The 144,179-nt window shown below is 46.0% G+C and overlaps 1 protein-coding gene across 3 annotated transcripts; it reads right to left on the minus strand.

Annotated features, from left to right (window-relative positions):
- Window positions 1-9,933: 9,933 nt before the first annotated feature.
- TP63 (tumor protein p63) lies at window positions 9,934-107,852 on the minus strand. 3 transcript variants are annotated; one of them, XM_058844374.1, is made up of 14 exons: window positions 107,410-107,852; window positions 90,681-90,809; window positions 89,799-89,931; window positions 57,738-57,992; window positions 30,274-30,460; window positions 28,742-28,857; window positions 28,274-28,383; window positions 27,901-28,025; window positions 26,789-26,871; window positions 25,706-25,842; window positions 14,821-14,978; window positions 13,782-13,926; window positions 12,870-12,963; window positions 9,934-11,671 (listed from the first exon to the last, which is right to left on the minus strand). In XM_058844374.1, the coding sequence occupies exons 1-14, from the start codon at window positions 107,469-107,471 to the stop codon at window positions 11,375-11,377; spliced, it is 2,031 nt and encodes a 676-aa protein (XP_058700357.1). In that variant the 5' UTR covers window positions 107,472-107,852; the 3' UTR covers window positions 9,934-11,374. The 3 variants fall into 3 exon arrangements, with proteins under 3 accessions (XP_058700357.1, XP_058700356.1, XP_058700358.1); XM_058844373.1 differs by having other exon boundaries at window positions 27,889-28,025; XM_058844375.1 differs by lacking the exons at window positions 9,934-11,671; window positions 12,870-12,963; window positions 13,782-13,926; window positions 14,821-14,978 and adding an exon at window positions 16,889-21,524 and having other exon boundaries at window positions 27,889-28,025.
- Window positions 107,853-144,179: the final 36,327 nt, after the last annotated feature.

Here is a 144,179-nt window from a genome sequence, read left to right on the forward strand (position 1 = left end):
AATATCAATCCAGGGCAGAAGCTCCACTGCTGTGGGGCACTTTGGCACACAGCTTATCCTTGCAGGGCTCCCTGCCACCACTGGGCATATCTGAGCTGATGGCTCAGCCTGACATCCCATGTTGTCACTGGCTGCATTGCCCCGAGCCAGGATGCCCATGAAAACCACCTGTGGTGAGATGTATTTCTCACTCAGCCCTTTTCCCTGAGCCAAATCAACGTGTACCCATAGCCCAGGGGTGACCAAGTTGCTATAGGGGCAGTTTCCCAATCATGTGGAGATTGTGGGGGGCTGCTCCCACCACCACACAGGAAAAAACAACCCACCAGGATCTTAAAACCAGTTTGCAGCCCCCAGGCACCTGGGGATTGTTTGTTCATCTCCTTTCATTTCGACACCTCATGTGAGAGACTGGGAGCTGGCATTCACTGCTCCTGTGGTGCCAGCTCCGAGATTGTTTTATTTGATTTGCCAACCAAAATGGGTGGAAGGGTGGAGACTGTATTTTCCCCTTTATTTTTGTTTTCAAAAAACCCTTCTGGCCCTGGGTGAGGCAGAAGAAGCTGAATAGTTTCATGCCTATCTCCTCTGTGACAGTTTTCTGCCCACAGCACCAGGGCACAGCCTGGCTCCTCCAGGCAGAGCTGGGTGTGGGTGGATGGCCTCCCTGTCTAGGTGGGAAAAGCCCTCAGCCACCTCCCTCAGCATTTCCCCCCCCACCAAGGGAAAATTTCCACCACACTGGAAAAAGCCGTAGTGTGAGCCCCTCCTTCCTTCCTCTGGCCAGGAGATCAAAGGAAAAATGAAGTCATTCCATGGCACTGTGAGAGGATGGGGCAGGCTGTGAGCTCCCCAGCAGCAGTGCGGGGATGGCTGCACTCATTTTGCAGAGCTGCAGGGAAGGGGTTTGTCACTGAAGTGCCCAGGGAAAGCCCTGAGCCGTGTGTAGTTGACACCCTGAGGTGCTCTGAGCAAACACTCTCAGAATACCCATCCCCACATCAAAACATGTCCCAGACAGTGGTCTTGGGGATGGGATGAAGGGTATCCGGACTTCCTCTGGAGCCTGGCTGCGCCCTGTGCTTCCCCAGGTGACTCACAGAGCCTCCACAGCACCTCTGCAAGCACAGCAGCCCAGGAGGGTTTTCCCATCTCACTCACGGCTATGAAGAGATGGATGTCCATGTGCATCTTCTAAAAGCTCAGCCGCAAGCAAATGATGTGCTGTGCTCTTCTGCACCCAGAAACCTGCCAGGTCCACCCTGCCAGCCACAAACCCACGGTGCTGCCACCAGGCTTTCCTGGCACCTTGGGCTTGCCCACCCTTCTGGAGCCTCCTGAGAGGCTGCGGGCAAAGTAAACGTGCCTGCACCAAAGCCAGGCGCTGCAGGGAGTGAGAAATCCTGGCTGATGAGCACACACCCTGCCCTGCTCGGCTGGCACCGGCCCTCCCTGTTTGCCGTGGTGCTGCCCCTACAGCCACGACCCGCGCCCTGCTAAAGAGACTCCAGTTCCCCTTGAGGAGGAAAATGCCACATCCCTTCTCCCTTTTCAGACTAATTACACCGAAACAAAAGGGGAGAATGCTACCCAGCCCATGAGTCTCCCACCCAGCGGGATGAGGTGGGAGCTCCTGATGGCACGGATACAGGAACCAGCAGCCAGCCTCCCACTCCTCTTGCTCAACTGCTGGCGCCACCAGACAAAAGATAACAAACATCTCTCCTGCTCTTGTGGTGGGCCTAGCAGCAAAAGGAAATTTCCAGGTCAGAAGCTCCTGCTGGGTAGCCCATGCTCCAGGCTATGGAGAAGAGCTGCAATCCCAATTTGCTCCCAGTGTAAGCACTGCACAGTACTGGGGAGACCCATGTGCTGCACACCCCAGGCACTGCCTTGAGTTCTCCCCAGCTGCCTTCAAAATTCATCTCACTTCCAGCACTTCCACCCTTGCCAAGCAATGACATGGCTGCTGCCAATTCCTTCTAAATACCTGCAGCTTTGGGGGAAAACCCAACAGGACTTTTTGTTTCCCCCTCCTTCAGCAGCTCTGCAAGCCAACAGTCACCTTGTGCCATGGTAGTCTGAAGGCAGCTCTGCCTTGCAGGCACACTTGGTATAAACAGGGACAAATACACCAAAGGGATCATCCTGTTCTAACCCAGGAGGGGGAAAAGGGCAGAGTGCTGCCTGGGAACACAGGCCAGTCCTGGGAGCATCACCTTGAGCTTTTCTCTCCCTGCCATGCCTGGCCACCCCAGCCAGCATTGCTCTTCTCTCACTTGCAGTGGGGGTGCTCACAGCCAGCTACAGCAGCATGAACAGGAAGAAAATCAGGCTTAGGAAATTTGCCTATATTGGTATAGATGTCTGTTTTGGCATCCTTTTCTGCAGCCTCATTGTGTTTGATTTGGCTGTCTCAACTACCTGAGACCCTTGTCAAAGCTATTCCAGATGTCCTGGCCTAACCAGGCATGCAAGGGTTAATTGTGCTCCTTGGGCCCAGCATCACCTCACTTCAAATGGAGATGTGAGACTCAAGAACTTCAGTTTCTTTCCAGCTTGATTCTCTGGATGGGCTTCATCTCCTGTGAAACACTTTGGCATCTCTGTTCTGCTTCCTGGTCATGGAGGCACTACCACAAAAAAAAACAGCAAACAAACAAACAAACAAACAAACAAACAAACAAACAAACTCCAATTTTATTCAGCTCTCTGGTTCCTGGGGCCTCCTCAGACAGCAGCTGGTCACTGCCTGTGTAGGATCCTGGGTGCCTTCACCTCCTTACCTGCCCATCTTTGTGTGGCTGCTGGCAACCCTGGCAGGGCTTTCAGTCATGTCCAATTTCCTCACCTCTGAGGCAAGGCTGAAATAACCTGAGACAGCTGCTGCCCATGGCCTGACTGTAGCATACTTGGCTTAATGGTTACTCGCAATATTTTACCCTTGGGTGAAATGGTAATGTTCTGGGCCAGGTGGATCACATTCAGCCGTCTCTTCTTCTGGGCAAGCTGTTAGAGTTGTGCAAAATCAAGTTTGTGTGTGGTTTTGGTGCATGCCCTTTTACTGTGAGCCCTAAACCTCCAAAGCACAGCACAATCCTGCCCTCTGATAGCTCCAAAACAACTGACTCCCTCCTGTTCAATCACTAATTAAGCAGCAGGGAAAGCAGAATATAAACCATAATAGAAGCAACTGTATTGCAGTCACTTAAAGCTGGAATAAAACCTTCCTCTAAGGAGAGAAAATCACCCTCAGTGGCAGGAAGAAACCGCCAAAGGCTGCTCCTCCAGCTAAGGGAAGCCCTGCTCAGGAATTTCAAAGGGTGTTGTGGGTTTGAGGCTCAGACTGAGGACTGGCCCCCACAGGCCAGTGCTCAGGGCTGGGTATTTGCTCAGCATCAGCCTTGAGAGGCCAAGTTCTGCCCTGAGGGGAGGGCACTGGGCACTGCTCCGGGCCAGGCTTCTCACACACGGGCATTGCAGCACCTTCTAGGCACAGCATGGTGCAGAAGATCCATTACCTCCTGTTTCTGTGCAAGACATCCCCATGGAAATACTCCTGTTCACCTTCAGGCCAGCCACTCTCTGCAGGCTCAGCAAGGGCTGCTTGACCGTGTCTTTGGAATAAGAAATCAGTGCCTTTATCTCGCATTTTGCCACGGCGCGTGGATAATTTGATGCAATTGTGTAGCCACCCACACCTTTAATTAATCAAAGAATTTTTCACGCAGCACTGTGCAATATTTTATTTCCTAACATCCCTGCTACAGTGTACAAGGGTCTGTTGTAACATTTCTTACCCAATTCCAGCACTAAAGGCTATGCAGCCAAGAAGAAGATGGATCACATGTGTGGAAATCTTCAGCGTTGTCTCCAGAGGCGACTGCCAAGGAATCAGAAGCTGAATTAATCAGAGGCTCACAAAGAGATTTGTGAAAACAAAACAAAAATTAGAAAGAACCAGCCAACAAATGAAAACAACTTCAGGAAGAAAACAGGAAGAAGTCAGCAGATTTCCTGGGCTTTCACTTAGGAAGCTCAGGAAAAATTGGAAGACATCAGGGTTTCTAAAAAACAGAAACACCTTGCTAGAGTTCACTGTTCTAGGACAGTGCTAAAAACCCCTTTCAAGGGACCACCACAACATCTTTCCCCTTCAAACTTTCTTCTGCCCAGCTTCATGTTAGTGCTGCTGATGGGGAAAGGGGAAGTTCAGGTAAAGCCTGGAGATGGTTGGGCTGAATGCTAAACAAATGACCAAAAATGCCTGATAAACACCTGTCCACACCTTTGAGTGCAAATGGATGCTTCTTTCCAGGCTCCCTGAAGCCAGGAAAACCGGTCTGGGACCTGGAGACGGAGGCAGGGGTGAGCAGTGGGGGTGAGCAGAGGTGGCCCCGCACGATCACTGCCCATGACTGCCAGCACAGGGTCGTTCTGCACCTGCCAGCCGAGGTTGGTGCCATCCCCTCCAGCTCCCCAGCTTCTCCTCGGGAGCCGCACACCGTGTCCGTGGCACAGCCCAGAGCTGCAGCAGGTGCCCGCCCAGCTCCGGGGGCTCTTCTCCCCTTTGGCCTCCCCAGAGCAGGACGCACATGTGCCAGGGTGAGCTCTGAAGGACGCAGCGCCCAGCTGAGGTGCAGCCAGCCCCGGGGAGCCCTGGCAGCAGCAGCCTGGGGCTGCACAGGGGTGTCTGCCGGGCTCCCCGGCCAGCCTGGCTGAGCTGTGCCCTGCTGCAGCCAGCTGCGGCTCTGGGAGCTCCTGCCTGCCCCGTGCTTTCTGCAAAACACCCGCTGCTATTTTCTCAGCTGGAAGAAGCGATGTGCATCGCTCCGGCACGGAAGACTTGTGCAGCCAAGGCTCTGTGTGTGCGTGAAGGGAAGGTGGAGCAGCCCTCGGGCAGGGCACACACGGGAGCCCGGAGCACGCTGCCCTTGGCTGTGGGGTGCTGCAGCACGGGGCACCCATGCAGGGCTGCTGCCCCAGATGCAGCTCCGGGGCTGGGCAGGCCCTGCTCTGAAGGCATCTCTGGGCAGAGGTTCACCAAGGGACGGCACAGCTTCAGGCACCTGCCGGGGCGAGTCATCTCTCCTGGTTTGGCAGGTGATGGGTTTTGGTCTCCATCTTCTGAACTTCTCATTTGTGCTGGTGTGGGTCGGGATGGGCACAACACCGGGGGATCGCTGTGTGCACGGCAAGGGGCAGGAGAGCAGCAGCTTTCCCAGGAGGCGGCAGCGGGAAGGCTTCTGCTGGAGCACCCCGAGCCACTTGCTTATTCCACCCGTGTAAAATGACCGAGCAGGAGCTGCTGCGGCTGCCCTGGCGGGCTGCAGAGGCTGGGGAGAGGCTTTAGGAGGCTTTTCCCGAAGCCGTGGCCGCGCTGTGAGCCCGCGGGGTCGCCAGGGGGCAGTGGCTGCCCGGCAGCGCCCGGGGCTCTTCCCTCTTCCTTCCCCGGCACTTCTGTGGGGCTTTGCTCCGCGAATCCCTCCACAGGGAACCCACGAGCCGGGGGACGATGGACACGGGAGAGTCCTGGCTTATGTGCAGCCAGATCTCACCTTGTCTCGATTGTCTTTGTTTGTTTGTTTTTGTTTTTTAATATAAGTTTGGGTTTGTTCTCTCCTCTCTCCTCCTCACTTCTCACTTCTCTCTCGGTTTCTCTCTCTCCTTTTTTTTTTTTTTTTTTTTTTTTTATTTTTTTTTTCGGACTGCTGCAAGACACTCATTTTGAGGCTGCTGGCAGCTGAACAGAAGAGGGAAAGCACCATCGCCTCTCCAGGCCCACTGATTTGTTTCTTTGTCCCCCTTTTCCCCTTCAGCCCCTGCAGCAGTTTCTTTGCTGCACACGGCTGTGCCGTGATGGTGTCTCTCACAGTGCAGCCACAAGCTTTCAGAACTCAGCAAGGCTGATTCTACAGACAGAGCCACCCTGCTAAATATTAACAAACAAGCTTAGTCTTCCCTTGGCCTTGATGCAGGCAATAATGAGACTGCATCTTCCAGGGCATGATTCAGAGTGGGAATCTAATATGGTCTGAATGGCTCCCCAGGGACTTTCTTGCCACTGATGATGTAGAGAACCTAATCTTCTACCCTAGGCTGTTGGGAGAGACAATGTAAGCATCTCCCTTGCATGCTGTAATGGTTGGTTTCAGCCCAGCTGCTGGTGAGTAATTGCCGAGCGTGCCAGCAGGCACACACCTCCTGTTGGAGCACGTATCCCCACCATCCAGGGCAGTGGCACAGCCAAAGAGCCACTGTGCCCACATTACCACAGAGGCAAAGGGCAGCACACTGCAACAAGAGTGAGAAAATCAGCTGAACAGTGCACAGAGACCCTCACCAAACAATCCTTGAGCACTTAAATTGAAATCCAGCTGTCCATGGGCCTCTTACAGATATTGCTGTGGGAGCAGGGTGGGGCATGGCACTGCTGTGACTGCAGTCACAAAGGCAGAAGCACACTGGGCACAATCTGTCCTCTGGTGTCGTAGGGACCCTTCAGGCTTTGGCTTCAATGCTACAGCTACACAGCCACTGGATAGCAACCACCCTCAGTGATGTCTCAGTGCTCACCCTGGACCTGTAGCTGCAGGTCCCTTGTCCTGCCCCAATTCCTGTATCTCCTGCCCCCTAATCCCACAAAGTCTTTCCTTTACTCACCTGTGGCCCCAGGCACCTGGCTTACTCCATGAAGGCAGAGCTGATGTTCTTAAGAGTAAAACATACGGCACTAGGAGTGTTCACAAGGAAGTCAAAACTTTTTAACAAAACCAGTCCATAGCAAAAGCTATGTGCTCAGGACAATTCTGCCATGGGTCACAGAGAGGCAAAACAGCTCAGGACCCAGAAACCTCCAGCTGGAGCCTGGCAGGCAGAGAGAGCTGTTTGCCAGACCTCCCTGGCACAGGCACTGCCCACAGGGGCCAGGCAGGGCAGCCCTGCAGGGCCTGCCACGCTCCCCACTAGCCCCACACAGCAAATGACAACAGGTACACATTCCACAGCTCAGCAAATCAGAAGGGCAAACAGCCCCAAGCTCTGACTCGGTGCAGGGCTGGGCTGCCCACATGGTTTTCCCATGGAGAAACAACTTGGGAAGAGGCAGAGTGGGAGGCCAGGTCCTGCAATCCTTCCCCCATGGCACAGGCAGCTGCCTTGCCATCAGGAAGGGGGCTTGCTAAGGCACACAGGACAGGAAGAACATGATGAGCAGAACACCCTTCACAGGCTCCATTTGGACATTTGCCAAGTTTTATTGCGTCCAGGTAAGTTTCATGCCAGGGACTGCTAGTTTCAGCACACTTAGGACTAGCAGCAGAGAAGGGCATGCACGTCTTCAGAGGTCCAGCCAGGCTTGCAAAACACAGCTGGAAGCTCGTAATGGATCCCTGCCCTGAAAACTTTGTGCTTGCATATGAAGCATTCCAATATCCAAAGATGAAATTCCAGAGGGTATGGGTGGAGGGCAAAAGGGAGAGCAGCAGCTTGGGATTCCTCACTCACTGAAACCCTTGCTGTAACCTAAGCAATGCAGAGGTTCCCCACTCCAGCAGTGGATCACAGCAGTCAGAAATTACAACCATATTTGAAGTCTACCTGTTCAATGGAAACTGAAATCTTATTTTACGTGATCCAATTTGCTCATCTAGAGACAGAATCCATCAGCTGAAACAGCAAGTTCTCACAGCTGTTCTAGCAGCACTTCTCTCTTTTGAGAACAACATACTAATTTTTAATACCACATTCAGGCAATCCCCAGCTGCCAGAGTGCAACCAGGGTGCTGTTACCTCTGGATATTGGTATCTGAAGTCAACTAATTGTTTGGGAAAAGCAACAGTGACCAAAGCCAAAGAAATCAGGCAGACACTCCCTACCCCAATAAACCAGCTCCCAAGGGAAGTTGGGGCAGCCTCTCCTTTTAAGGCATTTGTGGGGTTTTCTTTCCACTTTCCACACTCCTAAGCATCCTCCCCCAACCATAACCCATAACAACTGTAAGACAGAGCCATGGGCAGAAACCACTGATGAAGCTGGGCTGTTAATGTGGTGGTCCATGAACAGACTGAAGTCCCCAGCTGATGGACACCACTCCCATTCCCTTCAGAACAGTCACCCCACTAGCACTGAGCTGTTTCTTACTTCAAATCCTTGGAAGAAAAACTGAGATGCAGAGGAGGAGGAAATGGCTTTGCTAGGGGAGAGGATGCCCAGGCTGATGCACAAAGCCTTTTGTGCAAGGCTATTTCCCAAGTGTGGATGCCAAAGGGCAGCACTGACCCTTCCAAGCACACATTCCTTCCCTCCAGCAGGACGCGGAACCTGGGGCACTATTGGGTGCCCCACTTAGAAACAAAATAAGGAAATCTGATGAAAAGGCAGAAAAGAGCCATGCCAAAGGCTGAAGACTTTGCAATTCAGCAAGAGGCTTATGGAGCTGACCTGCTGTATCTGACAGAAAGGCAGCAGACGGATGTGTGATGGAACCTTGGACCACACCCCCTCAAGCCACAGATTCTGTAGGGACAGAAAACTGCACCTATGGGCAAAGGTGACACTAAGCTCTGGCTGCTCAGAGGAGAACACTTCCAAGAAGGCACACAGGGAGGAAAATAAGTTGTTTGAGAATTCAGTGTAATTTTCAGTTTTGGCTTTTATTTTCATTCACTTCAACAACAAGGCGATCCAGAACACACCGAGGTCTTGGTGCAGGCAACACTGTCATTGCTACAAGCATTGGCAGATTCTCAGCTCAATTAAGCCATAACACTTCGATGCATCAAAACAAAACAAAATCACAGCTCTACAGGGGAGGGCAAAAGCTACAGCAGTTCAAACTCACTTGACGATTCCAGTTACATCGAAGTGGGATCCATAGTGGCATACAGTAGAAAGAAGGTTTTCACAGCATATATTTTGATCATTAGTGATGCAGCAGAAAAGCTCCATCTCACTGCTGAGTTGAAAAGCAGATACTGAAGTTCTTGTACTCTGGGCACAGCATTAACTGCATTAACCTTTATAGTCAGAAGCTCCCTAGATCCTAAAAATGACTGTGTCTTTTGCATCAATGTATGTACAATACTGAAGCAGCTCAGGACTACACAACGGAGATGCAAAACCTGGGAGGTGAGAAGGGCACAGCCTAATTCACCTCCAGGGATTTGTAAAGTATCTGCACTAACACTTCCCCCACATTGACATTGCCCTGCTGAATAAATCATTGCATCAAGTCAAGAGCAGAATGACTTGCTTCTTTTGTACCATATAGAAAAAAAATAAAGACATAGTAAGTTCTCACACTGAGCATGTTAAATACTTTGAAATCTAGGACACTGATCTTTGAAGTGTTACAAAATAAAATGATACAACAGGCTTTCAGTATGCACTCCCTCCCCCCTCAACTGCAAAGTAACACAGTAATCTCAGTATGAAAAATACAAATATATTCATCCAGTGTCTGGTTGTTTGTTACACGATTTGTAACAGTAAGCCCTCTGCATAAAAATAATAATTAAAAAACAGAAAAACAAACAACATTTTATTGTGGTTCTGTCAGACCCAGTAGCCCAAGAAGAAATAAAAATTGTCGCGTTATGCGGTAGGAAAACAAAAAATTACACATACAAAAAAAATATTTATATACAGACTTTACAGTGTAACCATCTGGCATTACCATTTATAGCTAACCAAAACAGGCTTGCACAGCTACCAAAAGGCAGTCTTTGAATGCAACACAGACCTGGCACAACAGACAGATGGAGGACGCTAACCACATTGGACTTGAATGAAATGCGTGGCACAGAGCAGGGCCCACAAACAGCCACTGCATTGAAACAGGAATATTCAGCTGTAGCAAGGTAGGATAACAAGCTGTTTAAACTGCTTTTTTCATCTTTCCCCAGGAAAAAAAAAAAAAAAAAAAAAAAAAAAAAAAAAAGTCAGGCTTACTGTTAAAAAGAACAAGCTGACTTGAAAGCAGCTGTGCTGAGCCTTGCTCCTCAGCTTAGATTTGATTTGTACATCTTAGAGTCTCACTACCTTGGCCAGTAAAAATGTGAAAATACACACTGTTCAGTTACTTGTCCACAGGACCTCTGGCAGTCAGAGGAAATGCCGCAGAGCACAACTGTGGTAGAACCAGTAAAGAAAAAAAACAGAGAAAAATCAATTTCTCATGTAAACATGGCTTATTGCAGTAACAACACTCATAGTACCAGGAACTGGTCCTTGTTTTAAGGCAGCTGGTGGTTATTTTTTCAGTCTCCACTTCCAGTTGCTTGTCACTTAACCTATGGCAACAAACACAACAGGTTCCAACCCATTACAGATATATCTAAAGACAGGTCTACTTAACTTGGGAAGAAACCAATCAAGCCTGGTCTAAACAAAAGGTTGTCTGAGTTTAGGATAGCTGAAGCCCTACAAACCAGCTCTCACTCCTCCATTTAACTGGAGGCTGGGTGGGCAAATCCTTATGCTAAACTAGCCAGGCTGCATGCATGGCAAAGCCTAATTCTATAGCTTAAATGTCAGTAGTATTACAGCATGGTTAAAAGTGAGGTGGGGTCAGAGTTCAAGAGTGACCAGTAGCTTTATTTACATTTCCAAGCCTGAATGGACCAAACCAGGACATACATGTGAATGTATATCCAAAACAAGAAGAGACAGCAGGCTTGGTTTTCCCGAGAAGGTGAGGGAAAAGTAGGATACAGGTGCTGTAAGCGCTGGCCTGCCCAGCAAAGTGCATGTGCTGTCTCCGCTGGAGAATATTACACATGAACAGAGCACTCAGCTCCAGGGCAAGAGGCTGTTTAAGTGCAACATTCAGCAGACCGATTCCCATTTATTTTTCATATAAACTATCAGTTCAGGGTTGAATTGCTTTGGGGTTTTTGCGTTTGGTTTTGCTGATGGGGTGTGTTCTGTTACTTGGGGGTTTTTATTTATTTTTTTTGGCTTTTTAGAACTTTATTTTAACCTTCCTGCTTTTCAAAGTGGGATCGCTGGGCGAGAGAAACATGTTTGCAGGTCAGGGCACCCACAAGGTGTGTGAAGATTCAAAAGGCAAGAAAAGAATCCCTCTCCCCAAAGGAAAACACATAACAAGCTGGCCTTCTCAAGAAGGCCAGTGGTTGTCAAGGAAATACTACCCGCCTTCCCCCTTCGCTCAGCTCTTCCCCTTGCGAGAGCTGCGGTGGAGGCTGCAGTCCAGGAGCACGACCTAGACAGCACCCAGGGCATGACCTAGCAGGAGTGAGCAAGAAGGTTCCCTCTGCCCTCCATCCGGGGGTGCAGTACCAAGCAGAAGGAAGACAAATGAAGGGCTGAGCAGTTCATGGCCGGGGCGGGGCAGAGGGGGGCCCGCGGGTCTCACTCCCCCTCCTCTTTGATGCGTTGCTGTTTGTTGCGGCGGGCATCCATGTCGAAGTTGAAGTCGTTCCACTCGTCGCGGGGCGGGAAGGAGATGGTTTGCCGCAGCGTGAAGCGCACGGCGTCGATGACCCGCTCCCCGCGCGTCTCGCTCGAGCCCACGCTCACCGTGGAGGCGCCGCTGGGGGTGCGCAGCAGGTGGGGAGGGGAGGAGAAGTCGTGGAGCTGCCGGTGGTCCAGGATGCCCTTCCAGATGGCATGGCGGAACTGCTCCGGGATCTTAAGGCTCACCAGATCCTGCAAGGCAAGGTGCGGGGCTTAGCAGGGGAATCACGGGGAAAGCTGGGCTCCAGGAGTGAACACAGGCTCTGAGCCACCAAAAACCACCACAGCTGCTAAAACCCAGGTGGCCACGATGCACTGCTCCTAGAAGTGGTGGATCACTCTAGACCAGGCATGTGTGGCCGTGAGGCAGAACTGGACTGTTTTGAAGGCACAAAGTCTTATTTTTAAGTTGGACAAAACACTTGTTCATGCATAAGACATGGTGACCTAAAGCTAAAAGCTTAACTGGACCACAAGGCCTCCAAAGGCAACCTCAGGGAGATCTGCTGGCTGTCAGTGGTGGGTGATGCTGGGCTGCTGAAGGTCAATGGCTTTGAAAATTCCCATGTTTATTTCAAAGCCTGCAAAAGGATTTTAGAATCCAAGCCTGAGCTCCAGTATTTAGAGATCCAGGTGTATCTCTATAGGAACTGTCTTAATTACTTGAACATAACCAAATTTAATAACAGACACATAGCCTTAGAAAACCTGTATTTTGAGGCCCCATCATTTCTGTGCAAAATCTGGGATACACAGTATCAGCTTCCGAAAAAATTAGCAACCAACTTCAGTTAATTTGGGTCAGCTTTTCTAATTAGAACAGCAGCAGAAGGAAGGCTAAGGAGCAAAAGCACCACAGTCTCCCAAAGTCTTGTGGAAAAAAAATGGGACAGCCAGCTCGGAAGAGAGCAATGGCCCTGGAGAGGAAGCAGCAGCCCTGCAGCAAAAGCCATGCAAGAGTAAAAAAGGGAAAACAACAAACAGGGATGAGACACCAGTGGCAAGGGAAGATGATTAAGGTACGGCCAGAAAACAGAAGCAGGGAGGGAAAAATGCAGACCACTTCTGGAGAGCCTACTTGTCTGCAGGCGAGTGAGGTGTAAACTGAAACCGAGCCTTGCAGAATTAACCGGTGCGTGGGCTGGGGCCACTTCAGGGGCTCAGACAGGTTGGGGAAGGGGAGACATTCTTTCTCTGTGCCAGGCAAGGCAGTTACAGTGCTGGCCCCAAGTCCAGCTTCTCTTCACCTCACAACATCTCTTCTCTACGTGCAACAACCTTAAATCAAACTAATTGTGTAAAAATAAAAGTATACTGAGTCTGGATTTCTGACCTGTTCCTAAAACAGGGCCAAGAGAGCAAACAAAGGAAATGGTGAGGAGTTACTTACATCCATGGAGTAATGCTCAATCTGATAGATGGTGGTCAGCCCCTGGGTCGTGAAATAATCCACACAGGATGAGCAGCCCAACCTCGCTAAGAAGCTGCAGAGGAGGAAGGAAGGAAGGAGAGAGAAAATAGGATCACCCTGGCTGCAACAGCCCAAACCACAGAAAAACCAAACACTCAGCCAACCTGCAGCAACAGGAAACAAAGCTTTCACCCTTGGCTTGACCTCCTCCAAGACATCCCAGGCCAGCAAGCCACATCGCTGCCACATCAAACAAACGAGGGAGTCCTTCAGCTCAGCACCCAGCAGACAGCCCTCACGGCAGCATCTTGCCTTAGTCAAGAGCCAGTGCTGCACAGCCTGGGTCTTGAGGCAGGAGGGCTCACACAGACCCTCCTGCCAGGGCATCTCACCCAGAAGGTGGCTGAGCCCATGGCAGCCTGGTGCATGCACAGAGGGCTTCAGCAAGGCATGGGGTCTAGGGCTGACATGTCATGCACTGCCAATCAGCACATTCTTCCCTAAGTGTAAAGGATTCCTCATTTATGGGCAGCATCTTTCAACTGGTTTGACCTCAAAGGGCAGAGGGGCTTCTGACCCCAGCCATGGCTTGTCAAGTGGCCAGAAGGGAAAAAAGAAAAACAAGAAATGTTTGCAAGACAGCCTGGCACCCTCAAACTTGATCAGTCCAACAGATGCTGCATCCCTCAGCTTTCCTGCAGTCCTAACGTCCCTGTTTCTCTCAGCTGCTCAGACACAGTGGGGATTTGAGGCTCAGTGCCCAGAGGGTGCCAGCCTCGGGACTGCCAAGGGCCCAGTGGGATCTGGTGCTCCAGGATCACTGAGGCTCCTGACCCAAGGGCTGTGCTCCCTCTGTGTGGGCAGTGTGCCAGGCAGCCTGCTCCCGCTCACCTGACGATGCTGCAGTCTGAGGGGTATGGAGGAGGGGGGGTGCAGTGGGACGTTGAAGGCATGGAGAGGGGAGGAGGCAGCGCCTGCGTGGGACTGAGGCCATTCATGTCCCCGGTCATGGCCATGTGGGTGCCCATCATGGGAACTGGAGGAGAGAAGGAGGAGCACATTGTTACCCAGGCATGCCCAGACCCCAGCTTCACCCCCAGCACAGCACCCAGGGACAGCACCCACACCTGAAGCAGCCTGAAATCCCCTGTAAAACCCTGCACAGGGTGAGCTCATGAGCAGTTTCAGGCAGGGCCAAGGACCAGATGACAGACAGTCCTTCTGGAGCTCTCCCCTCACAGGAGAAAGTGCCACCCTCACGTCACCTTCCCTCCCAGACAGCCTGGATAAAAACCCTGGCTTGCCCTGCCACAGGAGAGCAGCAGGACAGAGCCAGTAGAGTAACCTAATACAGCAGCCAAACAGCTTTGTTTTCTGAGACAGCAAGAGCAGCAGAAAGGGCTCAGCAACAGGTGTGGGCATGAGTCCAGCTGTTTTGAAATAAATTAAAAAACAAAACACCAACCAAAAAAAGCCCAAACAAAACTCAGCCCCCAGAACCATGTCTGTCATCCTGGATTTACAGGGCTGCTGAGCACATAGCAGCAGCCAGGAGGAAAAGAACTGTGAGATGTTTCATTTGAAATTAAGAACTGTCTTAATTGAACTGAGGGAGAAAAATGTTGCCAACATTTGCATCTCCTCTGCTGGGAAAGGAAGAAGAACCAGGTCTCAAAAGCCAGAGGACAGTGCAGCCAGGTAGATCTGCAGCATGAAGCAGCTCTGTTCACCCTGTGAGGCTCTCAGCAGGATGCTGAAGCCTTGCCCTGTGGCACACCAGCGAGCAATATTTATTTGGCTCTGTAGGTTTACAGCAAATGACTCCAGGCTCTCCAGCTTAACACTAGCCACATGGAGATGCCAAGTCTCCTTGTCCAGACTAGCAGGGAGCACGCAGGGAGCAGGAGAAGGAGGAGTAAGAGTTTCTTACTGTTGGTTCCCATGCTGTCGGGGATGGTGGTTGGGGTCAGGGCATTGCGCTGCTGGGGGTTGATGAGCTGGCTGACCGAGGGCAGCTTGTTCATGCTGTTCATTTTGCTGAGTGGTGGAGAGTTGGAGCCATAGGAGGACTGTGACTGCATGGAGGTCCTGCAAACCAAGGAGATGTTAGGACAGGGATCACAGCAGCTGGTTGCTGAGAGTGTGCACCCAAGGGGCTACATCGCCAGTGAAATCACTGACACCATAGGAATATCATAGATAAAGATCACTAGAGAATGAGACAACAGGAAATGAAAGGTTTCCCAGATATTCTCTGGACTTAAAAAAAAAAGCCAGCAAACACTTGCCAAGATTTAAAGAGTACTTTTAAGTTAAACTCTCCTTGTGGTCAAAGACTTTTTCACAGGAACAAGAACTGAGGAAACCATCTCAAACCATCCTAAATGCCCCTGAAACCTGACTGCAGAAACAGTTTTCAGATTGGGTCATGCTTATCACCTTGTTTTTCCAAAATTCCTAGTTATTCATATAATCAGGCCATTCTCAGGTGCCTATGTAACAGCCAGAGGCTCCTTGCTCAAGACAGATTCCATGCACCATTCCAGGGACCACTACTGAGATGGTCAGAGCTGCCTGGGATGCCGACAGGCAGCTTTTGCTGGTGTTAAGGCGAACCTGGTATCCAAACCCTGCAGGCTGCTTGCAAAGAGGATCAGGTTCCTGCTACCACCTGACAACAGCACTAGCCTCCCCTCAAGTCCATCCAGCCCCAAACTCCATCCAGCATATTCATGGAGTGGGCCCAGAGAGGCTTGCCAAAGCTCCCTGCTGCCCAGCCCCGAGGGTCCCAGCTGCAATCCTGCCATGTACATGATCTTCACTGCCAAGACTGGGCTGCATCTGAACGGCAGCCCAGCTCCCAGATCGAGTTACGGCTGTGGCATCCCATCTGGAGTGGGGTCTTATGTGGGATATGCAGAAAATTATCATTAAAGCCAGTCCAACAGCACAACTGGCACAGCACCCCCATGCCACAGGGGAGCAGGTTCTTCTCTCTCTGACACCAGGGCCATCTGTAGGACTGGGCAAAGGTTTGGGAAATGTGCCTGCTTCCCCACGCTTCCCAGGCACAAGTACCCTCAAGCCATGGTCACCCTGCAGAGCAGAGGTCACCCAGCTCGCTACAGAGCCCAGCACCCATATCACACTGACCCCATGGTGAATGTCCAAGGGCACATTCTCATCTTATTTCCCATTGGGAAACTTGTTCCCATCTGGGTATAACTGGTTACACCAATTCCTGGGAACTGGCTTTTCTTCTATGCAAACAGAGTAATTATTACTCCAAATAAGCAAAGTGTAAAAGGAAAGAAAAGGCTTATTCCTAGACAATTTATTAAAACCTTCAGCACTCAAGGTCAAGTTCCATACAATTACATTGTCTCCAGCTTCCTGCACTTTCAAGACTTGCAGTGGTGGGTGGAGAAAACATCTATGCTAACAGGCTAGAGTATCTAAGGCCCTGAAGAAATGTTACCTAATTACACAATTACAGGAGGTACAGAAGGGTGTGAACGGTCCTTTGGCAGTGAAGATGCAGGACAAGATCCAGCAAACTTCACAGACTCAAGGAAGTGGAAAGCACAAGAAGCTTCACAAATTAATATTAACAATGGCAGCAACTCCCAAGGGGAAGTGAAACCCAGCCATGAAGTTCAGACCCAACTCTTCAGAGTGAAGGGAATGATTCAGATCTGAGATTTCAATTCCCCCAATTATGAAAGCTGAGGCCAGCCATGAAATTCAAGTCAAGTTGACACTGTCCTTAGCCTAAAAGGCTTCTGGATTTAGGACCAATGCGTATTTCTACTTCATGGGTTCAGGCACTTAACTGAGCTTCAGCTGAAATTAATACACACATGAAGAGTCTCTTACAGTGACATCTGCATTATCTGCAAGTGAGGAGGTCAATGAACACAGCAAAATTCCAAATCAAATCAACAAAGGCTTCCCAAAAGACACTGAGCTGCATTTTTGAGGTCAGCAGTGGGCCTGTCTTTGCCCTCTCCACCACCAATAGAGATCTCAGCAAAGCTAATTAGGAGACTACAGAATAATTCTGGGGGTAAAAGAAAAACAAAGTAATCAAACACAAGCCAACCCAAAGCTTTAGAAAACACATGCATACTTTAACATATAACTTATGGACTCCATTCTTATCTCATTCATACTCATAAGAGTCAAGATTAACACAATCAAGTTCAAGGGAATAAAACAGAAAACAAAAGTATTTTTCTTTGTACTGACACAAAGCTGTTCCATCACACGAGCAGATGTTTAAAAGGCCTACAGAAAGCCATCTAGCCAAAGAGAAGTCGCACAATAAACCAAGATGCAAAATTTTATTGAAAATTAATGTCACACATCAATATAGCAAGAGCCTTAGAAACACAAGAGAATGCTTTTGGTATTAAGCACAAGAACTACATGGTGTTTGAGGACCCACTTAAAAGATATTGCTTTTTTTCCCCTCGATTTTTTAAAACAGATATAAGAATGTCATGCACAGCGATTTTCATTTAAATTGTACTTAGTAAGTCTCAAGAAAGATTAGAAGTCAGAGCATTAACATTTCTTTGATATCAATGCCAGTGAAATGCATTTTAATATCAAGGTATAAGGACTTCAATTAAGAGACTATTATACTTCTTGGAACAGTCTGATACAAAAGGCACTGAGTCACATTCTGCAACTGAGTTTTCTCTCTTCAAGAGGCTATGTAATTATTTAGCAAGTAACATTTGCAGTTATGCAAGCTCATATGAGGGCAATCAGTCTCTCAAGCTTCAAGGCATATACTGATCATCTCAAGAGGTCAGGAAGGAACTTCCTTGTCCCAGGAGTTCAGTTCACAGGCTACCTCATATAACTACATTTTCCCAGCTCTGGATACCAGCCCTTCACCAGCTGCAGCCAACTGCTGGGACAGACCAACTACCTGACTGAGCAGACCAGAGTCCTCGTTCACTAGAGGAGCACACATCCGTGTAAGCATCCTTAAATGACATCAAAGGTCCATTAAATGCAATTGGGCAGCTCAGGCTCAGAGTTTAAGATTTCACCCAAGCCCTTGTGCCTACGGTTTGCTGTCCCTGCAGACCCAGAGCCAGTCAGTGCAGAGACACACAAGTAGAATCAGAGCTGTCCAGTTCTGTGTCTGCCCTCCTTTTCAGAAGCCACACCAAGGGATCACATCCCAGGTTCACACATGTGCTCATGGACAATGGTTTTTAAAGCAAAGTTTCCCACAGGGCTGCATAACACTGGGGTGTCACTGATGTAGTCTAATAACAGCACCCAAGTGACACAGATGATGCTTAGTTTCATTCATCTGCTTTGCAGGCCCATGAAGCAGCAGGACACTAAAGAGCAGAGAGATGCCCTTGCTCCCCACATCCCAAATTGCTGCTATTCTAAAGCAAACAGTGCATCTTTCCAATCACTCCAGTGGTTTGAAGGCTTGGTACCTCACTGGTAGCATGGAAAGGAGGAGCTCCAGTAGTTACTGGGCAGACAGGAACTATAGCACAGGGACAGGGTGGCAATAATGACTCCCTTTAGATTTCAGGTATGGGAATTTCTCAAGGCAGGCCATGGATGCAATCTGCTCTCCAGGGAATGAAGCTGTAATACAGGGAGTGGATATGCATCAAGCAGTTGACACAGACTGATATAACCTGACTAACCGATAAGGCCAAATTAGTCCACTTGGTTATTCCTTGAAAGGAAAAGGCTTACTTTTTCCTGAAGACACAGAGATGGCAAAGAAGCAATGAAAAGAGAGCTGGGAAAAAGTTTTCATTTTATCTGCAGAGGACAGACTACAAAGCAACTCAAATTGCTTTCAACTCCAGGTATTTGATAAAAGAAAAAAAGAATAGCACCTTCTAATATAACCACCTGGTACTTGGAAAGCAAATCAAGTCATCACTATGATCAGCATCACAATCATCATCCTCCTATAGCCAAGTGGGACAAACCAGAAAGGCTTTCCAGAAAATAATAGGATCCAAATAATTTACATTCTTGTTTAGTGGAAGTCTGAGATGTTGTACTGCCCATTACAGTGCAAGGCATTTCCTAAAGACCACACCAAATGATGAACTGGAATCTTCCACTGCAGGCTGTGGATGCCTTCTACCTTCTGGTGGGCTGCCTCCTTAAACTTGCTGGTGGACAGGCCCAGGAGCAGTGCTCTAGGTACAGATCAGAATTTCCCTGTTACAGTACTTCCATATTGCCATCCAGAAGCTGACAGTGCAAAAATCCAGGAATAAACCTTCACTGGAAGAACAGAAGACAGTGCCAAACATAATCCTGTGTCTGGGCTGCATTTACAGTTCAGGTTCCCACCTCTCACAGGGAAAGGAATCACACTGCCTTTTTTTTTCCAAAATAAAAAGATACAGAACAACAGTGATCTGCTTTGTGATCTCAAAGAACTTCCTGGAATTTCCAGGCAAGGTAACAAGGCACTTGATTTTGATTAGCTTTACACAAGGAACAATGGCAGAGCTGCAACTCTGTATGAAATACACACTGCTGGTGCTTAATTACTTGTTATTTATATACTTAACCCCAGTTCTGTGGGCTCTTTGCCATCACACTCCACACTGCTATGGTAGAGCAAGTCTTGCTAAGACACTGGAGATACCCAGAGATGGGATATGGCTCCCAAAGGAGATGTCAGTACGAGTCATCACCTGCTTGGATCCCCGCTCTGCTGCCTGGAAGCAGATGATGTGATGTTCAGAGATAGGCATCTTCTCCAACTGCACCAGGCTTTTTTCCCTCGGTGGGTGGCCAGGAGGCCTGCTCTGTGCTTGGGAGGCACCTTCTCTTCACATTGCTTAGCCTCAAGTTTGTCAGAGCTGTGTATGCATCTGCCCCAGATAAAGCCAGCAGACTGCACTGCAGGGCACACAGGTCCCCAGCAGGATTTATAACAGCCTCCTGAGTTTGTCAGGAACTGCTGATCACTGGCACTTGCAACCAGTCTCTGCTCCCCAGCCACTGTTCCTGGTGTACCTGCAGTAACTTCCTCACATTTCTATGTCTTGGTGCTGTGAACATTGGAGAGGTTCCTCAGAAGCAATGCCTGAGAGTGTGGATTGAAGAACCCTTCTCTCCCAGCATCAGGGCCTGTTCTTCATGTAAAGATGTTTGAGCACCTCTCAGTGGGCAGAACGTCCACCCTCAAATCCGTCCTTTCTCACTGGAAGTATCCACATCCAGTGCCATGCTCAACGTGGCCAGCTTAACTCCATGGCACGTCATCTGCCTGTTGATTTTTCCTTTTTTGTGACACTCTGGGCTTGACGCAGACCCTTCCTAGCCAAGCCCCACATGAATGGCTTTTAGAGACAGAGTTTCATAAAAGCAGTGTGAGAATTTACAAATCCTTCCTGGGAAAATGTCTTCTGTGCAGGAATTCCTAAACCCAGCTGCACTTCATGGACACAATTAGCAAGACCCTCTGGTTGCAGGATTAATGGGCAAGGTGGACATGGCCTGAGGCCACTTGGTTGAGTGAACTGCAACATGTGATGGCACTGCTTTCCTTTGAACTACGAGTCTTGGAGAGAAGGGGCTAACCATAGCAGGGTTGATGAAAATGCTAAGGCAGCATCTAATAGCTTCTGAACATCTGTAAGGAAAGGGGCAAATTCCAGCCCCTTTTCACAGGCAGGGCACCAGGGAGTTTTGGACACTTTGCCCTTTACATCCTGACCTGCAAAGGGACAGGGACACTGGGCACACATGGATATCGTTACAACTCTACCACACATTCAACTTGTGCAGTTCAGCCCACCACTTGGATCGAGCCCACAGAGTTGGGAGGAACTCCCTAAGTTCAGTAAAGCTGGATCAATGTCAGCAGTGCTGGGCCAAAGTCAAAGTCACATGGCTGTCCTTACAGTTTTGATGTACTTTACAGCAGACCCTCTATGGTTGGAAATAAGTGGAAACAACATGCCAAAGTCGAGGGCATTTTTACAGAAAAAAAAATTGATTTCTTAGCAGTGCCAGTTCATATAATTATTATCTCTCCCTGTCCAGCAGTACAAATACATCAGCTACTTACACTATTAGTGCAGGACCAGCACTGAAACAGGCCAACTTGACTATCACAGACCATTTAAACACACATCCTCTGCTTCCACCCCCCCAAGTCCATGGACATATTTTTTAACTTAAACAAGACAAAAGGCATTTTAAAATTGAGACCTGCTCAGAGAAACCCTACTGAGTTTCACAAATACAGAGGAAGAAAGAGTATCAACACATAACAAAAACAGGGAAAAAAAAGTTACACCAAGAGAGACGACATCGTGGTTCCCGACCTCGCAATGCTATGTGCTACAGCTAAGAGGTCTGTAGAAGTGTCTGTTGTTTTTGTAAAGTTTGAGTCCCTTCAAAAGTTTACTCTCACTATTCACTCTGCTGCTATCAGGCTGTGTATTTGCCCCACTGTTCCTAGTCCTGCCAGCTGGGCAAAGTGACCCTGCCAGCTCGGTTTAGGGATATACTGATGGGTTTGGGGGGCTGGAATGTTTTAGGATGGCATCGGTCTGTTTGGGAGGGTCTCTCCTTGAGTCCATGAGTTCACTCCTGAAGCAGGCCGAAAGGAGACTGTAAAGAAGGAACCAGAGAAAAGAGAAAGATGAATGTACAGGACCCTTTGCCAGCCACCAAGAGAGAAACAGTCACTTTTCACCTTCATGATCACAGGATGGGCTTTCAGAGGGAAAAAGCAGATGTCTTAGCACCTACAGTGAGGGTATGTAACAGGGAGATTTAGGAAGCTGGAAAGCCCCAAGCACAAACAAATGTTTGGCAAGGAAGGGAAAACAATCAGTTGACAGGGAAATCCAATTCTGTCCTAGTCTCATGGGTACAAATAATGTACCCTGATAATGTTTCCAGTGACAAATACAGGAGGAACAAAAAACATTCAACCAAAGGAGAAAAGGAGTAGCAGCTTCCATTGAGTCCACTTCTAACTACAATCACTTCAAAACCAGAAGCTGCTGCTAGAGAAGGGGAACAGTGCTTATTGGCCATACTGATGACAGCTCAACTTCCTCCCTTTGAAAAGCTGAGAGGTCTCTGGGGCCACCAGCTGATGCAGAGGGCACCGTATCCTCAAAGCCCACAAAGCACTTCTACTTGGTTCCTTTAATCTTGGCCATTCTGTAGTGAGAACACTATCCAGGTGCCTGGAGTTCACATGCAAGCACAGCACTACAAAACCAAACCAAATCATGCAAAAATCCACTATTAGCTTTCACACCAAAAGTGAGATTAATGAGGTGAAGGTACAAAGAATACCTGCCCCATCAGCCCCCTTCCCACAACAGCAAGCACCGGGGATCCTTGCAGCTCACAGCTCAGCTGGAGCACTCCAGGCATTGGATAGCTCAGTTCTGACACAGCTCACAAATGAGGTGAATTCCTTCTCATCTGGATGAGTTGTGCTGCTCACTAGACTGAAAGGCAGCCAGTGGGCTCATAGCTTCAGCCCTGCTGATAGGGAAGAAATGTTTGCTGGGGTACAAGATCCCACTTGGATCCCAAGAGCCCTCTCCTTGGTAGCTATTGGAAGGCTTTGTGAAAACTCTTCAGTCACAGGAGTTGGGCTTGGTGCTCCTTATAAACTTTATGGGTCCCTTCCAACTTAAAATATTCTCTGATTCTCTGCTGCAGGAAACTGAAATACAGACAGCTCTGAAAAAAGTGCTCAGCAGACTGAAACCCACCACATGAAGAAGTGTTCTTTAGTGAAATCCTTAAAGACTGTGCAGGTAGCTTCCTGGGAATATTGAATATGGTAAACATATTTCACAGCAGGGTAATCAGGAAACATTCCCTCCCCAAAGCATGAGCCACCTCTGATACCTCTTGCAGCAGTAATCATCTGGCAAATCTATGTTTCACACAAATGGCAGCACACTACAGACTCCTCTAAACAAATGTGTGTGCTGCAGTTCAAGTATGGGCCCCAGGATCTGACAGTGAGAAAGGAAGAATAGAAAGTGAAACAAAACCCAGCAACTTCCCACCTATGATCATGAAGGTATTTGGCATAAGAGTAAATTGGAGAAAACCATGCACAAAGGAGCAAGCAGAGAGAGGAGATGAGACAGAGAAATATTGTGGTCTGGCAAAATGTGGAGCATTGCACTATTTTGGTCATCTAGTGGGACACCAGAATTTTAATTGTCACCAGATTTGTCTTTTCTATTCCAGAACAGTCAGACAGCTGCATCTGCTGGCCTGTCAAATGCAATGCTGATCTACATGTACACGAGAGCCATAATACAGTTCTTTTCCAAAATGACAGATTTTTAGAACTACCTTTCACCATGATCATCTCAACCTTGCTTTTCCTACTCTTCAAAAAAGCTTTCCATGTTGTAGGAGTGACAGGAAAAACTCTTTCCACACACCTAGACATCTTTTCTATGTTAATCACTGCCCTGGAAAACAAACTGAAGAAGCCAGCAGTTCGTCCACCAAGGTGCAACACTGGGGCACGTATGGATGCTCTTCCATTTTGAGAAGGAAGAGCCAAAGACAACTTTCAAACATTCCATTCTCACAGAGCCCTGCTGGGACCTTCCAACACATTCCACCTTGGTCACACCATACACTTTCCCAGCTCCCACTTTTCATATGTGCGTTGAACTAAAGGTGAACCAGGACCAAAATTTTAAAGTACATCCCTGCATACAAAGTGAAAGGCCAGAACAGACTCAGAAAGGAATCCCTGTGCTCCTGAGTTTGGCCAGCCTGACAAGGAAGCAGTTGCAAGACATTTCCCAGCAACCTGCTCTTAATCCAAGCCATTCCCTACAAAGCACTGCTCTCTCCATTCTCACATTGAGACCTGAAGCTCCTTTTTTGGGATGCAACTACATCTTAGAGTCTTTTCAGCCTAAACATCCCTTTGCACGGAACACATTCCTTCTGACAGTAAGTCATACCATGGATTATTGAGGAAAAAGCACCAAAACCCACAGTACACTCAAGAAATTGTTGCCTGCATATGCATTTCAGCACAGAGCATCCTGCTTGATAGCAGGCTGTTGGCAGAGACACCTGCAGCAGCTCTGGACAAACACTGAAGGTTATTTTTCTCCACACTCCTGACACCCTTAAAAGCTCTTAATCTTTCTCCCCTGCATCTGAGCACACTCAGCAATTGAGAAAATGAGAATATAACTGGACAAGTGCCAGGAGACATGCCAAAAGAAGTCTCACTAAATTAAATGGCTGCACTCCTACATGCTGGTCTTAAAGGTAACACAAATACCAACCTCATTTGCCAGGAACCCATCATACTGATACAGAAAGAATGAAAAAAGTCATTATGGCAAAGCCAGCTGTCAGCACCAATGGAAAGCTGTCATCTGCTGCTGTCCATTTCTGCTTACAAAACCATTTCTCAGCTGAAATGGCTGTGGTTCAGGTGAAGCTTTGAAGACAAGCAGCAGAGCACACAAAGGCCACAATGCCTAGGAGCTAGTAAATACAAGCTATAGTATACACAAACAGCGCAGATGACTGATAAAAGTAAATAATAATAACGAGATTTTTAAGTGCCCCAAAAAAGAGTCCAGAGCCCCTGGATGCTCCAGACGTTTTGGCAGAAGGCTTTTTTCACACCTCCACAAGACTCCAGCTGACACTAAAAACACACAGGTCGAAATGTGAACACATACAGAGATCTGGCAGAAAGCTGTGGTATTGCAGAAGTCCTGAGACAAGGCCAAGGCACTGAAATGAATCCCTACAGGCTCAAGTGGGACTTATGTGGTGCCTTGGCCCCAAGCTAACCTCTGCAGTGGACTGAGCTATACCCACAGCCTCCTGACGGGAGAGCTTCCCAGCAGGAATGCGCGAGATCCGAAGCACTACCGCTGGCAGCCACCTACAGCCCAGGGGCTATTTTCTGTCACCCGAGACAGAAGGTGAAGCAATGCCCATGAATGACACTGCTTATGGCCCGTCTGGGAAGTCATCCTCTGCACAAGCCTCTGAGTGCACAGCTTTGGGAACCCAGACACCTATTTGGCCTTTCTTTTCCCCATCCTAATCACGCTTACAGCACCCAGAACAATCCCAGTGCAGGCCTGTCAGCTGAGTTCAGAAAGGATGGAAAATTTCTCATGAGCAATGAGAAGAATCATCAGGCAAACTGCAGTTTTTGACAGTACTTTAAAAGTGTGTACAGAATCTTTCTTTGACATGCCCTCTAGCCGCAAAGGAGATTTTTTGTGTTTCAACTTTGCTCTCGGTTCTCTGTCTGTTTTATAACCTGAAGTGCTGTTGTACCACTGAGACACCAAGCCTCCAATGCACAAGAGATGCACTGAAGGGTGTCCAAGCACTCAGCTGAGCTCATGCTCACAGTCCCAGCTCTACATACTCATAGCAAGATGATCAGACGGAAAAGGAGTGCACCCAGTCTATGCGTCCCAGCTGGGACAGGCACAAGCAGCAGGTTTCTGACCACAGGCTGTCAATGGCTCTGCCTCGCTGTGCTGTGCCTCTGGCTAGAAGTCAGAAATGAGGCACTGAGCCCATCCTCATTCACCATCTAAAGCCAAACGTTGAAATATGTGGGATGAAAGACTAGAGAGGGACCCTACAAGCAGTCAGGACATGTGCTTGGGGAAGGAGGACTTCTTTGTCCCACTGCTCAGCCCTCAACTGAGCACCGTGTCCCTGTGAACAACTGTGCAGAAGCCTTCTGTGTCTCTCTCCTCTCTCCCCCACAGCACTGACACTGCAAGCACACTGGTACTCACTGCTTCTGGAGCAAGTGCTGGTGCTGCTGCTGCTGCTGCTGTCGGTAGGTCTCAATCGTGTGCTGGGGAAGGTACTGCATCAGCTCCAGGGACTCTTTGATCTTCAGCAGCATTTCATATGTCTCCCGCCCCCTCACCTGGATCACAGGAAAAGGAAAGGGGGTTGGAGGGGAAAGAAAAGCTTTAAAGGACTGCATTTATAGACCTTATTGATAGTCACCTTAGAAAAGTTTTAGATAATGTCAAGTAAACAACCAGAGCAGGATGCAAATACGCTGTTTATACAGTATGCTCACACAATAAAACTGCTAAGCCTTGTTCTAGAGGTGCAGCAAATAATGTTAAAGAATGATAATCTCACACTGCAGGCTGATGAACATCTTGGGGCTGTCACATGACTCAGTGTGAATCTACACCAGCCAAAAGCAACATTCTGATCCAACCTATTTAGACAGAAAATGTCTTTACTTGCCTCAGATGTAAGCAGATCTGGTGCTGAATCTTACATGCCCTCAGAAAAGACAGCACCTGAATTTGGGAGCTGGGTTTGGCTCTCCCTTCTCCTCCAAGCACACCATGATTTGTGATTTATCCAACTAAACATGGCTCATGGCAAGGGGCTAAATGGCCAGTTAGAGACAGTTCTTGCCCTTTCTGAGTCTGCACTCAATACAGCATATTTCACTTCTGCCACTGCATTACAACTGCAATACACATAAAAGCCACAGAAGCATCCACCTATCAGTATGACATCACCCAGTTTTCTAGAGAAATGTCATGTGCCACAGACCCAGAAATGACAGAGGAGGAAACCTAGTTAGATCTCAAAGACAGTGTTTGCACCAGGAGAGATTCCTTGGGATATTCCATGTCTTGCATATGCCATTCTTAGCACCTAGTGGAATTTTTAATTTTTTTTTTTAATTTAGAATATGTATTTAATATTAGTAGCACATGGGATTAAAGAAATTAAAAATTATTCCTTCACAACCCAACCCCATCCTCAGTTCTCTCTGAAGTCTAGGTGAGCCTTGAGTCACCATTGAAGATACTAGACATAGGGTAAATAAAGGGAGAACTCACTGGCAAGTACAAGAGCTCATCATCTGGGGAGCGTCTTTTTTTGATAGATGTCATCTGTATGCCATGAGTTCCTTGTCGAAAAGCTGGAAGAGAAACCCCAAAGGCATCCCATTAAAAAAAGAAAGAGGGGGCAGAGGGAGGGAAGGAGCATACAAAGAAGAGAAAGGCAAAAAGAGAGATACAAAAGAGATATGAAGTGTATGACCAGCTCAGATCTATAGTGCTCTGAAGGCATCTCTGCCTGAGCCACTCCAGAACTGTCCTTGCAGCTCCTGGCTCCTTAGGTCAGACACGACTGCAGATGCTGGCTGGCCATGTCACTTGGGCAAACACATCAGCCAAGGAGTGCTGGATATATGACAAAACCCTGGCAAGCCACAAATAGAATAAGCACTGGTTCTTTACAGGGAAGTTCCAGAAAGTTTTGGTATTACAGGGCTCACAAGCTGTTGGTGAATCAGTGATCCATGAAGGCAAGACCATGGCAGGGAGCAGAACTCAGTGAGAAAACACAGCCCCACTCCAGTCTGCCTCCTGTCATAACCTGTGCCCTGCTGTTCAGCCTGCTGCCTTCATTGAGTACAGGGGAAACCAAAAGTGGATTTCCACATCCTCCATGTCCAATGAGGACTTGGCTGTCTTCAGAGCACTGAGAGGCTGCTTGGCAGGGTGTCTTCAATGCACAGCAGGGTTTGTGTGCAGCCTCAGTCTACATCCCTGTGGCTGGAAGACACCTGCCACAGCACAGAACGCTGGCTAGATGAAGCAAAGAATAACAGCATGACCCCAAACAAGCAGCAAAGGTTCAAAAGGTTAGAGTTCCAGACATACAACTGGAAGGTGGCAAACAAACACCCCGTCCACCCACCACTGGCAGGACTAATCTAACACCAGCAATGCTGCAAGGGAGCCCCCAAAGCCGCATTGGCAAACACTGCTTTGTGAACAGCAGCTCCATTTTTAAGCTGATTCACCCTGGGAGAACAGAAATCTAATGCCCTCCTGCTTCCAAGCCCATGCACAGCACCACTCTGTCCCTGTGGCACAAGCACCCAGACACAGCCCCATCTGCGATCTGCCCAGCTCTGCCAGCTACTTACGGCGCTTCGTACCATCACCATTCTTTGTGCTGTCAGACACTTGCTGCTTGCGGATGCTGTCCTCGTCTGCCTTGCGGTCTCTGCCTGGGCAAGCACAAATACGGGCTTCGAAACATCGGCGGCCCAAAACTTGCCCACTGGGAAGAGAGGTGAGGAGAAACATCAGCTGGCAGCTTGGATATGGCCAGCAGTTCCCCTCAACTTCACACCTCACTGGGCACCTTCCATTTCCCAGTCTGGATTTCCCGGGTGCTGGGCAACTCCCACCTACACAGACCTAAAAAATAGCCTACAGCCCCTTGAATTAAGCTGCTCCTAAGGATATGGAATGCTGCCCTAAGTGGAAGAGGAGCCAGAAGGGTTATACTCATGATGCACAACTCACTCTCTGGTTTCCAGGGTCACAATGATAAGGATCGGGCGGCGGTTCATCCCTCCAACGCAGCTGCTGTTGCACATGAAGTTGTACAAGACGGTAGTGAACTCGGTTCCGACCTGGGTGAGACAAAGGCGATGAGCACAAGAGATGGTGGATGGAAAGCTCCACTTTTTCCAAGCTCTTTTATTGTATTTCCCAAGCTGGGCTGTAATTCGACCAGCATGAAATAGGCCCCCACTACAAAGCTTCCTTAAAAGAAATTAAGAACCCCTGCTCTATGGAGGATCATCTAGAGGGATAAGCATCTATCTAGAGGGATAAGGAGGGTGTTTCACAGCTCATTTCTGACAGAAAGGAAGAAGGGATTCATTGTGATGAGATAGGGAAAGCCCAAGACCCCAAGTCCTTTGCCCAGGGTTACAATCCTCACCCCTTTTGTGCCAGGATGCCACCAGCTCAGGCTCACAAACATACCTGGGGTGGCTCATAGGGGACCAGCACACTCTGCCTCCCGGTTATGGGGTCTTCTACATACTGGGCATGGCTGTTCCCTTCCACTCTGATCAGGTGGCTGGGAGGTGCAATCTGCCCTGCAAGGGCAAAGAGAGAAAAAACAACAAGTAAGGTCATGCACAAGGTGGCAAGATCTGCCATCAAGGGAGATGCACGTGGCCCCAGAGGTGCATCAGAGCACACATGGGCAGCCCTTGAAGCACCCCTTCCCATGACCCCTGCTGCCAGGCACCAAAGGCAACACAGGCTTTCTCAAGCTCACTCTGGACACCTGTGGCTAAACTTGAACAAGGGCTTCCCAAGATCCCAGACTAAGTGAGCCCAAATGTGAACTGAATGGCAGCTCACAGCAGTTCTTCCAGCAGACAACTTCTGCTGGATTTTCACACCAGCTGAAAGCCTTTATTTTCCTCCCTCTAATGCATATACAAAGCAAATTCTTTCAAGTCCCAATTCCCACTCTTTTTCCTATCAATTGATAGCCCTCTTCTGATCCCTTCCATCAGTCTTGATTCTTAAAAAAAAGTTTAAAGGAGCAAGAGAAATACGCATTTAATTAATGGTCAGCTTGAAAAACCAGATTGTTTACAGCAGCAGCAGAAGGGAACGTGATCTTCTTGGTTCCTAGGCCACTTTCCAATAATTAAAAGCCTCCTTCCTACAGATTTTCTTCAGTGTTTCTACAACATACAACTAAATTCTGATGAGAGAAGTCTGCTATGGCTCATCTCAAGAATTTGTTTCGTGTTAACCAGCAATGGGATTCAGGCTCCTAAGACATCCTGCTAACTGACACCAACAGGGTTTTTTTACAGTAGGAGATAAATAATGTACACAGAATAAAACAGATGCTCTGAACTTAGGTGAACTTAAGTGGCTAAGGCAAAATGGAACTCAGCCCCTGAGCTTGCAGGAAACCAAATGACATTTTAAAAACAGCTGCTACTTCACTAACATAAGGAGAAGCAAGTAAAATATTAAAACATTAATATGTCACATGTAGAAGAGCATTGCCTACAGTTGATGCTGGCACTTAGCATTACCCTGCCAGAGATAAACAGCCCCTCTGTCTTTGAGGCGTGGATCAAGGACTGGAGATGATATTGCATCCTGTTACTAGATCCCTGTCCCAGCGACATGGAAGCTCATTCCTGAGCACAAGAACAGCTGCTTCTCATTGCAGGAGCAAAAGCAGAGCAGAGAAAGTCTGCCAGAGGGGCAGTGCCTGCCACGGGCACAGACATCCATCCAACCTGGGCAGACGTGAGGTTTATTTCAGTGCTTTCCTCACAAGGATGAGCTTGCACAGGGACAGCTAAAGCATTGCATGATCCTTCCTGCCAAGCACAGGAAATAAAAAGCTGCACAAGGTGTCAACAGGGAGGTCTGTTTCCAGAAGGTTTGCTCTGAAGCTGCTGTCACATCCCTCAGTGGCCAGTCATCAGCCAAACAGCTCTGGAGAGGGACTGCCAGCACAGCACTGCCCTCCTTACCCTCGTTGAACTCCCGGCTCAGCTCGTGGTTCGGGCAGCGTTTGACCACTTCGGTGACATGTTCGGCTTTCTTGTAGACTGGCATAGCCCTGATGACAGCTCCCTGAGGTGGTGGGGTCATCACTTTGATCTGGATGGGACATGTCTTGGCAATCTGGCAGTACAGCTTTTTCAGTTCGGTGGAATACTGAATGGGGAACAGACCAAAAGAGAGTCAGAAGTTCAGCTAGGGATAAAGGCACACCAGGAACATGGAGACTGCTTTGCACATGTAACTAAAAGCACCAACCACTGCCTGGGCACTGCATTTGTTTGCATAACAGCCACGCTTCCAGAAAAGTGACAAAACCCCATGACCTTTACTTGCTGTAAAACAGCAGAGCATAAACCTACATCCTAGCTTTCCCAAAGGCAAAAATCTTCAGATAAAGAGCACTTCATTTACTTGAACAAATAAAGCCTTTATTTCTCTTGGGGACACACTCCCTCTTGCAAAGGACATCCATTACCCACCTAACAAAACAGATGCTATTCTTCTCACAGCATCCTGTAATCCTGGAAGCACTCAAAACCACAGACAGAAGTGTTTCATCCGGTTTTCTAAGAAGGCCTCCTACTCTTACAGAGGGATTAAATGAAAACATGAACCTTGGAACTGAACAGTACTTGAAAACAAGGCCCTAATTAATTTGGGAGTTATACCAAATCTGACACTTCAGTCATCTTTTAAAACCATCTTCTACATCTACTGAACATCTCTATAGTAATCCCCTCACTTCTGAACTCAAAGTATTACATCCAAAAATGAGGTAAAAAACCCCAACAAAACAACAGTTTTGTTTACCGAAGGCCAGAGGAGTTGAACAGACCAAGTACCAGCCCATGGTGACCATAACCTAGAGCATAACCCAGAAGCTGGCTCCAAAAGGGAGGCTATGACCATGCAATGAGCACTTGGAACAGAACAAGATGCTCTTATTCACTGTGCTAATTTGGACCATATTAGATTTCTCTTAAGATGTTCCCCACTAAAATAGTAAACTAATGCAGCATTTTCATGGGGCATGTTCACATCTGGAAACCTTTACTCAGCAAAGTATCAAGGCTCAAGTTGGTGATTTCTTTTCAAAACCCCTCACTAAAATAAAGGCATCTGCTAGCAGGGAGGATGGCAAGGAAAGTCCCAAGTGGTTCAACACTGTACAACCTAAACCCATTTTCCTGGATATCTCACATAAAGGAGACTCTCTAGTCTCCCTGCTGTACAGGGCTGCTCCAAAATACATCAGGTTTTTCAGAACCCTACTCCAGGGTTATTCAGTTTTCTCCTGGTATTCAGACATTCATGAGTGCAGAGCTCTCCCTGTAACTCTATGAACATAACCCACAGGAATTACTGGCATTTCCCCATCTCCATGTCCTCTGTTCTTGCAGACAAAGAAAAGTGAAAGCCCCAAGGTGGTTGTTTCCTCACAAGAAAAGGTCTCTAGCAGCTGTGGGCCAGTAGAGCCCTGTTCCCAGCTGTTCAAACACAGCAGTGACAGGTTCATACTGGTCAAGAGCACGCTGTGGCTATGGACCCCACTGGCACGTGCACGGGTGGGCGGCAGATGACGCAGCAGCAAAAGGATTAGCTAGTGATAGTCAGGGATTATTTGCATTTCAGAGTGTACACACTGCTAACAGAGGAAAAACCAAATTTGCAGGAGACACTGGGTAGGAGAAAGGGATTAAACGTAAGCCAAGCCAGTCCCTTCCCTCCTCACTCAACACCATCCTGCCATGTGGCAGAGAAGATGCTACAGGTATTTAAGATACGAAAAAAGATTTCTTTAAAATGCAAAGGCCGAATTGTGCAATGTATTTTATGTGCCTGCAGGCTGGAGATTAAACCCACAAAGGATTTACCCAGCCTGCGGAAACAGGGAACATGCCAAACAATTACAAAAAAAAGTTGCGAAACAGATCTAGATGGTGATTTATATCGTACATCTTTTAAACATGAAATTCCTCATTGTTTTTTAATTAAAAAGCAATTCCTTACTGAAGGTAAGAGTGAGCTTACTATGTTGTCTTTTCATCTCAAGAGGTAGAAAAAGAATCACATATATTTAAAAAGGAAGAGAATATGTAAAGCATTGTTTCCTTTAACGCATCAGTTTGCTCATAGCACTATGAAGGTTTCAAGGACAGAAAGCCTCAAAAATCTCAAAAAGCCAACTAATCACTTGGATGCCTTAACATCACTGAAGCATAAAGAAATTGGGCACCCAAAGGTGATGGGCTGAAATGCAAGCATAAATATTGAAGAGCAGTGGTGCACAGAGGGCACGGCACACGCCAGGAGGCAACGTGTCCAGTGCCTGCAGGCATCCAGAGAATTGAACAAATGGAAGGAGATGCACGCCCTCAGTCACTGATCAGGACTTGTGGTGCTGACTGTAATCTTATATAAATCATCTTAAAAGAGAGAAAGCTGGGCTTACAAGAAAGGGGGAAAACAAAAATCACTGCTTTTGGAAAGACTGAGATGTACCCAAAACCAGCACAAATACTGAGGCCTGTGCCTCTAGAGCTCCTCTACGAGCGGGAAAAGCAAGGGATCTGCCCTTCATCCATCCTTTGGCACCCCAACTGTTGGGCCCCTTTGGCTATGACCAGCAAAGAAGGCACTGAACCCACACCCTAAATTCACAGAAAGCAAAGAGCTAATGGGTTATGATGAACAAACCATCCAACAAAGAAACACAGGGCAGACTCAAGAATTGCAGGTTATGGCCAACAACTTGAACTTGGCATGTCAGGAAAGGAGGGTAACCAGGAGCCCACCTCTGCCTCAGAGCACAGACAGGACATGGGAAGATTAGGCAGCATTGTCCAGCAGAGTCAGGAGAGGCAACGGGGGCTGAGCTGCCTTTTTTGTCACCTGACTGCAAGAGGAGTTCAAGCCTCACAGGCACTGCACGGGGCTTAGGGACATGGCGCAGAGCCATGATTTCACATCCACCCCAGGCACAGCCGCCTGCGAGCGTGTAATCACTGAAGGGACAGTCATTTAACACCGGTGTAAATCTGTCCACGGGGTACCTGCTGTCAGACAGAGAGGGGCTCGAGTTTCTCACCCCACCAACTTTGCTGCAACCAGGAGTAACCTGATGCACAGCCATTTACTGGCATAAATAGATGCCAACAACTAGGTCATGGTGACTTCGTCCTGGATCAGTGATAATCGCTATATCCACAGAGCAAGACAGGATATTGTATATAGATTTCAAAGCAAAGGCGCTTCAGAAAGAAAACTCGAGGCAGGAGCTGTTTGTGCCCTCAGATAGTGCCTGTAAGAAAGGATCACCTTCTTGGCACAGCTGCTGCTCCTCAGTGGTCTCAAACCACCCCACCCTGCAGGAGGTGACAGTCCGCCGCTCACCATTTTGCTGTGAACTGACACTCGTTCTATGAGGGGTGAGACTGTGAGCAATTCCCAGAAATCCAGAGCATGACTTAATCAACACACTTGAGCAGGAAAATGAAATTAATTAGGAATACAAATATAAAAAATTAGTTTGACCAAACAAACAAGTCTGTCACTTAACAAGATGACAACAACCATTATCTGGCAGTAGGAACAAAGGTTGTGCCAACAGCCTACGGAGTGCAACACCACTTCCACCTGAGTACAGACCTGAAAGCCATTTAAAACAAAAGAGCTGAGCCTGGAAATGTGTTATCTGCTCAAGAGGAAGAGGAAGAAGCTTTGACTCAGACTTTTCTTTGGAGTTTGACTGCTGCCTGCCATGAATTTAGCTTTTTGCTTAATAATACGTTTTAAAAGGAAAGACAGAAACATTCCAATGCCTGCAACTCTGCTCTCCTACAGTATGCAGACATACTGTATTATCCACTCTTGGCACTCTGGCTGGTAATTCACTATCACAATACACACACCAGCTACCATCAGCCAACACCTGTCTGATTTCTCAGTAAGCCCCTTCTACTGAAGGTGTGTCAACAAAGGGTTGAAAGGCAAAATCTAAACACTGCTTAACTCTCAAATGGAAATTTTTTGCTAGAAAGGAGTGTAGTCTCCTAAAAGTAAGCGCTCAATGCAATACAAGCCACAATGGCTTTTTACCAAGTATTCAATTCCTCTGCAAAAGCCTGATGCAGTGAAATCCCCCAAGCACTACTTTTGAAATCTACCTCTAATATCTGTTTTACCATCTGATCCAGCAGAGGGATTATGGCTCCTAAATCTTTAAAAGGAGTGGGGTTCAGTCAGCTCTACAAATGCTGATGGGATGTCAGCCTGAAGGTGATCCCAGAGGTTGGCTTAAGGCATTACAGTTCCCTGAGCCTCTCCTGCTCAGATCAACAGGTCTTTCAAATATTTTGCAAGCTTCTTTCAAGTAGTCATGTTTTAGTTCAACTCAGTTAACTAGATTCATTTGAAAACTTGATGTTTTCAAAGCTGTCAATCAGCTATGTTTTCTCCCCTACCAAACTAACTCCCTATGAAGGGGAGAAAAAAAGAACAGGTTAGAAGAGTTGGAATGCAATAGCTACCTGCACCAAAGTACTCACAGGTGAAAATAAGGAGAGTCACAAAGAAATAGAAAATAATTTGAATAGGTTTTAATTATTTAGGAGAACAAAAGACAGTGAGATGAAAGGAAGCTACCAACTAAGAATAAAAAGTGAAATTTACACAAGCACCTTAAATATTTTTGCTATGCTACACCATGATTTAACTTCATTTACGAAAAACTGCTGGGAGCATGTGGGGGCACAGCAGAAACACAAGTGTAAATGTGCACACACACTCTTAGGAACCAGCTTGTACCCAGAGGACACTCGGTGAAAAGGAGCTGTACGAGGAGCACCACGCACATGAACATGTTCCAGATTTAACCTTCAGCTCAGCATAACCTTAACCCTCTGGCTTGTGAGCTGATTTGCTGCAGCTTCAGTTTGAAGTCCTCTGTCTCACCAGGCTCCAGGGAAAAGTGGACAACTTGCTGCTTAGTGGGCATAGCCGGCATTCAAACCATGGGCACATAAGGTCCAGCGACACAGATCCACCAGGTGTGGTAACAACCCCCGGCCTCACAGCCCGGGGCAGCAGGGACACAGACACACCTGTGAGCATCCCCATCTGCAAGGGAAGCCATCGTGCTATGCCCAGGAGCACGGGAGTGGGAGGGGATGCTGATGCAGCCCCACGAGTGCTTTGCAGGCATTTACCAAATTTCTCCACCCCGGGGCAAAGGAAAAACCATGTCACACTTTCTTCCCTCTTGAGGAAGGGCAGTGAATCACCCAAGGGCGTCCGCCTTTGCAAAGACTTAAACTTCATTTTCCCCTGGGGCTCTTCTACCCCCTCCCCGTCCCCACCGCCTCGCCAGGCGCTCACGAACGGTGCTGACGAGTTATTAAAATCCTTCCTCCGAGCGCTTTTCCCCGGGAGCCGCAGCCAAAGGCCGCCTGTTGCCACCTGTCAGTCGCGGGGATTAATTACCTGCGCCGGGCGGGGAGCGGCACATTCCTGCCGGCCTCGCCCGCCGGGATGTTGACATCAGGCAGGTGGGCCCCGCGTCCCCCCGGCCGAGGGGGAACGCGACCCACGGGCCGCGGGAGCGGCGGGGCCGGCGCAGGGCACGGGGGAGCGGCGGGGCTGCCCCGGGGCGGGCGGCGCTCCCAGCGCCCGCAGCTGCTGCGCCTTGCAAACCCCAGCGGAAAAAATAAATATATGGCTGCGTGTGTATGTATGTGTGTGTGTGTGTGTGTGTGTTGACCTGCTTAGGTAAACGGGGAAGGGGAGGGGTGGCAGGGAGGAGAGCGGAGAAACGTAGCCTGCGGACAGGGATTCAGGGCCGCTGCCCGGCACGGCGGGGCTGAGCCCCCGAGCTCCGGCGCTGTGCCACGGCGGGACAGCCAGGCCCGCAGCGGCAGCCCTGCCCCTCGGGCACAGGCACCTGGGAGCTCCGCGATCCGCCTCCCGCAGGACCCCCGGCGGGACCCTCCGAGCAGCACCCCCCGCCCGTCCCCACCACCTGCAACACACCCCGACTCGGAACGAGCGATGGACAGGGGACATGCACAGTGGCCATGGTATAGAAAACCTCCTGAAATTCCCAAAAATACCGAATTGAGAGCATCTGCTAGATTCTCACATCTTTAGGATAAAGAGATAATTCCTTCATATGACAATATTCAGAATCTCACTTGAGGCTCCCCAGGGGTTTTAATTCAAAACTACCTCCCATCTGGATGTATCATCTCTACCTAACACTGTAGGAAAGCCACGATAATAACAGAAATAACACCGATAATTTCCCATACTGCTTTTGCACTAGGAAACTATTGTAGCTGAAAACTTTACCCTATGTGGGCTTTTACATTTTGGTTTCATATCTATAGATTCACTTCATCAACAAATAATGATCTCTTGAGGTTCAGCTTGAAAACCATTTTAAAAACAAACAACAACGACAAAAAATGATCAACTGAAAAGTATCCTGTATCAAGAGGAAAAAACCTCAAATGGAAAACTTTGGAGGCAAGCTTTACACATTTTTTGATACAAAGTGATAGGTGTAAAGAAAGTCTTTACTCTTTGGTTTTGTGAGTTAAGTTCTCTTCCTTTTCTAGACTATTATTTAAGTATTTTTGAAATTACATTGTTTTAAAACCAAAATCATAAGACTGCTGTAGTCAAATGGCCTTAGCTTGTGCAGTCCGTTCACACACTGCTTGTGTATTGTGTTCAGTTTCTCTGCCAGTTTCTAAACCATAACTTCAGCAATAGCAAACAAGTTTCAGATGCTAACAATGTCTAGTAATTTACATTTCTGATAGACTGCTTTGCAGCAGAATTTTTGTGAGGTAGAAGTATGAAATGAGAGAAAATCTGCTGAAAGGAAAGCTAATCTGCTGATCTGCTGCTGAACAACATCTTCCTCAATATCTACATCTGCCAGTGACTTCTCCACTATGAATGCACAACAAATAAGCAATCTATTTGCCTACCACAGAAAATATACCATTAAGAAATATACACTATAGGAGGTTCACTCTCATTCTACCCAAACTCATCTACAGGCTATGATGTGTTAAATTCCAGCAGAATAGTGAGGGGTGATCAATGTTAGTCTAAATAATTACTTAAAATTGGATTTGGAAAACATCCACTTTGATTACTAAGCATTCATTAGTAAGCGAAAAAAAAATCAACAGCAAAATTTTTAACAATTACACTGACTGCCAAAGCAGCTTTGTGAATAACCCCATTGCATTTCCTCCCTCCGTCCACAGCCCTGCAACTCTCAAAGTCACACGGCTACTTCACATCATCCTAGCAAGGGGGTAACCCACTGCTAACAAAGCACTACACTGGAGCTACAAATATTTGCATCTCTATAAAATACACACACCTGCTTGCAGGTAATGCAAGTGAGTGGACAGTAACATATGACCACACGTTTTCCTACATGAAACTAAGTTGATTGTATGACCTCAAGCATCAGAATAGCTGAACACTGCAACAGTGACATAACCACCAACAGTCCTTCCAGACAATTCTACTCATGACACCAGAATGTATACTCCAGGGCTGCAGGCAAAAACCTCCAGGATTCGATTTAGCAAAAACATCTCCAGCATATGCTTAAATTTTGGCAGCAATGTTAAGCACCACCCACTCGGGTCAGTGTGCCTCTGTGTAAGAGAATTTGTGAACTCAAACCTGAATTTAAGATCTGACTATCTGTACTTTAATGGAATTCCAATTTCTGTTATAAAGGACTCCAGAAATTAGCTGAAAAGAACATATTCAGGCTCCCAACAGCAAACCCATCCCACCACATACTGCTTCTGACTCACATGCTTCGGCCTCTGATACTGAGCACCAGAACCTGTTCTGCTCATGGACTACTTTAAGTGAAGTCCAGGTTGGCCATTTCAAACCTTCTCCTAGTTCAGTGTGGGGGATTTAGCTTTCTATGTCATCTGGCCCAGGTTCAGACAAAGAGGAAAGCTGCTGTGTGTTTCCTATTAGCCTCACTTGTTCAAGTTTGCATGTTGCAGCATGCTCCATCCTACCAGCCAAACTCCAAAAACTCTTCTCAGCTAGAGGAAACATCGTCTAGATTAACTGGACACCAATCTTTAGTGCATGTCCCCATCACTTCTGTCCCCTGCTGAAAGTCAAAGGGTGATAAACTCAACCATGAGGGAAGAAGCACAGCAATACATAAAGGCTGCTCAATTAAGATGAAGTAAACAGCAAAGCAAAAATCCCAAAGCTCTCCAAAATTAGTCTGATCCCACCAATTCTAACCTGGTTTCAAAAATATGAGTCAGCAGTAGAAGTCCCAGACAAGCAGGTCAGATCTTGCAGCCCCACAGAGAATTGACAGAGGCTTTGGGTCCTCTGCAATTTGTGATACAGCCAAGGGTTCAGGTTGCTCCACACCAGCTAAAGATCAGGGGAAGAAGCAGGGTACAAGGAAATGCCCAATGCAAGACATTAGGACTAAACTCCTTTTAGTCCCTTCACCTACAAATAAGGGGATTTCATTAATAACTCAGAGGAAAGTGAATGAGTCACTCATACAGTATCTGTTACACCAGAGGGAAGCCAAGCTGGACGAGAGAACACATTAAAAAAAAAAACCCAACAACGTAACAAAGTTGGTCTGGCAATATAGTCTTTTCAATCAGCAACATCCTAAGCCTGCACATTAGTGGCAGTCAGTCCCAGAACTACCAGGCACTCTGCCACAGACTGCACCAGCCATTCAACACTCTGGAAAGCAGGACACTTTACTAGATGGTGACAGATTTCCACCCAAATTCTGCCTCATGCCAAAGGACTGGCCTACTTGTAAAATACCACAGGGTCAGCACGTTGCAAGGATAAGAGTATTTACGTCAAATTCTGGCCCATCTTCCTAGCTAGGGCATGAACAGGCTCACAGAAGACGCAAACCAGTCTTTGCACATTCATTCTGATACAGGACAGAAAGTTCAAGCAATTCAAAGCTAAAACCAGGTTTAATGTCTTGTGACCTCTCAAACACTCAGATACATTTTCTATTCTGTTTGTTCTTTCTTGACTTAGGTTTCAGATTCAATGGACTCTATAAAAAGGGCAAATAATCCTTCAAGAAATTCACACACAAATAATTTTTATTTTTTTCCATGCCTTCCTACAATGCTCCTGCTGTTGTGCTGTGACCAAGTACAGGACTGCTCCCTGTTTCTGGAGTGGGGAACTGGCCAATGCACCCCATGGAGCAGGGCTGGTAGCTAACTGGGGGACCAAGGGGCTCAGCTGAGAACTGGAATAAATCAAGGAGCCACCAGCCAAGTCTGTAAATGAGTGCTCTTCTGGATGTGCACTCTCAACAAAGACCACATGGCTCAGATGGACAAAGGTGATCCCCTTTCTCCTACTCACTTTGCTTCCCCTCCTGTTTATTCCACCTGAGGGAAGGTATGGATACCTCTCCGTCCTTCTAACAGATTATTAATCACATCTATGGGAGGCGATGGAAGGGAAGACAGAAAGTATTAAATCTGACAGGCTCTCAAAGTGGCAGTGCCAATGAAATGCATCATTAAGGTGAGTAATTTTCCTGTTTACTTCATAGGGTCTGAGCCCCCCCGCTCCTTCCTCCCTGCCTAGATGTGGGCAGGACCCATCAAGGCAAAGCTTTGGAAGCAAGCAGCAGCGTCCCCAATTTCTACATAAATGCTGCAGGCCAAAGAGCAAAGGCAAGTTCCAACTGAGTCCTTGACAGTAATCAAGCGCTGCGGCGCCTCTGGTCTTGTCTTGTGCATACCTTGCAAGTAGCATCATGTCTTCCCAGGGAGATTTCACTGGCACAGCACGCAAGCGCCTTGCTCCTTGGCTTCTATCTCAGAAAAAGAAAGTCCTGAAAACGCACATAGACACACGCCCCTGCTTTTCTGCTCCAAAGGAGACCATTTCCCTCTAAATCTTCAGCGTACTGTTAGAAACCCTTTCAGAACAAATTTATGAATTTGCCAGAAATCTCTTTTGTTCCTGTGCAGAAAGGGTAGTACCAGACCCTTGCCAAAACGGCATTGAGTCTTCTCTGTTAACGTCCAGGAAACTATCCTGAGTCAGATCTTATTACATTTTAAACTAAGTGCAAGTACCAGCAAGTCTCTTCCATGATAACAGCCAGGGCCTGTCCCATTTCCTGATCACATTACGCTCAACTTCCAGAATTACATCTATGCAAATATTGTTCTCCTGCTTGTCGAGCATTTCATTGATAATTAAAGTGAAAAGCCAGCAAAGCTCTTCTGGCCAGGATGGTGAGCGAAGTGACAAACTCACACAGAGACACCAAGCAGGGACAAGTGTTCTTCTTCTGTATGAAGACCACCAGAAAAGGGTCCTCTCCTTCTCCTAGACAATAGAGAATCCAGACTTATTGCAAACATCCTTCAGTTTTCTGGAATTACTGACCCAACAAAGCCACATTCTAGTTCTGAGTCACAGTGAAAACAAGGATTAGGAAAGACAAAAATTACACTTAACTGAGCAAGTCATAGTTTTACTGAGAACATAAAGATGCAGTAACTTAAATCTAAGTTAGATCAACGAAGCATGACAGCAGCTCCAGAAAACTTAGGATGAATGGTGACTAAGTCAAGCCTTTAAACCTCTTATTCATACAATTAAGCTTTGGGGATCAATGGCGAGAAAGTCAAGCAAAAACAGTCACCAGCTATTACCAGCATTTGCAGGGTTCTAGGATCTGTATTTTGCCCAGACCCTTCCTCCTTCTCACCCTTCTCCTTCCATCCTCAATGACCTAGCTAAGCACAGTCCTTGAGTCAACTCATGTGGTTTCTCCTGAGCCTACTTTCAAAGTCAAGACATGATTCAGCAAGGTGTTTAAGCAGATGCCTACCTTTAAGGTTGGGAGCAGCCTTGCTGACTCCAACAGAACCCAAGAGATTTCACTGGGAATATTCACGTGCTAGAGGTTATGCACTCACTCAAGAGCCTTACTGAACTGAGACCTTGATTTTCCTACGTACCGTGGGAAACAATTCATCAAGTTTCATGCTTGGAGGAACACAGCAGAGCTGCTGCTGCAGCCATCAGGACATTCCCTGCTCAAAAACACAGCACCTCACCCTCAGCCAGCCAGTGAGGTCGATGCTGTGGCATCTTCTCTGCAAGGAAGATCAACAAGCCCAAAGCAGGTTTAGGGTACTCCTTCATTTTGTCTCATACTCTCATACTTTGCTGTATGGCTGCAGCAAAGAGAAGAAAGCTGTTCCACAGAGCAGCATTTAGAAAGGGAGGAGGGCTTGCAATGAGCTCAGAAAATGCTAGCAACAGTCCTTCCTACCCCTCAGAGAATTAAATCTTTGGTTTTGCATCTCCTACCCCCTCAGAGTAGAATGTAAAACCACATCCCAGTGGACATGCAAGCCAAAGGGAATTGTGCAGTAACATGTCACAGAAGAAATGGAAGGCTTGAACAAAGAATAGTCCAGATCTCTGATTTTTAGGCAGCTTTGAAATTTCAGCAAGAAAGCTCAAGTGTATAAAGCAAGCTTGCATGGACCTGGATGCACATCACAGGGAGATCTACAAAAGCCTGCTATGTAAATGCAAAAGGAAGGACTGTCCAAATACTCCATGACATAGTAACAAATCTATAAATTACTTGAAATAGATTACATCAAGTCTCTCAATACCTAGCAATTGATTTATTTCACTTGGTAGCAAAGATAATAATGTCATCTGTATGATCTAACTGCAAACATAACAGGAATTAATGTGGATTTAGATGCAAATCCTTGCAACCACAACCTGAAGATGGCTCTCCAAGGAAAACACCAAACAGCCCTTTGTCCCTGAAAACCTCACTATTCTGCACTGCTTCATTTGCAAACTGCAAGCTCTGAAGACCCCAAGCAACAGATGCTTTGTGAGAAGACCTTGCCCATTCAAAGCAAGACTGCTTTCCCAACCAAAAAGTAGTCTTTGTTACTGGATAACAGTGAGAACAGGAATAGTTCCCTGGGAAACATAATTTTAAAGTCAGATTTCCCAACTAACCACACCCAATTAGTAAGTAATGCCATGTTTTTGAGTTATTATGGAATCCCGGCAGGTTTTTTACTAGTCTTGATTTTGTGATTTTCTCTATCGTCACAACAAAAAATGGAAACAACACCCCCTCACGACCTTCTATAGGTGGCAGGTAACAAAAGGCAAGACCTTTCCCCACTAAAAAGGAGTAAAACAAATGGAACAAAACAAGACAGAGTTGCAACATCAGAAGTTACTCACTCACACTGTCTGGCACTCCCATTTTCCTTACAGCTTGTATGTGGTGCATCAGAGAAAAGTGCAAAGTCTCCATGGGCAGAACAGGCTGCTGCCCTGCACGATGCTGTGCAGATGAATTCCTGCCCTAGCAGAAAGCAAGCTTTGTTCTGAGATAGCTACTACAAATCTCATAAGCCTGCACCACTGCAAGTGCTGTCAAGGGTAACACTTAAAAGCATCCCCTTAGCAGCTCTGAATATAATGATATCCAAATGAAAAGGCAGGAGAAGGGCTGGGACAAGCACTAGCAAGCCATTTGCAAGTGTAGCCCATCAAAGATGATCAACTGGAGTTAAAGTCGCCAAGGACTTGGAATCTACACAAGTTCAATGTCTCTCTAGAAGTTTACCAGCCACTATGTAGAGGAAGACACCATTAAACAATCAACTCTTTCCATCCACCATCTTATCAACTGAACAACAGAAAAAAGTTCACAGGGGAGTAAGTATTTAGCTCTCCAGCTGCAGACAGCAAAGCACCAGGATGCAGAAAAGCCCTAAATAGGATCAGAGATACTAAAAACACATGACAAGGATGTAACCATACTACTGCTATGACAGACGGCAGTTCAGTACTGAGTGCAAGGTTCCTTTGCACAAAGCACTGAGGTTAGAAGAAAAAAAAACCCAATTATTACAAAGTGTGGAGGCAACAGATTGAAGCACTCCAGAGGGAGGCACCTGGGAAGAAGGAAGCTCATGAGGGAGAAGCCCTAGCCACAGCACACCATCTACCTGATCCTGAAGGACATCAAGGAATAGAGGCCCAGCTAGACTGTAACTGTTGCCATGTATTTCTTATTTAAATGCAATTTGTTTAATCTCAAGTTGGATTCAACCATCAAAGGCTCTCTTCTGTAGCACACTGACAGTTTGCTCTAAATCTCTGCACCTTTAATCCTTTAATTAGCCAAGAAAAATGCGATCTCAACTCTTCCACTAACCTAAGCTAATTTTCTGCATGAAGCTTCCAACTCCTGTAGGTTACAGGTTTTAGCTGCTCGTGTAGCCAAGGGGGAAAATACAAAACAAAACACACACCCCCAGCACCCCATTCCCACAGAGGCTGACGTGTGCTTCTCCAAGGAGCAAGCTCCTTGAAAATTCATTGCAGAAACAAGAGGGATCCATTTTCCCATTGCAGTAGTGGGCTGGGAGGCATAATTACACCAGCCAATTCAGATGAAGAGCCAACAGAGGTTTCTGGGAACAAGGCAATGTTTGCACAGGACATGGATAAAACTGGAGTGTTAAGCCAATGCATGGCTAAAAGAGTGTCATTAGTGGCTTCAGTCATCTTTCTCAGTGATTTTGGGATGGGAGCTCCTAAGCAAGGAAACAGGAACCCTGACAGTCAACCACTTTGGAAACTCTTCAAAAGCGGATTTCTCCAGAGACGAGCCCTGCTATTTCTCTCAAGTGTCACAGCAACCCAGCTCTGAAGGAAGAAATGGAAGACTGCATAAACCACCAGAGCATCAGGACAGACACCCATCTGGGTAGCTTGAAATATACATCAGGCGCTTCATGCAGCCCCAGCAAGAGCAAACTCAAGGAAGGACAAAAGGGCTACCTAAATTCTTCTCATCTGAAGCCCTAAGCATGTTGGAGCGAGGTATAATCTGCACCTGAACACAATCCTGACCATCTCTCTGGGTCAGGATGAGTCTTGCAGGGTAAGGCAAAAGCAAACAGTACTCCTGCTCAAGGCATGGTCGTGGTGCAGCTACAGTGACTGGCTGGCCACATGCTGACCCCATGTGTGACATACGGGGAAAGAACTTCAGGCACAGCAAACCATCTCTGCACAGCCCCTGAACTATGACATTCCAGCTGCAGTGCGCCAGAGCCAATGACCCTGCCCATTGCTGCAGCACTAAATAGACACAGCACATCTCTTTCTAGGCACAGCCTGCATGTCCATGCAATGCTGCATGGAGCCCAGGGCCATGCCACCCATGTGTGTTTATCTGTCAAGTGTGGACAAGCTGTAGGAGACCTTCCTGGTAGCTGGCCAGGGAACACATGTGAACAGCAGCAGCAAGTCATCAGGGATTTGACAAAGGCATGAAGACTTAAGAGTAAGAATAACCTCCCTCTGAAGAGCCAGTGCACAGTGGAAGAGCCTTGTCAACATCAAAGGCCAAGGACAGGCATGTGTGCATCTTGCAGTTCTTTAATGTGTTTCTGTGTTGAGGTCTTGACAAAGATCAGCACATGACCAGGGCTGCCCTGCTTACACAAGTGCTTTTGGTGAAGTCACAGAAGGATTTCGTTTGAGAAAAGGGGAAAAAAACCCTCAACAGTCTGCTGATTTTAAGCACTAGCAAAATTCTACCCAGGTAGAATTACAATCTCCACCTAGAACAAAGCACTTGGAATGCATGCCCCTTTCCTCTGAAAGGATTTTAGAGGCACTGTGTTCACAATGTCCATCTTACTCAGCCCAAATCAGTTCTGTCTCTCTCAGCCAGGAATTCAGCCCATTAGACTAGCAAAAAAATCTCAGTAACAGTTGCTACATTCCACTGACAACAAATCCCAGTCACACAGTCTGCGCCCTCAACACCCACATTAGCTACACGTGCAAACCAGAAATACAGCTGCATGTACATCACTGGGGCTGTCTTACAAAAAAAACCCCAAAACAATGCAGATCTCAACATGATGATGAGAGCCATCAGTTCAGTGATAGCAGAACCTCAGCATCAGAGCCTCTATTGCCAACCTCACCACTCCAGCCACTCCTGAGTCATATAACTGTTCTCTGCTGCCACAGGCCTTCAGGATGAGACATTTCAAGTGCACAATTAAAGGCAGGCAAATGAGCTCTGCAAGCTGCTGTTGCAAGATGTTCATGCTGCATTCAGTTCCTACAGGACAAAGAGGATGGGAATAGCTGGCAAGAAGCTTTGGACTGGGAAGCTGCATTCCAGGGTCCAGGCAGCCAGCCTGGTAACTGAATCTGCAGTGTCTTTGATCAAATGTATTACAGAACATCCTTTTACTGACAGTCTTCAGGCTGAGTACAGAAAAGTAGCAGTTAGCAGATTTGCTCCAGGTCACAAAGCAAGCTCATCTCACAGCACCAAGATGAGTAGGGTTTTTTCTCTTTTAAGGAAGAAAAAAAAAAAAAAATAAAAAAAAAAAAATAAAAAAAAAAGGTACCGTGCTCTGAAAGCGGCTAATCAGATTATTAAAGTGCTTAAAAGTTTAATGAAGAAATCAAGGCTATTAAGCAAACATTCAACTTGATGTCTCTTTTCCTTCTTACCCACCCTTCCTCAATGCATTCAAAACCTCTTTTTGCTATGGTATAACGTGTTTGAACAGGTACTGAGATACAAACAAGTCTTGGCCCCATCTCATACAGAATGGATTGGTTGCAGATGTTCTCCTGCAAGCTACATCTTGCCTCCTGCAAGAGCATTCATCTCCAAAACACATCATTTCACCTAGTTTGCCTGAAGCCAAAACTCAAAGGTTATTTAATTTTTAATATTTCTTTTTTTTTAACTCTAACCTACCTACAGCTGTGCAAGCAAAACCTCATCTGGTTTTTCAAGGCACTAAGAGGAAAGCAACTAAGTTTAGATAAAAGTAACCAAGTCAGGGCAGTCATCTTTCTGCTCACCTCTGCAGGAGCCAACAGCTATGTCAGGGGTGCAATAAAACAAAAAATCTGCTATATTTCAGAGAAGCCTGACATATTTCACTATCTTCCTAGGACAAGTCAGACATGAGCTCATATAGTGGCAGGTGAGTCAGTGACGAGTCAGACGAGCTCCTTAATTAAGCTTTAGGGGCAGATGATCCCTCGAAGGTGTAATCAGATTGGTATGGCCAGTGGAAAAAGGGAAAAAAAAAAAAAAAGAAAAAGAAGAAAAACATTTAAAAAAGCTGAGTGAACTGCTACACCCTTACTGAGCCGTGCTGGGCAGGCTGAAGGCAGCAAGCTGTCCTGAGACCCCAGCATTCAGGAATACCTGCACATCCTGCACCACTCCCCAGCAGCCAGCACCTTCCTGTGTGCTCAGTTCTGCTCCTCCAGGGAGCAGAGAAATGCTGACTTCTCCAGCAAGCAGGTCACACTGGGGTCACACTGTCATCCCAGGTATCCAGTGCAAGGGACACCCCAGGAGCTCCCTGTTCAGAGCCAAGGGTTGCCAACAACTCTGACCTGTGTGGTGGAGATGGAAGAGGTCACAAATCAGTCATTCCTAATTACTAACAGAATTAATCTTGGCCAGGTGCTTTATCAATGTTTAAGATGCGACCGAGCCATCTCACTTAAGAAAAAGGCCACATGAATTCTGTTTTGGAAGCTTCTCTAAAATAAGCTGCAAAACATACATCAGAATATCACTACACTGAAACAAAATAGCACCATTAAACAGATTGAGATCAGCAGGGTGACTAACAGCATCACAGAATTTTTGTTCTCTTGACACCAGACATGCAGCATGGAAATGGTTTTCTTCCAGCACGTGTCCCTGCAAATTCATCCCGGAACTTGTCTCGCCCATGTAGCTGCTCTTCCAGTGCTGCAGCGCTCCCTCTGAATGCCAGCAGCATCAGCACAACGCAGCTCTCCCCATTCTTATCTTGCACTGATCAGTCTGCTGGAAAACAAGCCCAGAAAGACAGACTCCAACCTCAACAGGCATGGCAAAGGAAATGGGCAAAAATGACTCATCAGAGAAGTCAGCATACAAAGGGAATGCCAAATAAAGGTCAAATTTATGAATTCCTTATAGAAACTGATTGCAAAGCAGTCAGTCCACATGCTTTGTCTTTGTCAAACCTTATAGAACTAATGATTCTGAAGAACATTTCTGAAGATTTTCCTAGGGCCTCATCACCTTCTTTGTGAGTGCCAATACCATAAGAGGTTTTAGTAGGATATCTAGAAGTGCACAGATTCCTGTTAAAGTCCTGTTTACTCATATGCCTACAAGAACTCCCCAAGGATAGGTCTAAAAAAATGACTAAGAGTGAGTTGCTTGAGAGGTTTGCAGAAGAAAAGATGGGAGACAGGGAACTCATTGCAAAACCAGCCACCACCCTGCTGATTAACAAAGAGGGATCACTCAGTGCTCAGACACTGGACAAACATCTCATGGGAAGACGATTTCTCTCCCACTGGTGGTGATGCTGATGCTCAAATGCAGATAGAGCAGATGCACTGCCCGCCCCACGGCCAGCCCTGCAAACACCCTTCAGGCTGGGCACCAAGCCCAGTGGCACTGCTCCCACCCCTTCCCCATGGGAATCCCTTCCAGCCCTGCCTTTCAAGTGGGGGTCCAAGGAGCTCTGGGTGAAGGCCTGATAGCAAACCTGGACTCACTTTTCTCCCACTGTGAGGTTGGGAGGGAGGCAGCTCTCCCAACCACAGCTCACACAGTTGAGCTAAGGAGCCCCGACAAGTGGCAGGGTGAGTTTGCTAAGGCTCAGCACCACAGCTAACACAGCACTGGTACAGCACTGCACTCTGCCTACAGATCAGGAACAGGCTTTCACTCTAGCCATAGCCCCCAAATGGCCTGTGTGTCAGGAATTTTCACACCCAGTAGGCCCAGTGCTGGTAAAGCTCAGTATCTCAGGCAGGGGAAGCAATAACCCAAGCCGCATCCAGGCTGTAAGTTTTAGCCTCAAGACATGTTTCAGTTGCCCCAAAAGTTAGTTTGTAGAAAGACTCTGATGCCCTGTAAACAAAGCAAAATAAGAGGCCTGAAAGCTGAGGCTAGTGATAGGGCACACATAACAAGCAGCAGTGTCCAGTTGCCCCCCTGGGGCATCTCACATCATGGGTCTAAGTGTTTTACAGCATGAGATCACAGTTCTGTATTTGAGGGTGGGTGGGTGGAAAGGGGGAAGAGGGGGAGTGGAGGTAGAGGGAATGACTTGCACAATGCTACCCAGATCACATCTAGATCACAGGGCAGCAGCAGCTCCAAGGCTGGGCTGGGATCCAAATGCAGGCAGTGCTGCTCCTGAGCAGGGCATCTCCTCTCCCCAGGAGGAGAGTGTGGTGCACCCCAGGACACAAAACATGTGGGGAAGAGAGCCCCAAGGCAGCATGGCCACCATGGCTAATGGGGAAAACAGCAGGGCCACAAAATGTAGACCCAAGTCCTGTCTCATTTGTTTAAGAAAGCCATGTCAGCCTTCAGGTGCTGTTTTCCTGTTTCCACTAGCACATTTTTCAGCTTTCCACAAAAGCTGAATTTAGATGGGCTTCAGCAGCTAACATGTATCAGCAGACCATAAAACACTGCTTCTTATTAGACATGTAATATTTTGCTCCGTTAAATAATCACTCACAGAATACATTTAAAAAGAAATAAAATAAAACAAATGAGGGAGAAGTAGCACTCTCCTCCTGTGGCTCCACCAAGTTTTGTTCCAATGTTTAAGTGTTATCTTGAACAACTGGAAACGGTAGCGTTTCTATCAATACTCAGGTCTATTTGCAAGAGGATCTAAGATCTCAGCTCTTGGGTAGCTATCCTGCTGTGTTTACAATTACAAATCTGACACACCTGCACATAGCAAAACCTCATGAAAAGACTTCCATTGCATAATAAAGTTCATGCTCTTTCTATATAGAAGCCATCCCTACTCAGGACACTTCTTTTTAAAACAAAGTAGGAATTTCTTTGCCTGCCAAGCACTACAGCTAAACCCTCAGCACACAGAGCACCACCAATGCAGCACACAGAGAATTATTCTTGCCTAAGCACACCTCCAAACTGCTGTGTGCTCTGTATAGAGTTGGCAGGGACATAATATCTATGACAAATGCGGTGTTTCAGCTGACCTAAAGAAAGGAATGATCATCTCCATGGGCAGTCTTTGTCTACACAGTGTGCAGTACCTCTTGTACTAGCCTCCCTGAAAAAGTTTACCCAAAAGCAACTTATTCAACAACGACTCAAATAGTTTTTGCACAATTTTTTTTTTTTTTTAAAGGCTGAAATATCTTCTAACAGTGCTCAGTTTTAAGTTACAGAGATCAATGGCATGGGGGAAACTGGCAACCTGTTAGGAAACTCTCCTTGCCCTGGAGCTGCTGCCTCCCTTCTGGGCCAGCAGCCGTGACCTTTGGAAAGGTAAGGAGGCAACTGTGCTGATGCCTCTCTCAGCTCTGCCAGGCTGCTTTGCATGCCTAGCACTTGTGAAATCCAGGAGAGCTCAGCAGCTTTTACATGCCAGCCCAGAGGCAGTCCCACTGTTGAATGCTGCAAAAAAACGCCCACCAAACCTCCCCCCCACCAAAAAAAAAAACAACCCACAAAACCAAAACCAACCAATAAAAAAAAAACCCCACCATAAAAACCCAACGAACTCAAGCATAAAAAAGAAAAAAAAAAATTCACTCCAAACAACTGCTGGTTCAGAAACTTTAGCACTTCTGGCACCTTGGTTTCCCCTCTCTAAAATGGCGACTCCACTCCTGATTTGCCTTCCAAGGAAAGGTGTTTGCTGATTAGGGAAGTCATGTTTGTGCAGCACTTTGAAGATTTAAAGCACTACATTAATCCTACATGTTGTTCTTAGTGGAAGCCAATTTTTAACTAAGAGGAGGAAAAAAAAGAAGAAAAGCTGATTTAAATAGTGACCCTCCCCTACTTCAAGACGTTCACTCATCTCCCAGCATCATCTATTCTTATCTGTAAATGTTTTTTTAACCCTTCCTTCTCACAGTTCTCAGAAACCACAAGTCTCATTCAGCTTTTATTTGAAAAAATGGCTTCTTTCCAGGCTGTGGCTGTTTCTTGTAAAGTTAATTCCTTTGGTAATACTGCTGGAGGCACATTGTTATGTTTGGTGTGTGTATGTACACATATGTATTTTCCCCCTTTTCACACGGTGTTGTTTTTATATATGTGTAGTGAAAGATACCTAATCCAGGATTACAATTCTCTTTATTCCTTTCTCATGAAAGTAGGTGGGGCTTTTTTTGTGCAAGTTGCATTGATGAAAATTATGTTTAATTATGCTTTTTTCCATCCACATAGACAAGAAAAAAGTCTCCTTAAAAACAAAAAAAAAAGTTCCTTGCACCTAATTTTTCCCTTCTGAGTTTCCCTTTAAAAATAGCTGAAACCTTAAAACAAATTTGCTGAAGAAGAAAAAAATTTATGATGCCATAAACTGGAAATTGCTTGTACAAAACAGCAGAAGGATCTTCTGCCTCAGTGGGAGACACAACCCTTCCCCATCCTATATTCTAAAGCCTCATGGTTTTTCACTTGCAGATCCCAGGAGTAGTGCAGGATCCCTGTAGTGAGCTCTAACTCATCTCCAGTTACAGCGGGAGGAAATCAGCCACAAACATTGCAACCAAGAAGCTGAACCCTGGCGGGGAGAGATCATTCATACCATCTGATTCCTGCCTTCCCCCAGCAGGGCAGGCACGCTGGGCACCCCACACTGCCTGTGCTGTTTGAAGATCAGGGCACACACTCAAAGCAGAACAAAAATCTCAGTTCCCAGGGCAAATACCAGTTCATACAGTGAGCACATAACTTCCCTTCTCATCCCTCCTGGGCACCACTAAGTTGCACAGGGTACAGACTGTCCCTTCCAGTGTGGTGCTGCACCACAGCTCAGCTCTGTCACCACGGAGGGCACTGCTCCTGTAGAGCACAGAGCAAAACTCCTGCTCACACTGAGAGGCTACACTGCCTCAGTAGCATTTACAAAACAATCTGGGACATAAAAAAGGGAAAAAACGCAAGGCAGCTTACATCACAAGGCATTTTCTAGAAACTGCTCCACAGGTCTGTACAGCTGCTTGTAAGGAGTAACAGAAGATGATAACTGGTAATAAAAACAAAATATACATGACAAAGATATTACGGGGAAAAAACACAATTACATTCTAATGGGAACCTAGTGCACTGAAATCTCATTTTACTCAAGCATAAAAACCCAAACAGAAGCCAGCAGTCCCCTCCTGACTGGTTCTCACAGGTGAACTGGTTCTTCCCAGCTTTGTGAGCTTGAAAACACCTCCCTGCCGTGAGAAAGGCACCTCCTTCAAAGACAATAAGCCTGGCTCCTCTCTTTCCAGGCAGATGACCTCGGACAAGTTACTTATGCCTGAACAGCCTTGGTGTTAGGCCCTGTAATGTCACACAGAGGGAAACACACCTCAGAAGCTCCTCAAGCAAGAAAACAGAGTTGCCGCCTCTCCCTGCACGGGAGTGATGGTGGCAATTGACACCTGCCCAGCATGCCAGGAGCCCACGCATGCTGGAGGCAGCCTCTTGAGGCAGGCACAGCTGCTGAGGGCTTAAGGAAGCCGAATCTGAGCCACTTTTCACCCGAGGCAAATGGCCAAGTACAGCAGCACTGCTGATTTGCCATGAAGGATTCAGCTCACAGCAGTGCATCAGCCTGCAGCGCCTGCATCCCAAACTGCAACCCCATCCCCTCCTCTGCTGCCTTCTCCTTCCAGGCTGCTTCTCACCCCTGGATTACAGCATCTTTTCCCTTCCTCTCTGCCCTAACAAGGGGGGCGCTATCACCAGTGAAATAAACTTTGCTGGGTTTATGAAGCTTTGCTGGGTAAATGAAGACATTTACTATCAGAGTGACCCACAGGTAACCAATTTGTCTGCTTGTGGAGGGCTGCAAACCAAACCCCCTGTAGAAATGAGTCTCTTACAAGGACCCTTCTCAACTGCCCTCTGCAAACAGGCAAAGCCTACACCACTGCTGACTAGGAGCCTCTGAGAGTAAGAAAACCCAAAATCCTGTAACAAGGCCACGTTCAATCCCACTCCCCTAACAGCCTTATATACAATGTTAAAGAGTGAAATCAGAAAGCTCAGATTACACTGACCTACACACCACCACGGAATCACAATGCTAAGATTCCACTCAGCACAGCCTTACACGTATAGCCACTGAGAGAGTCACCAGCCTTTAAAAAAAAATTATTTCACTTATGATACCGAAAGATAATCAGCAGTCAGGACATACTAGACATGACCAGAGCTACTGAAATGATGCCCTATTTGAACAGATTATTTAAGAGAACACTGAACACATAATTAGGAACTGTTGAGTCAGGACAGTGTACACATCTAATTGCCCTCTCACTGCTTCACTATGCTTATGCACAGTCCTCTGATTCATTTTATAGAGACTGGCAAAAAATGTCCCAGATTTACTACGTGGATCAGAACACAGAATGTGTTTAAAATAAAAATGTAATGAATCAATCTGAAATAGAAATACTGAGATAGCCCAGCCAAGGAATCTGTTCTCTCAGCCACAAAAACCTGTTATTGCTTGTGTGGACTAATTTAAGTGCATTCTTTTCAGCTTCCTTAAAATGCAGCTTTTCCAAATTCACTAACCCCAGCCAGCACAATCCACTTAGTTGCTTTCATGCATGTCACACACACTATTATCCAGCTTTGCTAGCAAAGAGAGTCTGAAATCTGAGCATTTTCTGATGGTTGTAGGTACAGCTGAGTTTACTGAGAACAGACAAACCAGTGAGCCTGCTTGGAACATGGACTGCAGCTTTGGAGAGTGCCTTGTTTCATAACAAACCCTGCAAGGACCAACCCAGCTCAGCTCCAACCTACTGCAGGGCATGAGAATAAACTGCTAAACTCAGGTATAGCCAACACCTAAATTATGCAAGTCTCGCAGGGCTTGGTGTCTTCCTTCAGCAGAATCAAAAATTTGCAAATAAATTTCAGTTTTCATTTAAAAAACTTAAAGCAATTTCTGCCTTCTTGTGACTATCAAGAAAAGTTATAAAATATTTAGTAGATGCACCCTAAAGGCTCAAAAACCTGGGAGAGAGTAAGAAGAACCTGTTTTGTCTTTTAAAAAAGTCTCATGACTTATAAGGTGGTATCTTGCTTTTGGGGATGGGCGGATCCGATTAATTTTTTGATAGCTTGCATTTGGCAGTAATGTTAACTTTTACTTACCCTGACATACAATTTTAATTTTTACTTTCCTACTGCAATCATACTTTCCCCCATTTTACAGGTTCTGCTAGTGGCAGGTGATTGCCAAATATTTTTTAGAGGGAAAAGGGAGTGCAGTTGTTTATTTATTTATCTGAACTCTGAGTGGGTGGGGAAGGTCGGCATGCAATTTCCACAAAGAAGAAGAACCTGAGGTGGCACACTTTTGAAATTACTTGTTTTCTTCTGCTGCAGAAACAGGAGGAGAGACTGCAATGCATGGGCATATGGGAATTCTCCCACAACAAATGAGACCCTACTCTGCTTAAGTTCTTACTTCACCCAATTCAGAGGGCTTCTCCCTCAACCTCAACAGCCTACTCTGTCTCATCATTACAAACAATAACTGCTTGTTTCTTTGCAGTATGGTTTTTGAGAAGGTTTTATTGTATGAGGATGCATGTGAGAAATTTAGTTCAATATAGACCATAAAGGCTTTTGTTTTCAAACACTTCAATAGAGTTTCAATTGTTAAAGACTTTCCTTCTGAAAAGGCTGATTAACCTGCTTATAATCCTACTTGCGTTCTGAGGTCATTAATTAAAAAAATAAGCAAGGATGCTTATAAAGTCCTCTGCAATCCAATCTCAATTTGTCATCATTAATTAGATCAACATTGCATACAAATGAGACCTAACCTGATTAGACAGCATGTTTTACTGGAATTCCTACTTAAGGTCATGAAAGACTTCAGAGAGAAAATTTGCAATATTTTCAAAGTGAACTGCTCATACATATGGAATCACCCTGTCACCTAGCATCAGCTAGTGTTTCTCTTTGTAATTTTGGCCTTTTTTTCTTCCCCCCCCCCCCCTCTTAATTAGGAGTCCATCACAACCCTGAGCAGAGAAGCTGTCACATTCCCTCCCAGCCTATATTACACAAATGCTGCTGATTTTACAAAGGGTATCCACCATCCTAGGACAATAAGCCTCCCCTTCTGCAGAATTTGGATGAGAAAAAACAATACCAAAAAGTTTCAAGAAAAAACAAATTATATCAGGTCTGTTGACAGAAACATAGTATTTAAGTAACCAGCAAGTAAACTCTCCACTTTCCCCATCTCCAACAGAAGTAACCTTGGGATCTAAATGCACAAAGTAGCTTAGAAACCTGAAGCACCTTCACAGGTCTGCAATCACTCCATGAAAGCAGCTCTTGGTTTTTGGAGAAATAATCCATTCCTCTTACCCAGCTCACTGCCTTCACTCCCATGACCTAATCTGACATGACTCAGCCCAGAAGCTCTGGTGAAGCACACTGTCAGCCAGGACAGCAGATCCACTGCCAGGCACCACCAACCCCTTCCCAGAAGGACAGAAGGTGGGTCAGACCGGCTCATCCCCTCCATAAAGGGGGAAAGTCCAACTAAATGGATTTCCTTATTTAATATTGTTATCCGGGGAACTGCAAGAGGGAAACAGGGAAAAAAAATAGAAAACTAAACCAAACAAACTAAGAACAAGGCTTTCAAGTTTTGGACTCTTAATAAGGGTGGGGCCATCAAGTAATTAAACTTTTAATAGGTCACTGCAGTGGAAGAAACTCTTCCAGTTGGGTAAGTTCCTAATCCATCATTAAAAAAGACGACAGGCATTAATCAAAGTGTATGAAGTCACACAGGGGGGAGCAACTACAAGAACTTGCTCTTGGCTGAGAGGATGGGGCAATCGTTCCTCCTTTCATCAACATTTCATGCGTGTTTCCACACTTCTCAGGACGACAGTGGGAAGGAGAGCCTTCACGTCCCTCCCCACCCACCCCACTGATAAAGCTGTCGAACACAGATTACCAACTGCTCAAGAGCTCATGTGAAATGAGTTGGTGGATTAATTAGCAGAAGGGCAGAGCTCCGAAGATGGATAGATGCTCTACTTTGCAAGGCGTATTGATTGAAGGTCCCCAGCCAGCCCCACAGGACTGGTGTGAGCATACAGCACACTGCCAGCTCCTGCACGAGCAGCTGCATCTGGGTCACTTGGATTGGTCACAGCTAATGCAGGGGCACCTGGACCACACGCTCTCCTCCCTAATCAGACAGCTGTTTAAGAGCCCATTCCTTTAGTAAAACACATGGATTCAGACCTGAACAGACTGCAACATGCATGGGGAGTACGCCTTCATCTGCTGGTCCACATAAGGGCAATGAAATAGAGGGAAGGCTAAATGAGCCCTTCCCCAGGCTGCACACATCTGATGACTGTAGTCATTATAAAGACATTTTATTTCTTTTTCAAAATCAGCATGTAATCTGAGCTTTGACCACTACCTAGATCCACATTAAAATTCAGCCCTCACTTCTACCCCAAAAAGCCACTATCACTGAGGTGAAACATCTCACTTAAGCGCTTGCTAGTAGCTCTCCTGCCTTCATCACTGCTGAACAACCTACTACATACGTTCAAACCTTATTTCAAAAGACTGCTTTTCACAGTTGAAAGGAGAGCATCAAACACTCTGGCTCTTAGTAGCTGCTTTAGATAATTCTTTGTACCATAGGTATCAAAAGAGAACGCCTTTTCATATCTCCTTCAAAGGACCCTCTCCAGAACAGCTAGCAAAAATCCAAGCCAGCATTTGCCTGCCCTGAGAAATGCAAAGCAGAACTGACCAACAGTTACCCTCCTTACCTAAAGGGAATTGAAAATAAATACTGTGTGTAGAGGAATAGGAGAAACAAGGACATGAAAACAAGTGCGAACTACGGCAGAGCATCACTCCCCAGGCTGATGAGTAAAATATGCAATTTCAACCTCACTTAAAAATACCTCACCCTTTTATGCATAAACAAATGAAAATGTGGTTGTCACTGGGCCTATCACATTTTAACCTCACTTAACATGATTCTCTGAACAAAATTATTAATGTCAGTTCTAGACAAATTTTACCAGAAAAGGCTTTTAAAATATAAGGGATGTAACCCTAGAGTGATCTGTGGTTATATGGCATCTTTTTCCAGATGAGAGCACAAGGGCTCTGATGCTTTGCTGGCAGCAGTAGCTGGGAGTTTGTTTTTTAGTTGCATTTGCAGCTAGATTGTATCTGAGATCAAAGCAGTTCCTCAGATTAAAAAGAAAAATAAAAAACCCACACCATTTTAATGGTCTTAGCTTTTGGTAAAAAGTCTTTTTTTTGCTTAAAAAAAAAATAAAAAAATTAAGTCCTTACTTTTATTCGGATAGCTTGGGGCAGGACATCATTCACTGCACCTACTCCAAGTGCCCACAGGAAAGGAAGGCAAATGTTGAACATCTTGAAGATAGCAATATCCTCCATTGTAAACATCTCTGCATTAGAGCCCTACACCACAACAGCTGGACTTCCAGCTCCAGCAGTGCTGAGTCCTGAGCTATGAAGTCTCTACAGCTTGAACAATCAAGCCAGCACCACCAAAGATCAAGAGCTGGGCTTCAGGTTTCAAGCTTCTACATTTTTTTGGTAAGAAAAGTAGTGTTCTGACAGCAAAGTGTTAAATAAAAACCCCAAAACACCAAACCAACAATGAAACTCCGCAATAAAACAATCCCACACCCTTCAACAAAATCCCACACACACAGGGCTGACCCGAGCTGGTGACATACTGGGATTCCCATACCAGCTGCAGGAGGACAGGGACACAGAAAATGACAGTCACACACTGCATGGATCTGAGCAAGGAGCACCACCTCCACCCTGCTGGCATGGTCCTGCATGCCAAACCTCATACAAACCCACGGATATTGAAGAAAGCCAAGGGAAGCACTGAGGCAATGCTAACGCCCACCTCAGGTTTTACTCCAGTGCTCCTGCTGGGCCCAAAAAGAGAGCCACTTGTTCATCATGCATGGTCTCTACGTGACTGGTTTTTTGCAAGGCACTTTAGTCTCCTGGGATTTAGTGATATTACTGAGGGTTAAATTCCCACCACACCCTCTCAGAGCAACATCAAGATAAATGTCTCCCTTCTGTGTGACACATCATGCCCTGCAGAGGACTCGGGTCACTTTGCTCTTGCACAAGCCTGGGTATGTATGACATGAATAAAGTCACTATGGGCAGGGGGACCAAAGCCAGCAAAGGAGTGAAGGGATGCTGTGTCCTTACCGTCCATGTTGCTGACTTTGCTGTGCTGGACTGTTGAAATGATACATCGAAGCTGTGAGGTCCTGGGTAGTCTGTGTTGGAAGGGATAGCTGGGGAGGGAGAGAGGGCGTCAAAAGTTGAGCTGGGCTGGGCGTAGGGCGAGGGGGCCGTGACGCTGTTCTGCGCGTGCTCCGTGTTGTAAGGGCTGGTGGAGGAAGAGCCATTCTGGATCTGCTGGTCCATGCTGTTCAGGAGCCCCAGGTTCGTGTACTGCGGCTGCAGGCAAAGAGATGCACAGGAGCGTTACAGGAGCTGTATCAGCACAAGTGGTCAGACATGGCACAGCCTCCACCATGGAGGATGCACAGCATCATCTCAGCACCACTGGTGTCACACCAGGAGGGAGATTTGCAAAGGATATCCCCCTCTTTACACTGGTGACTGAAACAGAAAGGAGTACAGCTTCTCACAGTCACACACTGGCTCAGCAGCAGAGCTGGGAAAAGAGCCTGTGCATAACCAGTAGGTGATTTGCAGAGCAGAACGCCATCACAGCGAGACAGGCTCGCTATGTCACACACAGTCAGGCCTTTTCAGAGGTACTGCTGCAACCTGATAAAAATCAGCAGGTTACTACAGTGCAACTGGCTCTAATGTCTACAAGGCTACACCACCTTCAACAGTCTAACGCTCTCCACAAAGGCTGTGGATCTGATCCCGCCACACAGGATGATGTTAGGACCTTGGGAAGTAACTGCTGAAATGTGACTCACTGGAAAAGCGGTTAGGTGCCACCCGCCTATCTGTACCACATATTCAACTGCCAGTGACCAGTCACAGAAGGTGGTAGAGAATTAATGTTCTCATCAAGTAAAATGGAAACAGACAGCATGGAAGGCTTCTTCCCATGCTTAAGAACTATCAGTTGCACAGCTAAGTGTAGTTAACTAGTAGTAGTTAACTTAAAGTACTTAACTGGAAGGCACTAAAGTAGCCTTCAAGTACAAACTATTTGTGAAACAATTGGAAGACACCAAAACCAAAAACCTTTGAGAATAGAGTACAGAAAAGGCAAAGGTTAGATTAAGGAGAGGCTAACAGAAAAAACGAATCTAATACCCTAAATTCAATGTTTAGCTGTGGTCCCCCACCTCAAAGAGATGAGAGGGGAATACAGTTTAGAGAAAGGTAACAAGAATAAGCAAATCCTTTTAATGTCATCCCGTAATGTAGCATTAGATGACAACTCTTCAGCCTGGAAAAAAGTCAATGAGGAGAAGGGTGGAACTCAGTATGATAGAAGGGGATAAATTCCTAGACAACATAGAAAAAGGGAAAAAAATTATAAAAATTACAAAATTAACTGTCATGTTCTCTTAAAAGAGGAGTTTGGGAATAAGCAAACATCTTGAGCAGAATTTTGGCTTAAACACACTGTTTATTCTTCACAACAGAGTTATTCTTCACAAAACCTACAAATAAACATGGATTTTTTTATTTTTTGTTTTTGACACAAAATGACACAATACTAAACGCCTAAGTTCAAAATGGCAGAAGACAAGTTCTGCTTGAGAAAAATCCACCAAGACAAGTGTATCTGATTTTAAAATTCTGAACTACCAACACTCGGAAGCTAGGAAAGTATTCTGGAGAAAGTTACACAACTGCCAAATGTTTTTAATCCTCCAGAGGACATGGCACTGGCCAGAGTGACAGAGCAGCAGACAAGTGGGATTCAGTCAGGTATACTGGGTTCACAGCTTCATCCTTGTGTGTGTCCAAAGGGCACTAACTGTGCCCATCCCAGGGCATGCAGCATCCCAAAGGTTTGTGGTCCCCATTCCCAGCAGCTCTGGGCTCAGCCAAGAACATGCAGCAATAAAGGCACCTGGTTCTGCTGTTAGCTGCTGACACAGCAGAAGAGACTCAGGCTCTCTCTCTCATCCAAGGCTCTGAGCAGCTCATGTCCCTCAACATCCTATAGCTCCAGCCCCACCCAGAGTGATCAAGCTCACCTATCTGTCAGTATTTCAGATAGTCTGCTCACAAGTTCCCTCATCCTTCCAACAGTTATTCCTCTACTTATCAGCCAAGTCTCCCTGAGTCAGAGCACTAACCACAAGATCTATAACAAAAATCTTTCTCAATACTGGGAATCCCAGTAGCCTTACTGAAGCTTCCAGTAGCACATCACCCCTCCAAAAGCCTGAAAGGGAAGGGCACAATCTATCTGCTGAGCTCTCCTGGGAACTTTGGATAAGCCATTTAACACCCAGCTTTACAGCCATTTCAGCCACAGAAGAAAACAGGATAGTCCCTTTGAGAGGATGAAGTGTCTTCCATGTGCCCAAATATTTCACACTTTCAGCTATACTTCCAGAACGAAAGTAGAGAAATTTAAACCACCCACTGCAGCTTTTCCTTAGGTTTCTGTTTCACTAGAAGAAGATAGTATTTTCTGGAGGTTTTATTAAACACTCAAGGAGAGGCTGATGCTCTAGGATCTTCAGTAAGGCACATGGGACCTTCCAGAGGTGGATCAGCTTGCTACCAGGAGCTGTGCTATGAAGGTCTGGGCAGGGGGGAACAGCACAGAAAACTTAATTTTGGAAGCTGGGATAGGCAGCAGAGGGAAGGGAGAGTTGGTTCCCTCCCTCCCTCTGTCAGTGACTTGCTGTGTCCTTGGGCAAGGCACTTCTCCTCCCCCTCCACCCTCACCCTACTGCAGACAGCAAGGTCTGCAGGGCAGGGATTGCTCCTCACCATGTAAAAAGCCCTGCACTTAATGGGCCTTCTTTGTCTCAGGCCTGCAGGCAGCAGAGTAATAAAAGCAATTACATATTGAGTCCTAATCCTGGGTGAACCAGTGACTCAGGTTAGTCATTTTCCCTCCTTGCCTCAGTTTCCCCCTCTGGAGCAGTGTGGATGTTATTAGTGCCCAGCACCCCTGTTAGATGGGAGAGTTTGTATTTAATTGGACTCAAAGCTAAATAGTTGATGGGGGAAGAGAGCAATCCAGACTGGTTCTTCTTCTCCAAAAGGAGATTGCAGCTTTGGCAACACAGATGACAGTTATGTCTCATCTCCTGCAGGCTACTCACTCAACCAAGACCTATTTAACGGACTTTTGGTACATGTCTTCCCTTGAGGCTAATTCCATACGGAAAGAGCCAGAATTCTGACATACTGTACCAGGAAGAGTCTTTTACCTGCTCAATAATTTTGCATTTCATCAAAAAACAGCCCTCCTGCCCCAGAATATCCTAGTGAGACCTGAAGACTTCTCAAAAATGTAGAAGTATCAAAACTTCTGTATGAAACTCAATTGTTTTATCCCTCATGGAGATTATAATCAGACACACTCCCTAACCAGCAAATTATGAGAAGACAGCTGTGATGAAAACAGTCTCCTACACCAGCTCAGACATACAGACAGTAGAACAATAGTGTTTCAGCTTTCACTTAAAAACTATTTCTCTAATCCCAGGCCACTTAAAGCTAATGGGGAAAGATGGCCAAACAAGCGCTCAGTGTTAACAAGACAGCACAGCCTGGAAATGCTGAAGGTACTGCCTGGGATCCAAATAAACAAAAATAATAAAATAAGTGCCCCATTAAAATATAAGATATCCTTAAGATATTCCAAGATCCTTTTCATTCCTTTCAGTCCAGGGACCATCTGTCTAAATGTTATCAGCGGAGCAGCCATTCCACTGCATTTATACGCTCACATGCCACAGCCGAATGCCGTGTCCCCATTTGCTCTTTAAATAACTATTAATCTCCTTGCACTTATCCTCATGCTGACACAAGCAGCTGCTGGACTCCCTTTCTGCAGCTTCGAGTCCCGCCAGCCTTTCAGCTTCCCCGGCCCCTGCGTCCCCTCCCCAGGCAGGTGCTCCAGCCCGGTGACAAAGCCACCAAGTCTGCACACACGAGCACTAAGCCCGGTCTCGCAGCTATGCCCCAAGGCAGGCGCGGAGTTGTTTGCGCTCAAGGGGTCAACACCTGAACTGCTTGCAAGGTTTTGGAGGAATCTGATAAGGCTTCAGGAGGCACACGCCTTCTGACAACAGGACAATTAGAGGGGCAGCAGGCCCGGGGAAGGCACACGCAGGAATTCAGCAGCGCTGGGGATGGGGAGAACAAAGAGAGGCTGCAGACTGTCTGCAAGTTATTGCCCCTCAGGAGAGAGCTGCAGGGCGTGTGTTTGCACACACACCGCTTCCTTTCACCGTCCAGAGAGAGGAACTCAACAGCATTTAATCCAGAAATTAAAAATTGGCAGGTTGGGAGCCCAGAATTTAACACATGCTGGTATTTTGCTGTGGGGTCGTTTTAAATGACTGAAATGTAGCCCGACCACCGACTCCTGATGCAAAGAGAAGGCTATTTGGTGGAAAGAATTGAATTGCATATAAAGCCGAAAGAACAGACTAATTTTCAGTGCCTTTGTTTGCTATTTTGTTCTCTCCACCAAGTTTCTGAAACTATTAATATCACTGAACCATTACAAGAACCTTCAGGCAAGTCTAACTGAAAATAACTAGAGAGCTACAATTAGATCTTAGACTATGTATTTCTGAACATCATCTCAATAATGCATCTTGAACCATCAGTTTCGCTTCCTATATCCCAATCAGCTTCACTTTCAGGTTCTCATGCTTGTGGATTAGAAGAAACATGGTTCTGCTGGCGGGGTTGCTGAATTAAAGCCCGAGTGCAAAGTGAAGGTGGTTTTAGCACGGTTCTGCTGCCGGAGGGTGGATGTGCCCCGGGAACAGGGGACAAGGCAGCGCAGAGCCTGCAGCCGGTGGCTCCGGGGCGCTTGCCACCAGAGGGCAACGCAAAGGCTGCGGCACGGCAGAGCCGCAGGGGAAGATGCCCAGCCCACCCAAACTGGGGCCCTTCTCACCCTGCCTTGCAGCAAGAACCCACCCCTGGCTCTCCGGCTGAAAGCCCATTGTATTAATTAATAAGGTTATGAGAAAAATCTGCAAGAAGACCATCCGTTGGAAAGGAAGTAAATAATGCAAGTCATGAAAAGTTCTGAAGGGGACTTCCACACCAAAAACCCCCTAAAATACACAGCTCCAGCTATTAGCTACCCAGCTAGTAGCATTTCTGAGTTTTGAGAGTTTCTCCACATACAAAAATAGACAAAAAGTTACAATCTTCAGGTGTAGAACACTTATATGCCTCCACCCCTACCAAAACCCTTCTCCCTAATACCAAAAGAACAAGCACTACCATACACACCTATGGACTGCATTTTAATTTTTACCACTAGATCTATGCAGCTCAAGAGTGGCGTCCAACAACTCAAAAGCCTTGCAAAAGACCTGGTGCTTATTCTGCAAAGATATGAGATGATGAAACTAATAAACTACCATAGTTATTGGCAACAATATTTGCACAGCATTTTGGAAATTCTGTGCTTTGTCCTTAACTGCACCACAGTGATGCACTAGGGCTAACTCTTGTACGACTAATGAACAACTTACAGCAATATTTCAGTGCTGGCCCAGGGAAATACTCAGATTCGTGCTGGAGAACATTGATCCTAAAAGCAGCAGGATAAATGTTTCCTATCCAAATCAGATGACAGACACCTCAAATATATCCAGAAATGTTTAAATCCACCTAAGTTTTCAAACCTTCCTAGCAAAGGATTTTTGTAGGTGGAAATAAATCCCTTAAGCTCAACAGAAGGGCTTCTATCACAATTATTAACCAAGATATTGCTGACTGCCAGTTGCTCAGATGGCAGCTGATACAATACCCCATGTCAGCGCTCTGCTTGTGCCAGGACAGAACCATGCCAAGAAATAAAAGGCTCCACCCATGGCCTTCAGCTAAGATCAGAGCTGAAGCAGAGATAGCTCAGCTCACTCATCACAATGAAAGCTATGATTTGGTTTGCCTCTCTAGTCTGTTTTCTCATATAAAAAACCTCAAACAAAAACAACCAACCAAAAAAAAAAATAAAAAAAAAAAAGGGAGAGAAATACTGAAAAATTTGTTTATGAGGAACAAACTCAGTTTGTTCCTAAACTGCTCTGGTCCCCTCCAAACGATGAGGGGAAGATGTGCACATCTCAATTATACACCAGCTCAGCCGCACTCCCTCCAGCTCCAGTTCTAAAATGGAAACAAATCCTGTGGGTCTATTTTGCAGAGGCTTTTCCACAGAGCTACTGGTACAGCTGAATACACTAAGCACTTGGAAACCCTCAGATAAAATGATAATGCACACCATATACTCAATGTGAAAAGCAAGGGAACAAATAACTTCAGTTGAACCAAAGATACCAACAGTTACCAAGACTGATTTGTTCTAGTATAGTGTCTGGAAACCTATCTGATTTGAGTAATCCTACTGTTGTGTCATTGCATTTTCCAGGAAGACAGGAGACTATTTCCCATCCCAGTGGTATAACAGGTTCCCAGTGCAATGGAGGGAATTGGATTTAAAGAAGCCCTGGAGTCAATCACTCCCATCCTGGAATTAGATCTGCTGCGGCACAACCAAACAGCCTCTCCTCAGCTCAATCCCACCTGTAAGCAGGGAGCACCAATATTTCTGCACATTTTCTCCTATTGAGAAGGGAATCTATTTGAGATCTACAGGGCTGTGCAATATGTAAAACCACCATGGCTTTAAGAAACTAAATTCAAGACTAATAAAGAAAAAAAATATTCTTTCAAGAAGAACAAAAACCAAAACCCCATGACTGACACACACAATCCTCCTGCACAGGTGTTTCATGTTAAGTAGTTAGATAACTCCAGGAGTTCCCTGGATAGCTTCCAACATCACCTAAATACATAAGGAAAACCTAAGGAAGACACTCCATTTCAATCACCTGGGGAGGAGAAAAAACCAAACCAAACCCAACCCTTCACAACTATTCTCCTCAAAAAACTCACCATTAAATGACCAACTCAAATCATACCACTGTGTTTCAAGCTTAAAAACATGACTACTCTGCCCACTTTACTAGAGCATCCCTTCTGTTCCCAGCCATCCCAGACATTTGGTGAACAACACACCACAGAAGTTGAACAGAAGTCAGTGCACATCAGTAATTTGCAAACACACACACAGAATCACACTTGAAAAACAATCTGGCTTGTGTACTGGAGGAGGCAGAAGAGCCTGTGCCATTTTCACTGGGATGAGTTCTTCCAGCAGGCACACAGTGCCACATCTACACCCTTTAGGTTCACAGAAGCAGCAGAGTTTTAAGAGCCATACCCTGTAAGGCTGCAGGTCACATTTCACTGAGCCACAATACTGTTGAACACAGCAAAACCTCATGTTCAAGTTAAAGTCCACATATGCAAGCATTTGTGGGCTCAGAGAATCAGACAAATTAATGAAAAACAATGTGAAGGTGAGCTTCTGTCCACCCACAAGGGCTGTAAGCTTTGGAGTTGTCTTGTCCCCCAGCTGTATTAGTTTTCTGTTTTAGCTAAACTTTGAGTTTTGCCCCTCGATTCTTTAATTTAAATCAGCAAGAAGTGTTTTTCAGCCAGGAGCAGGGTGTCTTTTAAAACAAGCACAGCCCAAAGCAGGAATGCCTGTAATTCCTGACTCCTACCACCTGCCACAGGTTCACATAAAAGACCTTGTCCAATTTGAGGATTGTCAGAATGACAGTGCATCCCACTTCACAGAAATATTAAGGAGGCTGGACACACTACACTGTATAAGTACTTCTAAATATTTTCCAGTGCATACAAAAATAATATCCTTGACTTCCCCAGAGCAGCATTTTAGGCTCTTAAAAAAAAAATTTCTAAATTGGGCTTTTGAAAAAAGTTATACTTGCGTATTGAGCAATGGGTTTCTGAAGTCAGACCATTTTAGAGTTTTTAGACTATAAAGCTTTCATTTAAAAAAAAATCCCTTTCATAAACATAAACCACTTTCATTAGAGTATCTCAGCGATGTTCAGTTATTTTGAAAATTCAGACAGTTTAAAACAGGAAAGTCCAAGATCCACCCCCACTGCACACAGTCATTTCTTGATCCTGAGCTTGTGCTCAGCTATTTATTTAACATATAATCTGAAAACATATAAACAAAAAAGAGAGGAAGGCAGTAAAAAAAAAGGAAATCAAACAACAATCTCTATGAAATCACTATACATTAGAACTCCATGATCTTAAAAGAAATTGATTCATAACCCAAACACTCAGCTTCCTAAAACTGAAAGAGAGGCCAAGAGTTTCCTACGGTCTCCTATTACCAGCTGGACAACAGAATGTCAACAAAGATCTGAAGAGCCATAAAGTACAGACAAATCAGAAAAACACCACCTCACATTCCCAGGAGATGTAAACATAACTGAATACAAAGACCTGCATCAGAAAAACCAGGAAAAGACTGCAAGATTTCAGCAAGGCTTTTTTTTTGCCTGATTTCAGTGGCTGAGAGTAACTGTAAGATCCTAGGTTGGTCAGCTGCCCAGAAATCCTATGTGCTAAGTTTGTGCAACAATACTGAAAAGTTGGATAAAAAAATAAAAATAGACCTTTAAAAATGAAGAAGAACCAATTAAAATACAAATGGGGAGGTGGGGAGGAGCAGCAGGGGCTGGAAAGGAAAACTCCAGTAGTTCATTAAAGCTGCCTTGTTCCTTAAACTCTTTACTGGACAGTAACCATTGATGTTATCAGCCATTTCAGACATGCAGCATTTTATTGTGTTGAGAGGGCAGCTTAGCTGGACAGGATATCTGTGTGTCATCCACAGTGAAAGGCTGCAGGCACAGTAACCACCAAAGTATGGCCAAAGGGCACAAGGACAGTGAATAACCAGGGTCAGAACAGAACCAGGAACTGAAGTTAGCTCCCAAATTCATCATTACGCTCAATAAAATCTGAATGCATCATCTTTTAGACATGAAAGTAAAATACTCCAGCTAGGAAGCATTTTAGTCAGAACAAGAAATTCAGATCATCTGCAAGTTAAATAAGTCAAGCAGTTAAACACACAGCAAAAAAAAAAGAAAAAGGAAAAAAAAAAAAAGCCACACACATAAACCCCCCACACCCACTCTTTGAAGCATGGTGCAACTATGGAATATAAGAATTCATAAGAAGAGTTATAGGAGGGCAAAGGGCAGATTAAAACAAGTTAGAGCAAGCAGAGGAAAAGGGTTACATAGCAGCATCACAGTGCTTATAGATTAAAAGGGATATCTACTGGATTCTCTAATGTTTGTTTCTAATTTTTCTAAATTTAGCCCTTTTTTCTGTCCAAATCAAGCAAGAAGACTCCTGGATGGTGTTCCCAAAAGCCTGGACACCAAACAGCACACTGAAAAGCTTTCAAGACTGAGGGTTATGGGGCGGGGGGGGGGGGGGGGGTGGGTTAAGGGGACTGGATGCCAAATTCCGATTAGATCCCAACTGCAGAGAACAAAAGGAGGCAGTGCTTTGCCTTCCAACACGACTTTTTTGTATGAAAGCAGCTCCTGGCCTGCACCAAGCTGGCACTGCCTAAGCCCAAGGATCTGCTGGGGTTCAGTACAGCAGGATACACACAGGCAGGGGACCCCCCTACCTCCCTTGCCTCTGTAGTTCATGTCAGACACAGCTCCACATCACTACTGCAGCCTTCTCAGAGGCAAGCAGGAACTTTATATGGCGTTTTCCAAAGATGCCAGGCTGTGCATACATAAAACCCAAAAGCTGGTCTTTGAGAGAGGGGGCTGTGAGTGTATACAGACACAATATGCATGCAAAGACACTGCTCCTTCCACAGTGATTTCACTCTATCAGCTTTACAAACATCAGAAATCTTGTGCCCAACTATTTAAATCACTTTGCCACATATTCTGCACATGCAGGATTTCCAATGGGCTCCCTGGCATGGGGCCTCCAATGTCTAACAGTAAAACTAAACCCAGTTTTCAGTACTTCCCTCCCTGTCCAATAATACTGACTTCAGCAAACACCAGGACACATGGTGCCACGATCACTTATGCAAGGCACAGCTTCAGAGATTTACATTTGAGGTATTCAGCTGCACAGACCTTTCCCTGTCCAGACAGAAAGGTGTTCTTCCAGATTTTTGAGTAACAATATACCCAGTAATTTCCATCTGATACCACATTAAACTCCCTACCCCTCCAACTTGAACACTTACTATTCCTTTCAGACACAAAACACAGCAGACTGACCAAAGCTCATCTCAACTATTTTCCCACCTTAGCATCAAGCAGTAGTTTCCTGTTTCCAAAGTATTGGTGACACCTAGCCAGTGCATGTTCTGGTTTCCTTTTAAAGAACTTCTTGCACACTTTACTGCTGCTGAAAGAAGGTGGAGGGAAATTTACTCATCTATTCAGTTCTAGTTGGTTACCACCAGCACCCCTAAGGGAGCCAATTCTTTGACTATGGATGAAATGCAGAGTAAAACTGCAGCAGTGAGAAATTACAGCAGAGGATTGCAGAGGCTACTGAGAATCTCAGAGACACAACTTAAATCTGCAGAATACAAGTTTTACAGAGCACTCAGTCGGGACTTTATTATTTTTCTGAGCCATTACTCCCCAAAAAAAGACTTCTGTGATTCCCAAAGACACCATGACATTACCTAAAAAAGCCAAAACAAACAAGCAAAATGATTAAATATACTTTTTAGTCATTTCTCATACAGCAGAGAGATCCAGTTGCTGACTCAACACTTATGTTGGCATCCACCTATTCCTATTGTTCTGCTCCCCTTGGCTGCCGAGGCGCCGCGCTCCAGCCCTGTGCATCATCCCCTGACACAGCTGGACCACGGCTCTGCAGCACAGAGATTTCTGCCTCAGCAGCACAGCCAAAAAACCCAGCACCTCCTCCCCTCTCCCCAAAGCTGGCAAGATTCTCTGTATTTACTTCCTAGATGTGGATTAAAACTGAAAGATTCATATCTGCTGAGACACAATCCATCCCTTTCATTCCCAGACACTACCCCACCATAAAATATTTCCCCTTCCCTCCCTAAACTGGGCGTTTCCTCCCACTTTCTTGCCCTCGGTAAAAACATTCATCTTCTTGCCATCTTGAGGAAGTTGGACTCGTCTCAAATTTCACCCGGTCCCCTTGTATACCACTTCCCAAAGTCCTTGGGGGGAAGTTTAATCCGGATCCAAACTCTGGAATCGATCCCAAGAGGCTGCTGGGCTCCAATCAATGCATTAATTTTCAAGCATGCTCAGCCTTGCCACTTGGGTCCACTTCCAAAGTGAGCGGACAACTGAGCACAAGCTCAGAAATACATCACACCTCAAGCCATCCACTCAAGATACTAACACACACATCCTGGTTAAAACACAGCTCCTTCAGTTGTTCCACTAAGACCCCAGGTGAAACAGCAGTGGCAGGGGATTTGCAAAAAATACAAGATATCATTGAGTGTTCTTGGATCAAGTGCCAATTGACTCAATCCTAGTACAAATTAAAAAAAAAAACAAAACACAAATCAAATAGGCACAAAAAAAACCACCAAAAAACCCAACAAACCAACCCCCCCCCCAAACAAAAAAGCCAACCACCAAAAAGCTCCCCCCCAACATCTCCCATGAGTTTGTTGCTTGCTTGTGCATGGAGCTGATAACAATGGTCAGTAATTTCAAATAAAATCACCAAATTTAGATTCAAGTTCCCAAAGACTATCCAAGTTTACCTTGCCAATGCCAAGGACCTAAATCTTTCCTGTGTCTTATCTGAGACTTCCTGAACAGTTGTTTCATACTAGTTTGCTCGTTATATTAGTAGACTACAGAACTAAAATCCCAATCACCTTAAATGTCATCCTGCTCTTTAGTCCTTGCTCAAGCAGCTAAGCTAACCCTGGACAGCCTCTCATAGGCTCTCCTTTAGAAGAGAGCTGAGATTCTCACCCAAGAGACAATGTGTTTATAAGAAACAGTGCAGAGAAAGATAGGGGAGAACCTTTCTTGTCAGAAGCTCACAGCTAAACCATCACTTGCAAAGCTTTGTATCTTCTGGGCTGCTATATGAAAAGCTTTGTGCCATGGTCTGCTCCTACTGAAAAGCACCTCTTTGATCCATCTGACAATTACAACCTCTTCTCCCAGCACAGCAAAGTTCTGATAGGAAGCTCTGGGACACTAAAGACTGAAAGATTTCTCAGAAATCATTGAGTACTGTAACTGAAGAAGCTGAAACAAAATAGGGAGATTTTTAAGAACAGCAAGTTTATTCACTGGAGAGACCCACCCACATGCCTGACCATGGCTGAGCTCATGTGTCACTCTAAAGATCACGGCCTTGCAGAGTTGACAAGGGACTGCAAGGATCATAGCACCGAGACAGCAGAGAATCCAGAAAACACATGCAAGGGGAAAAAAAGCTGAACTTTAACACCTTTGAAGAGAAATTATTTTCCTCCTAATTCTACTTGATACCAAAAGTGACTTAAAACTAATCCAGGCCAAGTGGCACAAAGAGCTTTGAGCTCATTTCTCTGCTGTAGAGGATGGAGTGAGTGCTGCTGTTAGAGTACAAGAAGCTCCTCTCCTTTCTGATGATTTATGCAACCTTGCTTTAAAAGAGTTGCATTCATTTTATTGCCTACTCTGCACATTCTCAAGAGGCGTTGGAGGCAGTGCCAGAAAAATAACAGGGTTTAACAATGTCTAGCACAAATCCATCGGTGCAAGAGCTCCTTTCTGAAGCGTTTCCAGATTTTTTTTTTCAGTGGGAACATTTTGTAAATAAAATTTAAAATTTGCCTTGAGCCAGGCAACACCCGCTTTTATTCAGCCTTTCACGATAATGAAATAAGTAGTTTCTCCACTAGTTATAACTAATGCCTTCCAGAGGAAAGAGTGCAAAGCAAATGGTTTACACTCTCTCACATCCCACATCCACAGCTTTCCTGTGGCAGATGCCATGTCTTCTAGAACTAGTGAAGCTTCTGTCTCACAGTAAACAGAGCTGCAACTGGAAATAAATCCTTCCACACGGCACATCTTGACAAATGCAGACCAAAAGGTTGCCACTGGATAGGCTGAAACACACGGTAGAAAAAGTTCCTTTCTGGTGTTTCTCTATGCCCAGGGAGAAAAAAAGAAAGCAATTTCACTCAACTTAAAACAACTAGTTCACTACTTAAAATAAACCAGGTAAAAAGAAAGAAAAATAATTCCTGAGGGAGCTAGGAAATAGCATAACTGGGCTCATGCTCTGAAGAAATCAGGTGTTGGTGACACTGTTGAAGATTCAAACCATCAGGCCAATAAAAATAACTGGTCAAAACAGCAGTTCCAGTCCCCAAGAAAAAAACATTTTCAGACTATGGATGCATATATATATACATATATATAAAATTTCATCCGGTCTCAACCAAGGTCAACTTACAGCAACCAAAAGGCATCATCAGATGCAACCACTTCAAGATGTAAAACATCCTGACCACACTGCAATGGCTGCACTTTTTCATCTCTCACACTGAAAAACTGTATTTTCATACTAGAAAATATTTAGTTTTTTTTTTTTTTTTTGCCAAATGAAACAAGAAACTGAGAAGACTATCTGTCCCTGATTTCATACTGCTTACTAGCCCTCCTTCTGACCATGGAAAATTGTAAAACGGAGCTGCAATTTCCAGTCTGATGTCAAGTGTTATTACACGACTGCACAAACCCCAGAGTGTGTACACAACTGAGCAGTACCAACACTTCACACACAGCCAGACTGTCCTGATTTCTGCACAAGCACAGCAGATGGTCCAATGTCATCAGGCTTCATTTTTGTGTGATAAAGGACACATTTCATTCTTTCCACCCACATGCAGGTTACAATCATTTGTTTCTGGGTTACACCCATAGCCTTAGACTGCTAAGGTACTGTCCCTCCACCTAAACAAGGAGAGGATTTCTCTAGGCAGAATTCCCAATTCACTGCTCAATACAGGGGTCACAAAAAACATTTTGGTACCCTATGACAGAACAAAAGGCCACCCATGGCATGACAAACCTGCTGCAGTGAGGGGTTGGATGTTTACTGGAAGCATACTCAACTCTTGCCCTTCCCTGTGTTTCTCCTGCAGCACAATCCCCTTGCTTCAGCTGGGAGGGAGATGGGCTCATGGCAAGAGGCAGGTCTCAGCTTCCCACTACCCATCTCTCTGGTCTATTTAACCCTCTTCAATGGCAAACCCAAACAGAGCAGTAGCATCCACTGAGCCTCTTCAAACAGAAGATCAACACATTGCCAACCTCAGGTTTTTCTACCTCTGATTAAACCCTTGCAACTGGAATGCATTTTGAAAACCTCTCGGAAAAAAAATAACCTGGTTATATAGGGCCTCTACAGTCTTGCAGAAGACCTTTGCAGCCCAAGGATAAGACACATGCCTCTCAAGCCTGCACAGATGTCATCACATGACAAAAACTTTAATCCCATAACTGCAATTACAGCATAATCGAAGGATGAATGCGCAAGAAGCATAGCTGGAATTGCAGGGATACATCAAGGAACACAACCTCCTGTGCATCTCCCTATTTCTTTCTTGCTCCTAATCACAGACTGTACCCAAACACCTGGGGTGTTGATACAATTTAAATAAAGAGGCCACTGGAAGGCATAGAACTCACATCTGAATCCTGCACAGCTCAGGGAGAGGTTTCCTTCCCCGGGGATTGGGAACTGTTTGCCTGCTCAGAGCCAGCAGAACTCCAAGATAGCATCACAAATAGGAAAGCAGGAGAGAGGGTCAGGTTTAGCCAAAGCCTCCTTCCTTGACAAAAAATTAGGCTTTATATAGCGTATATCCAAGTGTTTTCAACTTGGGGTAGGAGAAGATGTGGGGTTCAGAGGTTTCATTTCTACTGCACAGAAAATCCTTTCTTCCTGGTAGCTCAATGGGCTGCTCTCCCGGGCAGGGACCAGGCAGCATCCCTCAGAGATTGCTTCCTTTACCCCAGCTTTGGCTGAGGGCCACAGAGAAGGGGCAGGAAGAGGGAAAGAGCCTTTGTCAAATGCAGTCATGATGACTATGCCATGTGGCACAATCAGCCAAGGAAAGCCATGGCTTTGTCCTCTGGTAGCTCTTAGCCAAATCCAGGCGGACAGCAAAGATGATAAGCCCCGGACACATTTTTATTGCACACCAATGAAGCTGATGCCTAAAACATCAGTTACATCTCAACCCCCAGATTCTTTAACCTTAGACTAAGGTTTGTTGAACCAATATCCCAGATAGGCACAAGAAATATTCACTAAGGAGGTCCAGTTCCCTCAGAACATCCTTCCAGGCCACTCCAGAGCCCCACATGCCTGCTCCCACAAAGAAAGGGCTCACACCCAGGGTACTACAGCTCAAACACACACATCTGAATTATTATTTAAAAGCTAAGAGGAAAAAGAAAAACAAAACAAAAAATGCACCTTTCTGAGGAGGCTATCCTAACCCTCAAAGATATTTGCAGCCATACGTATATAGCTTTTCTTAATTTTCAGCATGAAGGAATGCTGCCAAAAACCCATAAAGCAGTGCACAAGTTTTTAGTATAGAACTAGTTTCCCCCCCACCCCTCCCAAAATGACGATAAAAATCTTAACGGAAAGAGATTCTTTAATTTGTCTCCCACAAAGAGCAGGAAGATCTTTGGGAAAGACGACCGATATAATCAAAAGTCATGGCACATATTTCTTATCAGTGTTTGAACAAGATGTGTTTATTCTTTTGGCAATGATTTAATTTGATTTTAGCAAGCACTCCAAACTCTGCATCATCACTCAGCCAAACTGCAAAGAAACCAGAGTCCCTAAAGGGAGTCTCCATTGCTCTCATCTCCCCAGACAAGGGTGCAGGAAACTTGAACAAGACCAGACAAACTTGCAGGTACTCTCCTTCACACCCAATTTTGTGCATGCTTCCTCACAAAAGTTTGTACTCAACACAAAATTCCACATGTGGAGGTGAGGCAGGAAGACACAATGACATTCAAAGGGCTCCTGTTCATCAGCACCTCATCATCCTATTAATAACCAACCAAAGTCTTTCTCCTTTTCACATCTCCTACTCACAAACACACAAGAACAGATCTCCAGGGTCATCAAGTCCAGTGCTCCACCAACAAAGAGCTTAATTGTTCTTACAGCTGACCCAGATCAAATGCTGGGATAGATTAAGCTGAAAAAGTGGTTGAAACAGGTTCCACCTCCAGCCTCTCAGGACTGTGATTCACTTGTACACCCTTCTCCCATCTCTCAGCTTTTCCCAAGCAGATTTGACCCATTTGGGAGGAAGCCATCTGACCGTGGCACTGGGCACCACACTCGCAGGCACGGGCGGCCCAGGGCCGTGGGCGATGGTGCGAGCTCGCCGCCCTGACCACACAGCCTGCACTGGGGCTTGTGCAATGGCCCGTTCCCAGGCTGGGAATGCATTCCCAGGGCAGAATGCACCGCACAGCCAGCGTGTGAGAATGGCAGAGCTTGGCATCTGCCAGCACACAGCCAACATCCTATGGTGGCAGGGCAAAGCACCCCAGGAAATAGGCTTGGGATGAGAAAGGACTCCCTACTCTTCATTTTAAAACTTGATTTTAATACAGGGGAAATTACTTCCCCCCCCGCCCCTTAAATAAGGTCAATTTCTAAACCCAGAAGCTAGTCCGTACTAAGTTTTTCATGAGTAGGTAGGTATGCCTGCCTTCTGACCAACAGCAATGGCTCTAAAATCTGATCTGCAATTACCAGCGACAACAAAGTGCTGCTTCTATTTGCACATTGAGAGCTTTTTATTTTTTCTTCTTTTCTGAGGAAATCATGCCAAAGTCTACTTCTTGTCTGGAAGCTTAAGATGGGCGAGGTTCACCATCACCAATATATTTTAATTGAGCATTAACAAGTCTCCCTCTCTTTTGAGACGAGTCATTAGCGAGGCTGCTCTTCCTCAGAAACGAAGCCAAGTCAATGCTAATCGGGTTTTCCTTCCCCAGAGTACAATGCTTTGCTGGATGCACCGAGTCAGTGCACCTCGTTCAAACCCAAGGAGGTGAGCGTGGGGGGGCAAAAAAAAATAAATCAGAGCTAAAGCCTTTTAAAAACCTCCCCTGACAGCAACAGTGACGAGTGGCATTTAAGCGGAGCGAGAACGCTCCTGAGCGCATCGCTTCTGACAGATGAGCCCAGCCAGTCAACCATAGGGACTCCACAGCCCCACCGCTGCTATTCAGCGAAAGTTGATCAGATAGCAGCAGACAAATAACACCAAGCAAACACTCCAAGAAGTGCTCTCTCCACATTTAAGAGTTTATAATTAACCTAGGGGAAAAGAAACCAAAGTCACCCATTTGGGTCTCCTGCATGGAGGAACCACGCACACAGGGGTTTGGGCTCTGGGGAGAGCACGCTGGTTTCAGTATACCTCTGGCTCTCTCCGAGTCATAGACCCGCCATCCCAGGCGTGCAAGCCTCGAGTTAACTTCAACAGACTTTTTCCTCACCACCTGTCTCATCTCCTAGCTATGCTCTCAGCCTTTCAATTTCTATTTTATTTTCTCTTCCAAGTGGCTGAGCTTCTGTCTGCACTGGGGCTCGTACCCTGTGCCCTCCACTTGAAGCCTTTTCTTCAGGAATACACACGCACACAACACACACAGAGCTTTGGCTGCTTTGCCACTCTGGCAAGTGTCAACACAGCTGCTGTCTCCGCTGGAATGTAAACCAATATTGTCGTTAGATCTCCCTCAACCCCTCGTAACTTCCTCCAAGATTTGCACAGCGTGTGGCAATCCTCTCCACTGCCACCTTACAAATCATCGACCCAGCTGGTTTAAAACCAATTAAATAAATAATTTTAAAAAATGAAATCAAAGCTGCACCTGAAGTTTGTATCCCACTCACGCCCGTGGAGTGCAAATGGCTGTAGAAAGCAAAATGCATCCATTGTACACACATTTATCTTCACATAATATGCTTATACAAACACCCTGTGTAAAATACCTTGCTGCTGCAAGTTAGGAGGCAAGGTATTAACAGCACCAAGTAAAAGAGGTATTGGTGTGGACACTAACACAGCATTTTCAGCGGAGAACCTTTGTTTGCATTTTATTTTAGTTTAAAAAGTAAACTAAGAAGGGATTTATAACACATTTCTAGATATTTCCTAGATACCATCCACTTTAAACCACAAGCAGCAATTTTGGCAATAAAAGACTCATAAAAGAGTTATAATGCAGACAACACAGCTAGGATTCAGACTGCTACAGGAATGCAATCTGTGTGCATTGCCCACCATAAACAACTGCCTTGCTTTGCTTCTCCAATGAAAAAAAATTATGTTGGCTGATCAGGGTTCCCAAGACAAATTCACTGTCCCAAACAAAGATTTGAAGTTCACTCTCATTCAGATATTTAGTCCAACAAACTTCTTCCTATCGAAAAATGCAAAAGCCTCACAAAAACAAGTGTATATTCCGCACCTAACTTCAGGGGTGAAGAAATCGCAAGTATTCACTAAAAATAAAAATACATTAGCGATATCACAGCTCAAACCCAGAGTCCTTACCTCGCTATACTGGGACTGGGCATTGTTTTCCAGGTACAACATGTTAGCAGTCAAATTGATCAACGCTGCTGTTCTCTCTTCTGGCTCCAGGATTTTGACAAACACCTCCCACCCCCTAGAAGACCCTAAAAATATGTGATGCTACTGTGGAGATAACAGGACTCGGAGTGTGCCTCTCTGCATAATTGAAGTTTCCCTTATATACCTAACTATAGGCAAGGAGGAGGAGGTGGGGCTCTCCTGCCTTACCTGTCCAATCTGTCAAAGTGCCACCTGGAGTCCTCCACTCCAATGGAGAGAGGCCTCTCCCAGCTCATTAAGTAGTTAGAATTCCTTATCACCAATCTCTAAAAAGCAAAGGGAAGGGAAGGGGGGGGAAATGGCCAAAAAAGAGAAAAAAAAAAAAAAAAAAAAAGACAGGCAGAGAAAAGAAAGGAAACAATAACTTTCCCCTGTCACTTTTCTACAAGTTTGGGAACTCAAAAGAGCCATGGAATTGTTCTAAAGGAGCAGCTCCAAGAAATTTCTCCTATTTATTTTCTACAAAGATTCCAGGGCTGGTTTTTTTCTATGTACAGGCTTTGCTGCTACCAAGAACCAAAACGTTCAGGAAGGGATTCAGATGAAATGCCCGACACCAGTGATGCAATAATGCAGCCAAGTATTTGTCTGCTGCTGTGTGCAGATTTGGGACAAAACCCCCAAGGAGCTTTTTGAGAACCAGTGACTGGTTCCACGCACCATAATCCAGCTACATTCTCTGGCACCGTATTCTGTGTGCTCCTATCCACACTCACAGTCAACAGGTCCTGTGTTTGCAGGGCATCACTCCAGCTACATTTCCCCCCCTCCCTTGCAGCTGCTTCAAACCTGCATCACGACTGAAAAAACAAGTTAAAGACTGCAGCTCGCCCAAATGGACTCACGGTGTTGAATTAGTATACGGGAGAAGTTTTTGGGTGCCGCTCAGTAAAAACCGCCTGGACAGGACGCCCACGGCAAACTTTTCAAAAGATAGGAAGAGCACTTAGCCGAGATCTGCAGGACAGATCCCCGCCGTGATTTTACTCCAGACAAGCAGACAAAGCCCCTGCGCTGTGTCCCGCGGGGAGCCGCCGGAGCGCGCCGGGTGCGAGGTCGGAGCTGTGCAGGCGGCAGCCGAGCCCCGTGAGGATCGGCCAGCAGCGGGATGCACGGCAGAACAAAAGGCAGCTGCACCGAGCCAGGAGAAACAGAACACCTTTCCAAAGGGCTGGGGAGGGGGGAGAGAGGAAACCAAACATCCAGATCAGAGCGCGGCCCAGCCTAATGACAGCGCTCCGAACTTTGAGTTCGTCAAGCAGGGCTCTGCCGAAACGCAGAGCACGGACTGCCAGGGAACACCGAGCCTCCCGCTGCGGGGGCCGAGCGAGCGACCGCAGGGGCTTTGCAGGGAGGGACAAGGGTCCTGGCACGGCTGCCACCCCCACACGGCCCCAGCGCCATCCCCGCTTCTGCCCCGCAGCTACTGCTGCTGCCACGCCTCGCCCCGGGCATCATTTAACCCCGGCTTCTCGGGGCACGCACGGAGGGAGCCGGGCCCACGGGGGCCAGCGGGCCGTGCTGCTCAGGGGGCTGGCGGCTCCTGGGCTGCCTTCCTGGCACACTCCGAAAATTAAAGGACACTGCAAGCTCCCCAGCCTATTCCAGGCTGGAGCAGACAGCACATTCCTAAGGCTGCCACTAATAAAACGGGGCCAACCCATCTTCAGGCAGGAAGCGAAACAAGAAACACAGAGCAGAGGATTACGGTGTCCCCCTTGCCCCGCAGCAGCCCCTTGCCGCAAGGAGGGGTCTGATGTAGCTCTCACGCCGCAAGCAGAGCTCACCGGAGCTGCTGGGTGCGAGCAAAAAGCTGGAAGAATTTCCAGCGCAAGGAGGCACTTCCGAGAACAGGCTGCAGAGAGGAGCACTGAGCCCTCCCGACCTACCAACAGCAGCAATATCCCAGCTCAGGTCGGGGCCACACACACACACACACCTTCAGTGCTCTTGAGCTGCCAGCAAGAGCTGCCGAGCACACAGCCAGTTTCTCACATCACAGAATCAGCTCAACAGACCTCTGCCACAGCCCCCTGCCCTCCTCTCCCTTTTCCCCAGCACCACCTTAGACCAGGGGCTGTGCCCGATGTGCTTATCTGATCTCACCCGATATGGGCACAAGCCAAAAAGCCACACCAGTGCTAATCTGGAGATCCAGGTAAAGTTTGCAGGGAGCGGCCACAGCACCGTTAGCTGAGCAGGGCACTTCTCTGTACCACTGCAAAGCTTACACAGAGCTGGACATGAAGCAAGAATTCATGTCACACATGATTTTCTGCTGTTAAACAGTGAGGAAAAGTTATGCTGTGCTCAGATGACCACTTTGATCCCTAAATACTGTCAAGTTTTTGATACTGGCCCATGAGTTCAAAAACTATGAAGGGGAAGGAGAAAGCAGGAGAAGGTACATACATAAATCTCCCAACTTAAGCAGGTCATTACAAAAACCTCTTTCATAGCTATGCTATGAAACTCAGAAGATCCTCCTTTTCCAGGTCATTAATGCGGCATTGTTGTCTGAGGTATCTGCCATCTTCTGCCCCACAGGTGGCTGGAGGTGGCTGTGGGTGAAGCAACACCCAGATATGGAGAGATACGTGAAAGTTTATCCAAATAGATCTGCATGTCAAACACGAGGAGAGGTGTATATAGCATGAATAAATTGACATGTCAGCACAAATCCCTGCCCTCTGTACACACAGCCCCGACCTGGCTGTGTTTCAGACGCATTACCCTGTGCGGTCACCTTGAAGCAGATGCTGGACAAGCGGTTTTTTGCAAATCACAGCCCAGGCACAAGTGTGTCCCTCTCATCACCCCAGAGACCCAAACTTTGTTTCACTGGCTTCAGAGCTAAATGCACTCTCCTCGTAAGATGCTCTCCTGTCTCACAGGCTGCTGCCATGCCACAGATACTCACACTGGCACCCATGGCACAAGCAAAAAGTAAAGGCTTGAACCTTTCTACCTTGTCATGAGGAAGAAAAGTTTCCAGACCCTCATTTGATTCTCTCCTTTTGCAGGTACAAAGTTTTCATATAGATGAGCCTCCAACAATCTAACAGAAGCCAGACAGTATCTCTGGGGTTTTCAGAGGAAAACTTGATTTCCTGAAATACATATGCTTATATGGCTGAGTCATAAAAGCAGAAGGACACCGCCACCCTCCTCACACTACACACTCACTTTTCAACTGTGGGACAGTGATAATTTGTCTGAGCCTTCTGGACAGGTCTCCAAGGGAATCATCAACTGTAATAGTCTGAAGTTATGGGAAGACAATCTTTGTAAACAGAGATTATGCTTTATCATACCAATTAGCCTAATCAGAAAAAGCAAACAAGATTCAGGCAAAGGCCCTCCTTTCACACATTAACTAGAATTACTTCATGCTAAGGCCTGATGAATAAGGTTTAACTCTATTTTTGGAGTCCAACAAGCTCTCCCCCACCCCAAACAGAAAAAGAATAAAGTAGAAAACAAAGAAAACAAAGCATCGAGAGAAAAGCCTGGCACTTATGCTCTGGATGCTCAGTTGGATTGAAATTAAAAAAGTAGCTCAGCCTCAGGAAAGGAAGTCTCCTTAAAGTAATTTACCTCCAATACTGTAGGAAACTAAAAATAATAATTGCTAGTTAGATTTGAAAGTTTCAGCTGCAACCCTCCCAGGTCTGACTCAGATATTCTAGAAAGCTTCTGGCAATGCTTTGTGGCTCCTGCTGGTATGCCGAAGAACAAAATAAAATGCAAACAAGACCCCTAAGTTTCCAAAATGAGCTGTCAGCCAAGTCAAACTGCTGATTCAGTCTTTGTTTGAATGTTCTTTCCCCACGTTCTTAAATGGTTCATCCCAGCTCCTCTCACCAGTACCATGGGCAAGTTCTCAATAACCCTCCTTAGTCGCAAGATAAGTGCACAAAATTGTGACAATTAAAAATGTCATTACCACAACAACTGCAGTGTTAATTGGAGATTGTGTAATTTCTTGTAGAAGGGGGGTGTATGTGCATACACACTTGCCTGCGTGTTAGGCAGTTCATGCAGAATTTCCTGCAGATCAAATAAAAAAAATCTGCTTGGACCTCTCCACTCATACAAAAATAGCATCTGGATAGACTGCGTCATCTCAGACTGTGACATTCACTTAACTCAGAAATGTTTACAAATGAGGACTGAGATAACAGGAGGAGGAGGGAAAAAAATAGAACATAGTTTTGGGTGGATTTTTTGTTTCCTGTTACCTCTGAGTAAGTGCTGAATGCTCAAAAAACAAGCCTCTACCAATTGGCTTTGACCGTCTTTCCAGTGCAGATCTTACAGGGACAGATGTGTACTCTGTGATAGCAGGAAGCCAGGTTAAAGAGCAAAAAGAAATTACTTTCAAAAAAAAAAAAGCAAAAATCAACTTGTGTTCTTGAAAACTCATGAGGAGCTGATCTTCACTGCTCAAACCACAAGGAAGACAGGGAAAAACACAGTCCCTGAAACAGGGACTTTCCTCTTTTTTGTTTTTAATCCAACCATTTATGGCAAGACATTACAAATAAAAAAAAGAGATGAGGTATAAAAGGCAGCATCGTACCTGCTGCTGACTGCTACAGCCTTGTGTGCATCCCAGCAGGACACGGAATGGCAGCTGATCCATACACAAGGGAGGGACCAGGCACCTCCAGCTCTTAGAATAACCTCTCTGCTGCACCTGGGAGCACGAATTTCAACCTCCTGGTTTCCTCACCACTGACACAGGGACAGGTCTGAAGCCCAGAAATTCCTTTGAAATGCACTCAAATATATGAACCTTCACATTACAAACATGCCCCGTCTGCAAGTGTTTAGTATTGAGGATCAATCCCTTCTTCTAAGGACTCCTAACTGCAATTTTTTTCCACATTTTAAAAGTTCAGGGTAAATAGCTGGACTTGCCAAAGGCAGGAGGAGAGCCCAGCTTCTAGCTTTGCCCATGGTGCAGGTCGGCTTCTCCTCCCCAAGGCAATCGCCTGTCACAACAGCCCTGCCCTCCGACCCTGGGTAAACATCTGCACACGCTGCTTATTTGAGCTCCTACAGTCTTGTTATCTCCCCCAGAACACCCCTAGGGCTAATTAGAGAGTTAATGGCATCATGTCAAGAGATAACGCTACATGGTGGGGGAGCAGGGAGAGGGAAGGTGGAAAGGAATTGTGAAACAAAACCAGTTCCCTTCACAACCGCTGTGCAATATTGGTTTAGGAAGGGTGCACGCAGCCCCTGGGGCCTCTGCCCTCCGGCTGCCGAGCTCCATTTAATGAGAGAGAGCAAGACACTCCTCCAGAGATTCAGTTCTCCAGCCAAGGTGATGCAAGGTCCCCACACCTTCTCCACTGTCTGCACAAGCAAAAACCCTGCAATTCCATCAAGGGTCATTCCCACCAAAGTGCTAGTAGTGATTGACCTCACACAGTTGGTGTGTGACATAGGAGGCAGACAAAGCATACAGATCATTTATCAAAGTGTTTCTGCTTATTCCTTTATCTAATTTTCCCACTTTTACTGTACCCTAGAGATTATTTTTAAAGAAAATTGCTTTCACTATGAAAGCTTAGAGGTAAAACCATCTGGACACAGGTATCTCAGCAAGGCAGCACATAAGCCTGCAAAACTACCAGCCATCAACTTTTGCACTGATGAATGCAAACCCAAGGGTCAGTAGACACTCATGCATGTAAATATGCCCAGGGGACTCTGGGGGTTCAAGCTAGGGCAGCTCTTTGGCTGGAGTAACAACCCTCAACATTCAAACTGCATTTGTGCCTCATGAGGATCTTTGGATGCTCAGCACAGCCTGATTGACCACTCTCAAACCCCCATATTGATAAAATACTTTCCAAAAGTTAACAGAGAGGAAGTTACATAAGAAAATTCATGAAAATTGCTCCTAATTGGCATAAACAGTCCCAGCCTCCAGCTGGAGACAGGACAGGGCCATGGCACAAACCTGCACCCCTCCGAGACCAAACTCTAGCCAGGGAAAGGGAGAAGGAGATAGCAACAGATTACAGAGCTTTTGTTTTTAGTCAGAGAAAGGAGCAACTGTTGACAGACCAGGGCTGTTCTTGCACAAGCAGTTGGGGGAAAGTGTTGTTCTTCCCTTATCTTATATAAACTACAGACTGGCCTCATGAAATGCACAACTGTTTATAAACGCACAATCAGAGCAGCTCTTTCCAACCAGCCTCTGCTCTGCTGCCAACTCCCGCCCACCCAAGCCCTTTTACAATAATCCACTATTTAAAAAAAAGTTACCAATTTGCAATAATTCGAGAAGATTCTTCCAAATGCCTGGTTACACCCTGGCCCTACAACCCACTGCCATTCACACTTCTCCTGTTAGCACATCACTGTTACCCGATATTGCCCAGGCACTCTGGAGTGTGACACGCTTCCCAAGGCAGGAAGCCTGGAAGCCTGTTTTATGCCTTTTTTTCCTATGAAGAAATGCTGCACCTTGAAGCGCTGGTCTTCCCCAGAAGATTGATCACTTTTGTTTCAGACTTGTTTAATTTTAATCCAGTCTGGACATCACCATGAGGTCCACCATACCCATCCATGCTCTGAAGGAGAAATAAAAGTGCTTCAGGATACTTTTACCTTCTATTTAAACAGGCTGGAGGTAGAAGTCCATGCTTTTAGAGTGATAGTTATATTTACTGAAAACTCCTCTGATCCTTCATTAATCTCTGCAAATTCAGCTGCTGATTAGAGTTCAGTTGGCAGTAAGCAAATGAACCCAGGCCACAAACCACTCCTTAAATCTATGCTTCACAGAGACAGATGTAATTTTTTGTGACTGCCTGACAATTCACTCCCTCGTTGATTTCAGTGCTATCAAATCAGTGACAGCAAGGTGGACAGCAGATGGTAGAGACATTCAGGAGAAAACACTACCTAGTCCAGAAGTCTCCTCATGAAATATTGGAGGAAAAAAATAATAGTCATTAAGAGGACTGTGGGCAGGATCTGCAGAACCACAAAGCAACATATATACTGAGACTTTGGATACCTAATTCTCTTCAAAGCAAGAATCCCAATTAATGCAAGAGAGAAGTTTTAAAACAAAAGCTACACCCCACAGCTGGCTGCTGCACAGACACTTTGGCTGTGCTGGACAAGGAAGGGTGGCAGGACACTCCCAGGGCTGTGCTCCAGGTTTGTCTTAGCCTGGAAGGAGAAACCCCTCCCCAGCATGGTCAGTTCTGCAGCTTGAAACAGCACTGTGAGGTGCCTCTCATCCTCTACTCACCTCATCCCACAAAGAGGGGTACCATAAAGCTTCACAAAGTTTTCATTTGGCTGGATATGCACAGCTCAATTCATCACCCTTCTAGCTAAGAAAGGTAAGAAAGAGAAAAGGACCTTCTGTTCCTTCTTCAAACAATTTGGTTTAGAATTAAGGAAAAAAATCAACTGAACAAGAAATAACAACACAAAACATCCAGAGGAAGGCGAATTTTGAGGCAAAAAGAAGACCCTATCAACTAGGTAGAAACAATTAGTGAAGGTCCCATCAAGACAGCATAAACCTTAAACGTGCTCCAGAGGCAAAAGTGCCTACAATCTATTGTTTCAAGATCAAGATGCCGTTTAATTAAGTGTTTGTGCACACCTTTTAAAGATTTAAAATAAGCACCAACGCATTATTGCTCCATACTTGCTCCAGGAGCACGCATAGCAGCGTGGAAACCTTTGGAGGCAGGCCTAGCTGCTTAAGGAAGATGTTTTCTGAGGCGACTGCTTCTTTTGTTTGGAGGCATTTGCATATAGGCAGAGGACAAGACTTCAATTACCACACTCTCCCATGTCAGGTGCTCATAGCAATAGAACTAGGGAGTTAAAGCCACACCTCCTGGAACACCCCATTTCACTTCTCTCCCTGTAGATTTGTGCTTTTCAGCTTAAAATTACTTTATTCCTTCCCAAGATGAATGTACAGCAAGATGGTGAGAGGGAAAAAATATGTAAAGAAATTTTAAATATACTTCCAAAATGATCACACAGCAGACAGATCACCCATTAGTTTTCTTCACTACCACTGAGAATCCTGGGAAAGGACATTAAAAACAAAACACTTAGTGTAAGGATACTGCTCATCAACTGGCTGCATTCCTAAAAAGAAGAAATGCAGCCACTGCTGGCTGGCAGCTAGAACTAGGGCCAAATAGCACAGGAAAGGGAGCTAGGGAAAATTTATTTTAAAGACACATAAATATGTCTTTAGAGCCCTGCTACACACAAGACAAGGGAAGTCTTCAGACTTTGATTAAACTGAACATACAGATATATTCTTTATATTCATTCTTATCTGAAAGAACTGACCATTTCTAGATTTGGATCTGCAGCCTTAAATGTGATGATTAGATCATTTGAAGGGACCTACATGGCAGAAGATTAAACATCCAGCAGGCTTACAAAGCCAAGCCTAAATTAGGAGAGCTTCTGAGTTCAACTGCAAACAGGAGAGGTGCTGGAGGGAAGCTTCCAATAGAATAATGCCTTTGCTCATTATGGAAATGTCTTTGCATAATCTCAACTTTCTTTGCACAGCTATGGAACGAATAAATAACCACAAAGAAGAGAAACTTGGCAAGCCTCAAACTCTCTCAAACAAAAACCAGACGGTAATAAAAGCTTTGATCACATCCCTGTGCTGTACAAAGTCCTTCCTTCCCTCTTTTCTATGGTCAGTCCTGGAATACTTAGGCATGGAAACAGATGGCCACACAAGCCACTTTGCTGCATCTCCTTATCAAACCAGCTTCATCCTCCAGGTGCAAAACCATTTCCCAACAAAATGCAAGGCTGTGGCAGCTGCTGGAGCCTGTGGCAGCACACATCACGTGTCATCAGTCAGTCTCTGTACAGAGGCACTATTCCTGCACTGCTCACCACATCAGCTCCTGTACCCCGCCCTGCTGTGGGTACACAGGGACAGCCTTCCCATCCCACAGTTCCACCACCCCATAACCAGCTTTCATCTGCTTCTTCAGCCCTTACCTTGCAACAAGCAGAGTTCTCTTCTCCTGACCCAGAAAAACACTTTTAAGAAGCAATTAAAATTAACAGAGTTCAGAGCCTGTGCTCTAATATTAAAGTGTTGGATAGGATGAAACAGTCGTGCAGGATAGGAGGGAGGGAGCTTTTTCTGTCTATCAGATGTACAGCTGATCCTGACCACAGGTCCCATGTGATGTGGACCAGGAATTCAGTGCATGGCCATCAAATATGAATTACTGATTTACATGGTGCTAAGGCTGAGAGCACACACAAGACAGCCAGCAGCCACCTTAAGCCAGAACAGCTCCTCTACAGCTTGCTGGGCTGCAGCCTGGGAATGTATGCTGTACAAGGTGGTTTGGTGGCTCTTCATGAGCCTACAGCAGATTAAATATGTGAAAGGTTTCTTGTTTCCATTGGGAAGATGTGTCATCAGTAACAGGACTGAGGCTGAGAGCCTCAACACCTCCATCTCCCACACAAGATGCATCCAGTCTGTCCTTTCTACAGCCCACTGTTACCCCCACCTCTATGCATAAAGGACAGCAGCAGAGCCACAGAGCTGAAACTCTCAGTTTTGAACTATCAAACATATGCTGCACTTTCAAAATTTCTGTAGCTACCAGGCCTGGGATACCTACAGCCCCTAAAGCTGTATACCCAAACCCAGCCCTACACACACCACTGTCCTCAGGGCAGAAACCCACCCCACAGGATGCTCAGCACTGCCTAATCAAGCCACACACAGCAAATCCCCAACGATTATTTGCAGATGAAGAAAAACAAATACATTTTTAAAAAAACAAAAAACATAAAAAACACCAACGACCAGGAAAAAAAAAGGCAAGGAATTCTCTCTGCCTTTTATGGGGAGGGATGGATCCAGGTTAAGAAAACTCTGACCACGGCACTGTCTGGGGAGCAGACATTCCACTGAACTGGTTAGACAAGGGGCTGCAGGAGGACGGCTTGCTCAGGGGCATGACAAGAAGGTATGTACAGGGGGAGGGGGATGAGGTGCTCCATCCCTGGGGACAGCACTCCAGCTCCTGCCAACAAGGTCCCCAGAGCCACACTGTTGGGATGGTGGTGGCAGAAGACTTACAGACTCTGCAAACCCCTGAAGTAACACTTTTACCAAGGTGCTCCTGCTGAAATCCTTAGCCCAAAGCAGCTTTGTTTGGGTCTAGACCAGCAGCTCTTAGCATCAGTGAGCAGTTTACAGGACTTTTAAGAGATAGTAAATAAAAGTGATTTTGCACCTGGTAGAGCAGGCTGACAGCACTAAAAGGGCTCCAGGACAATGCAGGGGTTATTACACTGCCACACACCCACTCCTAGAGAGAGATCTCCAGACCCCTCCTCCCTGATGCCCCAGGGCATTTAACCAGTCAGACACAAATATAAAATTGCTATAACATTACCTGATTTCTAGCACTGCAGGATATAGGCTTTGCAATCAGGGTTCATCCTGAATGGAGGGAACTAGACACCACCCCACCACACAGCTGCTGGCTACATCCTTGAGCAGAGTAGAGGCTGGGGACCACCTTCTTTGGTGCACTTAATGAATGGCAGGAGACCCACAAGGACACATGTGCAACTTACCTTCCTGGCCATCTGCAGCTCCTTCCCACACCAAGGCCATGGCAGAAAAAAAGTGTTCTCCACACCCACAGGGACCACCAGCCCTTCACTCCAGTTATGCAAAAAAGGCCGGGGTTTCCCAGTCTGCCTGTGGTTCACACCAGGGGAAAGGAAGGGCCACAGCTGACAGCCAGGACGGGCCACCCAGGACATTGTGAAAGAGCCGGTCACAAGGCACACGGCTGGGGAAGGTTGTGCCAACTGTCTAACATTATACCAGACCCAGAAAACTCTTCCTGACCCTCTCCAGATCTTTTCAACCTAAGGCAGTGCAGATCACCAGTTTCTTTTACCCCTTTCTTACACAGGCACAGGAAGATTATATCTTCCTTAAAACAAGTGCATAAGAACTGCAAGGCCTCAGCAAGAGACAGGGCTACAGCCCAGATGAGAGAGGTTTCTGTGTCACCCCAGCCTTCCTCCCCAGGTTTCCACCCAAAGAATTGCATTCTCAAGGCAATTAACACAACTGATGGGTGTTCAGCAGGGCAGGACTTGTACTCCTTTTCCAGCCCGCTTGCAGGACACTTTCTTCAGGCACTGCAGCTCCTTCCCCACTACTAGATCTGTTGTGAATAAGCACTTGCACCCGCAAAAGTCAGATAATAATAATAAAACAGAATACCAAAAATATCCCCCAAAACCAAAAAACCCCACAGGTTTCACCAATACAACTCTAGGCTCAAGGATGGACATCTTTTAAGATGGCAAGTTTCATTTTTCAGCCATAAACTGCGAGAAGGTACAATGCTGATTTTAAAAGTTGATTGGAATTGCTTTGAAGTCCACACAAGGACAATTGCTTTAAATAAACCACTCTTAATTGCTCTGCACCCATTTAAATCTCACACGGTGATGCATTTTGGAGAAAAATTTGCCTTCTTCTTTTCCTAAGACAAATATAATACTATAAAGCACTCTGTCTTGATCTCTGTGCTCATCTCCCAGGGCCCCTCTGTTTCTGCTGCATTCCTTTGTGTTTATCTGCCCTCTTCAACCCCTTGCTGCAATCAGCTGCATGCAGCACCTTGTGTCTAGAAGTGACATGGCTGAGGTTACGGGAGACAGGTGCAAGGGAAGCTCGTGCCCCGAAGCCATCCAAAGGAAAAGAGAAGCTGGAGGGGAAGAGAGTTGTAAGGTATTTTAGATTAAAGCAAACACCTTGCCCCAGGCTACACATTCTCTTGCCAATGAAAGCTTCAAGCCCCAGAAACAGCAAAGCAAACACAGACTTCTCTGCTAGGGGAGTTGTCACCTGTCAGGGATGTTTGCAAATTTATAGGGAGGTGGTGGTAAGGGGAGTAAAAAGAGCTTTCCTCATTTTAAAAGACGGGCTGTTTGCACAGGTTTGCAATGCATATTTTGCTTTGTGAAAGCTTTTGTCCAGCATTCAACTGAGAGAAGGTGCTGTCTTCCACTGAAGACAAACTGGAACATTTATAAATGTACATACATTAATGTACTCTGAGCTGCGGCCTTTACGGCAAGGGTGAGGATGGGATGGAATTTCCCCGCTCCCCCTTCAGCTTATCACGTCAGTGAAAAACACTTCTTAAAAAGAAGTCACCCGGCAGCCTGGCCTCTCCAGAAATGCCTCCTGCAAGGCTGGGCTCAAACCCATCATCAGCAAGAAGCAACTGCATAGAGAAAGCTTCTTGTCCCCTTCCCAGGCAGCAGTGCTCACCTCAGCAGTGCTCAGAGAGAACAATGGGAAGGGACTTTCCATTCGTGTTTCACTGCACCACTGACAGGAGAGGGAGACTCTGAACAGGCCTTCAGCGAGCCCAACAGCCACTGCAGTGCTCTGCAGACAGCTTGGAGGAACAGGAGATGGGGAAGTGAGCTTGTGCTCAATGTCACAAATCCAGATTTGAGCATGGAAGGAGAAAAGTTACTAGTTTTTTACTCCTGTCACCAGGGACTGTAACCGGAATGACCCAGCAGCTCCTTCCTGGCAGACACAATCCTCCAGGTCACTAATACAACCAGGATATAGACTGCCAACACACCATCACTGGGCACATCAAACATTGTGGTTGATTAGCCAGAGAATTAAATGACAGCAGTTTCTCAGGATGGAAACAGTACAAGAAAATCTACAGATACCAACACAAACTTCAAACTACACTTTATTTTTACCCTGAAGTATACAAAACCCAGGAAGAACAGAAACAGGACATGAGCAGCTCCAACTCCTGAAATACCTCCTGCTCCAGCCTGCAAGAAAAGTACCTGGCCTCTTCAGAAGAGCTATAGCTAAGAAAGAGCCAGTCTGTTAGTGCCAAAGGCAATGAACCAGCAACCACCAGTGCCTCATCTGCATTCCAGTCTTGAGCCATATCCCTGAGACACCCACAGCCAGGACTCATTACAAACACTCTAGTCTGAAGAAACAAAGAGGGGAAAAGAACCCAACCACGGTCTTAAAACAAGTTTTTATTCATATATGACACTCAAGAGAAGAAAAAACAGATGAACCTCTGGTCTTAGTCAGCAGAATTGCAACTCTACTCAGAATCCAAATTATTTTAACCCTGAGGTCAAACTAGCTCTAAGCAGGGAGAGTGCAGGGATGGTTGAGTAGCCTGTGCAAGAGGCTCCTCAGCTCTCCTGCCAGTTTAGCTGCCTTGTCCCTCTCTCCTGCTATTGCTGCTGCAGAAGGAGCAGGTGAGGAGCCAGCCAAGGTGGGAAGATGGCCCTGGGGCAATGCAGCTGGAATAGCTCCTGCAAAAACTCCCCTTCTCCCCCAAAGGTTAAGGAAGTTTCTCATTACTCACCCACATTGGGTCATTCAGCTCGGTGTCCTGCACCCGCACACAATCCATGCTGATCTCAATTTTGTTTGTGGAGCCATCTTCAGATGGGCCATCGATGAAGTTTAAATCGATTGGCTGAACTGAACATATCGGCCTGGAAAGGACACAGTAATGAAGTTAAAACTGGCCAAGTTCTGTTTTCCACCACCCCACCTTCCTTCCTTTCCCCTGTGCCCAGGACACTGGCATTACAACGAGCCAGTCTCCTGACAAAATAAGGAATTACTGAGGAACAACTACTTCCTCACCACTGTATTACAGCAGCCCCTGAACAGCAGGCCCAGAGGGACATTTTACTTACTCTGAGGCAAGAGCAGAGGAGTCAAACTGAAAGACAACTCATGGAGGATTTATAGCAGTTATTGTTTCAGCATCAGTCATGGCAAGTCAGGAATGGGAACAGAGTCAGTTTTCTTACAGTCAATGGACCTGACAGGGTGAACTCTGCACCAGCTTCACCTCCTCTCCCTCCCTGGCATCAGCAAGGGGAAAACATGCAGCCTGGACACAGAGTGATGAGCCCATTTCCTGAGGGGAAATGCCAACCACGGCTTAGGAACAGCCACCAAGGCTTAGGAAGCAGCCAGCTCAGCCACCAGAGGCTTGGCAGGGAATCAGTGTCACTGCTGATGACCACACTTGGTCTCCACAGCCTGGGTGTAGGACCTCTGGAGAACCCAAGAGCTGTCTGTCACCACAGACTGACACATCCAACCATCACATCCATATCTTATCAACAACAGAAGACTCCAAACTCCCCAGCATCCATCCCCTGAACAGCCTAATTGTAGAGGCATCCTGTACTAAAACACCTTCCGTATATTTCACATAAGGGCTACTTACTGTTCCAGGAAGTCCCAGATATGCTGGATTACCTCTGGGCTGAGGAATTCCCTGGGCTGAGAGCTCTGGGACATGGCTGATCGGTAGTAACTCTCCTTCCAGGAGAAGGGGCTCGGAGTTTCTACAAACCTTAAAAAACAAAGGCAGAAAAAAAACCAAAAAAACAAAAACAAAAAAATAACCAAAATAAAAAGAAAAACACACACAAAGATAAGTTGAATGGATGAGTCCAGCTTGATGAAAACCCATAAATAGAAGCTATTGTGTGAAAAAGGAGACACGCTGAATGCCTGAGACATTCACAGCTGTACAGTACACATTCCACACTGCTACAGATGCTGTATTTAGATGGAAGAGAATTTGGCCATCCTTCCCTGTAAGTTAAATACCTCTCAGAATTCATTGCGATGCTGGTCATAAGAATCCCAGAGTGGGGAAAAAAGCCCCAAACAAACTACTTTCCATTTTCCCCCAAATAATCAGCTTCCTGTATGAAGCAGGTAGTCTTTGCAACAGGTGAAGCAGCTAAGCAATGTGGGATTCCACTGTCCCAGGCTGTTTGCTTGTCTAAATGGCATGTCCTTCAATGATTTAAGTGACTTCTACACCCAGCCACTACAGCTGAGATCTTGAACTAAGTTGGTTTTTTGTTTGTTTTGGGTTTTCTTGGGTTTTTTTTCTTTTATTAATTTGAATAATAATAATACTTTTGTTTTCTTTTTTATGGAAATAAGTTCAATCACATTTGATTTTATCTGCTTGTCTACTGCCTTCCACCAATTTCTGAGCCAGACCAACTGATTTCCACCAGATCTGCTAATTACCTTGGCCATTTTTATCCCCTTAAGCCCCCACAAGCCTCACAGAAATAGGTGGGCCCAAGAGGAGCAGTGACAGAGCTGGAGCACTCATGCCTTCCACAGCTGCACATTCTCATCCCACTGGCCAATTTCTAAATTCAAACACAGCAGCTTTTACACCCATGTCAAAATACTTGACGGCTGTAGGGATGTAAAGAGGAAGGGAGGAATTTCTCCAGTGTATTTGCAGTTGACAAAAACTCTCAGTTCAACTTCAGAGTATGAAGCAGGTGACCACCCTTCCTGCTACAGGGTTGGGGGTGTCCTGCAAAATTTCCATACGAGAGTCATTTCAGCACAATGCAAGTGAACGATCTCATTCTCTGCCAGGGGAATGGCCGTGGCAGCAGCCAAGGTTATAACTGGATTCCAAAGAGAACTGAACTAATATTTCCTTTGGTACATATTGGTCCTGATTTACACAATGGTCGAAACAAATTGCATGGCAGACTGTAATTCAATAAGCTGCCAAAATTAAGAGAGTGCTTCAGAGGGTGGATTACACTATAGTGGTTTTACTCCACTTTTCCTGAAGTATTTACTTCTGGCTGCTGTCAGAGAAGGATCTAGCTCTCTTTACTGAATTTTTATAGCCTCTTTCATTATGAGGATGATTCTGGTCTGCGGAAAGCTGGGTTTTCCTCACCTCTGCTATCCACAGAACTGCATGCTCTTATAAAAGACCAGACTGGTACTCTAAGCTAAAGGAAATCAAAGTGGCTTAAAAGCCTCCTGGAGCATCACTTCAGTTCCTCATCCTTTTTGTGATTAGGAAAAAAAAACTCCAGCACAATTTAGAAGTTCATAAACAGCCAGAAACAAAAATGGAATGCAGAATTTCATGGGTAATAGCTGTGCCCCACAGATGGGAACACATGCCCACACTACATGTGAAAAAATAATCACAAATCCTCTGAGAACAGCAGTTATCCCACAAAGTACCCAAAATTACTCCTTTCATGCTTTCAGTGAGGTAAGACACTTTCAAGAATGCTGTATTGAAACCCAGAAGACCAGATCTGGCCTAAAGCCTGTCACATACACTGCAGGTCAATGCCACCATGAGCCCTGGAGGAGCACAGTGGGAAGCTCTGCAACCTCCTCAGTTCCTACTGAGGAACTGCTCAATACCCTGCACCCAGACCTGGCCACCAGGAATGGCCAGAGAAACCCCACAATGGGTTCTCTAAAGCCATCAAAGTGCTCATTTTTAACGATTGTTTGCCACTTATCACAACTGCTCTTGACTTGCAAACTAAAAATCACTTTTCATTGCTACACAGACAGGAACTAATGTCAATAAAAGAAGAGCTAGAGCCAAACTAGACCTTTCTTTCAAAAAGTCTCAGTGCAACAAGGCTCCAGCATGCCATGGCATGCCCCAGATTTGGTTCACTGATGGACAGTTTTCAGTCTCAAAAAGGCAAGATGTCCCAGTTCAGCCTGCCTGCTTTGGTCCTGGTGGTCCTGTTCAGCTGCAATTCCACAAACCTGCCCCAACCAAGCAGTGCAGGAGCTATCAGCTGCACAGACTGATAAAGCCAGCTTTGTTACTCTACACCTTTGCAGCTAACAAAGCTGTTGGAAAGCACTGCACCAGTTAAGGACACAGCTGGTGCATCCCTCTACTAAACACAACTCTGAATTTCTCCAGAGGAGGACATTTTCCAGCTGCATCATCTTTAACCCTTGTCTGTAGCCAGACAAGCTCCTAGCTTACTGTTTCTAGGAAAAGCATTACCAGATTTTACCTGATGGTCAAAAGGCACTACACCAAGCACAAGGAGTCTCCTGGTTAATGTGTTCACAGAGACTCCTTCAACACTTTCTGCAACACTTTTACTAGCTGTACAAATATTTCTAAAGGAGGCAGCAAGATTAGGCAGTCAGCCTTGGCAAGGCAGCTATGACAAGGCCACAGCATTACAGTACACATTGCTTTTTACTCAGTTTGGTGCACACTGCTCTCAGATGGGAAAAAGCTATCAAAAGGTAAGAAAACCAATTTGAGCTCAGCACAAAGCTGCATGCAAGATAAACTGTCTCCTTCCCTGTGAGCTCAACAGAATCTAAACCTAGTGCTATTTTCCTTAACTAACAGCCTTCAACAAAGAGGAGAAGCCTCTGTCTACTAAACACATACTTAAGTGTCTGAATTTTCACTGGAAAATAACATCTAAAGTCTAAGAAAAATCTGTGTGTAAATATCACTACTTTAGTTAATTGTCTTTTCCCACATCAGCAAATGCTCTACTTTCAGTAAAATATTCACTGAGTGCCTAAAGATAATAAGATTGCATTGCTTAAATTGCTTGCATGAACCAGATGTTTTTTCTATTAACAGACATTTACACAACATCCCCTGTACCTACATCCTGCTCATCCCAAAGGCCATCGCAGGAAATGGCACTACTGAACATAGCCTCTTATATCAAAATACAACAGAACAAGGCATAGCACTAAGTCTTGTCTAGATTGTCTTTGTTTCGAGTCTACAAGGTAAGTCCCTGCACCAACTGCTGCACTATTTGGCAGGATGCTTTTCACAGAGAGCAGTAACTGCACCAGGAACTACAGGGGGATTTACAGCCCCCAGCAAACTACAAGCTGAATAGGACATTACATCCACAAGCCCCTCCTTTAAAAACCACCAGGGGATTATTAATAGCAAGTTAAGTCTTCTCAGAAGCAGCACCTCACCAAGAGCAGCGTTCCTTTGTGTAGTGCTGGGACACTTCAGTGCCAGTGAATCCCAAGACAGGTTTCAGGCAGCTCTGCCTTCTCGCTGAGGTCCTATTTATCTGGCTGAAACAAGAGCAGCCCAGAGTCCAGGTGAAAGCACTTTTCCAAATCCACTAGGTGGGCTGCAGCCTCGGGCACGCTGATTGCTGTGCTGCCTCCTGAGCACTGCCCCAGAAGAGCTGTGGAACAGCCCTGTGAGTGGGGACGTGTCCCAGCTGATCCCCTTTGCCACCCCACTGATGAGTGACATCTCTGCAAAACACAGCAATGGCAGCAACACGTCCCTGTAGCTGTGCCCACACAGCACTCTGTTCCAGAACCTTCCGGGAGGCTCGGAATGTTAAACTTTACCAAAAACCCCCCAGACAAAAACCAACAAAAAAACCCCAACCAACCAACCAACCCAAAAAGCAACTCACCCTTCCAAAAACCAATGAGCAAAGCACTGCTTTTGCCTCTCATAAGCTGTGGCCGCAGCGCTGTTACCTTTCCCCGGAGCCCATCACAGGAGGAAATGGAGGCCTGACTCCCGGGCCCAGCCTGACATGAAAGTGGGGCCCAAGTGGAGAGGAAACAAGAGCGTTCCTGCTCCACTGCTCACTCTAAATGCATCCTTCCAATGTGTGATCTTCACCACATCACCCCCCTTCCTACCTTCGTAACAAAGAGATTGAAGATAAAGAAAAGAAACCCCTCTCCACCCCAGGAAACAATGACAGAAAGCCATTCAACTCAACTACTGCAACACAGCAACACTTCTCACCCAAAATGCCACCTTTCACTGCAAACAATCTTTCTTAGAAAGGGCTTAAACCAAAGCACCCAGGCTGGACTTACCACTGGGGAAAAGCCACGCGCTCCCGAGGAAACCACGAGCCAGCCTTGGTACCGAGCATGCACAGCACAGCCCAGCCCAGCCCAGCCCAGCCCGGCCCGGCGCGGCCCGGCCCCTCCTCGGTAGCTTCGGTCCTTAAAGACAGATGTCACCTCCTTGCACTGAGAGAGGGTCAAGCGTGACACAGGGTGCTGCCCCAGCACTGCTGGCACGTGTGGGAGCCCAGCAGCCTCCTTCCAAAAATAAAGACTGGCACAACCAAGAGGTAGCTGGTTTCCTTTGTTTTTTCGTCCAAAACGGGCTTGGTGCTTCAGCACTCTGAACTGCTCCCACGTTAATAGCATGGTTTATGTAGAAACCAGAAATGGGTAAGGTATTTCAGGGAAGCCGCTGTGTTTGGTTTCAAGAGGTCCAAGCAGCTCCATTTCTCCATAATTTCCCTCAAAAACTGGAGCTCTGGTTTGGTTTATGTTTCTCCTGTAGTGTGCAAGTTCTCAGAAATTATCAGTATGGTTTATAGGTGCAGAACTTTGTGGCTTCATGTTGGTGTAAAGCCACACGGTAAAATTTTCTAACATTAAATCTTTCACATCTTTTACAGCAGGGACAAGCAAAATGATTTGGAGCTTTCTTTCTGCATCTTGACAAAACTACAGGGTGTTGCCTTCTGCTTCTCCCCATGAGATATCTATCAATGGTGTACAATTTTCTATCACTGAGCCTGCAGTTCTCAGTCAGTGGATATGCAGATGGGGCCAGGGAAGTCTTTCTCTAAGCTATAAATTTTGCTCTTTTTTCACAAAAAGTTATAGTCCCCTAAAGAATATGCTAGTGGAGTACTCAGGAAACCTTGATGCAGAGAGAACATCTTATGAAGAAAGCACTTACATTTTAAACCAATGTACCCAACAAATGATTAATAATGTCTAAATAATGATGTCTAATATGCCTCATTTTATTCATAGTTCTCAAAGTGCTCTACAAAGGAAGATAGTATGATTACTCCTATATTACCTGTGAGAAAACTAATGCACCAGGAGAATCACCACATAGAATTATTCACCATTAGTCAGCAAGCCATAAATACAACTTTGGTCACCCGAGTCCCAATCTAGTGCTTGCTCTAAAAGGAACTGGTGATTTTTGGGTATTTAGATGGAGACATTCAGAAAGGCATTTCCCCAGGTAGACTATACACTGTACCTCCTACACTAAGAAATTTCCAAATGAAGAAATTTCCAAAATGCTGATGCCTAGAAATGAAGGGGCTGCAGAAATGCTGTGACCAGCTTTAAGACACACACAGAGTTCAAGGTGGAAGGAGAATTCCAGTCCGGACTAAAACCTAATCTTCCTTCTTGAATTTATACAGCATTTAACCCCTTTAAAATTCCTTAAATCCATGTGCATATTAACATATTGGCCCTCAGCCACCACAGGGTGTGAGCTGGATAGAGATTCAAGAGGAGTCGGCAGCTTCAGCTCCAGCAGTCCCAATCCACGTGCTCGTCCCTGCCTTCTCCAGTTACACCTTGAAGCCCATCAAAAGCAGTGGTAAACAAACGATTTAAAGTCCACGAGCATTACAGCTAAATGCCTGAATCTTGGTGTCAGTTGTATTTTTAGTTTTTGCGTGGGGACGGGGCTCCTTTTCAGATCGCACCGTTAAAGCTGGAGGAACTTGGCAGCCCTCGTCCTGTTGGAATTCCCCCTGCTCCCATTGTAACACTGCCGTGATTTGTAGACATCGGTACCTAATGAAGCTCACTCACAGCTGTGCAGGAGAAGGATGCGGGGTCTGGCAGCACGGGACAAGCGTGCGCCTGGCAGGCGATGTCATCTGGAATTCCCCGACTTGTGGAGCTCACTTGTCCCCCCTGCCTGGAGCAGCCACCCTCAGCCAGCAGAGAACACCCTGGAAGCACCCCTTGTAGGCCTTTTCCGAAGGTTAGAGACCTTTGGAAATCCAACAGGTTCCTTGCTACCCCCTAAGCAGGAGGCAAAATGAAAGCCAAATGGGAGACAGGCTCTCTACCCCCTCAAGAAGATTGCAGTTGAATTTCACCAACCTCTAATGCACCTCTTTCTCTGTCTACTTCATCAACAAGCAGCCTCTCTTCCCAGCATGAATTGCACTGCAGAATGCATTTTTCCTGCTTCTTTCTTTGCCTGATGCCATGTTCCAAGGTCTTAGCTCACACGAGCCCAAAAGAGACTGCCTCGTGGCAGAGGCAGGCTGTGCTGAACTGAGCTCACAAGTGTTTATCCTCCTTTCGATTTTTAAGCTGGGTTTTCAGGTTTAGCATTTTAAAATTTAGACTTCCAGCAAGTTCTTGAAACCCTTCAGATTGCCTTTGCACATAATGCTGCTCCTATGTGCCAGTCCTAGAAAATAACTCTGAAAGAATACTGACAGATGCATGGGATAGGAAGGACAAACGTAAGGAATAACATACACCAACACAGGATTCTTTTGAGACAGAATATAACTTCCACCTACGGTTCAGGTTTTTTTCCCAGTTCCTACATTTGCCAGATGTTTCACAGATCTGGTCTCTCACAAAAAACATGGACAGCAGCACGGGTTACAAGGAGGGGCAGCAGTGAGAAAAGTGGTCGAGTTGTACAGGGATATGCATTAGAAAATGAAAGAAGATGACTGCCAGAAGGGTGAACCGTGATCTCAGAAGTAGCCAACAGCCAAGGAGGTGTGGGGAACACATGAAGGAACAGGGAGTGGCAGCAGCACAGGGCTCTGTGACACTGCTGGTGTCCTACAGCATCTGTCAAGGACACACCAGGGAGGACTGTTAGCTTCTCCTGCTCTCTAGGCAGAGGATGCTTGTCCTGCACACACTGTTTCAGCTGTGAGCTGTATGGTATTTAGAGGAAATCAGTTCTGTCTCACAGGAATATGCTGGGTGTTCAGCTAGGATCTACTCTAACAGTGCATCCTGATCTCCCTTTGACTTAGATTTGTCTTTTGGAAGCATATGTGTGTGAGATGAATGGAAAGGGGTAGGAAGGGACAGTTCAGCTTCCTGGTTGCTCATTACTCCAGTCTTCAGTGCACAGGCAACACTGACCTATATCAAAGAAAGTGAAACTGGCTGTACAGAGTAATCCTCCTAATTCACCTTGCTGCAAAACACAAGGGGGATTTTTCTCCTTTCATCATCTCCTTTCAGTTAGAGTCATCTTGAGTAAGACTGCCTGCAGTGAATACAACATTTGCAGCTTTGTGACAGCCCCTCAAAGGACATTATATCACTGCAGCCCTGTGCCCCACACCAGTGCTCTGCTCCAGTGCTGGCTGCAGAGCTCCTCTGGGAGGAAAAGACTCCTTCTGCATTCCCACTAGGGTTCCCAGAATGAGCACTGCATGGCCTGCTCCCTGCAAACTGCTGGGAATGGCTTCTTGATGCTGAACAATTTCAGTACCTCCACAGCCCACGAACCCACTGTGTCTCCTATCAACAGCTCATCTAATCAGCTATCTACATATCATTATTGTCAGCCTGACAACAGTGACCACTTTTGCATAACAGAGATTTCATCCTCAGCTCAGCACTCCACCAGCACTTGAGACACTCTCCCCTAACTGTAACCCCTAATTTTTTATTTTTTTCCTTCAAGGTTTCCTTCAGCATCTTGTGAACTTTCACAGACATCTCTTGTCTCCCACTCAGCTTTTGACACCCCCTTCTTACCCATCCCCAGGAGCTCAGCCACGGACATCCCCTCCTTTCTGCTCAGCCCTGACACCCACTCCCTTTCTCAGCCCTGACCAAGGTGAAGCACTGCCACCGCAATTCCTCCACCTGCCCACTGCAATTGGTGCTTCCTAGTCTGGGGTACAAACTCCTCATAACCTGCAGAAGACCATCCAACCTGTGTGGAGAAGCCCAGAGTTAGAATGCAGACCTGGAGTTCAGGACACCCAAGCTCAACCCCCAGCCCCGGGGGGACCTGTCCAGCTTTGTTCTTCCATTCCTCAGGTGTAACAGTGTCCCCACACTGGTAAAGCACTGACACTAGTATTAAGGACATTTAGTCCCAAGGACAGTAACACACTCTGACAAGAGTGGAGCTTTTAAACTTGCTGAGATTTGAGCTTTTTTGACATGTGAAGGAGATGGATCGTGCCTCTGCCAGGGTTGCCCCAACAGCTCTTGGGGGTTTTTTGCCCAAGTGCTTGGTGTGCTGCAGCTGCAACCTCCAGGGAGGTGCTGGGCACCCCTGCACACTGAGCAGCAGGTGCTGAGCTGCTGTTGTCCCAGCACATACAGGACAGGCATTTCCCAAATTTGACCACTGTGAGGAGGTGGCAGGGAGAGGACATCCCACATGGCCTATCTCAGCATGGTCCCCTCACCAAGAGGAAGCAAAGCAAGAGAAATCATGCAGCCCACGCTGATTTTCAGCCCTGGGAAACTATGCATTGCAGGGCATTTACTCATATAAATATAGTGAGAGAAGAGAGGGACAGACAGGGAGCATGTGCTTCTTTTTGAGAACAGGAGGGTTTGCCTACTGCAAAAGGCTTTTGTGACATTTTGTGTTGAGCCAGGTAATACATTTGGCTCCCTAAGGTACCTACTCTTACAAAAGCTGGTTCTGTCTTTAGTTACAAAAACTCGTTACGAACTGCTCAGGGGACTTATAAAGTCCTTCTCACAAGCTTTCTCTCAAAGGTTGAATTTTAAAAAAATATCAAATAAATCATCATGATAATACAGAAAGTCCCCAGAACTCTTTAGAAGCAGGAAACTGTAAACAGCAACATCCTGAGTTTCAGTAAATAATTAAAATGCAAAACAGAAACAGCAGCAAAGCAGTTAGGTGCAGATTCCTGTAATATGAATTTGGTTGAAGCTCCCCAAACTTGTTATCCCCTCAGCCGACCTATGAAATCTGGTGTGTTTTGGATCCTAAACATTAACTGCCACTCCTCACCCTTGCCAGCAGTGATACTCCTACAGGAAAAGGAGCTCTTATGCCAAATACCATACAGGCTGCATTTTTAGCATGTAGCAACTCTGTGGAGCTATTCCTAAGCCCAAGGGCAGAGAATCCTTCTCTCAAAAATAAGAGCACTTGCAAAGACCTTTCTGTGTGTCACAAAATAGCTCCAAGACAGGACAGATGAAGGACAAAGAATTAAGAGCAGATTATAGTCCTGGAAGACAGGAACAAATGAACTGTTTGTCAGGAACACTGCTGGTGTGTAAGGGAATGCTACCTGGAGCGCTCACAGGATCTTTGCTTTTGTAACTATGCCGAGTGCTAAGAAATTACAGGGTTGGCTCCCTATAATTTTATCAATACATTGCCACACCTAATGTGATTTATGATTTTTGCTTGTGATAATCTTAAAGCTGTAGCTGCTGTAGTGCTATGAATACATATAGCATCACCCTTCTCATCAAAAACAGCAATGATGTTTCCAACCTGTATATTTTAAGATGAAAATTCACAAATACTAACAACCAAACTTGGAAAACTGTGTAAAAAAAATTATTTTGCATGGAGAGTTTTAACCATGTAATATTTGACCACCTAATGCCCTAACTCTCAGAGCCAGCTGAACTAGTTTCACACCTGTCACTGCCACCTCTTCTACCCCACTGACAGCAATTCCAGCCATCCCACTGTTGTTTCCCCCCAGTTCCTGTTCCCCAGACACTGCTGGCAATACACAGCTGAGCCACTGCTGTTTGCAGCATCCAGCTCACCAGCACAATTCAAGCTTCTTTCCATGCATTTGTTCAGCCTGCAGTGACTTTTGTGCCTATCAGCATTACTAAACCACATAGGCACTGAACCTCCCAGGGCAAGGTTTTGTAAGCAGGCTTATTTTTATGTTGCAAAGAACCTGCTGAAGCCCTGATCACTTACTGCAGGGTTTCCCCCTTCTCACTTGGGGAGATGACTGTTCTCTTTATAGCTCCATGCACTAACTGAATTCCCCTTGCTTTTGTGTACTGGTATTTATCACATCAGACCACCTGTGGCATTTAAACACCTGATTGGAAATTACTCAGCAGCAAAATCCTGTGGGGAGGCAATCTGCTACACAGGAGTGATTGTAAACAGGCACCAAAAACTCCCAAGAACGGCCTAAGAACAGATACATATGTTTTCATGAAGCTATCTGGGTAGATGTTATCTATTATCAGCAGAGCTATTCAAGCCTCAGAAATCTATTATAGCAAAACATTTTCCTTCTGATTATTTCAGTGTTGATCATAGGCTACATAATTTTAAGGTAAAAAGAAGTCAAAATTTGTATGGCAGTATAACCCCTGGCTCGCAACACCATGTCCATGTTCCAGGAAGGTTTTCACGTGACTGCAAAAGTAACTGAGAGCCAGGCACCAAACTGAAAGCCAAGTTTCCTTGATTTCTTCCTCATCAAAGACCCTCCTTCCTCCCCCATACCTTATTACTCTGATTGAAATTTTTTTATAAGGGAGTCTTCAATACTGTTTTGGACAGGTTTTGAACAGCAGAGGGTTTTATTTTTCCCCAAATCAAAGCTGAGCCCTTTTGCTTTGTATCAGGCCAGAAATCCTGGTGTTGAGAGGAGCTTTTGCAAATTAGTTTGTAGCAGAAGGTGCAATATAAATCAGCATGGAATGATAACATGTACCATGACCATGCTAAACACCTCTGAACAGATGAACTGCTAACTTCTTTAATTTCTTCAGGATTTTTGGAAGTTGGGCAAGGCACTATGAATCAGGTATCCTCTCCTCACAGTTCAAAGGATCCCATGAAAGTTTTCACATATTATCCTTGCAGTTCTTTAGGATCTGAGAAAAAAAAAAAAGGCTGGTTTGGTTCCACTTTAATCCTTAGTGCTTTATGCAGCACTAAAAGGACCTCCAAGCAGACATATATTTTCTTGAGAAGACTGTACTGTTTTGAAGAGGAAAAAGTGCTGACCTTGTCAGTGACTTTGGAGTGAAGAGGTCCAGCAGGGACAGAATGGAGGAGGGCAGCAGGGATAAGCAGACTTCAGGGGCTCTGCCAAGAGGAGAGAACTGAAGAGGATTTAATGTGCGACTCTTGAGCACTGTTTCGCAAAGATTCTATCTTTTAAACTCATCTTCTGATGAGATTGCAGTATCAGAACAGGACAGTGGCCAAAGAATAGACCTCAAAGATGAGATAAATGCCCTTCCCTCCTCACCACCAGCTGCACATATCCCTGATGAGGTGCTGGAGGCAGCTGAGAGGTCCCATGCTGGCAGCATCTCCACTGCAGAGCTGCTCTGCAAAGTCCTCCTTCCAAGAAGGATGCTCTGCAAGAGCTGTTTTGGCACATGGAATGCTGTCCTCTCATGTGCATCTGGCTCCAGCTGTGGTCCTTCCCCCATGGAATTTTTACCATCTTAGCTGTGAATGTGACCACAGGAGAGCTCACAAAGGCCAGACAAAAGCACCTTCCCACCTCTCCTTCCTGCATGGAGCCAATTCTGCTCCTTCAGGAGTCACCAGCTGCTCTGAGCACACCACAAGCTGCTCAGAACAATTTTTGGGTCCTCTCTGGATCTCTGGAAAGTACCTACACTATCACTGTCTGTTTCTGCAAATAGATCTATACCAGGTCATGTCTTTCTTTACTTGACTTCAGGTCTTTTTGCCAACACAGCAAATTTGGGCTCCCATTGCCTAGGTGAAGGCAACTGAAATTTGTCCACTGTCATGGCAGGAGTTCAGTTATTCCTCAACAAAGCATAATATGAGGAAAGAGAAAAAATGTTCAGTTGCCCAAATGCAAGGATTCTTCAGAGGCTGCACGTGGGATGAGATGTTCCTGTGGGACTCGACCCTATGACACCTTAAACAAATCTGTCACATTGTCACCCAGCTGGTACCTGAGTGAAAGGGGAGCTGATTACTGTGATTCACTGATTCACAACCATGAGGGACACAGCACCATGCTGCCTGCAGCCAGCATGTTTTGTCTGGAGGTGTTCCCTCCCAGCCCAAGGGAGAGAAGGCTGCTGGCAGTGATGAGCACAGGGTAAAGTGAGTTTCCACCTTCGTGCTGTATTGCAGCACTGACCTTGGCCAGACTCCTATCTGATAATTGCAGTCCGTTCACCAGCCCAGTTTGATACGGGTGGGAACCAGTGAGGGAAGGTGAAGTGACACATGCAGTGCTCCTGATGAAAGATCTCTTTGAACCCAGGAGCTCTGACTGGCTGGAACTAGGCCCTGCTCACCAAAATCCATCCAGATACAGCAACCAATAGATGATGTTTCTATGGCCCAAACACTGCCCTCCTTTCTAAGTAATTTCAAATACCTTCTTTAAGTAATTTCTTACAATTTTCCTCATTGTTTTCTAAAAATTGATTTTTTTTTTCTACATATCTGAGGAGTTTTGTTTGAGTTTTTGGTTTTAGCAACCTCCTCAAAACCCAGGACCATGTCTGAGAAATCAGGCTTCCAGCACAGATGCTGCAGAGACCAGAGGATTTCAGGGTTGTTCCTCTGTTATTACTGAGAATTGGGAGGCTGGACTGTATCACATTGTACTGAGAATACAAAGCAAGAAATGAAAGGAGAAAGAGCAGCTTGTGTGAGAGCCCTTTCATTCAGAAGGGAGGAGAGAGCCACGGTGACCACCTTCAACACAGCAAAGATGTGAAATCTCGAGGCCACCAATTATCCTGGGCATGGGGGGAGGGAGGAGCGGAGCAGGCAGGACTACAGTCCACTGCACCAGCAGGTGCATTCCCAACAGCCCCCAAAGAAGAGGGCTCCTGAGTAAAACACAGCCTAATGACCATTATTTCCAAGAACACAAGTAACTTATCTGTAAACATCACTCCCCCAACCAGGCATTAGCTGAAAAAAAAGCAGCTTTGGGGAGAGACACTAATTACATAGCTCTCAACAGCTGGACTTTGATCATAATTACAGTGCCTTCTTCATCTTACATTAGTGGCTTTCAGCTGCAGCTAGGTGGGCACTTCTTGGAAGGTGGAAATCCCGCCTGTTTCAGATAATCAGCTCTTTTTATGACTCAGAGCTGACCTGGTTTTTGTACAGTACAGGATGGGCTCCCACGGTACCATCCAAGCCAGTAATTCAGGGGGGTCAGTGGCCTGGCACTTCAGTGCAGCACTTCTGTCATTACAGCAGCACTTCCCAGGAGCCAGAGCACTGAGTGTGCATATTCCTGATTTCAAGTATTTCCCTTGACAGGGGAAGCAAAAGGAGAAAGACTTTGAGGTCTGCTCAATTTTAGCATCTCCCGGCTCTTTCTGTTTAAGAAGAAGATGGGTAGACTCAGGATACACCTGTCCAAACAACCTCACTTCAGTCACAAGCTACATTTGCATCCTTCACTTCTGCAAAAGGATGTACATCCCCATCAGTACCCCCTGGTCCTCTGGCCCTCTGTCAGCTGGGCTGCAGCTCCAGCACTGAACTCCAGTACACAGCAATGAGTGTTCTGTGAAGGAGCAGGCTGCTGCCCTGTGACCCAGCTGAGTTCCCTATGAATTTTTTGTGATGCTTTGCTTTGATACCCACGTTTACAAAGAATTTAATAGCCTAAATGGGCTGTTGAGACAGAGGCTGGAGTGGCCTAAACAATCACACATGGCACAGAGTCTGGACACTCAGCTATTTTTCCTCATCTGTGGCACTGAATTACTGTGTTGTTTGGATATATCGTTTCACAGTGGCCTGTGAAATGACAGGCATAAGAGGATGACAAAGGCACATTAGCTAATGCTCCTTGGTGTGCTCTGTGTTCACCTCCTGACAGAGGAAATGTGTTATCTGGCTCCCACATGTCCTGCCTGCTGGACACCCCCAAAATGAAGAGATAAGTAGATGAAACAGCAGAGGGTAAATCAAAGCCACAAATCGTAGAGTTAACTTGGATTTTTAAGTGTTTCCCTTTCCACACTGAACTACAGGGAAATCTGTGTGACATGCAGACCCTACCACCAGTTTAACAGGGTTTAAAACACTTTTCACTATTGGTTTTTTGCCAGCATACGTCAGCTCAACGTTATCAGTTTGCTGGTTAGATAATTACTAGATGTAATTTTAAGGTTGCAAAGAAGCACATTGGTATTAGCTAAATAAAGTATGTTGACCACATCAGAGGAGAAGTGTTTCAAAGTGTGTAAAATAAATGCAATTCTGAAACTATTGAAATTTGTTAAAGCAGTCAGAGAAATGTCACATAACACATCATGAATATGCAACCAATGGATCTTAAAGATGAAGACCATCTATGTCTCAGGCTGAGAAAAGTATCTTTGGGACCAGCTTTGAGTTGATTTTGACCTGTTGCAGAGCACAGTCACTAATAATTGAACAAATGCCACTTTTGGCTCATATAAACAGACATACATAACAGCTGAGACGTGTTGTTACTCTAAGCTACACCTCAAACAGGTTTTATGATTGAGGGGTGTCACAAATTCTATCTGTCCTGAGGCTTCCTGCACTGCAATGGTCACTTAAAAAATCATCATGCTGCTAAGACATGTAGTGAGGAGCAGCATTTCTACTGTGAGGCCTGCCTTGCTGGATGAGGCAGATTTGTAGGGGTGAAAGGCTTATTTAAAAAGTTCTACTAACACAGCCAGTGTATTATTTTTCTCTTTAATTCATGCTCCAGCTGAATTTTTTGCCTGAGCCACGGTACCATTTTTGGAACCTGTTATTTGACATGAGATGAGATACAAACTGGCAGGAGTTCACAGGCTGGGAAGCTGTCCCAGAGCTCAGGTACACTTCCCAGTGCATCTTCATGCTTTCCAGCATCAGAGGTTTTCCCTTTTTTTCCTTTTTCTTCATTTTCAGTTTTGGAATTTGCCTGGCTGGGGCTTCCAGCCATGGAAACATTAATGTGCTAAAGACTCCACTGCTGCCAGCCCAAACCCACCTTGCTGGGAGGGCACTGCTCTTGTGCTGCTTTCTCCTGGCCACAGGCACATCCCTGCTGGGGTCAGCGAGGCTGGCTGGATTTGCAGGAGATCAGAGCGTGGCTGCATGTGCCTGGCCAGCCCTGGGCTCGTGTTGTGGAAGGTCTCCCTGGGGAATCCAATACCCCCGGCTCCGTTCCACCTTCCTGTGCCACGGCAGCGCGGCCAAGGACCGTGCGATATTTCCCAGCCTCTCTCCTTTCCCTCCGCTGGCCCCAAACGTGGCCCCTCCTCGCTGCCAGGTCTCCACTCTCCTCCCCAGGACCTTCACACAGCGGTGGCACCAAACACCCGGATTAAGGGGGGATAAAAGCCCCCACAAACCTTGCTACAAAGCACAACAGTGGGGAAAAAAACCCAGAGATCACAAAACTGCCTGCAATGCCATGGGCTGGGTGATGGTGGCCAAGCCCTTTCTCCAACACGGAGCTGTGCAGCAGGGTAGCCTTCCCCATCACCCTGCAGAGGATGCAGAGTTAATAGTTAACTCCTCCAGGGATTAATGCCTCCATGAGACACCAGCCTGGGCTTTTACAAAACACAGACAGAAACCAGTCTTATAATGGAGCTCATCAAGTGACTGTACCCAGAGGATTTCACCTCTCTGAACTTTACGACTGGAAAAATACCATCTACATGTCATTTGCATGCTTAAATATAGTATCTTCTATTGGGAGAAACAAACAAACCGACAATGTGATACTGTGACACCTCGTGTGGACATGCTCTTTTATCTGCTGGAAAGTTATAAAACTCAGCGTAACAACAAAGCTAAAATAAGAGTGGTTGTCAGGCTGTGACACTGGCTGTTAGACAGAAGGAAAAAATATTCCTGGAAAATTGCTCTCTCTTAGAAGGCAGCTTTTTCTTCTCTGAATCTTTTAAATTAACTATTTATCCTTTCAATTCCAAAATCTCAGGACTTAATAGTTCAGCTCGTATTATTCCCAGGAGTTTTTTCACTTCAACAAACAAGCAAACACACAACTGAAAGCTAAAGCCATTCCTGTACTACCCAAAGCACAGTGTAACCTTCTGCTCCAAAACACCAGTGAAAGATACTATCAGCTTTCGTGTTATTTATCATATATATTTTTTTCCTCTAATGCCGAAGAGGAAAAGGGGATATCTTAAACGGATGTCTATAATTAAACAGTAACCTGTTAGAAAGCCAAAAATAATAATAAGCTCCACTGAGCATGAAGAGAGCGGCACATTTTTTCCGCGTGCAGCCCAGCTGCCACCAGCCGATAGCAGGAAAGTTAACAATTACACAGGAGACTCCGATCAAACCTGCGATAGGAGAGTTACGTCACGCTCAGACTCACCGCTGGATGCAGGGATCAGGGTAGTATGGCAAGGTTGTGAAAGGTGCTGCTTCAAAATTCATTTCCTTCTAGCCCCTCCTTGGGGACAAACCGAAATAAAATAAATAAATAGATATAAAGCCAGCAGGCTAAAAGCAATAAGGTCAAGTGGTACACGAGGTACAACTTTAGAGATTTATTTTACACTTGCGGATGGGTGGGATCTGCCGGCGACTTGGCCAATGGGATTCCTCCAGTTACCCGAGCATCACCACCACTCCCTCCTCGCCAGCTGGGCATCTTCTGCACAGATATTTTCCCCTCCTCTCAACATCCTTAATAAACTTCGGTGTACGCTGGTCACACTTGTTGTTGGGAGCTCATCTGGGGCTTCTCTGAACTTCTGATCTCGCTGGCCATTGGTTGCCTTCCCGCCTGACTTCACAGTTTAATTTTGGCAGCTCTTGCAATTTTACAGGCTGCTGTGGCCGCTGGTCATCCTCGTCTCCAGATGGCCGGAGTTTCCTCTGCTGGGTGCAGAGCCCGTGCTGAATTTCATCGTACTTAAAAAGCTTTCCTTGTCAGCTCTGGGGTTAGTACCTCCTCATAGTTGCCTGGGGAATTTTTCAGTCTCTCTCACACCACAGTTCAAACAGTCTGTTGTGGTCACAGTTTCAAAAGCTGAATGACAAAATATGGGGAAATTCCTCAATTAAAATTAACTCTGAACTTTTGCTCCTCTGCCTCGCCTTCCTGCCCTCCTCCCTGCAAGAAAACTATCAGATATCTTTAATGTTTGCCTGTATAGCTTTTTGCCATTTTTTCCAAAATAATTGAGATGATACAGAAATCTTGCATTGTTCCAGTGTTCTGTAAATAACATATACATTTTCTGCATTAAAAAATCCCCAATATTTTCAATTATCTTGAGAAGAAAGTAAAAGTAAGAAAATAGAAATCACATGTTTTTCAGACACTAAAGCCTAGAGAAACAAGAGTGAAGTCCACCAAAACAAACTACCAAAGATAAAATACAGATCTGATTTTCCTGAAGTAACATAAAAGCAAGAAAAGATGGCTTTAATTCTCTCCCCACCACCTCTTTTTATTTTCTTCTTCTCTCTTTTGAGTCACACAGAAAATCACTCAGGAAAGCAACCTGTTTGGTTCCCCTGTTTTTTTCCCCCCTCCATGATTTATCCAAATAGTACAGGCTGTAAACCTATCCTGGTTTTGTGGGTTTGGAGAATGAATGAAATATGAATCAGGAGCTAAATTAAAATGGATTCCAGCAGGAAAAAAATAGCACCCACATATCTGTGCACCAGAGGGACTGCATCTTCAAGCAGACCTATACGTTTGTGTGGACAAGGAGCAGTGTGAGGGACTGACAGTCCTATAGCTCACCTACAGTGCATATTTTGTGCCAATGTCTGCACTAATTCCAGCCACCCCTGAGAAAAAGTCAGGAGCCCTCCAAGATGGCAGCAATTGCCTCTTACTTTTTCCCTTCTGTGTTTTCCTTGTAGGAAATGTTAGTTCGAAGAATGTCACGTGGAAACATTTTCTTTGCTGCCTGTGCCAGGGTGGCAGGGGAGCTATTTCAGACTTGACATTCTCCACCCACACTCAGCCTGATAGTTCCTAACATCTGTGAATTGTGAATCCTGTAAACTCGCAGGGCTGATCTCCAGCCAAGTCCAAGCAGCTTTCCCTAAGTGGCACTCACCAAGGAAGAGAGGCTGGAAGTGAAGGATGTGTTTATTAACTGGAGTTAAGGGCTCCCTTCTGCTGGACGCTGCTTCCCCTGCCTGGACCATGGGAGAACAGTAATATCAAACACCTTTTCTCTCTTAGGCTGAACCCTGGAGTAAACATCAAACCTTGTAGCTTGTGTTATTGGGGAAGAGGTATGGGAATCTCCAAATCTACTGGGGAGGAGGGAAGTAGATTCACAGCAGGGTTTGCACTCACACAAAGCAGCCCAGAGAGAGCTTCAGAGCGGCTGCATCCTCATCTGCTGAAATCAGGTCTGTGGGCAAATACCTCCAGGGAATGGGCAAGGAGGGCCATGCCAATTCATGTTCCATACTGCCAGCCTGGCTCTGCTCTAGGCCTTGAGCATCCACCCTTAACCAACAACATGGCAAGGAAATGCTCTCCCTGCCCAGACCATTTGAGCAAGAGCTTGGCTTCGTGCTCTTGCTCCAGGACATGGTTTCAATCTGCACCCATGGATGTGGGTAGGGATAATCAACCATGCACACAGGAACCAGGCTGGGCTCTGAGCACACTGCTGAGACCTCGTGCTTGCTCCTGGAGAAACACCAGAAGCTGGGTGGATCTCGTCTACCATGTCCATGGTGGGAATAGCTGTTACCTCCTCAAGCCTGGCTTCATGGAAAAGTGGTCATGCATTGTGTGCTCTCCAAACAGCCTGGAAAACAGCCTCTCTCCTCATAGATTTCAACCTAAAAGGCAAAAGAAATGTCATGAGAAAAGTGCTGTTCTTGTGAAACCCTGCTCTACCTACTTTTTCATGGGAACTGGGGAAGAGTCTGTCCCAGAATGGCCTGGGGGCAATGGCCAGTGCATTGGCAGCAGGGAATAACTCCCACATGGAGACAGACCCTCTTCTCGTTTTGGCCAGTCTGCTCACCTGGCCTATGCCCAGATCACACTTCCCAAGGGCTTTGTGAAGTAAAACTGGCAGCTCCTGTCATTGCTGCTGCTGGGCTGGCCCCTGTCTCTGAGGCTGAACCTGGGCTCTGGTTTTACACTGCCTTAGCTCTGCACAGCCTTGGTACCCCTGGCACAGTAAATACAAGTCTGTTACAGCCCAAACCCCCAGTCCTGTGGCTCCTGTTTGCAGTGCTGAACACATCTTGCAGTGCCACATTTAAGACATGGTAGTCTCCTCCTAGCAATTCACACCAAAAGAATAATTTCTTCTGAAAAAGAAATTAATTTTAAAAAGCAGCAGCACACAATTCTGATAAGAAATAGTGACTTGTACCAGGGTTCTCTTCTCACTCACAAGGCACTAATGAGAGACAGTTCTAGCAAGGACATTTCCACAAAAACTTCAAAAGAGACCACCAACTCCCTAAGACCTGTACCACCTCTCATGCCACTGATTGGGTAAATGCAAATTGCTCGTGGTTTGGTTTGCTTTGGCAGGGGACACAGCAGCTGCCTGTTTTTTCCAGGGAACTGGACATTTTCAGCTTCCCACAGAGATCTGGACATGTTCTGAGGTAGCTCAGAATGTCTATCTTTTGCTTTTCCCATCTGGAAAACAGAGCCATGGAAACCCACTGGCAGTACTGTACAAAAACTCCCTGCAAAAGCCAGCAACTGTCCTGATTTCTCTCCTGCAACCCAAACTTCCTTCCTCCCTCCTGCTCCCAGGCAACACTTAGCTATGGGTTGATCGACCAGGAATTTGGGGAGAGATATTCAGCAGTGCAGCGAGGCTGCATCCAGCTCCTCTCAGCTGCAAGGCATGCTGCATAGCACAGTCAGCAGGGAAACACAAGCGCAGGGTGTGTGCCTGTGTGAGTTGCCAGTGCCCCATGCATAGCTGGGAGGCTCTCGGGGCTCAGTGGTGTTTGGCCAAGTTCATTTGTACTGCCTTAAAGGAAACCTGCTGGGAGATGGACCCTGAGATGTTTGAGAGTTGGGGATTTCAGAGGACGGTCTGAGTGAATACATGAGGACTAGTAAACTTCATTTAGGAAGAAATTCTTTATTTAGGGAGAAATTCTTTACTTTAAGAAGAAATTCTTCGCTGTGAGTGTGGTGAGGCAGTGGAACAGGTTGCCCACAGAAGCTCTGGACAGCCCATCCCTGCAAGTGCTCAAGGCCAGGTAGGATGGAGCTCTCAGCAACCTGTTCTAGTATAAGAACAAGCAAGCAAGGGGCTTGGAATTGGAATGATCTCTAAGGTCCCTTTCAACTCAAACCGGCCCGTGATTCTGTGATCCTGGGAGCACGGGCAGGAAGGGGGAGCTTCTTTCAGCGTCAGACCTCAAGAGGAAAAGGGGCTAGTGACATCCTCAGTGCTCGCTGCCCTTCCCAGGAGCCTTCCCTGCTGGTGACGAGCGAGAGGCTGATCTGGCGGCTCCAGGCACGTGTCCCGCAGGAAGCCGGGGTGTCAGGGATCTGTCTGGACAGCGGATTTACAGCGCAGGAAGCATGTGTGTAGGTGGGCAGGAATGCGGTGCCGCGCTGCGCTCCGCCGCTTCCCGGGCTGCGGGAGACAAGCAGCCTGCAAACAGCTGGGGATGCTCTCCCCTTACCCCTCCGCGCACCCTCCCGCCGCTCAAGCTGTCCCTGAGATGAGCAGGAGATTATCTTTTAGCAGAGGGAAACATTTATATCCCTGGGAGGAGACTGCTGGGGATTTGTAATGGTCTCCGCACCGCCAGCCGAGGTCAGGGCCAGGATGCCTGTGAGCAGCCCCAGTCCTGAAATGGCACAAGGGAGAGACAGCAGCTCTGGCATCTCTGTGCCTCCGGTCCCCTTCCACGGCTCCGGGCACCTCTCAACCACTCGGGGCTGAAGAAGTCAGGAAGGTGCTGGCTTTGCTCTGAGCCACCCTTGCAACTGCTGGCTTCAGGATTTGCCTGAAATCAAACCCACCCTTTATGCCAGGGGATGAAACGTTTTATCCACAGCTCAGGCTTTCCAGGGGAGAGGTTGTGGCCGTTTGTTGGTGGGGTTTTTTTTCTTTTCTTTTAAGTTAAAATTAATTTCTTTTAAGAGCAAGAAGTCTGCGGGGTATTTGGGGTGGTTTTTTTGTTAGGAAAGGTTGAAGAGAAGGACTTATTTCCCTCCTACCAGCAATAAAATGTTTTTAGCTTGGCTATCCAAGGGAACAGAAAGCCACATCAGTATGCCTTTTGAGCACATTTTTCAATTTTAACTAAACATTAGGGATGTTTAAAGCTTTCAAAGGAATTAAGGTTTCAGGAGTTTCATGAACAGAAGTAAGCACAGACAACTTTTCAGTAACTCCAGTGAAGGGAAAGAGGAAACAGGAGTATGATCCTCAGAGGATTTGGAAGATTTAGCCAAATGCTGTGATGGTTGGAGAAGCTTCCTTAAGAATTCAGATTTTGCCTCCAGCTAATGTCTGATCCCACTGCTCCAGAAGTGTCAGATTTCTGGCTTTTGGTTCATCCAAGCTTTCCCCCCTGCACCTTCCATATTGAAGGACAAGGGATGGGAGGAGAGCAAACTTTAAAAAATAAATAAATAAATAAAACCACCACAATTCTACACATGATGCTGCCCATTCCCCTCAGCACCTTTTGTCTCTAGTGCAAACACAAAGTAGTAAAGAGGGGCACTCATAACCCAGGCCCCCCATGCTGGCACTGCCCTGCCTGGGGAGCACAGAGCTGCTGGTGGGGCCTGAGGGACTGAGCCCAGGCAGCAGCTCCCCACATCTGTGCAACATCTGTGCAGGTCATGTTTGGTCACTGATGGTTGGGTGTGGGCCCAGGACTGATGACAATTCAGTGAGCAAGCAGTGCAGCACAACCCTACAGGCACATCTGGAGATGGCAAAGGTGTCTTAATGTACCACTCCCCATATTCTTCTCCAGCTAAACATGAACATCTCAGTGCTAACAAACTGTGGACTTTAAAATATACACCAGCTTCAAACTGCCTTTAAAATACACACCAGCCTCAAACTGCCATCTCTCCATGTGAATACCACTCACCTGGAGCTCTGCACAAGCCTCATGCTGTCCATCAACTGCTTAGGCAGAGTTAGGAGGAAACAAATGACAGGGCACTGTTCCAGCCCTGCTCAACAGGACAATGGGAACTGCTTTCAGAGCTGTCTGGTTGCCTTTGGTGTCTCCTGTGTCACAACTGTAGTGTCAGAGCATCATCCCCTCACAGCAAAGGTCAGTATAGTTTGGCATTTTCCTTTGCAGGGATAACAGTTGTTTTCCTGAGGCACAAACCATTTATTGAGTGTTTGTCCCTGGGATCTTATCTCAGCAGGAACCCAGATGACAGGGACTGGAAGACTGACTGCCTCAGAGGGGAAAAGCTGAAGTCTTTCATGTTCTCATCCCTCACCACCACCTACTTTGTAGTTTTTTCAGGGCATGCCATAGTTCTCTGCTTGAACAACCCTGAAACTTTCAAGTAACCCAGAACAGCTACCACAGGAGTTTCCCACTGCCTCCCTTTCTACTCCAACCCCACAGCTTCCAGAAAAGCACTTTTTACTCTTTTCCTGTTGTCCCACATGCTTATGGAGACTTCCAGCTCCCACAGGGCACTTAGTGGCATCCTTTGTTTGCTCTAGGCTTTCCCATCTTCCAGGTCCCAGGGCAGAGACTGGTTCTAGGAGGAAACCCAGAGCGCCCATCTCAGCAGGTTCACTGAGCTGTGCTCTGGGCTTCCCACAAACTCCTTGTGCTTCCATGGGATCAGGCCAAGCTAAAAAGCTTACCTGAGGCTGGCCTCACTTCTCATCCATCAGCCTCTTTTTCTCACTGACCCCCCCACCAAGATCCTCAGAGCTGTAGCTCCTTATGTCACAGTCTGTTGGTTAAGCCTCACTACAGCTATGGATGTCTCCTCTCCTGGAGACATTCCCACCACTGATGGCCACACTGCACCTTCTTTCTCCAAAAGTGGGGGCAGCAGGAAGATTTGGCCCTTGTTTTTGAGTAGCTGGAAGGAGATGGCATAGGAGCAGGCTTGAAGCTGAACATGTGCTTTGGAAGCTGCAATCTCCATTCTCTCCTCTTTGAGGAGTCATCAAACAAAACTTACTATAAACTAACTATAAAGGTAATACCATCAGCAAAGAGCAGAGATGAGCACTGGAGAGGTTTCTTTCTACTGTTACTAAAAACAGGGCACTTTTCTCTATGAAGAGGGAGCAGAAGGAAGCAGGTCTAAGAGACCAAATTTGGAATATTTCTCCATCTCCCTTGCCAAGCCTTACGGTTATTCAGGTACATGTGAAGAAGGCAAAACACAGAGCAGCAACTATAGTGATGAATCAGAAACAAGGCCAAAAGGAGGCTCTCTCCTCTGGCCCCAGGAGAGCCTGCCCTGTCCTTGAGAGCTGGCAGGCCACTGCACAACTCCCACGGGAAACTCCTGCCACCCGAGGCGGGGAGGGAGGGAATTTCCCTCCCCGACGTCAGCGCAGCTGCGCCACATCTCCAGGCGTTCCCGAGACACAGCGGGGCCACAGCCTGGCCTAAAGTGGGGCTGGAGGCCAGAGCTCCCCAGGACAGGTGGCAACCCCCTGCCATGGGGTCAGGATTGCATATCAAAGGGGTGGCAGAGCTGTGTAGGTGGAAGGCTTGGTCTCCCCATTCAGCTGCCACACGACATGTCTGGCATTCTGGCAAGAACCGTGCCACAAATACACACAGTGTCATCACAGCCTGTAGGGTCAGTCCCAGGTTGGGGACAGGAACCTCGGTGACCACATCCCCTGTGGGTGAAGGTCTGCCCCAGCCCTGCTGTGCAGTGGAGAGGGTGGTGAAGGAGGGCAGGACCGGGAGCTCCCTGCAATTTCCCATCAGTTTTCTAGCACAGGCTCACACTCATCCTCTCACCACAGACCAATCCCAGAGTTTTCTCACGCTCTGCTCATATCTTCCAGGTGTTCACATCAGAAGCCACAGAGGCTGGTTCACAGAATTCCAGGATATCAACTTCTGAAGTGCTGGTGACAGGCAGCAGCACCAGCCCAGCAGCAAATGAAAGAAGAGGCTTCCTCTATGTGAAGCAAAGCAAAAGATTTGCTGAATCAAGTTGTCTGTGTGGAGAGATTGACTCAGAGAGAAAGTTCCTAAGAAGGAGAGCGTTTACTGTCAGCCTTGATGGAAGACACAGAAATGCAGTAAACCGAGTTTATTGCTGCATCACTCATCTTTCACAGCCTCTGACTCTTCCTTGTGAGTCAGAGCTGAGCTGAATTGTAGCAATCTCATGTTCCTCCTATCAACCCTGCTGTTCCTGCACTTTCCCATCTCCTGACTGCTCTGCAAAAGTAGAAACCTCTCTGCACTCTTGGCAGCTTCAGAAAATAAATCCTCAATGCAAAAGCTTTGGTCGCAAAAGAATTTCTCATTTCCAAACAGGATACAACAAAAACTCTGCTTGGCTGGCAGAGCTCTAGTTCCCAGCATTAAGGCTATGTCTCTCCTGCAATCCAAGGTGCAAGCACAGCTCCTGCAGGCATACCTGAACTAATGGGATTAGAGCCAGTTCAAGAACAGTAGCAATTAAAACAAAAATCCCTAAAGCATTAACCACTAGCGATGGAAGCCCTGGTTGCAAACCTGCACATCCTCTGCTAAAGCCTGCACTTCCACACCTCCCCAGCCAGCAGCACCCAGCTCACCATTAAGGTGGGTGTGTTCACATAGGTAGTAATTTCCCTGCTGTCTGTACTGGATATAGAGCCCAGGAATGCCTGCAGTTAGGGGCACAGGTCCTTTTCCAGGCTTACAGTTTGAAAAACACTGGGGATGGGACATGCTTAACTCTGCTAGTTGGCCCATCCTCCTCAGAATGGAGCACAAAATCCACTTAATCAGTGACAGTACAGTACATGGACATAAAACAAAAGTTTGGTGTCAAGTTAATAAAACCTTCTTTCTTGTCTCAGAGCAAAGCTGAGGAAAGCTGAAGAGCCAGTGTTTCATGTCTTTGTGGAGAAGATAACAACTAAAAGAGAGTCTCTTGCATTACCCCCATCCTTGTGCTTTGATGTTAATAACCATACACGCATCCCTGAAAAAAAACAAAGCCTCACATGTGATATGATCAAATCTTTGCACCTCACATTTTCCAAAGTGAAACAATTTCTGCTGTGACTCAGCCTGAGCACGTCACACATTGCACTCTTGAAGTAGGCAAAAGATAACTCCCTGTCCCAAACTCCAACTCAGCCTTCAGCTTTTCAAACCAGGGTAATTTTCCCACGGCCACGGGATGGCAGAAGCCAGTATTGCTCATCCTTGGGAGGTGAAGCTGCCAGAAGTGACAGCATCAGTAACGCAGCTAAAACAAGAGGTACCCAACACACAGGTAATCCTACATTTTAGAAGCCCAGTCCCTCCTTCTGAGGGGATCAAATCTCCTCTAGGCAGACGGAGAACCAATAGTTAGTTTTCAACAATCAGCCCCTTAAAAACCTCGGCTACACTGCCTGTTCTGAGGCACGCCGTGCAGGAAAGCGAGTTACTGCGAGTGCGCGTAACAGTGCCATCTGGTGATCCCTGTCACCTGGGGATCCCTGTCACCTGGGGATCCCTGTCACCTGGGGATCCCTGCCATCTGGTGATCCCTGTCACCTGGGGATCCCTGTCACCTGGGGATCCCTGCCATCTGGTGATCCCTGTCACCTGGGGATCCCTGCCATCTGGTGATCCCTGTCACCTGGGGATCCCTGTCACCTGGGGATCCCTGCCATCTGGGGATCCCTGCCGTCTGGTGATCCCTGTCACCTGGGGATCCCTGTCACCTGGTGATCCCTGTCACCTGGGGATCCCTGTCACCTGGTGATCCCTGTCACCTGGGGATCCCTGTCACCTGGTGATCCCTGTCACCTGGGGATCCCTGTCACCTGGGGATCCCTGCCATCTGGTGATCCCTGTCACCTGGGGATCCCTGTCACCTGGGGATCCCTGCCGTCTGGTGATCCCTGTCACCTGGGGATCCCTGTCACCTGGTGATCCCTGTCACCTGGGGATCCCTGTCATCTGGTGATCCCTGTCACCTGGGGATCCCTGTCACCTGGTGATCCCTGTCACCTGGGGATCCCTGCCATCTGGTGATCCCTGTCACCTGGGGATCCCTGCCATCTGGTGATCCCTGTCACCTGGGGATCCCTGCCATCTGGTGATCCCTGTCACCTGGTGATCCCTGCCATCTGGTGATCCCTGCCATCGGGTGATCCTTGTCACCTGGGGATCCCTGCCACCTGGGGATCCTGTCACCTGGTGATCCCTGCCCATGGCATGATTGGTAGCTGGGTAGTGGCTCCCAAAACTGGTACCAGTGGGACTGGCTCCAAGATGCTCCACAGACCTTTACTGCCAAGTGTCACTGCTGCTATCTTATGGAGTAACAGGTCAAAACACTCCACTTCAGAGCAGGGATAAAGGTGAAGGAGAATGCTTTTTGCTCTCCCTGCATATTGACTTTCCTGAAAAGTCCTGCAACCATGAGTTCTAGTGAAACTGAGCTAGGTCCCTCTATTCCCCATCCTATTGCCATCCATTAAAAGGCTGCATGAGCCAAATCCTGCCTTTCATGGTGGCCATTAACTTTCCATACCTTTTTTCAGGGTCTGCTCCAGATTCACTTAGAGACCATGGTCTGTGTGGGTGTGAAAACAGCCATCAGCTCTGTCTTGCAGGAGTACAATAGCCCTGAAGAGCAAGGGTATTTTAGCCCCTAGGTCCACATTTGAGACAAGTGCAGAGATGGAAGATTTTCCTGCTTTTTTGTTGGTGGTGGTTTTGTTTGATTTTTTTCCCCCAAGTCACCCTTCTTAAGGGTAGGGCTCCAAAGCCTGGCACAAGTTGCTCAAACAGCATCAGTTCAGAAACCTTAAAACCACCTGCCTGCTGCTCAAGGATTCCCAGCATTAACTCCACTAAACGTAGCATCTTTTACAAGTCCTGTGGAGCCCAGAGAGGAGACACATAACTCCTGCACCAAAACCTGCTGTAGCTTCAGACAGCACTGAGGGACAACCAAAACGCAAGGGATGCTGATTAGTCACTGAGCAGTTATGGGCTGTCTGCATGCCTATAAACACCAATAAACATCAAGTAATTGGCATTCCTTCTTCCCTTCATGCTGACTATGGAAGAGATGCCACCCAGGTCCTCCAGGGACAGGTTCTGAAAGAGCAGTGGCTACTAAGGCTGATGACAGCTTTGGGGAAAAACCTGTCACTAAACATGCTCTTTCCATCCTGCTGCAAAGGGAGGAGGGGACGCCTCTTAAACCTTCCAGACAACTGTAGCCCCAGCAAGTGCATCATTAATGTACCAATGGACATCCCTACATCCCAAAGAGATACAGGGGAATCTTTCCTTTAAGTTTTCTCAGAAGATGAGGAAGGGGAATGCTCATAAGGACTTTTCTTTGATGTTTTCTCCAGTCTCCAGGAGTGGTCTGGAACTGTTCATGTTCTCCTTCTGGCACAGCTGGCTTCACATACCTCTGGCAGGATGTATTATAGACCTCCCTCTGCTCTAATAAGAGTCGGGTGCAAAAAACCAACCCCAAACATATAAACCCTTTCCAAAGTCTGCAAAGCTCACAGTAACACCACTCCATGTTTCTTTGCCTGATGCTAACTCCTAATCTGGTCTCCTGCCTCTCAGGAAATGAGAAGCTAATTCAATTGCTTCCAGTTCTCATGTCATAAGGTCACTACTTGAAAGTGGTGTTAAATGTGATTTAAATTATATTTCTGAAAGATCCTTTTAAAACATATTTTAAAATAAAATATGTTCCTGTCTAAGAGCACCTAATTAATGCCTCTTTCCAAATACCTTAACCTGAAGCATTGGCAATCAATGACTAGGCAGACAGGTTTTAAGAAAGTCTCTTCTAAAACAGATTGCAACACGCAGATTCTGTGTTAAAACAATTCACATGCCTTTTTCACACATGATTTCAAGTTACTAAGGTAGGCAAGACCACACAATATAACTTAATACATAGCAATCAAAAATTTCCACACCATCCTTTTATATAAAGCCATGTTCCTATGTAATAAGTGATGCAACAGACTTTCCCTGAAGTCCCAATTCCTACAATTGAAGCTTAAGCCCAGCAAAGAAAGAATTAAAATTCTTTGGTTGCTGTTGAATCACCGGCTGCATTGGGTTATTTTCCTGTGCATTAGACTTTAATTATAACTAAGCTTTAGCCATCTGTTCTACTCCCTAATTACAGATGCAACAAATATTTCACAATTCCAACTGTTAAAGAGATGTAAGAAAGCTCCATCTATGGTGTGCAAGGTTGGCTTCACTGGGCCCTTTGCACTCCTTTTAAAGCACTGGGGAAGAGGACGGGATCCTGTGCACATGAAGCAGATCCTGTTATTAATTTGAGGAGGCGTTTGCTGTGTCACACCTCTTGTAAACTTCCCTGTGCCAGGGCACAGAGGGCCACAGCAGTGCTACCTGCTGGTGGCCTCTAACCCAGATGCTCCTGTCCCACAAGGACCTGAAAGAAAGATGAGCAATTCAGAACACCTGATGCACGTTACAGCATTGGGAAAGGACTCTGACATGAATTCTGGGCTTTTTTGGTATGGATGTTAAATGTGCTTTCAAGCTGCCTGGCTCCTCTTGCTGTGGCTGCTCTCACACCACACATGTCCCAGTAGGGTAAGTCCCTAGTGGGTGTTTCAGTTTTATCACTTCATGGACCAGTTTCTCATCCACATGAAGAAAAGTGGGACTTCAGACATCGTACTGTGGTCAGCATCTGAAGGCAAAGCCCCCATTGTGTTCCATGCCTGCTGCAATAATTATCTCAGCAAAGAAAAAGGTTGGATGAAGGCATGATAGTGCCCCAACCATCCAGAGCAGCTCATCTGGCCTAGCTGGGGTCATGGTTACCAACTCTCCCTGCACAGCTGGGGCTGGCTGTCCTTGCCCTTAGGCTATTGGGTAGCCCAGGAGGAGAAGCTTGCTGCAGACCCTGGAGCCTCTCAGTCACCTCCCCCAGAGCTCTGCTCACTGTCACAAGACACAGCTGCAGTTGCCTGAGCTGCCACCGCCACACTCCCCTGTCCTGAGCCCTGTCCTGTCAGAGCCTCAAGCACACTCGTAGCTGTAGGGTTGTGCTTGTGCCTCCACCAACCACCTGGACAACTGCCCAGTGTTTTGTAATTGCACACGCCGCCACTGACCTCAGCAATCCCTACACCAGTCATGGTCAGATGCCTGGTGAGCTCCAGAGCTGTTATTCATCACAAAAGGATTTGGTTTCACAGCAGCTGCCTGCAACTGCGTCCATGCCCAGTTGTGGAGGGGAGGGCACGTCCTCTCCAGGTAACTGCCACGGGCTACTTTGTGTTTGTGTGCGTCTGGGGAAAGCAAGACAAGGAGGATAGGAGAAGAAAAGGTTAAATTCACAGAACTGAAGTGTGAATGTTTATATTTGCTAGCGTACCAGAAAGAATAGAGCTTTTTAGACAAAAGAGAAAGCTAGGAAAGGATAGAGTAACCCAGAAGCACATACAGTTTCCATGGTGGAATTTCACATAGTTACATTTAAATTATCTCCTGCATCCACAGTAAGTTTTCAAATGATAGCCAGTGGTTTCTCACCACAATTATACGTAAGACCCTCTTTACATTTCTAACATTTAGGTATACGCCCAGACTTTCACTCTGAACATAATGTTAAAATGAATTTTAAAAAAGTAATCAACCAACACTCTTCTGCTGTGCTTTGACAAGGACCCAAAACCACCACGTTTCTTGTGGTTTTCTTCTAAAATCATTATGACAGGGCTGAGTGGAATCACGAGGCAGGTTTGCTGAGTGGTTTGGTGCTGAGAATATAATAGAGTCCAGAGTCAAAGTATTTATCTCTGGCATCAGGGCAAGGGATCACAGTGTTTCTGTGGGTATTCATAACCGTGTGCTTGCATGTCCTAGCCTCTGGGTGATTATATATCACACAAGGTGATAACATGCACACTGAGAATAACCCTGCAGGAGACACCATGCATGAAAAGAAGCCACTCTCCATGATGATTTCCTTGAAGTTGGTTCCAGAGCCAGAAAATCCTGCTCTGTCATTCTAGTTCAACTTTAGGCCATAAGGAAAGCAACAGCAGAATATTATCAGCGGCTTCAGCCTCAAGGAAGAAGCAGAACAAAGTCTAGCATTCTCCAAAGACCTCCTAAAGCCTTCCACAGCCATATGTGGAGTTATGCCCTTGGGTGGAGCACAGTCTTATTTATCTCTGCCAAGGTCATGAAAACTGGTGTCTTCCCTTTCTGCCACAGGAGGTCTGTTTGGTTTGGACTTTGATGTTGCATTCAGGAACCATTTGAGAAGTGACCAGAGCCAAGAGCAGCCCATGGATGACAGTGCAACATGAGGTTTAAAACCTAAATATAAGCAGCAGAGATTTAAATGCCCCCAAACCAATATAAACAGGACACATGGATCCAGGTCTGGACTGAAACTGTCCTTATTCTAGTCACAAAAGAATTCTCACTGACTTAAGTAAGGTTTTTGCCACTGGGATATTGTTTTCAGTTTAATTCACAGGCTCCAGCTGTATCTTTCCCTTTTTTGTATTTTTCCACTTTTCATGCCCTGGGGAGTGCTCAGCAAGCAGCCTGGGGAACAGGTATGCAGAAATCCCTCTTAAAACAGGAGTCAGAACTGTGAGCGACTTTCCCTATGCTGAGGCTGACATGGACACTGTGAGCAAATGCCTGAAAGGAAGCCAGATGAGGGGATCTCCTTAAGGAGATTAAATCACTGTGGCATTTTTCAAGAACTGGGTTAAAAGGGAAACTTCTCTTCATTTGAATGATCCCCCTTCTCCCTTGCATAAAAAAAAAACAAAAACCTGCTTTTCTTCCCACACATGATCAATATTATTCAATATGATTTCTGTTCCTGATCTTTCTTTACTGCACCTCTGAGCCAGCCAGTTCTGTACTGAAAAGCCCAAGAAAGGAGGAAAGCAGCACAGTGGAAGACAGGAGCCCAAATAGGAGCTGTGTGCTTTGAGTCAGATGCATGTTCTTACTCACAGATATAGCACAAATTCTGAATCAAACCCCCGGATTTTCCCCACCCACCACCCTACGTTCACTGAACATCCCAAGCAATAAATTCAACACGTCGCTCTGGGAGATTAAATTATGCTCCCTGCATAGCAAGGACAGCTGCACTGCACTGAGGATACACTCTCAATGTAGAATTATATTGATTTTGGCTGATCTCAACAGTGTTGACCTCAAGATGTGTGATGCCAGATGAAGACTAATGGTGAGGAATCTGTATGGATCAGCTACTAGATTCTGTAGACAAGTTTGCCATGTCTATGAGATATGTATGCTGAGTTCTCCTGCTGGTCTCTGAGCAGACCCCTGGCAAGCTCAGCCCCAGCCTGGCAAGATTTAGCTTGGGACCCAAAGCTGTGCAGTTATTTGAGTCTGGCTGAGACCTCAGACCAATACACCCAGCTCCAACATGGCCATGGCTCAGTCTAGCACAGGCTTTAGGCCAGGCCAGACAGGGGCTCACATCTGTCTGCAAATGCTGCACTGCCATCCTCTCCATCCAGCCAGGTCTGATCCTGCAGGGCTCTGTGCTCACAGTGTGCCTCATGATGCACTCCTCATCCTCTCAGGTCACACCAACCCTAAGCTGTAGGAGAAACTCCTGCACTTCACAGTGGTCAAGAACTGTGCAAGCCAGGCTGGGGAAGCCATTCAGCAGATTCAGGTTGTCCTTAGATGATGCAGCTGACCAAAAGCAAGTTATTTGCAGGTGACTGGACAGCACTAAACAAGTCATCCTGCTTGCAGCAGCAGAAAGCATCACAAATATGCAAGTTACAGTAACTTTCCAGAAAAGCAGAGGGAGGAATAGGTGGAGACCTGCTCAGAGGTGATTAAGTGGATAGAGTCATATGCCCTAACCGTAGTGCACCTGCTCTCAGGCTCTCCTGCTCCAGCCCTCGGCACCCTCACCTCACCTTCCCGCACTGCCACATCAATGCGAGCCCAGTGCACCTCTCCCTGCCCAAGGCAGCTCAACAATTCCCAGCAGTGCAGGAACAGGAGCAGGGAGAGGGGCAGAGCTGGAATAGGGAGCTGGAAAGGGTAAGAGAAAGGGCAAAGAGGCCTGTGGTCACTGCCACAAGGAAAGGATCAAAGGAACAGCAGCCCCTTTCTCCAGACATCCCCTGCCCTGCAAGAGCCATATGGGCCAAGGTACATCAGGCACACAGCTGATGTGGCCACCAGTGTGGCTTTCTTGGGCTCCAGTCTCAATGAAATGGAGAGAAACTTTGCCAGGACTGCTTTGCCATGTTGGCAGCCAGCCAACACAGGTGACCGCCTGTGGTTAGAGACTGCCCTACAGGCAAGAGCACCAGATACCTCTTGTGGGGAATTTCTGGAGAAAAATCCAAGAGGTTTGGACCTCTGAAAGCATAGAAAGAGGTCCATAAGAGTAGGAAAAAAATAATTACTCTGTCAGGGAATAGGAAAGCAGCCCTTAAGAAATGGAAGATAAAGAAGTATGATTATAGCAGATTGCATTCAGCACAGACAGACCCCAGCAAAAAGGATAGGCTGGAGTCTCAAAGTTAAGGCTGTAGGGACTCTCTGAAGATGTGTTTGAGCACAGGGCTCCTACAAAATTGAATATGTCAGTGTTGAAATGAAATGGTTTGGCTGAAATGGTTTGACAGTGCATTCCCTGTTTGTGCTCCTAGTCTGAAATATGCCATGCTGGAGCAGCCTGCTGGAAGAGGTTTTGCTATGATCCTGGAAAGACATTGGAACATGAGACTGGATCTCCAAAGGTATGGATGGGAGGAAAAAATAAGAAATCAATCTAGGGATGTGGCAGTATAATATACTGTCAGGGACACAATCTCATTGCCCTAGCTTCTATTGTCACTATGAACTATTTCTTTTCTTTCTGATAAGGTTGGATCACCAAGGAGTTACAATTTTCTCTTTTTTTTTTTTTTTTTGATTAATGGGTTGAGCTGAGGTCAGAAATTTTAGTACATACACTATGTCAATGGCTTGAACTGATCATACAGCCATGATCTTGTACCAACCCACAGCCTTCAAAGACTGAGCATTTGCAACAGAGAGCATGTACACATGGATGAAAAGTCTTGTGAATGTTGCCTGGTTTCCTTGCAGACTCATTACAGATGTACCTCCCAGGTATAGATGATTTACATGAACGTGCAGTGAGGTAGAAAAGAGAGCCCACAAAATAGCCAGGATAAGGATGGTCCGCAGAAAAATCAAAGTTGTTCTCATCTATGTGCTATCTCAGCTTCCAGCAACCATGAACCTCTGTCTTGAGCATCACAAATGAAAAAGATTCATCAAGAATATGCTAAGAAATGCTGGGCTCAAACACCAAGTTTGCTTTCTAATGGAAATGACCTGCTAGATATTGAACATTGTGGGTTATTTGCTGGTGCCAATGGGGAACAAGTCACACAAGACTAATTCATAAACATCAGAACTCAAAATATTAATTCTTGGCTTGCAAATGAATGTTACTTCAATTAAGGAGGTGCTGCCTTGTGTTTGCAAACATTGGAGCCCCCGAGGCTTTTATGGGCGTGAGGATCAAAACAGCCAAGCTGTTCTGATCCAGTGCAGTGGTACCCACAGTGCCACTACAAATGAAAAAAAAAAAGGACAAAAAAAATCTTCTTCTCCAAGAACCAGGCAGCTGAATATTGTGGTGTGACCATGCTACTCTGGTAGAACCAGGTGAGGATAAACCACATGAAAGAGAACTTGTCCACACTGGAAATCCAGCTGGAGCTGGTGGTGTGAAATGCTGTCACCTGCCACTCTGCAGTGGATCCCAGCTGGCCACTGTTCCTGAGCAAAAATAGGTTTAGCTCTGGGAATTTCAAACACAACTCACCATCCTGGGCAGCTTGTATTCTGCTCTGTATCCATGACCCATGACTTGGACAAAGTCTGTCATTCTAAAGCAAGATAATTATACCCAACGTCATTAGCAACAAAACAATTAATTCCCAATTCCAAAGTGCTTATACAAAGAAGATGAAGATAAGAAGGAGAACAAACCCTTTGCAAATGCAGCAGAGCATTGACTGTCTGCATATGCCTCACTTAATTACCTATTCAGAAGGAACAAAGCGTCTTTCGTACTGTGACTCCAAAAATTAATTAGTCTCAGATCTCATTAAATAAAGATCCAGTTCAACTCTAATTAAATTAGGCTGCCTTTGACAATCAGCTACAGTCTAGCTATTGAAGGTAGCAAGCTCCGTTTCCTCACGTCTCTCCCAGATGTCAGCAGAGGCAGGATGCTGACAGCATCTGCAGCCCCGACCCTGCCACCAAGCACGGAGCAGGACGGGATGTCCACAGGCCTTGGGAGTAGCTGGAAACCTCTTGGACTTCACATCTGCTGTTCCAAGAGCTAATGTGTCAGGGAGAACCAGCTTCTCTGCAGCCAGACAGCACGCATTCAGCATTGTATCTCAGCATGTTCTGCTTTTTGTCACTGCTGTGTTGAGCCCCAGATGTCCCACATAACCCTGCAAACTCTCTGACTGTTAGAGCAGACTCAGCCTGGGCTCAGCATTTGTTCTCTTCGTGATTTCCCAAGGACAAACACAAGGCAAGGAGTCATGCTCTGGGCTTCAGCTAGAGGATGAAGGACAAGGAGGAGATAACAGTTTCTCAAAAAAAAAAAAAGAAAAAAAGAGGGAGGCTGAGGTTTATTACATCACCCTATCCCCAGTGATGCTGACACACAAAATCTGCCCTGAAGGCTGAACCCAGCTTTCAGTGCAGGCTTCCTTCTGCACCCCTTGAGAATGGTGGGATGTCAACCACAGCAGTATCTTTCTTGCTGAGCCTTGCAAGTCTCATAATCCTGTAGCTGATACATTTTCTGCTGTTCTGTTGGACCCTTAAGAGAAGCTTAAGGGAGAGGGACCAGACTCACCCTTGGGTTAAGGGGGTGGGTTACAGCACACCAGACTCACCAGGACCCTACCTGCAGCACTTTATCATTCTTTAATATCTTACAGCTTTGGGAGGCTGAATAGTCAGAGTCAAGTCAGAGATGTTAATGTTACATTTAATAACCCAGTCATATATCTTTCATTAGTTACCGAATTTTAAACTGGAAGGGGCATTTTGTACTCACAGCTTCCTCTAGTAACAAGTTACACCATGTAATGGCTCAGTGTGACTAGAGCAACTCTGATAAGAGGAAAGAAATGCAGAGCTGCAAGTGCAGGCACTCTCCTTTCGATTGTTCTGCACTTCACAGCCACAAATTTACTTTTATGTTCCAGCTCCTGGGAGAAAGTGAGCAGTAAGTGACCTTTTCCATGTCACTCATTAGTTAGTGGACTTCTCTTCCCCTTTCTCTCACTTTTTTGAGGCTGGAGTTATTAACTCCTTAGCTGTCTCTTTTATCAGAACTGCTTCATGTCTTTACTCATCAATCTATTCTTTTGACTCTTGACTAAATTACCAGAAACCTAAATGTTTCCCAAAAAACTACCAGGAAATATAATGAGCAAGAAATTCAGGGTAACCGCCACACTTAAATACACATTTTTTTACTCCTGTAACATTTTACATCTCCCAAAAGCAGGAAAATTTATAAAGGCAAAGAAATTATAACTGTGAATAGATCATCAGTGACAAACCACAGATAAGCATTTCTGAGAATTTGCATAATAATCTGTGTGTCAGTGAGCTGTCAATAAAACCTGACTGAATAGTAACCTTGTGAAACAAAGTCCAACTCTTCAGCAAATACCTACATTATCTTTCTCAGGCAGCATCATTATCCACTTCAACCAGAAATATCACCTCTGCAAAAGACCACATGCAGATCTCCTTGTGATCCGTCACTCCAAGGTGGCTATTAGGTGACAGCCACTGTCCTTACTCATTCAGTAAATGCCTGCTCCAGCAGAAAGGCAAATGGACCTACTGATTCCCTTCCCCGTTCCTAGGCAAGTATTGCAGCTCCTAACCCCACCAAACACCCGTGCTCAGATCTGTGGAAACTTGTGGTGTTCCAACAAGTTCAAGTTACCCTGAACTCCCTGCAATCCGAGAGCTCCCAAAGTGCCCCCACATTAAGGAGATTACACAAAAATGTGAAATGCTCCAGTCATTTGAAATCACCATGTGATCAGCACAGACTAAAGGGACATTACTGGACTGCTTTGAATGGTTCTGTAAAGCCTTGTAGCTTGGGATTCAAGCAGCACTAGGAGATGCACACACATCCCTTAAGAGGTATCAGGCAGAGATGGAAAGGGGCAGAGAGCAGCTGTAGTGGGGCCTTGGCTCAGACAAGACCTGTATGCACATCCAGATGCTGCAGCTCTTCTTACCTGATAAGACCTTCTAGGAATCAGTGATTGAAAGCCATTCTGTATGGGAGAGAGATGTGGTGGTGCTGGGGAACAGGACAGGAAATGTAAGCCACTAGAGAGAGACAGACCTGCAAGAACTGAGCCGTTTTCTCAAGCATCAGTAAAAAGTATGTGCTCCAGTTTGCATCCCTAGGGCACACATACAGAAACCTCCAGAGAACAGTTGAGATGTCTTTCTGCAGGGTCTGGTGCACTGTGATGGCATCTGAATGCTTTGTTTCCATTTCTCCTTACAAAGGTTTCAGCTGAAGGAGGTACTGTCTTTGAAAGAAAGCTTTAAAGAAGATGGTAATAACATGCTTTTCCTCCCTCTGCCTTTATAACTTCCCTGCTTTCCTTTTGGAACTGGCTAGTTCCCACTGCTGCTGACAGATGCTCAGGAAAATTCCCAATTCTCACAAATTTTATTCTGCCTGGTGATCAGGTAGGTAGAAAACACAAGTGCCCGATGTTATTTAAAGGGAAGGATGCAAGAAGTAGTTCAGCCTTCAGATTAAAATTAATCTTAATGAGAACATCTATAAAACTAGGATGTAGGAGAAGTAGCCACGGGGGAGATTATTTTATTAAACAGCAGAGGATCCCTTTGTCCATCAGGGGATCTCTCTGCTCTGCATATAAAATACTTATTATTACATTGCAGCCCCAATATAATGCAGTAGGGGAAAGAAAGTTCTGGAAAAAAAACCCAAACAAAACCAAACCAACTCAACAAACCAGCCCTTCATTATCCACCAGACAAAGCCCTAGGAAATCTGACTTCATTGTCTGCCAATCACCAAACCCACTTGCCTGTTGTTAAAATTGAAAAATGTCATGGTCTGTCTCAGCGTGGAAGAAAGAGAGCCTGGAAAAGCACTCATTTTACAAGCTTTGCTTTCCCACTGGCGTGAGGGGGAACTGTGGTGGTTTTGCTGCAGAAGGAAGCAGCTCTGGGTTCCTGTCCCAGAGCTCATGCTGCGGGGACAGAGCTGGCCTGGGGACACACGAAGCAGATGTGGACATGCAAGGAAAGCCCTGCAAAACACCAGTGACACGAGGTGGGTTTTGTGGTTGCAGCTCTGATTGTGACCACTCGTGCATCACTGCCATGGAGCTCCCCACCTGAGCTGGGCTTTGGGAGGGACACCTGGGAACAGGAGCCAAACCGTGCACTGCGCTCCAGGGAATGGCTGTGAAGGTGTATCCCTGGATCTCAGGGACTGTCACTGAGAAAAGTTATCAGTGGACATAGGGTTAGTTGCTTTGGAGATGTAAATTTGGACAAGCTCCAGTATGGGTGTGTTATTTTGGATACCAAGTACCTTTCTAAGTTAGTATCACTTTTAGTGTTGCATTAGGCGAAGAGGAAGCAGGGGAGGGGAGACCAAGTTCTCTAGCTGAGCAGAAATAGGGCTTCTTAAGCTGAAAAATGACAGAATGTGCAAGCAGATCCCAAATTCAGAGCAGGCTGGGGGAAGCATTTTTCCCTGTTTTAGCAAAATGCTCCTGTTTTAGTGGGGTGGGACATACACCCATACAGCATATCTCTGTCTTGGACCACAAATGAAAGCCCATGTTGCCAAATAAATCAGCAGACAGCAGAAGCCTTTCTCTCTAACAGCAGCTCTTGGATTCCAAGCCTTTTCAAAGCTAGTGCAAGAGGTACCAAGAGCTCAAATTTACACAGTGATGACAAGTTTCAAGAGAAGGATTCCACTTCTTACATTGTACATATTAGAATTTCAAGGGCTTTTGACTTTGTCTAATCAAAACCCATTTTCACTACAACACTCAAAGACCTTGAATGAAATCAAGATAACTCCCTTGCCAAATTTTCTCTGAGTAAACTATTTCTCCTCACGTGCCAAGTTGAATAAAAAGAACGAGTAACAAGTTTTAACATTTTTCTCTGCTGTTAGTCAGCACCACTGACAGTTTAACCACTGAGCCTTGAGTTACCACCAAAAAAAAAATTAAAAAATTCTCACTCTAATTAAACAGAAAAAAAATGTTTAGGACATTTTACCAAGATTCCTGGAAAAGGAACAGGGAATAGAAAAGCTTAGACAGCTCAAGCCAAATTCACAATCTTCTCATCTACGGTAAGTTCTGTCTCCATGACTTGAGGTGTGGATTTTGCAGAAGTTCAGTCTGAGCTGCAGACTCTGCACAGTTCCCACAAAGCAGAAACAAAAGCAAGAATCTCTCACGCTGCTTGTGCACATTTCTGCAAGGCAGTGCCTCACCCAGTTCTTAACAGGAAGCTTCCCATTAACAATAAGAGATGGATGACAAATGAATGCTTACATACTCTCCAAACCCATTCACTTTTAATTGTTTTATGATATAAACCATGCTAGTCACACAAGTTTTTCAGGGAACTTTTATTCTGTATGTTCAAAAAGAACCAGAATGGTTCTGTGGCACATCTTGCCCCTGCACTGTACTGCAGGCTACAGAGACTTATTTGCAGGAGGATGCTCTGGCTATTGCAAATAGCCTGCACATGCTCTGGAAAACTCAAGGATGGGTCTGCATCCCATAGCCCCTCTTTCCACATAGCTTGTGTCAAGTATTGATAGAAAGGGGAGGGGGGAAGTAATCAGTCTTCTGCTTTGGAGGGATGAATGCTAAATCACATCTGATACTCTGAGAACAGCCCTCAAGAGCAACCCTACACTGAGGAGCTTATAGGAATTTCCCACTGACCACCTGCTCTTAAAACTGTAGGGGGAAATCCCACATGCTCTGGGATGAAGGGAGTTCAGTTAAAAACAGCCCTTAACAATTACAGCTGCAGGTTATTTTTAATTGAATTCAGATGATGAATGTGAAATAGATGATTTTGAGTGAGATAAGCAGGGAAATACTTGTTCTTGTCAAGAAGGTAAGGAGAAAACAGCTTTCCCAACCAGCCTGGATAGGAACTTTTTAATCACTGAAAGAGAAATAATGGATTCAAACTATCAAGATTTATTTTAATCCAAATTAGGTATTTGACTTAAAGTGGCTCAAAATCCAGCTCCATTGGATTATTTTGAAACTGCAGCTGAGTCTGTAAATGGAAGGTCCTCAGTGCTCAAAACAGGCACAGAGTGAGTGACCAGGAGGTGCAGGTTTGTGTCTCTGCACAGACTGACAGGACCTTGAGGAGCTCCTCTGTTCAAGGGCTGACCTCAGAGTTGGTGCACAGCTCTGTCACATCAACACCACAGTCCCAGCTGTGGAGAGAGGAGAGGGCTGATGTTCTCACACTCACTGCAGTTCAGAGCTTCTTTCAGACTCCTCTCACAGCCTCAGGTGCATTGATGAAATTGTCTGGCCAATAGTTTCCCCCCCTCAGAACAACAGGGGTAATATTTCTTTTCTCCCACACTTTTTCTTGTCAATCTATGTGACAAGTCCTCTTACATATAAAAGGGGGTGTGAAACAGCAAGGCAGCCAGAATTTGTGGCAATGAACAAGTACCTGTAACTAAACTGTGGCTTTGGTCCTGCAGAGCTGCCAGCTGCTTTTCATGTGTCACTGGGCATTCGGCTGGGTAATTGGATGCTGAAATGCAAGCTTTGTAGGCACAATGGATGTCCCTCAGCATTGACAGAAGAGTAAGTTTGATAATTTTGGGGTATTTTCCACAGAAGCTGACAAAAATATTCATCAAAACTAGGGACACCAGACTGAATATTAACAGAGCAATGGGGACACGTGCCCAAACTGCCAAGATTCATGGTGTGCATGCAGCTGGAACAAAGTATGGGTGAGTAGCTTGTAACCTTTTCAGCGAGGAGTTAGGGCTAATACAACTGAAAAACAACTTTGTTGTGCAAACATGGTGGACATATTCCACACCATAATATCTTGTACTTAGATTTTGAGTTCATTTTGCTCATACTTATGGCAGAACTGTAAAAAAAAAAGACAAAACATTCATCTCCATACTATTGTTACATGAAAATACTCCAGTGGAACTTGATGAACATTCATTTCCAGTGTAATGAAAAGAGCTCACACACAGCTCCTGCCTTTCCCTCAACCCGAGATTTTGCAGGACATTATTTCCATTAGAAAACAGTAAGTGCACATGTTCAAAAGAAGGGGATGAGCAGAGCTGGGAAAAAAACAAAAACCAAAACCAAAACATGCCTAAAAGCATACACAATGTTTCACAAGATAATTGCAGAACAAATAGAAAGCAGAGCCAGATAAACACAGACAGCCTGTGCCACATTCTCATGGCCATCTCAACAGCACTTTAAGACAAAGAGAAATGGAACAGGAGATTTCTAGTGAGACATTTTCTAGTATCTCAAAGATTACTGAAAATAAAAATCAGAGTAGAAGCAGTATTGAGCAGGCACAGGTGTTGCACACACTGAACATTCAGAGTCAATGCCTGTATGCTTGGAGGAGGACACAGCTCAGCACAAAATGGAACCAGCCTATTTCTTAAAAGCTCTCCACAGCTGCCACATGGCAAAAAAAACTCACTATGACCCAGCCAGGTGGGATTTGGGCTGGCAATCTCCCTGCAAACATTTTTGCAAACCTTCACTATGGCCTGCCCTTCCGTTCTTTCTCTGAAGAGATTCAAACAAGATGGATAAGTTTTATAAACTCATGCTAAGAGAAGGAAAGGAAATCCAGCAGTTACCTGCCACAATTTAAATGCAAAGTAACTGGAAACTACCCTCCAAGGAACTGGAAGAAAGAAAAAGAAAGAAAGAAAATAATGCAAGAATGAAATATAATAATGAAAGAAGAAATAATGGATCCCATGGAGCACCATTCCTGCCCCTGCCCCACCCAGGTTATCTCTTGGCCAGGTGAGCCACCTCCCAAAGGGAGCATCATTGTGTTCCACCCACAGGGCTTAGCCCTGGGCGCCAACTGATCACTGTAAGCTTCCTAGGGCTCTTTCAGAAGTGGCAGGCACTTACCTTCTCCCTGGAGTGTAGGCTGATTTGTTAACTAGCTATTGGAATTAGTAATCCTCAGTTGAGTCAACAGTTAGGCAGTTGCTTATATCACCTTACAAGGAAAAAAATATTGACACTCTTATACTGTCAACAGATCAGAAGTAGGCAAATATAGACAGAGATAGAGTATTCAGATAACCTGCCAACCCCTGCCAACTTCAAGCAAAAATATAAACAGAAGGCTCTCTGCTGTATGAAGATTTGCAGTAGGGCAACAGCTGTATAAGGAGCCCAGGAAGCATCTTCTGAGCTGAGTTTCAGGCCAGAGGAGCATTAATTTGCTAACTCAAGGACTTTGGTTTCTGCTCAGAAGAGCTGCTGATGTTATAGGCTTGAGCAGCTGGAAAGTGGTGCCTCCATCCCTTTGGCAGAGGCATCTGGAGTTCACAGATTCAGATGCAGTTGCAAAATAATACAACAGAACCGGAGCAGTCTGGATTTTGAGCCATTTTAAACCAAAATTCTTAATTCAATTTAAAACAAATCTTGGTGTTGTCCTGCTCATTATGGCTTCCTGAGAAAATGAACACAGACATCCCCAGTCCAGAGCCCATCCCGGATTTCAGGGATACAGTACATTGTCCATCATCACTCACCATTTCTTCCCACGGCTGGGAAACGTCAGAAGATGTTGAGCCAGCAAATGCTTCTGATTACTCTGTCAGAAGCTGCTCCCTTTTCTGTACCTTCTCCCTTTGCTCTGTGTCCTGTAGCCTCCCTTTCCATCTGTATATTAGATGTCCTCTTGCAGCCACATCCCTGCAGGATCCTTTCCTTGAGCATCTCTTTGTCACTGGGCTATCCTGTACTTCCCATTCAACATAACTTGGGAGGGACCAATGTTTTAACAGGTTATTTCTGTGGAAGTAACCGGCAGAAGATCTTCCCCTAAACGGTCAAGTATCCTTTTACAAAATCTGGCTAATTGCTCTTCCTCCTAGAGCAGCTGGGACAAAGTATGGGTGAGCAGCTTGTAACCTTTTCAGCGATGAGTTAGGGCTAATACAACTGAAAAACAACTTTGTTGTGCAAAGACCAATTCTTTAGCGAGGTGTAATCACCAGGATTTTTCCCTAAGGGTGAAAAGAAACCTCTCTGTGTAGCCCCTCGCTCTATTTTTTCTGAGTCTACTCAGAGGAAGGCTATTCAATCCCTTTCCTCATAAAAACCACACAGGCTCTCCAACAATGACAAGTGGCTGCTTGGGCTAACCACATGCATCCCCACAGCCCCTACTTTGTAACACCCTCTCAGCAAAGCCAAAGGGACACATCAGTTTGTGGTCCTGTGGGGGGTAAATCTCTGCTGGAGGCCTGAAAGCCACACCACTCTGGGATAGGTGTGCATGGAGTAGGTGCTGGCTGATGTTCAAATAATCCACCTCAAGGTAGGGCAGAGGGGCAGATATACAGGAAGAAAGATTTTAAGATACCATTTCTCAATGTCTATGAAAGTTAAGCTCTGAGGACAGACATATTCCAGGCTTAGATTTCTGAGATGGAAGAAGACAAAATTTAGGCTCAGCCCATCAAGAAATGGGCAAAGGTTCAGTGTGAGCTGCAATTTCTTCTACCTGAACCAGTTTGCCCAACCCTGGAGATGCTACTCAAGATATTAGCTTTGCTGAGGTTCCCACCTGACATCTTTGAAGGAGGGCAGAAGGGCTCAGAGAACTCCAACTCCACCTTGGCTTATAAACCTGCCAAACATGTTTCTTGGCAAGGTAGCAGAGTCATTTCCCCAAAGGCATGGTGGTTTTGCTTTGTCTTTTACGAGGTTCTAGCCCTGTGGTGCTAGCAGTTGTCATTGGGAGACAATCATAAACCAAGAAAGCAAAGCAGGAAAAAAGTAAATAAATAAAAAACAACAACAAAAAAATTCAGTCCACAACGACACACAGAAAGGACATGTTGTTGAGCAGACAAAAGCCAAGACAGATGAAATAAAGAAATGACTCATTTATTTTCATAAGTTTTTTCTTGCTCCAAAGTAAAACCAAATGGTGGAATAAGTAATTTCCATTGTGTTTAGCTGCTCTCTGTGGTTTTCACCAGTAGCCACAATTGTCTGCATTGACTTAAGTATTATTTATAAGGTACAAGGAGTGAGTTGTGGAAAAGCCAACCAGGGATTTGACAAACTGCAAGATAGAACTTGGAAGTTTTCCTAGTCCTCTCTGAGCCTCACACTCACCAGCACTGGACTCTTTCTGCCTATTTCCCTTTTCTGCCCTTGATAAAAGACTTTTGTAATTTCATCCTCTTCTCTACTACAGGCTGAGATCACCTCAACATCAGCAGTGGCATGCACTCTTCCAGCAATAAAAAGAGGAAGCTGCTGTCACCTCATTTGAGACAGCATTGGAAATGAAAAAGGGAAGAAGATTGGTTGATTCTCCAGGAGACCTACAACCATCCAGGCTGCAGTGAGACTGTCACTCCCCCCAAAACACAATAGACACAGAAGTGTCAGAGCAGCAGGTGCAGAGATGCCCAAGCAGGCTCTGCCTGTGGCAGCCTTGGGCTGACATGACCCATGAAGGCAGCGCATTTCCTCCTGTGCTGATGGCACACAACCAGCTCTGGAGGTGCCCTGGTCACAGTCCCAGGCATTGCTGTGCAAACCCAGTCCCTTTGTTTCTGAACAGGGTTAACACACTGAAATGACACTTTCCATCCTGCATGTACTGTCTCATGTGTCCAGTTGACCATTTTATGCTCTACCATGGAAAAACCACAGCTCTTCCCATGACAAAACCACCTGATCCAGACCTCACTCTTCCTCTTTCCTATCTTAGCTCAAGTATAATTCAAATTTGGATTTCTAAGCAAACCAAAACCTTTCATTTTAAACCTCTCTCATTATTTTGAGAACTGCTTCAGAATCCTTAATACTTGCAGATCCAATAAAAGTTTCATTTTAATAAAATATATTACAGAAGCTTTATAGAATATATCCAGATCAACATACTGTACTTAGTTTGTAAAAAATCCCCTCATTATTTCCTGAATATCTTGTCACCATTTCTCCCCCTTAGGATGAACACAAACACGTATTAGAATTTCCTAAGGGATAGAAATTCATTATCAAATCCTCTGAACCTGCCTATTAGAACATTCCAGGCTTCCACAGTTCGTAGGAACTTTTTTTGGTTTTGATTAGCACAAGATGGCCCAGCTGCTTCTCTCAACTCACCTCCTAACATGGTGATTTTAGTCTCAAACTGGGGCAGAAGTCAAATTACAGGCAGCATGATTCATGCACCTCTCACTTCAATCTATTCTCTTCTTCTTGGAAAATGAATTACTATTTGCTTTGAAGTAATATTTCTCTCAAGTTAACGTTTACAGGATTTGCAGCCTGCTTGCTGACTTGGTTTGGCATAAATTGTTGTATTACCGTGGTGATCTCACAACTGAAAGCAGCAGGGTGGTGACAAGGGGAGCTTTCCTGCAGCAGGGTTGTGTGGTCCTTGTGCATTCCTCTCAGATTTGTTTTATGCACACCACAGCAACTCTACAGGCACATCACAAAATCACAGAATCACGGAATCAGGTCACAATTAGGTTGGAAACGACCTCTGAGATCACTGAGTCCAACCTGTGACCAAACAGTACCCCGTGAACTAGACTATGGCACTGAATGTCCCATCCAGTCTTTCCTTAAACACCTCCAGCAACAGTGCCTCCACCACCTCCCTGGGCAGCCCATTCCAATGTTAATCACCCTTTCTGTGAGGAATTTCTTGCTAATGTCCAACCCAAACCTCCCTTGGCTCAGCTTTAGACTGTGCCCTCTCATCCTGTTGCTGGTTGTCTGGGAGAAGAGCCTGACCTCCACCTGGGAGTTATAGAGTGGGGTAAGGTCCCTCCTGAGCCTCCTCTTTTCCAGGCTGAACACCCTCAGATCCCTCAGCCATTCCTCACAGGACTTGTGCTCAGAACCCTTCACCAGCTTCATTGCCCTTCTCTGGACTCACTCCAGCACCTTGGTGTCCTTCCTAAACTGAGGGGCCCAGGACCACAATAGGGCCCCAAACTGTGGCGAGATTTTTGCTGCAGAGACTGACTGGATGTATTAGGACAAGACTAAAGGCTCTGCAAACTTGAATAATCTCAGAGTGATTCTTATCCTGTGTAAGAACTGTGGTTAATCTTGCCTATTGTCAATTAAAACAAATAAGAGAAAAAGGAGTCCAACTCCAAACCCAAGGACATCTGGATTAATTAAACAAGCAGCTTCCTTTTCTTTGAATCTTGCTGTTTCTGTACTGATCCTTGACAAGACTACTCCAAGCCCAATTTTAAGTATATCCTTCACTATTCTCTTTCTAAAGAAAGACACCCTGCCCCAGGCTACCAGCCACTTCGATTTGCACTGGTCCCTCCTCAGAATCTAGAAGACTGTCATCAAATTCCCTGACTCTCTCAAGTCAACTCTTGGTAATACGTATCTTGGACATTTTGAAATTGCATACATAATCTTCATTGGCTCAGCCATTCTTAAGCCATGATTAATAATCAAAATAATAAAATGTAAAAAAAAAAAAAGTAATTACACCCATGCTGGTAACTAAAGTGAATAGATCTCTTGCACACAAAACAAATCCCTGTACATTGACTTCCTCTGAGTCACGCCCCAATACACCCACGCCTCGCCTCACTAAGGTATTTTTCATGTCATCGTAGCCTAAAGCAAACACCTACACTCTCTCTGAGCCTGCAGAAGAGAGAACCCATCCTTGCAGCACTGGGATCAAAGGTGTAAACGCCACCATCTTCCCCAGGATGTCCTGCAATTAGCAGGGGATAACCTGGAGGTGGTGGCATGGCCTGAGGTCATTTTTCTCAAGGGAGAGGGTGTGTGATGGCTTCTGATGTAGCTCCACGTTGGGCCAAGTGCAACAAGGGAACATCCAGCTCCTGGCCTCAGTCAGTTTGACCCCTCTGAGGACCGTGGTTTGGATGGAGTGAAATGAGGCTCTTTCACAATGTGACTGGCTTCAGACTGGGGTTTGCAGAGATGCTTGGACAAATGGGCATAACTTGGCATCCAAAGAGAGGAGAAAGAAAGAAAGAAAGAGATGGAGAAATGGAAGAGAGGAGCAAGGTGAGGGAAAAAAGGGGAACAGAAAAACTGTGAAGACTGAAGTGCTGGAAATGCTTTCAAGAAAACACAGACTCTTGCCCCAGTTTGGTTTCTTTTGTTGGGTTTGCATTTGTGAGTACAGCCCTGACACCTCCAGTTTCTGCTGCAAAGCGACCCTGGGCTAACACTTGCAGGGTCCCACTGCACGGGCAGGGTGTTTTACAGATGAATATTCTTTTTGCCTGACACAAAGCATCCTTACCTCAACTCCAGCTCCTGAAGAGTGGTGTTTCCCACCAGACATAGAAAATTTAATAAGTGTTCATGCTCTTGGGTTAGAAATAAAGGCAGGTCACGTTACGGTCATGCAGTGCCCTCAGCTTGCTGTGAGCCAGCCTGGATTGGAAGCCTCAGTGAATCCCAGTTGCCACAGAGCGACCTCAGGTGCCTCTGGGCTGCAGGTTCTTCTCCTCACTGCTGTGTCAGACCGTCTCAGCTCCCTGCAGAGCCTCCTGCCTGCCCTGGTTGTCCTCCTGCCAATGCTCCATCTTGGTTGGACATTAGTTCCTAAACTGATGTTTAAAATGGCAGCAACAGCCGTGGTCTCCCTGCCACCACTGCCCTGCTGTCCCCCAGCACACCCTGGGCTTGCCCAAGCTGGCTGCAGCTTCACCAGGAAGGATGTCTGGACATCCCAACAGCAAGGCCTCACTCTGCTTGTATGTTCCAAATCCCTGCTGGAGGCAGAGCAGAGCACTGGCACTGTGCTCTCCCTGAGAAAACCAGGCTTGTTGAGGAGGGATTAATTGGACCAACCAGCACCACCTTTGAGCACCTGCAAACCCCTCAGCTGAGGCTGGAGCTGACCCTCAGTTCTGACTTAAACATCAGCTGTGTGTTGGATGGTCTTGTCCTGGGCTATTTTGGGCAGCTCAATCATTATTTGTGCACGGCAAGACTCTTGTAACATCCAAGCCTGAAGCAATGCCTTTCACACCAGCAGGGTTAGCAGTGTAACCAGCTCCAAACCCAGCATTAGCTACAGAAAGGACACCAAGTGATCAGTCTTCATGGCCAGTGCATTATCTGTGAGGTTTTCCAGCCTCAGAAAGCAGAAGCAGTAGCTAAAACTGAGGTCAACAAGGTGGTTTAAGCAGCATTTTCTTGTCCTACACTGTCTCCTTACAGTGGTGACCATCAAAGCAAAGGCTAGGGCCACTGATTTGGATTTTCAGCAGCTGTGCCCTTGAGACAGAAGAGGAATTGGGAGGACCCTTACCTCCTTCCCAGCTCACATGGACATCCTACCATGTCCCTGAATTTACAATGGCTGAAAATCCCAGGAGACAGAGAGATAACATGGGGAGCAATAACCCTGTCAGTGACTGAAGGCTGAAGTACTTTCCATGCCAGCCATGCCCTTACCTTTCCTAACAGTACAGAAAAGGAACATAACTAGCAGAGAACAGCACACTAATGTGTTCCAAAATCTTTGCTGGAATACCAACACCCAGGCAGACAAACAGAGCTGAGCATGCTGCAACGAATATCTGCCCCATCTACAAATAAGAGCTCTCCCGATTTCAGTAACCTGCAGTGAGGAATTCAGCCTAGGGATCTGCCAAGCCTGTGCCAGGCAAACACACATCAGGGCTTCTCTGCAGCAACCAAACAGACAGAGACCCATGGAAAGGTGATAGCGATGGCACAGTTGGAGAGTCCCGAAATACCAGTTTCCCCATAAATAGGCAAATCAATTAAAGGTTACGAAATGCAGTAATTTTCTCTGGGTGTAGCTACATGCTTCTGAGTTTAATGAGCAAGTAAATGAAGTCGGGAGAGAGAAAGCGAAAACACACTTTGGGCTTCTACTGTTTTGTTCCTCAAACTCTACAAAACTTCACAAGCCTCAGATCACACCTGGTGACCCTTTCAGGACCTTCCAGTTCATGCCATCCTGCAAAGAGTCACTCCTGCCCAACATCCCCTTGGGCCTGATGACTCCTGGGAGGAGGGAAAAGTAGAATTGCCTGTCAGGCACAGAAAGTCAGTCACAGAGACAGGGTATTGTCCAACCAATTTTACAGATGGTGTGGGGAAAAGTAAAGGACTAGGAAAAATGTCAAAAAGCAAAAACCTGCACAGAGAATTAGGAGTGGAAATGGACTAAGTCAAATATTGCCCCATTTTCTGTCCTTTGAAAAAAGTTTTTGCACCTTTTCTTTTCCAAAGCCAGATAAGGACCTCAAGCATCCAGAGATGTCTTATATATCCTGCAGGAGGATGACTGTGTCCCTACAGACACCTGTGTATGATCCTCCCTCTCAAAAAGCAGAGCAGTTTTCCAGATGAACTTCAGAGGAACCCTTGATAATGCCCCAACTTTGCCTCTTAACTTATAACCTGATCTCCCCAGTATCCTACCTTTAAAACTAAATTCTTTCTTGCTCAAGGGGCAAGTGTTCACATATGCCTCTGAGCCTTCGGGCTTGTGTGACTTGCTTCCTTTACACAGTGAAAATTTCTGCTAATTCAGATCCATGACTGTGAACTTTGCCCTGATTTCATTTTCTGCTCTACTTTTTTGAGGGTTCCTCCTTCACAGCAGCCCAATTTGTATAAAGAGGTGGTACAGTGAATCATTCCATGTCTTCCCAGTCCTGGGGGAACAATGGGGACTGGCCCTTACACAGACAATAATAGGCTTTCTGAATCATTCTTCAAGTTCTTGGCATTGCATTTGGTGGATGAGATACACCTCCAGAGTTCTCCACTCCCCAAAATAGAAGATACTTCCACTTGGGCACATTGAGTAATAGAAAAAGTAGGAATAAAGTTCCTGTTCCATTAGAGCTGGCCACAGAATTTCCTTATGCTGGTTTTTGGTGCACAGAACCGTATTTGGTTGCAATTTACTGGTTGAAGTCACTTCTGGGACCACCTCTGTTGTGCTACGTGCCCTAGTCCTAAAAATGCTTCAGCAGTGGTCAAGGGCTTGGTCCCAGATTTAGGAATGGATGCTCTTAGGCATGACCAGAGATCTGGCACTCCTTCCAGGGGAGGGCAGGAGCCCTCACTCAGCCCAAGGCCCGGAACTACTAAAATCACTTCTTTCCTATCACAGGGAGTTTTGGTAATCAGAATTAGAGAATTCTGCTGTCCTGGGATGCAGACAGAAGCGTGGTGATTTCATTGCACAGCACATATGGAAAGCAAAGACTGCTTCTGATGGAAATGCTTTGTCTAACCAGCAGAGATTGCTTAAAAAAATGTAAAAGTTCAAACATCACAGTGTAAACTAAAGCGAGAAGAAAATTGTTCGATGAAAATTTCTTTTAACCAACCCCATCACCTTTAGGTTCACTTTTTTAGATCTACTGTGAGCATATTAATATTACAGGACTGCAAGTAAACAAAATAATTTGGTAGGATTGAAAATCACAAACCAAAGGACCTATAATTTTCCATTAAAAAACAGAGACATTTTGCCTGACTTCACAACCATTAAAAAAAATCTGAATTCCAGCACTACAATATTTAAACAGTGTGTTTAACTAACAGATGCATCAGCAGGATCAACATGACAGTATTCATTTCCTGGAATAATTTCAGTTTCACATCAGGTATAGAAGGGAGATTGTGAGTGTCATTGTGAACGCAAGACCTGCCCTTCCTAATATTGTGCTCTCCCAAACCAGATCTCAGCTTTACACATTGGACTCCTCCTGAGATTCATTTAATGCTGCACAACCATTCCATTCTTTTTGTAAAGGGACAGAGGAATTCATATTACTTCTAATAAAGAACCACTCCACAGGCCTTATTTTAAATTTGCATTACACAGACACCTTTAAAAAGAAGGTGTCGTTAGGCCAGAGGAGCTGGCTCTGCAACATGCTTCTTTGGTAATAATATCTTCCACATTCTGTAACTTCTGAAATATAGGTATGACATAAACCTTATGGGGGCTCATATCACGGAGATCCTGCTAACCCGAGCCCTGCAGCCCTTCTCATTGGGTGCACGGGGCAGACACTGCAGCCAACCACCCTCCCAGGGTAAGCAAAGATGCTTGGATACTGTGCTCTGGAGTCGTGTCCTGCCTTCAGTGGTAACCTTAGAAAGACTATCTTTTCAGTTTGGTCATTAGATAATTTACAAAAATATCCCATGCTGTGATCTCAGCATAAAGAGCACACAAGAGCACAGGTGGAGGGAGATCTGCCTTGCCTCAGGAAGATGCTAAGTGGAATCCAAAGTGAAAGTTGATGATGCCAAGGACCCTTCAGCAGTGTTTGTCTTTCTGAATTTGTCCTGCTCCTTGGAGAATGTTTATTGCCACTCTGGGAGATCTGAGCTCAGCTGCCTGATTGGAGACATGCTTCTTTTCAATCAGGAGTGTGTATGATGGTTTTGGGCTGGAGTGAAATTTTGAGTAAAAATACCTTCAAGATAGATTTGCAGCTACTGTGATGACACAACCACACAAGGATGTCAGGAAATTGGATGGTCTCTTTCCCATCCTCCTCCCACACTGGTCAGGATGTGAGGATCTGATGTGTGATGAAGTTGCTATTGCCTAATGAGCTATTGCACATCCTCTGACATGGTGCAAGACATTGTGTCCTGGGCTTTGCCTGCAGCAAATGAAGCCTGGCTCTCTTTCCTCATGTTAAATCCAATTCACTGCAAAGTAGACAATGGATATTGCTGAGCTGCTGTAAAGGGAACAGTGCCTGTATCCTTTCCTAGGGAGCTGCATTTGACACAATAGGCAGGAACTCAACCTCTCAGATGAGAACTCTAAAATTGCGTGGCCTGTAAAACAGGATCAATTTGGGCAAAAAAAGATAGGGAAGGAAAGGTCCTGAAAATCTGAACACCAATCAGAGAGAGCTCTCCTGTCAACTGCTTCTGTGTTGAGACTCTTTTTGAGTAAGGCACCTCTGTCTTTCTACAAGTCCATCAGGAAGTTGTTTGCCTAAAGTGCAGCAATGGGAGCCAGACTCATGAGTCCTTCTTAATCCCAGCTGAGCTAATCCTTCATGATTTTGATCAAAGAAATCCTGCAAAGCATAAGTAAGAAAACCAGATGCATAAAGCAAGACAGAGGTTGAGCTGCAATTTCCCAGAGGTATTAAACTCCCAAATTCTCATCTTTCTTTTTGTAAGAGTCTCTACAAACAGAGAGCAATATGGACTAAACAGTGTCTCAGAACTGGGCTGTCTTCCAGACTCTCTCTCACCTCTCCTAAGAGTGTCTGAAAAAGACCTGGCATTGCAGAACAAGGGATGTTTGAAAGTTGGCACCTCTGGGTGCTTCTATGAAGCCCCAGGTGCTTAAATACCTGCATCTGTGATCTTGAATAAATACTAGATTTCATGGAACAATTTTGCTCCAAGTGCATTCACTTCATGTACAATGGAGAGCATTTTTCCTTAAAAAGAAAAAAGAGGGTCCTTTCCTTTGGCAAGGTCCTAGGAGGAAGAAAAGGAAGGTTCACAAACACTCTTCACTGAGGCACATTCACCCTGAAAGTGCTTGTGTGGGCATCATGAAAATATTGTGGGCTTCAGCTCACTGAGGAGTGAGAGCTGTGCTCGTGAGGCAGGTGTCCAGTGAGACACCCCAGGGAGCAGCTGCTGACTGGTGCACAGTCAGAACAATCCCTGCACTGAAGAACATCTGAATAACCACCAGGGTGATATAAAGCCAGCAAACTCAGGGTGAATAACTCCACACAAACAAATTTGTAAATCTGTTTGCACAACATGAACTCAGGCTTCAGGAGAAAATTTGGTAATAAAATTAAATTTTGACTCTTGAGGTGAGAAGTGACGGTTGCACTGGATTTTGGAAACAAAAGGAGACATTTTGAAGAGTCAGTTTTCTATTTGAGGGCCCCCATTTCCTCTGCCAGCTCCTGACCTGACATACCTCAACCTCAGCAATGTTCTGACAACTGTTGGGATGGGAAAGGCCAAGATCTACCAAGGAAGAGCCATAGTCCAGGATCACATCCAGAAGGCAGAAGATTAAGGAAAAACAAGCAAGATTCTGCCACACAATGGCAGCGAGATGTGCAGCATTGGACACTGCAGACTGGGGTCATCAGCTCAAGGAAAGGGCAAGCTACTAAAAGCTCAAACGAGTGGAAGAGGTGACCAAACACATTCATGGAATTTGCAGCTATTAAGTATCATGAAAGTATCAGGATGGTCTGGGAAAGCACCTGGTTGCAAGCAGCAGGACGTGTCCTGTTTTCAGACTTATTCCGAGCCATAAATGGGTACAGCCAGAGGCAGCGCTTGGGTTACTCCAGTCCTTAGCCTTTAGCAGATCTCTGGGCTCCTGGAGTTCTCCTCTTGGAACTGATTCCCTTCCATATAAATGCTTAGATGTCCATTATATTGCAGGACACACATTATAGTTCACTGGCCAGGGCTGGCAGATGGTAGGGAAAGCCTAAACACAAGTTCCCTAATTCTCTCTTGGCTTTCAGCATGTGAAAGCTCCAGCTGTCATTGCAGTGAGAGA

This window comes from Poecile atricapillus, chromosome 8 (assembly GCF_030490865.1).
Source record: "Poecile atricapillus isolate bPoeAtr1 chromosome 8, bPoeAtr1.hap1, whole genome shotgun sequence".
Lineage (NCBI taxonomy): Eukaryota > Metazoa > Chordata > Aves > Passeriformes > Paridae > Poecile > Poecile atricapillus.

Excerpts from the sequence above, each read along its gene's own strand:
- TP63 (XM_058844373.1), bottom strand. The coding sequence starts at position 107,471 with ATGAATTTTGAAGCAGCACCTTTCACAACCTTGCCATACTACCCTGAT. Across the intron at positions 89,932-90,680 it reads ATCTGGGACTTCCTGGAACA|GCCGATATGTTCAGTTCAGC; the intron begins GTAAGTAGCCCT and ends TGTCCTTTCCAG. Across the intron at positions 28,858-30,273 it reads GAGCCGGGAGTTCAACGAGG|GGCAGATTGCACCTCCCAGC; the intron begins GTAAGGAGGGCA and ends TTGCCCTTGCAG.